This window comes from Primulina tabacum, chromosome 8 (assembly GCF_025594145.1).
Source record: "Primulina tabacum isolate GXHZ01 chromosome 8, ASM2559414v2, whole genome shotgun sequence".
Lineage (NCBI taxonomy): Eukaryota > Viridiplantae > Streptophyta > Magnoliopsida > Lamiales > Gesneriaceae > Primulina > Primulina tabacum.
Genome location: NC_134557.1, coordinates 7,053,602 through 7,186,570, shown reverse-complemented (window position 1 = coordinate 7,186,570; position 132,969 = coordinate 7,053,602). Strand labels below are relative to the sequence as shown.

The 132,969-nt window shown below is 34.4% G+C and overlaps 11 protein-coding genes and 1 non-coding gene across 20 annotated transcripts; 7 read left to right on the top strand and 5 right to left on the bottom strand.

The window, feature by feature from the left end:
- Positions 1-11,397: 11,397 nt before the first annotated feature.
- LOC142553482 (arogenate dehydratase 2-like) lies at positions 11,398-15,220 on the top strand. Its single transcript, XM_075663763.1, has 11 exons — positions 11,398-11,741; positions 11,829-11,896; positions 12,199-12,291; positions 12,769-12,969; positions 13,046-13,126; positions 13,590-13,685; positions 13,795-13,872; positions 14,029-14,118; positions 14,213-14,280; positions 14,699-14,780; positions 14,866-15,220. The coding sequence occupies exons 1-11, from the start codon at positions 11,507-11,509 to the stop codon at positions 14,914-14,916; spliced, it is 1,143 nt and encodes a 380-aa protein (XP_075519878.1). The 5' UTR covers positions 11,398-11,506; the 3' UTR covers positions 14,917-15,220.
- A 282-nt stretch (positions 15,221-15,502) lies between these two features.
- Positions 15,503-15,694, bottom strand: LOC142554865 (U2 spliceosomal RNA). The gene has a single exon (XR_012822231.1). It is a non-coding gene; the product is annotated as a U2 spliceosomal RNA (small nuclear RNA).
- An 8,729-nt stretch (positions 15,695-24,423) lies between these two features.
- Positions 24,424-28,790, bottom strand: LOC142553481 (APETALA2-like protein 2). 2 transcript variants are annotated; one of them, XM_075663761.1, is made up of 10 exons: positions 28,006-28,790; positions 27,889-27,914; positions 27,740-27,770; positions 27,553-27,643; positions 27,112-27,257; positions 26,854-26,898; positions 26,645-26,742; positions 26,306-26,493; positions 25,656-25,984; positions 24,424-24,799 (listed from the first exon to the last, which is right to left on the bottom strand). In XM_075663761.1, exons 1-9 carry the CDS (start codon positions 28,512-28,514, stop codon positions 25,724-25,726), a joined length of 1,395 nt encoding a protein of 464 aa, XP_075519876.1. In that variant the 5' UTR covers positions 28,515-28,790; the 3' UTR covers positions 24,424-24,799; positions 25,656-25,723. The 2 variants fall into 2 exon arrangements, with proteins under 2 accessions (XP_075519876.1, XP_075519877.1); XM_075663762.1 differs by lacking the exon at positions 26,854-26,898 and having other exon boundaries at positions 28,006-28,788.
- Positions 28,791-37,918: 9,128 nt separating this feature from the next.
- On the top strand, positions 37,919-42,533 carry LOC142553480 (mitogen-activated protein kinase homolog NTF6-like). Its single transcript, XM_075663759.1, is given in 7 exon segments — positions 37,919-37,976; positions 37,979-38,102; positions 38,221-38,350; positions 38,523-38,660; positions 41,193-41,525; positions 41,724-41,907; positions 41,998-42,533. Coding segments are annotated over 7 exon segments (1,116 nt in total). The 5' UTR covers positions 37,919-37,933; the 3' UTR covers positions 42,162-42,533.
- A 2,615-nt stretch (positions 42,534-45,148) lies between these two features.
- Positions 45,149-47,113, top strand: LOC142554488 (putative serine/threonine-protein kinase PBL7). Its single transcript, XM_075665157.1, has 4 exons — positions 45,149-45,299; positions 45,422-45,612; positions 45,696-46,087; positions 46,748-47,113. Exons 2-4 carry the CDS (start codon positions 45,579-45,581, stop codon positions 47,012-47,014), a joined length of 693 nt encoding a protein of 230 aa, XP_075521272.1. The 5' UTR covers positions 45,149-45,299; positions 45,422-45,578; the 3' UTR covers positions 47,015-47,113.
- Positions 47,114-57,134: 10,021 nt separating this feature from the next.
- LOC142553479 (phototropin-1-like) lies at positions 57,135-64,596 on the top strand. The gene is made up of 25 exons (XM_075663758.1): positions 57,135-57,152; positions 57,236-57,853; positions 57,951-58,125; positions 58,593-58,775; positions 59,553-59,644; positions 60,401-60,671; positions 60,797-61,058; positions 61,156-61,226; positions 61,353-61,459; positions 61,652-61,701; positions 61,785-61,889; positions 61,989-62,048; positions 62,131-62,220; positions 62,310-62,386; positions 62,477-62,561; positions 62,643-62,723; positions 62,806-62,909; positions 62,990-63,039; positions 63,128-63,234; positions 63,320-63,442; positions 63,535-63,586; positions 63,684-63,796; positions 63,873-64,013; positions 64,133-64,222; positions 64,304-64,596. Exons 2-24 carry the CDS (start codon positions 57,238-57,240, stop codon positions 64,217-64,219), a joined length of 3,102 nt encoding a protein of 1,033 aa, XP_075519873.1. The 5' UTR covers positions 57,135-57,152; positions 57,236-57,237; the 3' UTR covers positions 64,220-64,222; positions 64,304-64,596.
- Positions 64,597-79,299: 14,703 nt separating this feature from the next.
- On the top strand, positions 79,300-85,814 carry LOC142553477 (uncharacterized). Of its 5 annotated transcripts, XM_075663754.1 has the most exons (3): positions 79,301-79,528; positions 79,760-84,017; positions 85,322-85,814. In XM_075663754.1, the coding sequence occupies exon 2, from the start codon at positions 79,868-79,870 to the stop codon at positions 83,969-83,971; it is 4,104 nt and encodes a 1,367-aa protein (XP_075519869.1). In that variant the 5' UTR covers positions 79,301-79,528; positions 79,760-79,867; the 3' UTR covers positions 83,972-84,017; positions 85,322-85,814. The 5 variants fall into 5 exon arrangements, with proteins under 5 accessions (XP_075519871.1, XP_075519872.1, XP_075519869.1 ...); XM_075663756.1 differs by having other exon boundaries at positions 79,300-84,017; positions 85,327-85,814; XM_075663757.1 differs by lacking the exon at positions 85,322-85,814 and adding an exon at positions 84,825-85,315 and having other exon boundaries at positions 79,300-84,017.
- Positions 85,815-98,569: 12,755 nt separating this feature from the next.
- Positions 98,570-99,871, top strand: LOC142554487 (uncharacterized). Its single transcript, XM_075665156.1, has 3 exons — positions 98,570-98,976; positions 99,109-99,282; positions 99,549-99,871. The coding sequence occupies exons 1-3, from the start codon at positions 98,614-98,616 to the stop codon at positions 99,726-99,728; spliced, it is 717 nt and encodes a 238-aa protein (XP_075521271.1). The 5' UTR covers positions 98,570-98,613; the 3' UTR covers positions 99,729-99,871.
- Positions 99,872-102,082: 2,211 nt separating this feature from the next.
- On the bottom strand, positions 102,083-106,553 carry LOC142553476 (protein GAMETOPHYTE DEFECTIVE 1-like). 2 transcript variants are annotated; one of them, XM_075663752.1, is made up of 7 exons: positions 106,016-106,552; positions 105,861-105,938; positions 105,702-105,782; positions 104,084-104,238; positions 103,256-103,914; positions 102,617-103,135; positions 102,083-102,361 (listed from the first exon to the last, which is right to left on the bottom strand). In XM_075663752.1, exons 1-7 carry the CDS (start codon positions 106,454-106,456, stop codon positions 102,240-102,242), a joined length of 2,055 nt encoding a protein of 684 aa, XP_075519867.1. In that variant the 5' UTR covers positions 106,457-106,552; the 3' UTR covers positions 102,083-102,239. The 2 variants fall into 2 exon arrangements, with proteins under 2 accessions (XP_075519867.1, XP_075519866.1); XM_075663751.1 differs by having other exon boundaries at positions 102,617-103,914; positions 106,016-106,553.
- Positions 106,554-110,168: 3,615 nt separating this feature from the next.
- Positions 110,169-115,886, bottom strand: LOC142553475 (calcium-transporting ATPase 4, endoplasmic reticulum-type-like). 3 transcript variants are annotated; one of them, XM_075663750.1, is made up of 9 exons: positions 115,718-115,886; positions 114,016-115,526; positions 113,601-113,673; positions 113,400-113,521; positions 112,675-112,956; positions 112,182-112,565; positions 111,807-111,916; positions 111,130-111,358; positions 110,169-111,044 (listed from the first exon to the last, which is right to left on the bottom strand). In XM_075663750.1, exons 2-9 carry the CDS (start codon positions 115,441-115,443, stop codon positions 110,463-110,465), a joined length of 3,210 nt encoding a protein of 1,069 aa, XP_075519865.1. In that variant the 5' UTR covers positions 115,444-115,526; positions 115,718-115,886; the 3' UTR covers positions 110,169-110,462. The 3 variants fall into 3 exon arrangements, with proteins under 3 accessions (XP_075519865.1, XP_075519863.1, XP_075519864.1); XM_075663748.1 differs by having other exon boundaries at positions 115,696-115,882; XM_075663749.1 differs by having other exon boundaries at positions 115,714-115,859.
- Positions 115,887-122,486: 6,600 nt separating this feature from the next.
- Positions 122,487-122,918, top strand: LOC142554350 (uncharacterized). Its single transcript, XM_075665026.1, has one exon. The coding sequence runs from the start codon at positions 122,487-122,489 to the stop codon at positions 122,916-122,918; it is 432 nt and encodes a 143-aa protein (XP_075521141.1).
- Positions 122,919-127,835: 4,917 nt separating this feature from the next.
- On the bottom strand, positions 127,836-131,170 carry LOC142553474 (receptor-like protein kinase HERK 1). Its single transcript, XM_075663747.1, has 2 exons — positions 130,971-131,170; positions 127,836-130,867 (listed from the first exon to the last, which is right to left on the bottom strand). Exon 2 carries the CDS (start codon positions 130,533-130,535, stop codon positions 128,043-128,045), a length of 2,493 nt encoding a protein of 830 aa, XP_075519862.1. The 5' UTR covers positions 130,536-130,867; positions 130,971-131,170; the 3' UTR covers positions 127,836-128,042.
- Positions 131,171-132,969: the final 1,799 nt, after the last annotated feature.

Genomic DNA, 132,969 nt, shown 5'->3' with positions numbered 1-132,969 from the left:
TCAAGACAGCTTAAACCACATGAGACCCGTTATCCAATTCATGACCTGGAATGGCAGCCATTGTCTTTGCATTAAAGATATGGCGACACTATCTTTATGGTGAGAAGTTTGAGATATATTCTGATCATAAGAGTTTGAAATATCTGTTTTCATAGTCAGAGTTGAATATGAGACAGAGGAGATGGCTTGATTTGCTTAAGGATTTTGATTGTGAAATCAAATACTATCCAGGAAAGTCTTATGCAGCAGCTGATGCACTAAGTCGAAAGGTATGTTCTTTATCCTTGTCGACGATTGGTGTTTCAAATTTGATAGAAGACTGCTGTCTGTCTGGATTAGCATTTGAAACAGATTATAGACCGTTGAAACTTTATACGGTGCAAGTAGAACCAGAGCTGATTATGAGGATTAAAGCGGCTCAGAAAGTTGATCAGAATGTACAGAGATCAATAGTGATGGTCAGAACAGGACATCGATCGGAATATCAGATACGTGATAACGTCTTGTATGTAAATAATCGTTTGGTTGTGCCAAATGTTTCAGGTTTGAGACGACAGATATTGTCAGAAACGCACAACAGTCGATTCAGTATTCATCCTGGTGGCAGAAAGATGTATAATTATTTGAAAAGACAGTTCTGGTGGAAACAAATGAAGACTGACATTGCCAAATTTGTTTCCAAATGTCTGAATTGCCAGCAGGTGAAAGCAGAAAGAAAGAAACCAGGAGGTTTATTACAGAGTTTGTCCATTCCTGAATGGAAATGGGATCACATTTTCATGGATTTTGTGACGCAGCTACCGCGTTCCTCCCGAGGTTGTGATGCGATTTGGGTCGTGATTGACAGATTGACCAAATCCGCATGTTTTATTCCGTACAAGATGACGTACAGATTTGACCAGATGGCAGAGATCTATGTCAGAGAAGTGGTCAGATTGCACGGAGTGCCGAAGTCAATTGTATCGGACCGTGATCCTCGATTTACTTCGCACTTCTGGCAGAGCTTGCAGCAGGCTCTCGGTACGAAGTTACATCTGAGTACCGCATATCATCCACAGACTGACGGACAGTCAGAGCGAACTATCCAGACACTGGAGGATATGCTGAGAGCAGTAGTGCTTGATTTTAGCACTAATTGGCAAGATGCATTGCCACTTTGTGAGTTTTCGTACAACAACAGCTATCAGACGAGTATTGAGATGGCACCATTTGAAGCGTTGTACGGAAAGAAGTGTCGATCCCCTCTCTATTGGGATGATATCTCTGAAGTGCCTGAGATTGGACCTGATATGATCAGAGATATGACAGAAAAAGTGAAGCTAATTCGAAAGAAAATGAAAGCAGCGCAAGACAGACAGGACAAATATGCCAATATTCGACGTAGGCCGTTGGTATTTGAGGCAGGAGACCGAGTATTTTTAAAAATTTCACCTTTCAGGGGAGTTGTCAGATTTCGCAAGAAAGGAAAACTGTCTCCACGATACATTGGGCCTTATGAGATTCTCGAGAAGATAGGAGATCATGCCTATCGACTCGCATTACCGCCTTCATTATCCAGGATACATGATGTCTTTCATGTATTGTTATTAAGGAAATACCTTCCTGATGCTTCACATGCTATTCAGCCAGACGAGGCCGAAATGGATGAGACGTTGAGCTATATTGAAAAACCGATTCAGATTATTGATCGTAAAGAAAAACAGCTCAGAACGAAGACCATTCCACTGGTGAAAGTTCAATGGACTCGTCATGGCACTGAAGAAGCAACCTGGGAAACTGAATCAGATATGAGACAAGAATTCCCAGAGTTGTTTCGATAATGTAAATTTTATACAGTTTTTGTATATACTCCCTATTGATATAATTGAATGCCTGTGATTTCGAGGACGAAATCGTATCTTAGGGGTGGAGAAATGTAATGCCCGAGATTTTATACCGTGTTAAATTACGATTATTGATTTTTAATCGAGATAATTATGAAAGAGCTAACCGAGACACGAAATGAGATCGCGTGTGAAAATTGATGTGCGAGGACAGTAGCATCGACGCACATGCGCTACCGGATGCGCGCACATGCGCTACCGGATGCGCGCACATGCGCCAAACAGGCAGAAGACCTCGCGCATATGCGCGAAGCCTATGCGAGGAACTCCAGAGAGTCTCGCGCATATGCGCGGAGATGAGTCGCGCATGTGCGCGAGACGATGTGCAGGATACGCGCGGAGACCGAGTGTCTCGCGCATATGCGCTGATTGGGGTCGCGCATATGCGCGAGACGTGTGCTACAAACATTGAGCCACTCGTCCTTGTGCATGTTACGTGTGTATATATATATATATATATACAGTAATCCTTAAAGCTTCAGAAGAAAGAAAGGAAACGAAAGCTTCGAGGGAAAATAGCTTTTGAATTTTAGAATTTGATTTGCGATCAATCCGTCCGTTAGATTTTAAATCCGACTTCGGTACTGTGTTCCTATCAACGCAGGCTACTACAGGACGTAAGTTTTAATACGTTTTGACATGTTTTGAAATTATGATTTTGTTAGAATTGAATACACGTCATATAGGTTGTTCTTTATATGTTAGACAGCGGAGAATCGAAGTCAGATTAAGAAACGGATATCATATAGAATTGTTATGAATTTCAGAATGAGATTGACTAGAATTGATATTAGTTTTGTACGGTGGTTGATTGTAAATGATTGGAATTGGTATAGACTGATATAGTATTATCAGTATCGCAAGATTGTACTGTTGTACCGTCAGAATTTGATAAAACAGAGATGTTGTGATTTGATTAGAATATTGATACAGAATATTGATATTGTCATTGCCAGATTGAACATTGACTGACTTTGAGTCGAGACTTCGATTGTATCAGAGCGACAGAACGAAAGGTATAAATAAATGTTGATTCGGGATTGCACAACTCGAGTTAAGTTTGACTTGAGTTTCCCAAAATCACATACTTTATTGTATTGCATTGATATTTGCAGATTATCAGATTAATATGTTTAGTCTATTGAATTATAGCAGAGCCAGAGTTTGAGTCTAGTGCAGATCAGCCTAGCTAGGGCAGAACCGCCGAGTCTTTGTCAGAACCGCGAAGACTCTAGACTTACGGTGTATCGATGAGCTTAGATGTAGATCGACGTCTATTGTAGACATTCGATACAGCATACCAAAGTCTAAATTAGAAATAAGTTGAGATAAGATAATAAGTCATTGACTTAAATACAGATTCGTATTGATTCATGTAGTCAGATTAGATACATGTTTTAATGATTGTTTATGCTTTTATATATGTTTTATATGATTGCATTGATACATTGTTTATACTGGGATATTTATATCTCACCGGAGTTATCCGGCTGTTGTCTTGTTTGTATGTGTGCATGGCAACAGGTGGGACAGGTTCAGGGTCACAGAGGTGAAGGAAGATCGAGTTAGAGTGAAGACTACGGACTTGGACTAGAGTTAGGGTTTAAACACTTGTTATAGTTGTTAAACCTTAGTTGAGACTGATTGTATATAGTGCAAGATTTGTACTTTTGATACTGACGTGTATGTTAAGATGTATGTCATTACGTTCCGCATTTAAAAAAAAAAATTTAGACCTTGTTTATTATAATTAATTAAATTAGTCCCAATGACGATTAATAAGATGATTAGCGTCCGGGTCCCCACATCGAATGTGGAGTGACGTTGATCATATTGATAATAATGAACCGTAGATTTTTTTCATAAAAATCTGCTTAAAATTTATCAAATTTCATAATGTTTTGATTAGTTATTTATATTGATTAAATTTATATATATGCTTATGAATTAAAAATTTATTGATTAATTATTTATGTATGTTGAATAGACATGGAGATTGAAATTTTGATTTTATTATATTGAATTGTGAATTTTTTTCACATATTAAACATATTTACTTTATAAATAAGTAAATTTATTTCAAAGTGAAGATGTTATTTATGTTAAATAATTACTAGGTCAAAAAAATTTGCAAATATCTATAAAAATCGGGCAAAAAGTTTACAAAAGTCAATGAAATTCTTATTACAAATATGTGAGATTCTATAAAAGTTAATAAAAATCTACCAAATTCACGGAAATCTATCATTTAAAAAAAATATTATATCTCTACATTGAATACACCCTACTAAAATTGCTGATTCGGAATTTTTAACCCAGATTCAAGTTCCATGTTATTGTCTTCTTTCGTCAGTAATTTTATTACCCAATAATTGATTTTTTTTTCTCGTATCTGCTCCAATCCTAATCCTAAGATTTTTAGACCTGTCTTGTCGGATTGTAGACAAGATTTTCGGGACATAAATCTAAGTCATAGATCTATTAATAGTAATTATTATTATAATAATAATAATTTTATTATTATTAAAAGGAAAAAGTGACTATAATAATGTGAACTCAACTAATACGAAAAAAAGAGTCTCGAGAATGAATGTGTTTAGAGTGAATCGTGACAATGACTCAAATATTTAAATATATAATTAATTTTATAATTATTTTTACATACATGTGTGTTCATAAATTTTAAAAGCATCTTAGTGTGCCAATCAATCACACATTATATGTATTTATGTATTCAAGTGAGTAGATTTTTTATTTACTATCATTATGTATTAGTTTTGAATTATGAGTAAAATTAAGATATTGATTAATTAAAATTATTAAAAAATAAAACAACATCGAATTTTATATAATAATTATTAATAAATTAAATTATACTTATTAAAAATAATAATTAAAATTTTAAATTTACGAGCCAATAAAACATTATAATTTTCATGTAGTGTAATAAATTTTTATTAAAATATTAATAAATATGATTTAAAATTTTGAGAGGTTTCGTGATCACAAATCGAAAAGTAAAATGAAGATGATTTTAATAATTTGATTTTAAATTACTGTTAGCAACAAAAAAAACATGTATTTAAAAATTAAATAAAAGGAAAAACATTGTATGTCGGGAAAAAGAATAATTTTATTAACCTTGACAGAACTAGTTTTCATTTGCACGACTTACACTGTGTTAAAATGCAAGGAATATCTAGATTTTTGTAAACGTGTACGATGGACATTGATTTGCTAATTTTTAAGGACAAATCAAATGTTGTTTGTTATTATTATTTATTTGATTGAATTGTCCCCATTTATGCATATTATTTTTGACTAAGTTTATTGTGAGAGTATCTCGTGAATTTCTATCTGTGTGATGGATCAACCTTAACGATATTCACAATAAAAAGTAATACTCTTAGCATAAAAAGTAATAATTTTTCATGGATGACCCAAATAAGAGATCTGTCTCACAAAATACAAGACTGGATCTCGTACCACACAAGTTTTTGTTATTATTATTTTTATAAATGTAAGTGGGCCCCATGAATAATTCCAAATCGAAATCCACCTTACACGTGGCAGGCAGAGGGGGCCTTGAGTAGGAGTAATGGAGTCTTACGAGGAAAGAAAATGACGACACTGCTACACTGTCTTAATCAGCACCTCGTCGTCATCCGTTGTTCGTAGTGCGTGGGACCCATCTCTTCTCGTAGACAAGCAAACCATCAGTTCATGTGTGTGAACGAATCGGATGAGCCTGAAAAATCGCAAGAAGTTCCAAAAAGGGAACGTGAAAAAGGTCGTCGCTAATAATGTGTCCAAAATTTGAAAATATACTCCATCCTAAAGAATAAATTTTGTACCAACTTGCCTATTGTGTGCCACAAAGACCATGCTATAGTAAATTAACAAAGTAGCTTGTTGTGCATCTTGTGATTGTTCGAGTAGTTGTAATGAGTAAATGTTTGATCGATAATCATTAAATCGATTTTTAACAACAGTTTTTTTGGCCGACATGTCACACATGTATGGTTAACTTACGTGTTTGTAAATGTTGGACTTAGAGACCTATTGGGCTTGTTTTTTTTGAATGAGAAATTGGACAAGCAAGGTTTAGTAGATGGTAATTGGAAAATGTTCCACATTGGAAAATAATCACATCATTGGTGAACTTATATTAAGTTGCACTTTGTGAAGGTGTAACAATGATTGGTCAAGAAACTCTCTCCCGTGCACGCCGACGCAGGGGGTACAATTCATGAGCCCGATTTGCAATGGAAAAAAGTTTGACTTGTGTGCAAGCGTACGAGCGCGACCTGACCGATAAAGGCAAAATTTCCCATCAAGGTTGACCTGACTTTTGCTATTTTATTTTTCGAAATTTATTTCATGGACCGACCTTTGGTGTTTCAGCTGGAATGACCTTTGGTGCTCTAGCTGGACCGACCTTTGGCCTTCGGATGGCCAGCAGTGACTGTCCACTCTCCTGCATTCTCGTTCCTTCACAACTCTTCTTTGTTGTCTCGGCTGCTGCTGCTCATTCTTCCGTCTGATGTTTCTCTGCCCTCGTGATAAAGTTAAGGTATCTTTCAGTTTGCAGTAGTGATGCCTCTTGCTAGGTTACTGCTACTTGTTCCGTTGTATCTTGGGAAAGAGACGTCCGAGTACATACCCGAAACACATATCGGAGGGGACGAATCTGTTTTAAGGACACTGTATTTCATACAGGCCGCTGTTTGGTTTATTTTAAGTTTTTCCCTACTGTTTTATCCACTGTATTGCTCGCCGGTTTTCTTTATTAAAAGATTTATGTACTGCAACATTCGATATATTGTGTAACAGTAAAGTATCGTGTTAATTCAAAAATTTATTAGATATTAGCTGATAGTAACAATTTCAGATTAATTAAATGATTATAAACATAACAAGAATAGCTAAAAATTCTTAAAATGTGTATTTTTTAAAAAAATTGACAAACATAAGTTGTCCGAGTGGCCGACTGTTCCCAAGTCCTATCATGAAACAAAACCAAATATCCTAGATAATATATTATCTAGTATAATTAAATAACAATTATTTAATTACTTGATCAATTATTGGAAGATAATTTTAAATAGTAATCATTATTAAATAACGACTGTCTCTAGAAAACCGTTACTAATTTAAAACCCTCCCAAAATTCCTCATTTAAAGCCAAATCCTTAAATTCTCTCCCCCAAAATTAAATGAGTTTCTATTTCGGGAGAGGCGACGACAAAGATTAAGGAGTGGGTGCCGACAATCGATGCTTCTGTTACTACAATGACGGATGTCAGTTTCGATTTGGTCGACAAAGGCTTCGATTTTGGGCGGAGACGGGGAAGAGGGTTTTGATTTTTTGGGAGGAGGCGACGAGCCTTTAAAATTTGAGATTGTTGTTAAATGTGAACGACTTGTTATATTATACCGAGGTCGGGATATACATAAAACTAATATAATAATCATTAACCAGTGAGAAAAATGTATCCGCAAGTTTTCAGAAATAGATTTAAAAAAATTTAGGTCCATTTTTAACGGTAATTTGAACCACTTTCTAACATTAGAGGATGACGTTGAGTGAAATAGAATATTGATTTATAAATATTTACATTTGTAGAAAACGAATCCATGAAAATGGGCTCCGATTATTAAAAATTGGGTACGTGAAATTATGATGGAAGTGGGCTGGTCCAACACATCTGCAAACCTTACTAAAAATCTTTTAACACATTTCTTGCTTTTTATCTTTTGGCTGTTGCTCACCACATAATATTTCACACAGTTAACTCGATCCAGCCCCAAAATAAATGAAATTGTGATTCAATCCATGAGAAGCCATGTTTCCGAGTAGAAAATTCAATTTGGAAAGAAGGATTTAATATAAGAGAATTAAATGATTAATCTGAAACAACATTTATTTTGTTTATATTTCGAATCCGTCATAATTATCATTGCATCTACGTGGATTAGCTAGGGATGATTCGAAATTCACGCAATATAAATTCATCAAAGTAATCAAATATATTTAAAATAAATAGATTTGAAAATTCATAATTTCAAATCATTCCTCTCAAGTCCAACAGTGATATTTTTGAAATTTTGGTATTAATCACAACTTATCTATCATTATATATTTTGTTGTTGTTCTTCATCCCTTCTTTCCCCTTTCAAGGGATGTAATCGAGTCGAGCCGAGCCGAGCCGAGCCGAGCTCGAGCTTTATTTAACGAATATGTTCATGGCTCACGAGCTTATTCAAGCTTTTATCGAACCTAAACGAGCTCAATAAATATGAATTGTACATATAAATATTCATTAAATTCATTAAAAAATAGATTATACATTTAGAAAAAAATATAATATTCTTATTAAAATTTGTCAATTTATTATAATAAATAAATTTAATAGATTTTTCTATATATTTCATAATTAATGTGTTAAATCAATAAATTAAATATCAAAATTATTATTTTTCATCTAAGATATTACTTATGAATTTACTAACGAACATGTTCACGAGCTAACGAGCCGAATATCGTAGAGCTTGAGCTTGGTTCGTTTATCTTAACGAGCCTCATTAAACGAGCTCAAACGAGCTTTTATCGAATCGAGCTTCGAATAGCTCGCAAACGGTTTGGTTCATATACATCCCTACTTCTTTCAACCAAATCGGCATAGAAGCAATAGGTTGGCAAGAAATCAAGGAAGACGTTCTTTCGATCATCTAGGGCAAGAAAAATTGATGGCAAATAACTTGTAAGTGGAGAGCATTGCATATCCCGTGTGTGAAAGAACGATGTAAATAAAGAAAATGGATAAGTTTTGGATTTTGCTAGGGAAGGCTCTGGGTTTTGTAGTTTGAATCGTGATTGCTGCACTTGTTGTTCAGTCGATCGAGTAATTTGCTTGGATTTTTTGGATGGTTTATCCATGTTCTCGCTGCATCTTCAGGGCAACATCCTGATTTTCTTTACATGTTTGGTAAATTTCCTGATTCGAAATTTGTTCCGGGGAAATTTACAAATAACCTGTCCAATGCACTTGAAGAGATCATTTTCTAAAATAAACAGTTGACCAAGATTAAAAAACAAAATACATCATTTACTTTCAGTTCCAGTACTGTTTTCTTCTTTTAAAAAAATGTTTATAAAGTGTTTGATTTTTTTTTATATTTTATGTTTTACTGTTATTTATATGGGATTTTATTAAAAATAAAAAAGACACGTAATATCCGAAGCTGAAAATCTTATGGCGGTATATAATCCACAATATGAGTAGTTAATACCTGAAAGATAAAAATATCACCGATGAATGAGCGACAAGGAGCATGAATGAACTGATCTTACATCAGAATTAGAAACATAAAAGATTTGATTATTATTATTCATATTAATAAATTGTATCTTCTTTTCGGAACTTATAACTTAAAAAACTCAAAAGTTAAGCGTGTTTGACTTGAAACAATTCTGAGATGGGTGATCTCCTGAGAAATTTCTTAGGGAGCATATGAGTAAGATCATGAGTATGTTGGAAAGACTTGTGTTGAGCGTTACATAATGGTATTAGAGTATGACCTCTCTTAATACGGTATTCTTTGGGGACAAACCAAACGGAAGCTGATGACATGTGACACTCAGATATATACAGGTGAATTGCACGTATAATTGGCTTCTGAAAATAAGAGGTTAAATAATTTTGTTAGAAGTAGAGGGGAGAAGCCGTTTAGAAAAGTGGATTGTATAACTTGTTATGGAGTAATATTATGTGTTAAAACTAGTGTCACGCATAGACAGTCTCAAAAGGGGGCGGTCGCCTCCCTCAATTTTTTATTTTTTATAGAGCAGGATGTCAAATATAATTATTTATTTATCTTTCTTCCCCTTAAAATTTGCACTTGTTCCCCCCAAAATTTGTAATATATTTTTTTGCCACTTGACTTCATTTTCCTAGCTCCGTCATTTGTGTCAGGCTTTGTTTTCATCTACATTGTGAATGCTAATCAATCAAATATAATAAGCAAGATTTCGTTCATGCGTGCATATGAGTAATGCTCTTATCTATTCAAAATATGACGTGTGTGTTGAGTGAATAAATTAAAATTTATTCATCAAATCATGATATATGGATGAATGATCATGATTTATCACTCAACATACGTGTCATAGTTGGATGAGTTACAATAATTCATCACTCAACACAAATTTCATGTATCGAGTGAATAAAAATACTATTCTTATCGATATCCCTGAAGCCATATAGATGGCAGAGGTGGAGGTGTGGATTTCTTCAGAATATTAATACGATATTTTTTAAGTTCCATCAAGTTTAGTTGGAAAGTGCAGGGGCTATTGTACGTACGTTTTTTGTATGACTGAACAAATGCAAACGTTTGTGTATTTTGCCTAAAAGTTGCAATGCTTGTTTTAAAATTATATAATGAAGAAAGTACAGATAAGTTGAACAAAGGATAGATGTTATGTTAACAATAAGATATGATTTAAAAACATTTACTATATTTCTATAAATTTTTGTCATCCATGTGCATTCATTTTCAATGTAAATATAAAATTTATTCACATGTAAACAAATTTTTTGAAATCCATGAAATGAGAAATTTGATGAATTATCAGAGAGTGATTTTATTATATCCGAATATGTGAGATTTATTATATTGTGATTCGAAGTGAATTGAAAATGTATTTTATTAATATTAGTCAATGATATGTTGTTCGTCAGTGGATGATGTATTGATTTTACTTTATATTGATGAGTTTGTCAATGAATGATGTATCTAGCTGATTTTCGAAGTTGGTCATTGGATGATGTATTTGGTTGGTTAATTAGTTACATATTTAGTAATGACAAATGAATCATGTATATGCTCCATATATATGAATTAACTTATTTTCAGAAATTATTTGATCTTGGCTTTAATTTGAGGATGAATGATTGGAAAATATCAATAATATTACTTATAGTTGATTAAATTTTTATAAAAATAGTCGGCATATCTTCTAAATTAAAAATAATTTCGTATTAATTGAAACTGACCTTCTAAATTGAAGGTATGAAATTCTTATGAGATTTAGCAATATAAAATTCATGATAAAAAATTTCTTGGTACATCATATAAGGCAAGTACCAATTTATGAGCTTTCTTTTCAGATGTCTTCGCTTTCTAAAATGCCTTATAATAAAACTGTCGTCGTACCTTTTAAATTAAAAATAATTTTATGTTAATTATTTAATATTATTTGATTAAATTATTAGGAACTCATTGGACAGCTGCACTGATATCGATCTTAGACAGATTGACAGATCGGTGAATCGGGTTGCGCATTCACTTGTATTTTTTTCGCTTTCTTTCCCTACTCTTTTTGTTTGGAAAAATGGGGTTTTTCCATTTTAGTTGATGAATCTTGTAACAGACTTATTGCTTTCTGAATAAAATTACAAGCGTTACCATAAAAAAAAAAAGGAAGGGTATAATTTCCTAACCAACTTACCCAGAATTTCGGAATGTGAACTTGGAAACTTCTTTGAAATTTGATTCGAATTTAATGTAAATAAATATCGGAACACATCACGTCTTCGTTACCTTCAAATCTCAGTTTGATGGCGGCCACCGCGTCCCGATCCCTTGTCAACCCTCTCCAATTCAAAAACCGAAACCCTTGTCAGGCTCCTTCTATCTCCGTTCGTCTCCCTAGATGGCGTCGTAGAATCTGCCATCAAGCATGCAGCATCGGTGACGAAAGTAATCAGAAAAACGGAGCAATTGAGCTGCAAAAGCTCATTGAAGACGTCCCGTTTGAATTTAATTCCAAAGATTCTCTTCCCTTGCTTCCGCGTATAACTTGTTTGATTTTTTTTTTGTTTGTTTTTGTTTTGCTTGATGGGATTATCTCATGAAATTTGTGAAATTCTTGGATTTTAGGGCCTCTGACGTCCGCGCAATTGACTAATGTGGCAACCGAAGGGTCTCGTCTCCGTGTTGCTTATCAGGTTTTTCTTTTTGTTTATTAGGAAAGATTGCGGTTTTAATTCTTCTGCACTGGAGCACGTACTTACATGAATGTGCAGGGGAAGGGAGGCCTATTGCCAAATCTGAAAACATTTTAATTGTTTTTTGTGCAATTTTTCTAGGAATTTAAGTGTCACCGCCATATGACTACTGTTCCCTCGCGCTCATCATCGATCCTTGCTCGTTCGATGTGTTTTTGTAGTCGCATCTTGATTTTATTGATGCGTCCCCTTCATTTTCCACCATTCATGTATTTTAAATTAAATGAATTTTAATGTGACAGGGGGTTAGAGGTGCATATAGCGAGTCTGCAGCAGAGAAGGCATATCCAAATTGTGAAGCAGTTCCCTGCGAACAATTTGACACTGCTTTTCAGGTGAGAAATATGTTGCATTTTGGTGTATTTTATGATGCGTGTGAATCATTCATGTATTAGTTGAATTATTCAGCAAATGGCTGTTGTCTCGGCGGTTCCCCTTCGGCATTTTTTCAATTTTGGTGGTGTTCATGGAAGGCTGCCATCTAAAACATAATTCTTCGGCAGTGTTACATGGTCACAGATAGAAAGTGAGGGTGGTTTTTGGGGGATATGTTAGTTTGGTAATACAAAATCATTTGTGGGCACCCTTTGAAATTTTTGACATAGATCATACATTTAGCGGTATAATTTGTTATTAAGTTGAAAAGGGTCAAAAAGTTGATCCGTTGAACTGGTGGGAGTCCTTTTCACTTACATGATCATTTTCAAAGTAAATTTACTAAGTAAAATTGTCTTGAGTAGATATATATGAAGAAGACGTGGTTCATCACTGTTTCTTTCTTTTTTTTTTTCATCTGGGCCAATATGTTACAGGCTGTTGAAAGGTGGCTCGTTGATAGAGCGGTATTGCCGATAGAAAATTCTTTGGGTGGTAGCATTCACAGGAACTATGACCTTCTTCTTCGACATAGATTGCATATTGTCGGAGAAGTGAAACTTGCAGTCAGGCATTGCTTGCTAGCAAATCATGGTGTCGCGGTTGAAGATTTAAAGAGGGTTCTTAGCCATCCACAGGTACCTCACTCTGAATAAAACCATTACTGTTTTCCACTTTAGGCATGCAATCCACAAGGTAACCTTTGCGGTTCAGGCACTTGCACAGTGTGAGAACACGTTAACTAAGTTAGGACTGGTGAGAGAAGCTGTGGATGACACTGCTGGTGCAGCTAAGGTAATGGAACTTGTATAGAATCAAATATACTATATGCAATATTTCTTCTACCAACACTCATGTTAGAGTTTTTTGCTTTTCATGGATTTTCTACAGAATGAGAGAAATAGCATTGAAAACCAGATGTCACCAGATTTTTGGTTTTGGCAAAATAAGCAGAAATACCAACGGATCAAAATGATAACACATAAGATAAAAAAGTAAACACCTAATAACTCTCAATGTATTCACATAAACACAAACTATTTATTTATTTTTTCAACTGAATGAATGAAAATATTTTCTTTAGTGTTTTCCACTCCAAAATCTTTGTTTTAAACACAGGATTCATCCAGGTATTCGAAGCCAATCTATTGAATTCCGGGCTGTTATTTTAGGTGTCAGCGAGACTGAATTCAAGAACTGTACATCTCATTCAGTTTTAATAACTGGTCTTATATATAATCTCTTTTTGAATATTCAGTACATTGCTTTCCATAAACTCAAGGATGCCGGGGCAGTTGCTAGCATGACTGCTGCTCAGATCTATGGTTTGAATGTACTCGCTCAAGACATACAGGTTCGTGTATTAGTTAATTTAGGTTTATACAATCACTTTTATATGTTCTCATAAGCCATAACATTATTTACAAATTATATATATTATCACGTCCTGTTTTTACTTTCAGGATGATTCTGACAATGTCACTCGATTCCTTATGCTGGCTAGGGAACCTATTATACCAGGCACGGATAAACCTTTCAAGGTTAGTGTTCCTTAGGTGTACAACTGTTGGTGGCTGCTAAGTAAATTCATTACTCAATTTTAATTCTATTTTCTTTGGAAGAGTAATTTTCCCAACATTTTCACCCCAGTCCCCGTGCATCTGGTAAGTCATTTATCAATATCAATCATTTATCAGACGAGTATAGTCTTCTCTCTTGAGGAAGGTCCAGGTATGCTTTTCAAAGCACTTGCCGTGTTTGCTATGAGGGATATCAACCTTACCAAGGTGAGTATATCTTGTACCGACTCTTGTTAAGGATATATCCTGGTATTTATTGTCTATGGTCCCGTTACAATTTTCTTTTTTACTGCTGATGTAGATTGAAAGCCGTCCGCTGCAGAAACAAGCTTTGCAGACAACTGATGATAATACAATAGGATTTCCCAAGTAAATGCAGAAATTTCGGTTGTTATTGTAGATGGAAGTCTCTATAGATTTTTATTATATTTTATATGCATATCTAACTGTATCATATTGTTGTATCATGTGCACCTGCCTGAATTTATTTCAAGAAGTAGATTGATTCTCATGTTTTTCTTGTGACCTGGCAAATGCTGATTCTTGACCGATACTTTCATTAGTTTGGTGTCATTTTAAGCATCACAGGAGTTATCCGCAAAGTGGAAAGTTAGTGTAAATCGAATATATATATGATTTGACAGTTATATCTTTAGATAATCAGTTGAAATGGCAATGTTATTTCAGTCACCGGTATAGTCTTATCAAAGCTCCCGGCATCCTTTTGCATTTTTCAACTTTTCAAATGCTTTGCTAAAATATCCCTAATATTTGTATGTCTCAACAGATATTTCCCATATCTTTTCTACATCGATTTCGAAGCATCCATGGCTGATAACCAAGCACAAAATGCCCTTGGTCATCTAAAGGTATTGTTTGGTCTACTGTAAGGTCTGCATGAAATGATTATATTTTCTTTTTCCGAGTGCCGTAGCAAGAGTACACTTTTTGCAGGAGTTTGCAACATTTTTGAGGGTGCTTGGGAGTTACCCTGCAGACAACTAGCTTTCAATGAGTAACCATAACCTTGTAAGCATAAATATATCCAAATGGGTTCATACAAACAGAATTAACTACTGAGGCTTCAGCAGAGCAGGCAGTTGCAGCACTTAGCATCCATGGGAAGTTCATCAGCAAGCTTTATATTTTTAAGTTACGCAAATTTTGCAATAAACCCCATTTTTTCACATTTTTTTCCCTTTAATCGTGATAGGTTAGGTTAATCTTGGCTTGAGCAGGAAACCACACTTTTTTGTTCTTGTTAACATCTGTTAATTAATATTAAAGGTCTAATAATCCTCTTCGGTTATATATTTTTGGAAAACGAAATGCTTAGTTATTTCATGTTTGACATGACCGATGCACGATAGAAGCAGACTGGTGGGATGAATGACCATAGGCCCCTTTATGAAATCAAAAGATTGCATCATTTTTATCTAAGTAGGCTAGTTCCTGTATGGCTGTATATGAAATTCTAACAGAAGGATTTAGAATTTCGAAACACAACGCCTGTAGACTTATTACAACAGCAACCAATAAAAATAGATGCTTTATGCGAGGACATGGAATCCATTTTGGCACTGGAATTTGGTGTGGGCGCATCGCCCATGACAGTAGTGGAACACGGGCGACACTGGAGAGCCCGAGCAGCAGGCTACTGTTGATATGGACTCTTCCTTTCCGTAAATAAGTTTAATCTTATGTAAGCTGACTCACATCTCATATGTTAAACTCACAAACAAGATACTACATTAGATCTTAGCCAAGAGGCCGAGAAAGGGATCATTGAACAATCCGTAAGGACGTCGTTAATAACTAGCTTGGCCGTTCTTGATTTCTTCACCAGACGTGGAGCAAGAAAACTCCGAAAAAACTGATGGCTGCTTAAATTTTCGACAGAGAATCTCAAGTGAAACTAAACTTGTGCTGCTCGTCACCAACGCATTCGACAAGTTTTTAGAATAAAAGGCAGCATTGGTAACGTTGCTCTGTCTCTGCACGTAAAAGGGTTTAACATGTCGACGGATTCGAAATGCAAGTAAGTTGAGCTTCTCATGAGCTAAGTAAGTTGAGCAAGCACAAATCAAATTCAGATGAGGGTCTAGCAGCTCAAAATTCAAAATCTTTTTTACACTACATTTTATAATTTAAATTACCAAAATAATAAACAAATTATAATATAAATACCATAATCGTAAATGGTATATTATCACAATTCATTTGTTGAAACCTTTTATAACACTTTGGTAATTTGAACTTCTCATACGACAAAAAGAATACAAATCTAATACAATTACAGTGCTTATAACTATTCGATCGAGCTCGCATGGTCAGTAACCACGTGCACACCTCAAAATTGCGCATCTTAGAAACAAGAAAAGGCGTAATCTGCTCCTTAACAGCAGAGAACCACAAATCCTTCACATTCTTAGGTAGTCCATCACTCCCATACCAACGACAGATTTCTCTTGCAATGGCTGTAACATATAGGGCACAATCATAACCATTTGCTTGCTTAGGTGTATGGGAGCAATCGACATACCTAGCAGAAGATGACATACAATAGATTAGTACTGCTCTAAAAACCATATTGGCGTGCATGTTGTTGATGCCTCCGCTGGTATCATCATGATGTACGAAAATGTTCTCGTTTCTCTCGAATGAAAGCAAGCTCCAAGGACTTCCACCTTCAGCAATGGTCACATCAGCATTATCATTGATGGCGAAGATTATCAGCTTCTTTCGAGAAAAATAAAGGGGTTCTACTAAATCTTTGAGGCTTGCAATGTCTGGCCATTTTTTTATCCAGAAAGTGATAGAAGGCGGAACAAGAAGGACATCTTCAAATGGGTAACAGGATGTGAGATAGCTGAAATAGAATTCAATGATGCGGTCATTGAGAAAGTAAGGACCACTTAGAATGTCAAGATCAGATCAACTCAACACAACGTCGTTGTAGCTTAGAATTTTTTCATCAACATTTGTGATACTAACGGAAAATTTAGGATATGCTTCCAGCAAGTGTCACTAGTCCAGACATAGGTTTCGAAATTGCCATGAGCTTGAAATCACGAATAAGATCGTTAGAAGGGGGCCGGGAGGGTGTCCCGACGTAGCCCCTCCGAATGCTGCTGAAAACAATATAGTGAATGTCATATCATATGCTCAAACCTGATATTTATAGAAGAATACATGGGCCTTTGATGAACCTGTCTTCTTTTTTTTATTTGGACTAGGGATGGACCAGGGGTAGTAGGCACATCCATCGGGTATCATATATATATATATATATATATATAATAGAATATCTCGTTTTACCTGAACCTGTTGGAAGTTGCTTCACCCCCAATTCTTTCAGCTCGTCCATCTCCATAGTAATAATCTTTAGTTTCTAAAGATGCCACTGTCTTCCTCTTCCTGATACTTGCTACAATAACTCGTGCCAGGCTCGTGAATGGGCTCCCGTCAGACTTATCCTCATAATAATACCGCCTTCCAAGCAAGAACATGGCTAATCCAAACACATTTGCGAGGACACAAATGCTAAATCCCCAAGCCCAACTCACTTTGTCTTCAACATAAACGATGCCTGTGCTGCCTATAAGGGAAGATGTATATAAAGTGAAAAAGTAACGGTTGAAATATACAGCCTGATTCTTGGGTTCGGTAAACTGGTTAGCTCCCATTGATGCCATGGTGAAGCGTGTTCCGCCGACACCAATTGATAGAAGAGCTAAGGCTGAATAAAGTACAGCATATTGTGTTTTTGTTGGAGTAGGGCAAATGTTTGTGGTGCGTTCGCATGGCTGGGGTCGCAAGACGTCCAGTTTCACCGTAAGCACCATAAGGATTAAAACCTGTAATATGTATTTTTTACCCAAAAGAATCCTCTTTTGGTCACTGTAGTTTCTTGTATTCCATAAATTCCATCGTAATACAAATTAACATCAGATTGGTGCATTACCGTCGCAGAGATGAGAGAAGAGATCCAAATGACTGCGAAACAACCAAGAAACGAATCAGCAACAATGGCTGCGATTACAGGAAAGAAACAGGTGGACCCAGAGATCACGTTGGATATCTGGGCAGCATCGATGCTTTTTATGTTGAATTTTTCGATCAAGAACACGATAAGGTTGCTTAGCCACCCGGTTGCGGCCAGTGTTAATCCCGCCAGTGTTAATCCCGCCAACGCAGCTGTTTATTTCAACATATATATACATACGTATATAGTTAGAGAGGCGAAATAAGTACTTTTGACGTAAAATTCTGCGTATATGGAGATGTTGAAGTGAGAGAAGAAACCTAGGATGAAGAGGGTAGTGCTCCGGCAGCCTCGTTTGCGGCCATAGGCAGTGGATGACGACGGTGCTTCTCCATCTCCGGTGAATGCACTGTTTCCCCCAGCTCGTTGAGCAGCCATATGTGGCTTCTTCTATCGTATAATCCTTATATAATGTAAACGTTAATTATATGAAAAATATTGATGATAAGCAGCCTCGATATTTTAGTTATATATATAGATATAGGGTGGTGATAACATGTCAAAAATTGTTTTTCAAAAGCAATGACATCGCGAATGAAATGAGTAAAAAATTATGTGTTAGGCTCCGGTTCATACTTACTTACGTGAACAATAAACATCTATAACAATTATTATACAATCGTCATCGTTTTACGAAAATATTTTATCCAAATTAATACAGGATTCAATTATTAGTCACTTGTAAATACTTTTTTTAAAAAAATCTAACTCATATGAAACAGGGAGTACTACTACATTATGTGATTTGGGTTAAATCTAAAAGGTGCATGAATTATTGAAACAATACACAAAAATATTTCAAAAGCAAAAATGGGGGAGTTCTGTTTATTGTTGCTGGTGTACCTCTGTTTTATTATTATTTTTTCTTAAATGACCAATTCAGACACGCACAAAAACCCAAAATAGGATGTCTATGACTTATTTTTGTCACATGCGTATATTCGTGAAGCGTGAAACTATAAAACAAAACTATTAATTTTACGTTTAAAATAAATTGTCCCTTTAGTTCATTTTGCAAAATATAAGAAGTATAATTGATTTAATGTATATAATTTCTTTATATGTAACAAATTTTTATAAAAGAAAAACATAATTGATTCGTAAAGTAATTCATTTAGAATTATAATTTTGTTGGAAATAATATTTTTTTTAATAAAATATTATAATCGGTTCAAAATTCAATTTATCACAATAAATATAATCCAAAAAATGCAAGATGCCAAATTTATTTAATTTTGTTAACTAAAATTATAAATATATTATTGATTTCTTGTAAAGTTTTTATTCAATTAAAGTTTAATAAAAAAACTTTACTCAAATTTGAATTTTCTGTTGAATTCCATTTTAGAATTTATAAAAAATGCATCTAAATGATTGTAGAATAATATTCATGAGTAAAATGGTATTTAAACAAATAATTATATTTATCAATGATGACATATCATCAATTAAATAAAAAAATTTAGAGCAACAAAGTCTCTTGAAAGGAAATAAATGTATTTTTAAGTTTTATGAGTAAAATTATTTCTACATTTTTTTGCTAAATCCCCAAGCCCAAGTCACTCTGTCTTCAACATAAACAATGCCTGTGCTGCCTATATCTAATATCTTTTTAATTGTATTTTTAGAAGATGCAAAAAACAACTTTTTTTTAGAAGAATTCAACAATTATATCAGTTGTAAAAGTATGAATAAAAATATCAGTTGTATTTTTATTTTATTGTACTTGATATTTTTTAATTCCTAATATATACACACACACACACACACATTATTAATTTATCTTAGTGATCATCATTATTATCTTAATATTTTAGTTTGATTAAAAAAAGGCTTCTTATTTCCTACAAAGTATATACACAGTTGCATTACAAACTAAGGAAATATTTTTGTAAATAAATTGATTTTGAAAAGAGAAAAACAAAATATTTTCAATTAAAAAATTAAAAATAATTAGAATTTAATTTATAAAAAATTAATATAGAATAAAGTTTTTCATTCATAATTAAATATTTGTTTGAGAGTATTATTATTTGTTCATTGGTTTTGAGCTCTAAAACTTATTTTTTTTTATTAATTATGTTCAATTTTGAGAGAGTACAGTTACTTTATTGTGTAACTTAATCAATTTTATTATAATTAATACTACTAAATGATAACAAAATATCAATAATAAAATAATATAATTCTTGTGTATTCACTTGGTATATGATATAGTTGAGGTGTAATAATTGTCTCAGTTGGATAGAACGATCAAACCATGACTTTTGTGATGTTGTGCGGTTTAAAAGATTTGAGTTGCACCATTACCACCAGCTATAACTTTTGGTAAAATGACAAATATTCGGTCTTACAATTAGTATCAGAGACAATGTCATGAGTTTGACTCTCATCAATTATTGGGAGATAGATTGTTGATGTGCAATAATTGTTTTTGTTGAGTAGAGTATTCAAACCATGACGCTTAGAGGACTGTGCGATTTAAAAAGATTTGAGTTGCACACTATCATCAACTGTAACTTTTGGTAAAACTGCAACTGTTCGATCTTACGGTCTTTATTGAGTTGTATTACTTTTGATAGTAGTTATATAACTGAGATTTTTTTTATTAGTTTTTCAATTGTAAATTGATAATATTTCTCCTTTCAATTATAATCGAATGAGCATAGACTAAATGAAGATTTAGGGTTATATATTTAAACATAAAAAAATTCATTAGAGCATAAACGTAAAAAAATAAATTTAAAGATGAGTTTTTGGTTTTGACTTTATATTATTTATACGCTTCACATTATTTAACATTTGTTTCATACAATATTAAGGAATTTGACTTTAAATTAGATTTAATGAAATAAATCGAAGAGAAATTGATTATAAATATTTTATAACTAATATGATCGATAACTTCTAAATAGTTTGTGTACTCACGTGAGATGTACGTTGAGATGCACGTCACTTTTATTATTATATATATATATAGAGTAGGACTTTTATGAGATGATCTCACGAATCTTTATCTGAGATGAATCAACTCTACCGAATCATAATAAAAGATAATACTCTTAGCATAAAAAATAATATTTTTTTCATGAATGACCCAAATAAGATATCTGTCTCACAAAATATGATACGTGAGACCGTCTCACATAAATTTTTACCCTATATATATCTAACAAAATCTATCTAATCTAATTCTAATTCTAATTATATAAAGGCATTAATAAAATTTTGAATTGTGTAGATACTTTTCCGCCTTTGAGATATTTAAATTCTCAATAGTGTCCATCTAATCTAATCTATTACTTCTCAATTATTTGTTACTAAAATGTCTTTGTAGCATATGTGTATGTTGGTGGTACTATGGATATATTTGTCATTCTTGTGCATTATGTTAATTATTATATTTTATTATGGTATTTTTATTAAATTAAATATTGTTCCTTCCAAGTAAATATGTAATTGGATTGGAGGAATGCATACATTAATTGCTTACTCAATCAAAATTCAAAAACATCGAGGAACTCAAACGACGAGCATACATTAAATTAAAACGAGTTAGTCGATAGAGCATATCAAACGAAGAGGACAAAAACTTGTGTATGAGACGGTTTCACGAGTTGTATTTTATGAGACAGATCTTTTATTTGGGTCATCCATGAAAAAGTATTATTTTTTATGCTAAGAGTATTAATTTTTATTGTAAATATCGGTAGGATTGACTCGTCTCACATATAAAGATTCGTGAGACCATCTCACAAGAGACCTACTCTCAAACGAGACGGCCTATGTAATGTGATATATATAAATTCTTGGTGATGTCGCCAATAATCACCCCTTGCGAATGGCTGAGCAACAAGATTTATGAGTTCTTTACCCACTTAATGAAGAGGATCATGTCTCTCGAGCCACAGGAGAAAAGCACCTGATGCCGCATGTGGTCCGTTACGGGTTATATGAAATTACCAAGATCGTTAATTACTATTTTCTTAATTGTTTCTTGATCTATGTTTATCTTTGTTGTTTGATATTTTTATACATAGATTAGAATTATTTTAGTGTTATAACCATATTCATAAACAATAAGCTATTCGAGAGCTGAGTATAGCAGAGATTTTTCTAAAAAATATTAATAAATAAATATAGTAGAAAGATAGAAAGAAGCAAAGTGATGAATAATTGTATATTGTCATTTGGAGGCTAATGTAATGATTAAGGTGAGGAAAATATACAATTATAAAATTGGATGATAACATATTCATATGATTTTTGTAAAATATTCAAAATTTCATTTCATGTGTATTTTTTTGAATCATATTAAGTTATGAAATTGATTTAAATAAAATTCATTAACTCAGTTTAATTATTTGCTAAAAACACATCGTAAGCCAAAAATATTTAAGTGATGTTTGTCCATAACAAAATATTATTCAAAGCAAGGTAGTATTATGCTAAATATAATACCTAATAATAAAAAAATTAAATAAATCGAGAAATTTTGATCCAGTCAAACAATTTTTTTTTAAAAAATATGACCTTCCCAAATGTATTTGAAATATACTACAGTAGATTAGTTTTTTTAAAAAAATTATCGACCAAGGTTGGATAAAAAATTACTCCTTATAAATTCGATGATAAAACTTCCAATAACGACAGAAAGATGTGAGAACCACTATTTTTTGGTATGTAATTGTTTATTTAGATATAGACATGTATAAGAATGCATTTTCGAAATATGGTATTGTTGTAAAAATAATAAATTCGAAAATATTACATAATACATGGTATTTGAATTTTAATAAATATATTAAATTCAAAATCCAGTACAATATATTCAAGAATTTTGAAATTTAAATATAGGATATCAATCAAATTTGGAATAAAATATTACATGCAAAACAACTTTTGCTCAACGAGAAAGCTAATAAATTCAATGCAGTCTAGGTACGTCATTAACATATACAATAAAACAGTCTACATTCAACTATCTATACCAATATAAATTTCGAAAATTGCATATACTTGAGGACCAAGTTTTCAAAATTTGGTAAAGTAATATGTATGGAAAAATTATCTCAAAATTACTGAAGAAATATTAACCGAATTATGATAATATTTTTACCTCACCACCTATAAATATCTCAATTCTATTCTCAAAAATTACATTTTCAAATTCATTATATATTTTGAAAATCCTCACCCCAAGTACTACATCATTTTCGAAGATTTTCAAGGTGAAGTTTTGTCCATTTTTCGAGTGTTACATTAAGACCAAGTTCCGTCCAAGTCTGATATCCACAGTTCAGAATACACACTATCATATGTTATAAACCTCATATCCAAAATTCAGCCAAATCCAACGATTATTTTCTCGTATATAGTATTCACAAGAAAACTGTTCAAATTACAGGAAATAATAATATACATATGGTTTTTCGTCCATAATCAGGATAACACGACTTTCATACCCCTCCACCGTTCACAATTTATTTGACTTACTTTGAACGTAGTGTCCAGTTTAAGTCCAATCTAACAGTGCAATAAGCCGCAAATAATTTTGCAATACGACCGGTTTTTTGGCCTTAGAGTGGCTATGTTTTCTAAGTATCGTTTGCGAGATTCTTCTGTGGTTTCGGATTATTGAAGCAATACTAAGGTAAATGAGCTTATTTTAGAGTATAATTTTGGTTATGCCTTGTTTCGTTTTCGAAAGTTTCAGGTTGAACATTATTATTCTTCTTCTTTTTCTTATGATATAATTATCCTTTGTTTGGCACTATGAGGATTTAAGTGGATATGAATAAGAATCTAAAATACAATAAGTTTATGACCCTTACACGATGGGATTGTAACCGATATATGGTCTCGTCCTCTTAGAGAAGTAAAATTAAGGACTGATATCAGTAAACCATGAAAATTAGAGGAACCTCGGTTCCTAGGCCAAGCTATGCTTACATTTATGCTTATAATATACGTTAAACGAAATATGTTAGGTATGATATGTTATTTTGAAAATCATGTGTATTTGGTATGTATTAGCTCGAACGACTTCTACTTACTGAGCGACGACCATATCACTTACTCTTTACTCTACCCTCCTCAGATACATCAGAAGAGGAAATCGAGAAACATGAAAAAGACCAGTTTTGAGTCTGATAATAAAAGAGGTCAAGAAGTTTATTTTAATTTTCGTTTATTTAAGTTTTAATTCAAGTTGTAAACGCTTCTACATATTTTTATCGTTTTCAGAGTTTATATTTTGTGGTATTTATGAAATTAGCTGATTTTGATTTATACTATACTACGAGACTTGTTGTTTGACGATTATGTAATTACTAAACAACTCTGATGTCGACTACCCCGGACTCGGACGTCATAAAACCTAATAAGTAGGAAAAAAATGCAACAGTTCTTGCAATTTTATTTTTTTAAGGAAAAAAGATGATCAAGGGCTATTGAACGCTGCCATATCAGTCAAAATCCAATGCATTAAGAAATATAGGAGTAAAATAACAGAATTAGAACTTAAAACGGCAGTACAATATTCATGTATATAGGTAGCATGGAATGTTTGCAATATTCACACGGCAGGTATCAAAAAATGTATTTCATTCCCACGTAATGAATAATATGTATGGCATTGTATTGGCGTAGACAATCACATATATATTCCAAATATTTCGTTCCCGACGAGTATTTTCGTAAAACTTTGATAACTTCGAGAACTGCAGCGCGACTCTTTGCTTTTACATCCAACAAACCACGTCAATGGTTGAAATCTCCAAAAGAGCAGATTCCTCCAAAATACCAGTAAAACAACAAAGTTGGTTTCCCGTAATTTTATTTCTTGATATATTTTTCTTTTTAATCTTTAATATTTTACCTTTCTAGACATGAGGATAATCTCGAAACTGATGATATGATCTCTTATAAATTCAATATGTGATATAAGACTATATTTTGATATGACTCGTAATATCTTTAAGATATGATATCATAATATCTTTAAAATATGATATCACAATATCTTTAAGATATTATCCTTGTTTTAAGATATTATCCTTGTTTTAAAAAGAGTTTGTTTCTTAATGAAATTGGTTTTTCTATGTTAAATAGGACTCAAAGGAGAAGAAACGAAAGGTTGAGAGAGTGACGATACAGAGCAAAAACTTTCGGAGAGACAGAGATGCATTTGTACGAAGAAAAAGTTTTCTGATTGAAGCCATCTCGTGATTGATAACTTGTTGCTGTGAAGTGCTGCCGGCATCCGAAGACAACACCTAATCACCGTGTTGATTAGTGTGTGGAGTTTTGAAGATTTTTTTCACTTCTCAGTTGATGCATCCTATGTATTTTGGTTATACGGTTTGTTAGAGGTTTAGGATGCAATTTGTTACTCGCCTTAATAAGGAAGTTGTTTTATTCTTTCACTAGTATTGGTTTTTGTAAACTTACAAGTTTTTCTAGTGAATTATTTTGCCCTGAGGCACCGCACAAGTATTTTATACTTGTGCATAATTTAAATCTCGTATCTCGTATTATTATTATTATTCCAGCTACGTGTAGGTGTGTTAAAATCATAATTTCCGCTGCATGTTGTCGTGGGTGTTACAACACCTACGCACAACACCTATATTCTGATACACACAACACTCACTCTCAACTCACACATACACTGTGGAAACAGAACCTTCATGACCACTTAAAAAAATGGCACAAAGGGAGTCCTAAACCTATGTACATTGGATCCACCGTTAACCAAGAAACTCACTAAGGTGGTGGCAAAAATGGCCTAATATGAGAATAATTCTGAGAAGTATGTGTAGATATATTAGGATACGAGGTGGAGAAATTGAGTGCTGTTGGACACAAAGTAGCAGTCAATGATGGGAATCCTGATGATGCTGCAGTGCTAGACGAAGTTGATATCGGGAGGGTTCTACTTTTCTCGTGGACTTGCCATGCCTGATTTGCTAGCCCTTGCAGGTTGAATTCGACTCCTTGTCCAGCTACTGTCTCCTGCAAAGTCGGCTGTATTCATAAAACTTGACGCTGTCAAACATAAAAAGGTACACATCTATATCACGTATTTCAAATAGCATGAGAAATAAAAAGATTTTGATCTTGTGTTGTATTTCGCATCTCATCTTCGTTACAAAAATGAAATTACTGGCAACCAAATCCATACATCTAGGAGCAGACCTTCATTTTTAAAGGACCAAAGGTATGCGTGCAGCGACAGCGACGTGGTTAGAAGAATTACATATAAAACATAAAATGTCTGCTTTCCAAACGAGGAGATGGAAAGTTTAGCAGCAATAGAGAAATAGAAGATGGCTGTGTTTGATTTACCTTGTAATTTGGAATAGATTTAGGATTTACAGCATTCCACATAATGGGATGCTCCATAGTTACTGGAACTCCATTGAGAAGTGGATTCGCCACTGAGCTGTGACGGAATTCAAATGAACCCAAATTTCCACTCTCCTTCGAAGAAGATGTTGACATCCCTAAATTCAAATCAAGATCGTGTTGGCCACCTGCATTTATGTTGCACGAAAGCATCAACACAGGGCAATTGAACCACATGCAATAGAATTCACAAATTCCACATTCATTTCCTATGTTTGGTCCAAAATTTGGTCCTAATTTTGCATGGAAATTTCGCAATAGAAAAAGTGAAGTCATCACCTTCTTGACAGGGTTTTGGTACCATATCATACGAGCTTGGTTCAAAGTTGGTGACTATATCCCTTCCGTTACTTTGGATGGCTGCCTTGTCATAGGCCCTAACAAGGGAGAATGTAATTTGAATAAAACCCTATTGAGTTCATTTTGGATGTTTCAATGTAATAAATCAATCAAGAAATTTTAGCAGATTCTTATGATCACTAAACGACCTTGCAGCCTCTACTTCAGTGTCGTATAGTCCAAGATATATATACCTGCAGTTCAACCATCACTCCCACAATAAACACAAAGTACATATCGCATAGGCCTATATATTCGTGCAAACGACTCGACACAAACCCTTCGGATCCACAATCAAAAATATATATTTTTCAAGTTGCGCATGAACTGATCATGGTATCACCACAATTATTCCTTCTATCTGTGTTCTAAATTTTGTGTGCAAGTGAATATAATTTTTCACTTACTTCTTTCCTAGTAATTGGCCCATCCGAGCTTCCCATCGACCACACTTGTGTAGCGTCACTCCTCGGTATTTAGAACTCCCTCGGGAAAACCCTGTGCTTTGTCGACGTAAAATGTGTACAAACTCTTCCTTTGACAAATTCTTCACCTATATCAATATTTATAAATATCATCATAATTTAATACACTATGACATTATTTGAAGACGTCATTTTAGAGTGCTTAAATTGCATCTCAAGTACTGATCTTGTGAATGTTGATTAAGGGAAAATAAAAACTCAAAATTAAAAAGGGGTTTGATTTCGATTTCCAAATCATTTACACAAAAACTCATGTAACACTGTCTCACAGCTTGAATCTCCTCTCCGATCCTCATGAGACCATCTCAAGTGAAACCTACTCAATCAATTAACCTAGTGGAATAGAATAGTTCGATTTCTCACCTCATGCTTCATATCGTCTTCATAATCATCGAGGATAAAATTAATATCGGCATCGACACCCCGGAATTTAATCGCAGCTCTATCATATGCTCTGATGAAATAAAAATTGACAAAATTTATCAATAAACGAAGTGTCATACGTACATTATTACATGAAAACAACAAAAAATAAATAACATTGATTTACCTAGCAGCAGCTAGAGCAGTGTCAAATCCACCTAACACAAATCAATACCAAACCCCATCAAGATTGTTTTTACCAAAATAGGAAACAAGAAAAAAATGACAGAATCCAAATAGTGCTCTGTACATATATGTAAATAAAATAATCCATACCCAAGTAAACTTGTTTCCCGCAGTCCCTACATCCAAAAGAAATCGTCATAACATGGAAAAAAATACCATTGTAATTCAAAGAAATTAAGGACAACATAATTTAAAAGGAGTAATTACCAAATATGGGATTCCCATCTTCCAGTTCTCCGATAAAAAGTAACCCCTCTATACTGTGAGCTTCGGGACCTGGGCCCCCTCCGGCTCTTCTTAGCTTTCACCTGTTGTACGTGCTGCTTCTGTTCTTGCACAATCGGTTGATGACGGAGGAGATCTGCCGTGTCGTCACTGTGGCGCCACCCCTCTAATCTCAACTCTCCGATCCCACCCACCGGAAAAAGCTCACGAGTCACCAATCCTGACCCAGTCAAAAACCCCCGATCATCATCATCAATATCCTTGTCAGCCGTGTCATCGTCTCTGATGCCTTCTCCGTTGTTTAGGATGTCGAAACTGAAAGTCAAGGCTGTGGTTTCGGCGCCTGAGCCAGGGGAGGCACGTGAGCAGCACGCTTCGCCGTTGCTGGAGCTGGTTTCTCCTTCTGAAGAAATCGTCGAGCGTGCAGCTGATCCTCTTGCAAGTTTTTCCTTTACATTGCTGTTATCTATGCTGAGATTGAGATCGAACATGCTTCTTCCTTCCTTGATATAATTTCTCCTCAACTCTGTCGAGAAAATTATGAAGAGCTGAATCTCATACAATTCTGTCTTGTAATTATCAACGGAGATCCATCTTGTAATCAAATATCTTCAATTAATTAGCTTCACAGATATATATCCGTGCATATGTATCTATATGCTCGGAGAGAGAGAGAGAGAGGTGTGTCAAAGTACAAGGAGATGGGAGGTACTACTAATGTACTGCACTTTTAGTATGGTTTCCTTTGACTATTTAACGTTGGTTGCAAGGGTTTGCAATCTGAACCGGGATAGTAGGTTTCCAGTGTGTTCATTGAACAAATAATTAGTAGTTTTTTTTAAAAATATATACGTAAATATATATATATATAATTTAAATAAATTATAGAAATTGGTTGGGATCGATGTAAGGTATTCTTATCATGTTTGTGAACTTATTAGTATTACTATTTTAAGGTTGTGTGATTATCGTTTGATGGAACTATACCAAGAAGATATTTTTTGTGTTGCAGAAGATTGAGATGTCACACCAATTTTTGTTGTTTAATTTATATATATATATATATACACACGTCCATTTTCAACTCTAATAAATAAATAAATATATTATTGATATTCTTGGAAGAGCCCAAATCATGGATGACCCGAAACATTAAATGACAAGTCCGAATCATGGTAGGATGGCGAAAAAAGCTCATGAGTTGCAAAGCAAGTAAGTATCCGGAAAAACATCCACCCAGACAACCAGAGACCCAAGCTCTTGGGCAAATCCCCGGCTGATGACTCATTATTCGGAAAGCCTCGATAGTAGTGTCGCACTTGAAAGCGAGAACATGTAAAATATTACCTCGATAAGCGTACTTGACAAAATCATACTAATTTGACGTGAGGAAAAAGACAGAAAATTGATGTGACATGGCTATAAGTGGTAGGTGGCCACTGAAAACGAGGTCATTACCATCTTCTTTCATATAAATATCATATTCATTCTACATTAAATACATGTGCACACGGCGCTCATTCACGAGTTCATCTTCTTGTTTGCAGGACACGGTCACAACCATATTGTTCAAAGATATACTTTCGTCACAAGATATATCTCTTGCTCATTTTCCCAAACAAAACTCTTATCCTATTCGATGGATTGTCCCGACCTAACTCACTCAATTCACACTGATTATATATTATATATATATAAATAGACGTCCATTTTCAACTCTAATAATAATGTTTGATTGAACGACGATGCACATTCATTCAACAGTCTGGATACATCTTATAAATAAATATAATATGAAAATCAAATTCAAAACTACTCCGAGTAAAAGAAAAACATGCGTGGAATCTAGACTCCCCTTTGGGACACACGTACTGGCAAGTTGCCACGCATTCGCCACGACTCATGAACTGCAGCTGATCTAATTCTTTGCATCCTACAACCCATGCGCCACAACCATCACTCAAATCAAATATAATTTCGTAGGAGACTAGGAGTTAGGAGTAAAAAAATCAAATAATAATTAAAATTATATAAAATATGATAAAAATTAATTCTCAGAGTAGCTAGATTACTATTAGTATTGTTTTGTGTCATCTTACTTTTTTTTTTCCGTCCCATGTTTTAAAAGTGTTTTACTATTGCTGTCGACCTTCTATTTTATTTTATTGTAAATCTGTGAAATTTTTTCGGGTGTTGCTAAACAACAATGATTTGACAATTTTTTTTTGTGTTTTCTTTTGGGTCCGTTTCGTAAATGTACTTGTATTTAATGAAAAATATATCCTGTTGAGGTCAGGTGAAAATGAGTGTGAGATGCGTATACAATTTTACCGGGTCGGGTTGTCCAAACCAAAGGTTTCTTCTTCCCAGAAAAACAAGTATTGACCTGCAAACATGAAGATAACCGCGTGAATAGGCGTCGGAGGAATGTCCGGCGTGACCACTCCAATGCTAAAGTCAGCAAGTGGATGAGAAAAAATTATCTAGCAAAGAAAAAAATGTTGTAGGAATGGTATGGACAAGATATATATATAAATAAATGTTTTAAATTTAATCAAACCTGATATTTATAGCAAGAAAGTCAATGATTACCTTGTTCTCAGTACTCACTTACTAATTATGGCAAGATGATTGCATATGCCCTACTTTCTGACACTCAAATCCCTATGATTCTGACAGTAATGATTACCAAAATAAGGTATCTCATACTTGCGTACTCAAGTGCGGTGCTACTATCGAGGTTGAGCTCATCATAGCTTCTAGCATAGAAGTGTTTTTTTTCCGTACGTGATGCTCTACGTTCAAAAAAATGAAAGATGTATGATTAAGATTGAAATTTGATAATACAAGATATCAAAATCACGTAGAAAGAAAAATACACAAAAAGTATCGATTTTTCTTATAATAAATGACAAAAAAATTTATAAAGGTTCAAAGATCATGATACTCTGCATTCTAATCAAAATTAAGTACACATGCGATACAACACCGGTCGAGTAATTGGGCGTAGAATTCAACACGGATGACTAAATGGATTTCAAAAGAAGACAACCGACAAGTTCAGTAATTAATAGTCGGGGTTTTTTTTTTTAAATATTATAAATTAATAAAATTATTGTAAAAATATCACAAATTATAAAGTGATGTAAAACTAGTACAATCCGGGACTTACAATCCCAGATTCATATTTTTTTATTTTTTATTTTTTAAAAAAAAAGAAAATGGGGGTACGGATTTTAAAAAAAAATAAAAGAGAGATCGGCGACGGTTTTATCGAAAACCATCGCTATTGGCGACGGTTTAACAAAAAACCGTCGCCAAGCCAAATCCGTAATACACTGTCACGGATTCTAACAGGTATTCTTTCCGTCGCTGTCGAATATAATTGTTCTTCATATTCATTCTCACAACTTATTTCTTTCATCCGATTTATATGTGCAAAATCCATCTTTTCTTCTTCGATCATATATTAATATTATTTGTTGATTTTATCGTCAATTTCATTTGAAGAGATACGAAGATGTAATGTTTAATTTCGTTGATAATATTATAATTATATATTAAGAAGTAATTTTTTTGTGTAATTTTTTTTATAATACATGTCATTTATTTCAGATATTAGCATCGTCCGTTGATATTATTACAAGTTCCGTATAATTACGTCTGAGAAGATAATTTAATTAATTTTTTAATATTTTGTTTGTATTATTTATATTATATTAATGTAATTATATTTTTGTTCACTAACATTATATGATTAAGTATAACTTAGTTAAATAGTATATTTTTAATATTAATCGCGATATTAAAAAATAGTTTGAATATTATAAAAATAATAAATATGATTTATATAAAGTCCGTAATTTATATAACGTAATTTACGTGATATAATATTATATCAAGTAAATTAAATATAACTATTGTAATTATTGAAATTATTGTAGATATAATATTATATCAAGTAAATATAATTATTGTAATTAAAATAAGTATATTAATTAAATTTTGTAATTATTGTAGACATAATATTATATCACGTAAATTAAATATAACTATTGTAATTATTGTAGATATAATATTATATCAAGTAAATATAATTATTGTAATTAAATTAAGTATAGTTATTAAATATTGTAATTATTGTAGATATAATATTATATCACGTAAATTAAATATAACTATTGTAATTATTGTAATTAGTGTAGATATAATATTATAACACGTAAATATAATTATTATAATTAAATTAAGTATATTTATTATTATTCAAAAAATTCTAAATTACAGTATTACAATTCCAATAATACAATTAATATTATAACTATTGTTATTACTTAAAACTTAAAACTGGTATAATGAACGGGCTTTTTTTAAAAAAATATTATAAATAAAAAACTATAACATGTAAAGTTATTAATGTAATTACAAAATTGTGTATTAAAATTTTGTATTTATTATTAATTCTTGTTCATTGCAGGTACCATATTTATTATTTTTTAATATTCAAACTATTTTCTAATATCGTGATTAATATTAAAAATATACTACTTAACTAAATTATACTTAATCATATAATGTTAGTGAACAAAATTATAATTACATTAATATAATATAAATAATACAAAGAAAATATTAAAAAAATTAATTAAATTACCTTCTCAGACGTAATTATACGGAACTTGTAATAATATCAACGGACGATGCTAATATCTGAAATAAATGACAAGTATTATAAAAAAAATTACCCAACAAAATTACTTCTTAATATATAATTATAATATCATCAACGAAATTAAACATTAACTCTTCATATTTCTTCAAATGAAATGGACGATAAAATCAACAAATAATATTAATATATGATCGAAGTAGAAAAGATGGATTTTGCACATATAAATCGGATGAAAGAAATAAGTTGCGAGAATGAATATGAGGAACAATTATTTTCGACGATGATGGAAAGAATACCCGCATTTTTACTTAAAAGGAAGAAAAAACACGGATCGATACGGCTCCTTAGAATCCGCGACAGAGAATCACGGATTTGTCTTGGCGACGGTTTTTGGTTAAACCATCGCAAATAGCGACGGGTTTTTATTAAAACGTCTGTCGCCAATAGCGACGGTTTTTCCCAAACCGTCGCCGATCTCCTTTTTATTTTTTTTTAAAATCCGTGCCCCCACTACTTTTCTTTTTTTTTTTTAAAAATAAAAAATATGAATCCGGTTAAGTCCCGGATTCTACTAGTTTTACAAAATCTTACAATTTGTCATATTTTTACAATAATTTTATTAATTTATAACATTTTTAAAAAAAAACCCCAATATATAGTCGACTACCAATAAAAATACACAATTTATTTAAACCTCAGAAAAAGGCTGATTAATGCTACGTACCCATAATGTTCGGGGTTTTATATAAGTCGCATTTTTGACTTTTTAGGATTTCCTTGGCCACCAAAATCTACGACTATTATTTCAGCCATTTTGTATGTATATAATATATATTGAGTGAAAGGTATCAAAACCTTTTGCTAAAGTACTGTGGTTGGAGTAATTGGTCGCTAAAATCTAGCTACGCTATTGGTTGCTTTCACTTTTTTCTTGTGGATAGGATAGAATTCCAAGTGGTGTTCGTTTTCCCAATATTCTATGAAAAATAAAATTAAAGAAAAAATAAGTGAATAAGAAGTAAAAATAATACATAGGTTTTTTATTATTATTGATATTTCACAAAAATATATATCTAGCAAGGACTAATTTGAAAAGTATTTTAAGTATACCAAACTAGTATCGATCTCTAATATTCTCTTGATTTATATTGAATATTGGTCCCTCTTGTTTCATAACTACTATAATTAATTGAACAAATATCGTAGTTATCATAATATATCGATAATTAAGATAATGGACGAAGCCCGTTCGATACTTCTTAAACACAAAACCTACATTTTTACAATTTATACAAGAAATCGATTATATTCATCTTCGTTTTTTCCTGTATTGTCGATTGAGCTTACACATACATGTAATATAAGTACGCCAAAATTTGTACATGTTTTTTTAAAAAGGGAACACATCTAGGTCCCTCTCTTATTGTAGTAAATGGGCAACCTGATTGTACGGCACGGCAGTGATGAAACAAAGCATCTAGGTCCCTCTCTTATTGTAGTAACCCTACAACCTTAAAACACCTCTGCTCCGTTACTTAGTTTCCAAATACGGTAACATATATGGAGTCCGATCCACCCGGTCAAATCTCTCCTTTTGACAATTCTCCAAACTTTACATGATCATCGATCGGCGCCAATTCTCTGGTGTTCTCCATCTAACGGTCAGGGATGGATCAAAGGTTTATGATTACAGTATCTTCAACCGCGATCGTCTAGTGTAATTCATGAACAAATAAATAATCCATGTTTAATGTTCTTTTGTATGTATACCATAAAAATTTGAGTCACGCTACCAAGGTAAAACAATTCTTACAAAAAAAATTTTAATTTATCGAAATTTCGTGATAAATTCAATGCAGCATATTATGAAATAACAACAAAATCTCGCGAATTACTGTTGTAAATATCGATTCAAGATATATATATATTCTAAAAATTTATCTATCCAATTTGCTTTTGAACCAAACATCATTTGGTAATCTAGGAAAATATCCGGTCAGAAGAATAAACTATTATTTTATCAGAAATAATACATTTTAATATTCATATAATATTTGTAAAATGTTTATACAATTTAATATTCATATAATATTTGTAAAATGTTTATTTTACCATAAAATGTGTGAAGTATAAAGCATTATGGTTGTACAACCAATTGCCAACTTGATAAAATTTAAATCAAGTGGGGATTATATATATATATATATGTGTGTATATATATACATATATGTACATGTCATACGTGTTTGTATCTGATTGCACATATATAAATATATTTTTTATTGTATACTAAGGAACAATTTGATTTTGAATATTTTAAGGGAGGTACAATCTTTTTAGTATTAGGTACACTGTCGGCAGAGAGGTAAGTTGTCCGAGGTTGAGACGTGGGCTCTTCTCCTCCATTCATGGAAAGTATTTGTAAAATCATGCCTCTCGCTCCTGTCTTTTTCAGTCCACCTTTCTTTTTATATTTTTATTAATTAATTAAAATCTTGTTTGCTAGAATTTTCTAAAAACAATATAATCATGGCATTATCAATGTGTTGTTTCCATGACTCTCTCTACCCTTCTTCTTTTCCGTTCAATTTATTTTATGGGATTCCAATCTTCGTACTTTAATTTTTTTTTTTAAAAAAACTTGATCATATTTACCATTTTTATTTTGGTCAATGCAACTTATTTCTTAAATCTTATAATAAAATTTGTTAATATTATAGATTTTGGTCTAACTCCACCACAAAAATTATCTCAAGAGTTGTGATCATTCACGTCTATATATACAACTCGCAATGACTTAATCCAACAGACGCGAGACATCTAACATATCATCACACGCATAAAAATGAACAATTTGAGCGTGAAATTTACAAGACATTATCGGTCGACACATAACATAGTCCAACAAATAATAATAAATATTGACTATGATACATGGTTCATATTGACACTTAAACAATCCCATACCCTGAACTAACTTTTGAGGTTTCAAACCTAACCTTAGGTTTAAGTACTCTAATTTTTTTTTATTGTTCTTCCTCCTCACAAATATTGGGACCTCTGTTAGGTGGGAAAATGCGTACATTAATTGATCTCATAAATTGAAATACACTATAGAGAAGAGATCAAATCAAAATATTTTGCAATCTTAGATTTTTGTACTTCTTGAAATCTGAATCCGTGGGCCATTAAGACTAATTATTTCAATTCTCATATCACAGTCTTGTGAATCAAAGGCATTTGTTCAAACTTTACATCTGTCCAAAGTATCATTTCTAACAAATCATAACATAATGGTAGGGTAATTTATGTCGGGATAGATTATCATGCCACACAGAATATGAAAACATAGAAATTCACTAATTTTATTGTTAATTATAATTAGATATATAATGGTTTTGGGAAAAAAAATACCACATGTATGATATTAAATTAGAATGTCAATTATACCTCTTTATTTAACCCTGTTGTACACAATAATGATTAAGTAATTAAAACCCTAGATTTAAATTTTAGACACGAATCCATAATATTGAGCTTGGATGGAAGGATTTGATCAAATTTATATATTTTAAGTTTATCTGGTTCCTTAAAGCAAATGCAATATTAATTATGACGAATTTGAAATATATATAAAATATGCGTCGTTTCAAATTCAATATCATTGAAATTTCTTTCGAATCAAATCGTTCATTTAAAATAAAATTCTCGCGTCGAAACATGATAAAGTTTACGAGTTGTAGTCGGACAGACTTGTACATCCCGAAAGGTGCCTGATCAAGACCCGATAGAATAATTAAAACCACACCAAAGGCGTAGCCATCAGATGCAGTAGAAGTAGAACGAAGGCATCAAAATTCCATCTTTTCTTGAAAGCTAGACACACATGTATCGTACCTATATCGACTAGTCCATTCCAGCATTTAATTTGACAAGTGGGTTTCGTAAAATTCACATCTCAATAAATTAAATTTGAAGGGGGGGTGGCCGCAACTGGGGCATTATTTTGAAAGAGAAGTCTTGTTGTCGAGCCTATTTAATTATATATATATATATATATATAAAACTCCTGACACTTGGCAGTATTTTATTGCATATACTTTTTAGAAAATATATATTCTGATATAGAAATAGATACGATCCCATGATTCGTAGGTTTTTTTTATTACTATTAAATCACCAAGAAACATAGGTTAGCCAAATATATGATACAACTAGCAGATAAAAGACATCGAACACGGGGATGTAAATGAACCAAATCGTTTGTGAGCTATTCGAAACTCGATTCGATAAAAGCTCGTTAGCTCGTAAACATGTTCGTTAGTAAATTATAAGTAATATCTTAGATGAAAAATAAAAATTTTGATATTTAATTTATTGATTTAACACATTAATTATGAAATATATAGAAAAATATATTAAATTTATTTATTATAATAAATTGACAAATTTTAATAAGAATATTATATTTTTTTCTAAATGTGTAATTTATCTTTTAATGAATTTAATGAATATTTAAATATACAATTCATATTTATTGAGCTCGTTTAGGTTCGATAAAAGCTTGAATAAGCTCGCGAGCCATGAATATATTTGTTAAATAAATCTCGAGCTCGGCTCGATTATAAACAAGTCCAAGATCAAACATTCAAGAGTTCGGCTCGGTTCGACTCGACTCGATTACATCCCTAACACACACACACATGTGCTTGAGAATTATCTTTAATTTTATGTAAAAAAAAAGGGAAAATTTTCACATATAATCGATATTCACATGTATTTTTATTTCTTTTCGGGTTCGAAATAAATGTGATAAATGTAAGGTAGGTAAACCGAACTTTACTATTCCAGGATACATTAAAATTACATGAAGAATAGTTTGAGAAGAGAATAAAAATAGTAAGATCCCATATTTAAATGTTTTTCGAGAAATTTAACTTCTAAATAGATCTGGAAGTGGGCTACAGATTAGAAAACGAAACTTTGAATGGACCGGCCCATTAGTATTTAAAAACTTGGCTCCGAGTTTCGACAAAAGCCTGTCATCACGATATAGCTGCTGGGCCCATTATTCACTCAATTCAAATTTATGGGCCGTCTAAAGATAATTAAGGGGGCCTGATATTCAAATTTTCAAACGAAGCAGCCCCCACACAGGTCCACAAAAGCCAAACCCTTCCCCCGCGCTTTCCTACACTTTAGTTCTCTTGAATCTAATTCCTGTACTCGGAAAAGGAAATGGAGAAGGAAAAGGAAAATGAATGCAGCAATCTTTCAATCCAAGAGGAGTTCCCATCTATGGTGGAAAATTCGTTCAGTTTAATGTCCTCGGCAACCTTTTCGAAGTACCCGTTAAGTATATCCCTCCAATTACTCCCGTCGGTCGCGGCGCCTACGGTCTTGTTTGGTAATTTTGTTTCTTTTTGTAATTGTTGCATACATGTGTTTGATGTGTGTATGATTTTGCGAAATTGGTGTGTATTATCTGCTCTTTTTCGAAATTGGTGTGTATTATCTGCTCTCAGCTGTGCTACAAATGCCGATACCAAGGAACAAGTGGCAATTAAGAGAATTGCGAATGCGTTTGATAACCGAATCGATGCGAAAAGGACTTTACGGGAAATTAAGCTTCTTACTCATATGGATCATGAGAATGTGAGACTTTTCTTTTCCCTAATTTTTATATCTGGCTGTTCGTCATTTTGTTTGATTTCTCAGAAATGGGCTGAAATTTTTGAATTTTAGATTATAAGAATTTCCGTTCTCGGATGTATTTTTTATCTTCGGGTTATTAATTGGTAGTGTCATACTTACTTTCTCTTTGTAGATTATTAAGATTAAGGATATTATTAGGCCACCGGACAAACAGGAGTTCAATGACGTGTACATTGCGTATGAATTGATGGATACTGATTTACACCAGATTATATGCTCATCCCAGGAACTAACCGAGAACCACTGTCAAGTAAGTCCACAATGAGTTGGAGAATTATTACATTTGATAACTTTAGATTCACTATTTTATATTTATTCGCAATTAAGTTTTGATTAATGTTTCTTAGACAATATTAATCAATCACTTAGCGCGGTATGGATGTTTGATTTTGGTTCATAGTTGTCAAAGCGCGAGACGCAAAAAATCGCACTAGTGCATGGGGCTTAAATTGCAAATCGAAGCGCACGTTTTACGGAAAAAAACTTAATAAACAAAATATTCTCAAAAAAATAAAAAAATTCAAATTATTTGAAAATGTGATAGATGAAATATCAAATATCAAAATAATAGTAATCTTCATCTATATTTTCCAAATTTCCTGTAATCAGTTTCATCCTTTGATTTGTATAAATCTTCTTCTTTGGTTTCATCATCAAGGTTGATATCTTCTTCATCTACTAGATTAGTTCGAGCCGAAGATTGATTTTTTTTTTTTTGGAAAGTAGATGATAATGCTCTTTTTGAAGTAGATACATGTCGAGATCGAAAGTTGTACGCATTTTCACCAACCCCAGCCGCTTGTGCTACATCAGTCCAACACAAATCTTTATCTTCGTAGATAAAATCATTATCATCTTTGTCACTCACTATCTAATTTCCCAACAAATATTCATTGCTATCATCTATTTTTGACAACGAAATAGGATCGATCTTATCTCCCATGACATATTTTCGTCCCAAAGCTCTGTTATACTTGTAATATACCATATCCTTATGTTTTATTTGTGTTTTTCCAATTGAGTCGTAATCTTATCAATTGAAATTTATTTTTCGAACGTCTTTGTTTGGCAATTTCATCAACGTCTTTCATAAAATAAAGATTAATAGGTCCGGTTTGTTTACACTTTTTACCTTGGACCGTAGGATGAATGCTTGAACCGGATATTGGTCGTTTCCTTTCATCTTTAGTTTGAAGATCAACTTCATATCCTTCCAAATCAACAATATCACTCAGAAGGAATATTATCTATTGGATTTTTCAATTTACTCTTTTTCTGTATTAAACTTCTTCTTTAACATGTTTACGACATTTTGGACAAGTTTTCGCATTTCTGTTTCCGCCAACTAAATGCAGCTTACGTCGATAAATCCTGTTATTTGTTGTTTTACCGCAAAAACACACCTAACAACATTTGGATTTTTAGGATACGAAAGTGTTAATTCCAAGCAATATCCTTTCTGTGGATTTGTGTTTGATATGGTTAAGAATTAATCAACTGAAAATCATAATAATCAACCAATAAATTGAAAAAAAAGTAAAAAAACAATACAAACATCAATCTAAAGTAGAGAAGATTCTTACAAAAGGCATCAAATGAGAGGGCAGAAGATGCTGCGCGGCGGTGGCGAGGTGAGAAAGGAGTATAAGAGAGAGAGTCGACCGATAAATTTAGGCTTTAGCTCTTCTTCCGTTTTTTTTTTTGGTTTAATAACAGAGTGAAAATCGTACTAAGACTTCTACTTTGCAGAAATAAACAAAAAATATAGGGTAAGCACTTTTCTCTCAAGCCCAATTAAGAGAGCAAACTGAAGCACGCACTTCTTAGTCGTCGTGCGCTTCGGAGTTCTCAGAAGCACTAGCCTTGTGCTTCGCGGCGCTTTGCGCTTAAACGCAAAAAGCGAGCGCTTTTAACAACTATGATTTGGTTTCAATGGTCTGAATTTGTAATTTATTAATGACACGCTTGTTAGATAAAAATGCAATTCACATCCAATTTTTCCTTTGCTTGAATAAATCTCTACCTTGTTATTATTAGTCCGATAGTGATAAGGGTAAAGAGGCTAAAAGTATATTCATCTAATTAAACAACTACAAAGTGGGCCATAAATAATTTCTTATTTTGGAATTCTTCATTCTAGACTTCAGATTGAGAGGAGGTAATGTAATGAATTTTGAATGCGAAAGAAATGTTACCTGATAATTAACTGGCTGAAAGTTGGAGATGACTTCCTGGGTAGCTTTCTTTATCAATACAAGATCACATTGCAGTCAAACTATGTCTACTGTTTACCCTCTCTGATGTTTCTAAATACTTGAGTCTTTGAGATATTTACTCCTTAGATGGGTTGATCTCCAATTGTCAACTGAACTGGTTAATATGCGAGTTTGAAATTGAATGGAAAGTAGCTTTTCCATTTTTTGCTGAAAGAGCAGTTTAATTCCCTGAAACAATGTTTGGTTTCTCAAAACCCCCTTGCATTACAGTTTTAATGTTGACAGGGATTTGTACTTGACTTGCTGTGGTACATAATGTCCATTTTCCCGCTTACAGTGCATTCAGAAATAGCATGCCAGTCATTCTCTCATTCATGCATGAAGATACTAATATTTGTATTAATTTCATGTCCTAGATTGTAACATACGGGCTAGTTATTCAAGAAAGTTATTGTAGCATCATGTTGTCATTTTGTTGGCAAGCCTTAAAATTTTTGCTATGGCATAAATATTTCATCTTTTACAGATGTTAATATTTTGTATGTCACTTGTTTCTTGCATTGTAGTATTTTCTATATCAGCTGTTGAGGGGACTTAAGTACATACATTCTGCCGATGTTTTGCACCGAGATCTGAAGCCCAGCAATTTACTTCTTGATGCAAATTGTGACCTCAAGATTTGTGATTTTGGGCTTGCAAGGACTACCTCAGAGACAGATTTCATGACGGAGTATGTTGTGACCAGATGGTATCGAGCTCCTGAATTATTGCTCAACTGCTCAGAGTATACTGCAGCTATTGATATGTGGTCTGTTGGCTGTATATTAATGGAGATTATCAAACGAGAGCCCATTTTTCCGGGTAAAGACTATATTCAGCAGTTGGGCCTGATAAATGAGGTACTCTCATCCTTCCACCACTACCACCTAGGATAACCTGTTCCATGAAATTTTTGTACAAAGGAAAATTTCTTTTATTTTAAGATGGCATTGTTGCAGAATGAACTTAAGCCACACATTGTTTCTTCTTGACAACATAACTATAGTAGGCTGTTACCTCTTGGCTTAACTTTTTTTGCCAACAAAATGTGGTAGCAGCTACTGGGATCCCCTGAAGATTCTGACCTCGGCTTCCTGAGGAGTGACAATGCTCGAAAGTACGTCAAGCAGCTCCCCTGTCTCCCCAAGCAACCTTTGTCCAAAAAGTTTCCGGACATTTCCTCAGTCGCAATAGATCTCGTGGAGAAACTACTCGTTTTTGATCCAGCTAAACGTATCACTGGTATGTTTTCCAAAATCTTTTATACATAAGCTTTTTAGTTTAACACATTTCCATGACCAGTTGGTAAATTTAATTGTTCTGCTGATAAAGTTGAGGAGGCACTGAACCATCCATTTTTATCAAGTCTCCATGAGATCAACGAGGAGCCTGCTTGCCCTTCTCCTTTTGTGTTTGATTTCGAGCAATCATCTTTGAGTGAAGATGAAATAAAGGATCTAATATGGAACGAGTCTCTTAACTTCAACCCTGAATAAATGGCAACACCCGTCCTTTTCTTGGTTTTGTCCTCATCTTTGTGTTGGTTGTGGTAAAGACCATGTTTTGGTTTCCCGTGTGTGTACGGGCTCGTGAGGAAATGAGTGCTTGCATTAGCCAAAGCTGTATGAGTGAGTTATGAATGAGGATTCAAGAGGGGAACTTGGATCCAAATCCGTTCCTGTTCGAAAGCTGATACAAAGAAAGGAATGTATCCTTTCGGCCACTCTGTTGTAATCAATTTTGTACTTGGTGACTTTGGTGTATTTGTTTACAAACAAAAAACAGAAGTGCGAGAAGCAAAAACTGATGAAATTTTGATGAGTTTTGTTGCTTGCGATTCTCTAATATAATAAATCGGTTAATTTTTATTTTGTTTTATTTTTTTTGTGAGCACTTTATTTACTACTTTTGTTAATTAACTTTTTTCCTATTAAAGAGTTAATAAGAAAAATATAGCACGAACGATGAATTAATCATTTTTTTTCTGCAAATAATAAAGTGGTCGAATTCAATCTATTCATTATTCTAGAAGAATAGAAAATCAAATAATTCCTGGGTACATTATTTTGGAACCAAGCAATCACAATATATACGTGAGCACCGATGAGGTGTCACTCACTCATTGGATGCACAATTTTTCTATATTTCATTACATCCAATAGGTGATTGACATCTTATCGGTGCTCACATAGATGTACACGGTAGGTGTACAGCATATCAAAACTGAAATATTGTTAATCTACCGTAATAACTTTTGTGTGAAGTGATGATATATTCACCTATTAATACGATCAAATCATGTTAAAAAACTTTACTCCATATTTCATGGGTGAATGTGATTTTTAAATTTATTATTAAATAATTTTTTTTCAAATCTAATTATATAATTTGTGCGATACATATTTTATAAATCATTACAAACTAATGTGAATAAATCTAATGTATCACATTTCAATTACAAATGTAAAATATATTCGTCGCTTTGTCATATTCTATGGTACTAACTAAAATCTCATTAGAAAATGACGTCTAAAATCCTCTGATAATATATCTACATGTGTATTTTATTTTGAGCAAAAATTAATGTGAGACGGTCTCACGGATCGTACAGATCTTTTATTTAAGTCATCCATGAAAAAGTATTACTTTTTATTGTAAATATCGATAGGGTTGACCCGTCTCACAGATAAATATTCGTGAAACCGTCTCACAAGAGACCTACTCTTTTTTTTTGCGCATTTTTACTATTCTTCTCCTCCTCCCTAGTAGCTATCTTAAATACACTTTTCTAATGTCAAAAAAAAAAAATTGAATATTTCTTTATTATTATCCATGAATAATTAGCATCGTTTTGATTCATTCGGATACATTTAATAATAACAGCAACAAACAAAAAAAATAATATCATAAAAAAAGAGACGTAAATCTTGAAATTTTAAGTGTATATATACCGAATTAATATGAGCCCATTGATTTGGTTTTCGATAAAAAAAAAAAAAACGTGTTGGCCTGCGTTTCCACTATTCACGTCACAGCAGGACACATTGATTCGATGCTACACGTGGGGCACTGCCCCGCATGGTTTGGATGTACAAAATTCACACACTTATGTGATTTTAAAAAAATTAGTGGAGCCCATGTATGTGTGGCTAAATTTGGGCCTTTAGTTCTATCATGATGATAATGACTCTATATGTAGGATTGGATCAACCCATCGAGAGAACTGATCAATAAGGTCCAGCATTATTAATCAAAATCAAGATTAGTGTTATTTTATTTTAATTAAAATATATTTTCACTTTTTATCGAAATTCAGTGTTGGCGATCTGGTTTTTAACGGGGGAGGGAAATGGTTTCTTTCTTCTTCTTTTTTTTGAAAATAATATTATTTACTATCCTATATATATACATATTATACACGTTGGTGTCACACTTCAATTTATTATTTTTCAGAGAGGGAAAGAGAGAGGAAGACATGGGGTGTTTTCCTTGCTCTGGAAAATCGAAAAAGAAGAAAGCCGAGAGAGAGAGCAGGGATAACCTCAACAATGATCAGCAGCGTGGAAGGGATGTTCGTGAACAGGTGTCACAAGGTGTGTGTGCTCGAAGCAATGTCCTGCTTTTCCATTTCCTTACTTGAGTTCTTTTTTTCGAAATTGTTTTTGAATATCTACATGGGTTTTTGCAAGATTTCATTTTTGAATTAATCACCCTTTTGGGTTTTATAAGTAGACTGAATGAATGTTTTCTTTCATTTCTTCATTTCTTTGATCGTTGTGCAGTTATTTGTGCCGCTCTGTTGTGGCAGTTCGTTTTTTTAATCTGCATGGGAGTGTTTCTCCTCTTTCTTTGTGGTGGATTTGCGATCCTACTTGCGGAAAAGAAAATATTTTATTTGCATGGTTTTTATGAATCTTTATCTTAGTTTTCGGGTCGAAGGGTAGCTGTTATTTTTAAATTTTTCTGTAGCATGACATTATATGTATATATACGCATGTGTGCGTGTTATTCTAGCGTCTTAATTTATTGAAACTAGGGTTCTTGGCATTTTGTTGATTGCTCACTGAAGGGTTTTAGACCGAGCCAGAATTTTTTATGACAGGTAGAATAATACCAACTGAAAAACTGAAAGAGGGCGATATTTAATTTTTCGAAACAATCGAACATGGTTTTGGAAAAATTCACTTGATCAGGGGTCCGTGGACAGTTCATGCTTTCTTGCATCATCAATCGAAGATATCATTTTATGTTTTGTGTGAAAGAAAATGGTGATGCCTTTTTGACGTGCTAGCAAACATATTTTGAGAAACTCCTGTTTAATATATATTCTTTGTTTGTTTCCAAATTTGTCGTTATGTGATTTCTTTTATTTTTCTTTATTTTGTTGTTTAGATTCAGTGGGAGTTAATCCACCTGGAGTTGTGAATGAGGTGTCCAGAGTTATAAATCAATCTGCCACTGGAAACACGACAAGTGAGGCTGGACCTAGTAATGTAGAGGCCAATGCTGTCCGAGCACGAAACTTTGCCTATGTTGACTTAGTTGCTGCAACACAGGATTTCAGGGATGAGTTTTTTCTTGGTGAGGGGGGCTTCGGAAAAGTTTATAAAGGTCTTTTGCAGGATACTGGTGAGGTTGGTGGTCGAATCTTTTTATCGTTTAGATTCGCTTCATCTGATGGTAGAATGTTAGGAAGGTGTGTTTAAATGCCAGTTTAAGGTGGGTGTCCTGAATTTGTTTTCCTGCTTTTTTGCAGGTTGTGGCTGTCAAGAAACTCGATCGTGATGGATGCCAAGGGAATCGGGAATTCGTGGTAGAAGTTATGACATTAGGCCAGACTGACCATCCCGAATCTTGTCAAATTAATCGGTTTTTGTGCAGAGGGAGATCAGAAGCTGTTAGTCTACGAGTACATGCCTCTGGGTTCTTTGGAGGAGCATTTACATTGTACATCTCTAGCAACATTGCTTCAAAATACTACTTTTTGTATAGAATAGTGTTCAATGGGCTCTTCTAATTTATTCATACAGATCCTCAACCCACTAGAAGACCATTGGATTGGAACTCCCGGATGAAGATAGCAGCTGGTGCAGCAAAAGGGTTGGAGTATTTGCATAACAAGATGAATCCACCTATTATATACCGTGATTTGAAGAGTGCCAACATTTTACTTGGGAATGAATATCATCCAAAACTCTCTGATTTCGGTTTGGCAAAAGTTGGTCCTTCTGGTGATAAGACCCATGTTACCACCAGGGTGATGGGCACATATGGATATTGTGCACCTGAGTACGCAATGACTGGAAAGCTTACTTTCAAGTCCGATATTTACAGCTTTGGCGTCGTTCTTCTGGAGATCATCACAGGCAGGAAGGCTATTGACATTCAGAGAAACCGTGGGGAGCAAAATCTTGTCTCATGGGTGAGTGTCTTTGATTTCTACTCTTTCCCGTGTTGACTTGCTGTTCCTTAAACTCTAGAGCAGATATTTTCTGCTCATGCCATAAAAAATATGTCCTCAAGATTAACTAGTATGTTATGATATACACTGATGCCAGGGACGGATAGGCGATAGTTCTAAAAAATTTCAAGTCTCGGATCTATTGAGTCGACCCCAGTCATTCCATGTTGCCTCCTTTCGTCCAAAGTGTGATGTGCCCATGCTCTGTTCATTGCTAGATCCTGAAATTTTTCTCGAACTTGCCAATTTCCTATCCAACAAGATGACAACCCTGAATTTTCAAAATTTGATGTTGAGTGAGAATTCCTCTGGAAGTTGGATTTGTTCATTTTATAGCCATATCTTAGCATCCTTTTCATACTTTTTTAACTAGAAATAATATTTTGACTTGAAAATTACACTGATGGAATTTTGGTCCTAAGCTATTCTGGTATGCCAATGTTTCCCAGGAAAAAAAGAAAAACTTGCTACTTTTTGTTCGTTTCTTTTGGTATCCTGAAGTTTTTTACGTCTTCTGTCACCATGAATTCTTTATCTAAATACAAACCTATAGACTACGTATATTTTCTTTGCAATGAACTATTTTAGCAAGCTTGTGCACATAATACTTATTTTTTTCAGGCCAAACCGTTGTTCAGAGACCGTAAAAAGTTTTATCTAATTGTGGATCCGGCACTGGAAGGTCGATATCCTGTTCGAGGCTTGTACCAGGCTATTGGAATAGCTGCAATGTGCGTTCAAGAACAGCCTAACCTACGTCCTATTGTTGCTGATATTGATGCAGCATTGAGTTTCATTGCTTCTCAAACATACGATCCCAGTATCCATCCGACCCAATCTTTGGGGACGAGCTCTTCTTCACATAGACCTAGAAGAGGCACCATCTAATGGTTCGTTCGAATAAGCCCCGAATGCAACTTTTCCTGTCCTATGATTACAGGTGCTGCTGCTTCACGGTTCCATGTAAATGATAGTTTTTGAGGTTGATATAGGGGACATGTCTTTCATTCGAAATCAAAGTACAAAAAAGTAGATATATAGATATATTTTGCTATGGAAGAGTTTTAGCCATTGATACTTTTAAAGCAGCTGCAAAATGCTTGAAACTGGCCACTGCGTTACAGGGCTACTTTTAGCTCAGTTTAATGAGAATTCAGCCATTGTTAACATCTTTAAGCATAAAAAAAATTCATTGTAATCGATCTTTCACGCCAAATGGTGGCAAAATAGACTAATAGGAGGCTATATATTGTGTTCTCTGGGCATAAATATTGAGTTCGAGTCATAGAAGATGCATGCACGAAGATCAATTAAAAAATTGTAATATATAGGATCAAAATTAAGAATCATGCTCTACAAATCCACGGTAATATACAGCATATCAGTTGAAGACTTCTACTTTCAAGAATTAAAGGTCGTATCAATAACTCTTCACGGTCATGCAGTATTTGAGGAGACAAGAAAAGACGAAATGCAATAAAAAGGGACAATACTGAGTTGAAAATTAATTTTCTTGTCCGTAACAACAATGCATTTGTATAGTCTATTATATTTATTTTTTTACGATTTTGATAATATGTAATTCTGTATTGTCCGGTTTCAATTTTAGTATAATATATTTCAATTGCAGAAAAATGCATTTTTTTTAAAAAAAATAACTACCACCAAACAGAACTTCTCCCGCCTCACAGAATTCATAAATTCTCAGTAGGACTGCATAACACTGCTACATCTTCTCCATATCCTCTCGATCTTTCTCTGTATAGAACACACTTAATTCTCGCCATAATGGCAAGGTAAACTAATACCTCACGATCGGTCCATGCCATCGACTTGCCCCAAGAATTGCAGCTCAATTTCCCCATGACTGGAAGAATTGAGGGAAACCAATCTCTTCCAGTATATGGCAGAGGTTCCAACTATTTCAAGAAAGACATTTTGAGGTTCAGGCTACGTGATAATATGGTTCATCTCATCCCTGTTGTGCTGCTGCTTTGCCTCGTCATTCTCTGGTGGATCTCTCATCCTGATGCGCATAAACTTTTATCATCATTAATTCAAGAAGCTATGATCAGTTAAATCTTTCTTGCGGTTCGATTGAGTGGACTTTAATTTCTTGAATACCCTTAATTCCGTTATCGTATTCAAGATTGTTGATTGAGGCCATATACCTTTGCTCTATATAAACATGCATGATTTCTTCATTTTTCGTTTTACCTGTTCTGTTATAGAACGATTTGATCGTGGAAAACCCTAAATCTGGATCAATGTAATATCACGATTTCATGGTGGATATGAATTCGATTGCAGGCTTGGTGTCCGTAGTTTATTACATTTTTATTTGATCACCTTTTTTTTTTCTGAGGTGGCTCATTAGCTAGATACGTTGCTTGTTTATATAATTGATGTAAAAAAACAGTGAATTTGGAGAGGAAAAATGAAAGAATCATATAGGATGAAAAAGAAGATATGCTGGAGCTAGCGAACGTTACCAATGCTCATCCTAGTTCTCTCCCATAAACATCTATGCCGTATCCATTGGTTCCATGTCGGCAATATGTTAAATGTGCATTAAATTGATGAGCAGACAAAGTGGTGGTTGGCTACTTGTGAAACGGAAGTTTGAATAGAAATTCAAATAACGCGTTTTATACGCCTTCACACGGAAAATAGATTCTATAAATAGAGCTATTTTCCTCATTTTGAAATCATTCATTTATCGAGTTTTTTCTCATCTTATAGTATTTGAGTACTTAGTTTTATAATATTGGTGAGGTGTTTTGTTATCATGTATTAAGAGAGTGTGTGTTCTCTTTGAAAACACAGTGACTGGGTTGTACATCATAAAATATTATAGTGGAATTTTTTTCATCTTACTTGTGGTTTTTACCCTAATAATTTTTTAAAAGTTTTCCACGTAAATCTCGGTGTCTAATTTATTCTTTATTTTCATATTTATTATCTCAAATTGTCGTACGTGAGACCAACATTCCATACGTCCAGATTCTGAATAACAGTAGCAGTGCAAAACAAGCGGTGGATACTCAATAAGATACAGCTTGGTGACATTTTTACATGATGATCGATTTGAATAGATAGATCAGAGATGCAAATAAAGAACCAATACAAGTCAGAATCTTTGCCGTTGTGGATATTTTTTCCCGGAATTCGAAATGGTTCGATGGGTGCCTTTTTCTTTTTCTTTTCTTATATATATATATTTTTTTTGAGAAAGATCAAAGATGTCAAGAAACCAAAAAATCTGGACAACGATGTATATGAAGTACTAATCCCGTCTGAAAATTTGCTGTCATCTGTGCTAGCTGATTCTTATGGATGAGTAATAGGCCAGGCCCAAAAGCATAGGAAAACATAAACGATAGTGGATCAAGAACTTAATTTGTACATCTGAAGGTATAATTTGATACACTGGATAAGAGAGATTGATAAATAATACTCTTTCTTCCACGTTTGATATCTTTTTAGAAAGCACATGATAAGAAATATGAACTCAAGTAACAAATTTGAAATTATAAAATTTATTATGATAAGGTTAATTTTGTCATAATTACAATCTAATATATAAATTTAATCACTCTTATTAAATTCACACCAAACATTAAATATAATATCCTACATTTTATTTATCTTTAACTTATCCTTATATTATATATCGCATGTTTATCATATCATTTGTACCAAACTATGACTATGGTCTTACGGAATTCGTCCCTTGGTTATAAAAGCTATTTTCCACAAAAATGGATTTTTTTTGTGACCAGCTTTGTGAGAATTTTTCTCATGTACTTGTTTTCATAATGTAAACCCAAACGTCTCAGTTGTCAATCATATTGCGAGCTCTAGCTTATAAAACAAGGACTCCTATACGTGAACTTTATATATAAATATACACACCAATTCAAAAGAATTGAAATCGTGCTACTGTTTTCGCAAAATATTATTATTCATTATATTATTAGGCTCTCCAGTTCGACTTGAGAGTCAAAGAGGCTGGCATCGGAAACCAATTGCAACAAGTTTTCTTTGTTAGACAATTTTAAAGGAGCAATTCGATTTTACCTGTCGCTTAAAATTTGAGAAGCTTATATTTTTTAGCGCCATTATTATGAAGAATACCTCAGAGATCGAAGAAATTTTGCGTGTGTCACGTGTAAATATATAATAAATAGTTGCAGCGCGTCTAAGTTTTAGCTAACTTTGATCTGGAAAAAAAACTTTGAATTTTATGTTGGTAAATTAATAGAGAGTGTTGGGTTAAGCATGTATGATTGAAAATATTTCAAAAAACATTCTTGTACGTTAACATGGTGACGTTGTGCTGTTTGATCTAGTTGGTTAGGTGTGCCGTAAAAAAATGACGTCAAATCATAATGAATAATATTGTCTTTGCTGAGGATATAACCGGTGGAATATATAAAGTAAGACTAATCTCTAAAGGATATGAGACAACATTAACAGATAGACACATATTTCCCGAACTCACGAGTCTAACAGCCTAACCTATTAGTACTCAAATAGGCGCATTCTGCGCTGCCACGAATATAAGGAAATAAAGTTGTGTCTTGGCTAATATCTATAGCTTTTAACCTAGTGATACACGTTTGATTATAACAATTGGTATAATATCGAGGTCATGGATTCAAGTCTCCCAAGAAGCATATTTCTATATTTCCTGGGGATGGAATGTTGTGTTAAACGTACATGAATAAGAGTAGTATTGTGATGGGTAAATTCCTAAGAAGTTCTCGTGCATCAAGTTGCCGACGTTGCGTCGTTTGATCTAGTTGCCTACGTGAACCATAAAAGAGTGATATCAGATCTTAACGGATAATGTTTTCTCCATTAATGATAGAACCAAGAGTAGAAAAATGATAATACTGATATTTAAAGGATATGAGACAATACCAGTAGACAGACATGCATCCTCAGACTCATTTACCTAACACACTGACCCATTAGCAACCAGATAGGTGCATTCTGTGCTACAAAAGTATAAATAAATAAATTTGTGTCTTGTCTAACAACTATAGCTTTTGGTTTAATGATAAACACTTGATCATAACGTAGAGAGAAAAGGACACTACAAGAAAATTCAGAATCAACAACACACATACGACAACGGTTTTAACTAAAACTGTTGTTAAAAACTTTTAACAACGGTTAGTTGTCGTAGATAATTTTTTAAGCAAAAGACAACGGTTTTTATAAAACCGTTGTCTTTTGGGAGTCAAAGACAACGGTTTTTAGGGTCAATAACAACGATTCTGTAAAACCGTTGTCTTTGAACGTTTATGACAACGGTTTCATGAACCGTTGTCTATTAGCGTGTTTTTTTGGACAATCGACAACGGTTTTAGAAAACCGTTGTCGATTTGCGTGTGCTTATGGGAAAAGACAACGTTATTTAGCGACGGTTGTCCTAAAACGTCGCTAATGTTAGCGACTGTTTTACCTATATCGTCGCTTATTTCAAATTAGCGACGGTTATATTAAAACTGTCGCTACAGTTAGCAACAATATCATGAAAAATCGTCGCTAATTTGATATTAGCGACGGTTTAAAATTTACCGTCGCTAAACTTAGCGACGGTTTAGCTCAAACCGTTGCTAATATTTGCGACAGTTTAAATCTAACTGTCGCAAATTCAAAAATTCAATCCCGCTTAAAGTTCCCTCCATTTTCTTCAATTCACTTCAAATTAGCGACGGTTACATTTAGCGACAGTTACATTTGAACTGTCGTTAAAGTTAGCAACAGTGTCATGTACAACCGTCGCTAATTTGATATTAGCGACGGTTGTAAGAAAACTGTCGCTAACTTTAGCGACTGTTTAGCTTAAACCGTTGCTAACATTCGCGACGGTCCTAAGCCAACTGTCGCGAATTCAAAAATTCGATCCCACCTAAACTTCCCTCCATTTTCTTCCACCACTCTATATAAATACCTACAAATTTGCTTCATTTTCTTCCATTCACTTCACAACACTTAAAATTTTCTCACTTACACGATTTTACAACTTCACAAAACTTAAAATTTTTATCTCTTACACGATTTTACCACTTCACAACACTTAAAATTTTTATCTATTACACGATTTTTTTACCACTTCAAAACAATTAAAATTTTTATCTCTTACACGATTTTATCACTTCACGACACTTAAATTTTTTTATCTCTTACACGATTGTACCAATTCAAAACACAGATTAATTCTTAATTTTTTTTTATTTTACCTTAAAATTAGCGACGGAATATATAAACTGTCGCTAATTAGAGACGGTTTTACACATGAATACCGTCGCTATATTTAGCGACGATTAATACTAAACTGTCGCTAAATTTAGCGACGGCTTTAAGAACGGTCTCATTGAGTCGTATTTTATAAGACATATATCTTATTTGGGTCATCCATGAATAAGTATTACTTTTTATGCTAAAGTATTATTTTTTATTGTTAATATCGGTAGAGTTAATCATCTCACAGATAAAGATTTATGAGACCGTCTCACAAGAAGCCTACTCATTTATCGAACTCTAAAGTTCTTTGCCTATCTTGCTGCTGAGAGAAATGGAAGATCCAACAGTATTGCACACAATAATATATATATATATGTATAGAGTATAATATATCATGTTGAGAGGACGATTGAGTGAATATCTTGACTTTTACGAAGAGTTAGATCCCACCATATATGCATGAATTAGTGTGTCGTGTGTCACTATTCGCCTATCTATTTAAAAAGGTGATTCTCTTTCGATGTTGAGTATTCATTCAATGATCAATCTATGAAACAAATTCGTAGTTTTTTTTTTTAAGTTTTTCAAGAAATAACAATACATATATATATATATATATTTTTTAAGTTTTTCAAGAAATAACAATACATATATATATATATATATATATATATATATATATATCTTAAAAAATTAAAATTGACAACATAAAAAACTAAAAAAAGGGACAGTACGTCTTCGACATTTTCCTTAACCTTGAGGCTTTCACGAAAGAAACAAACATTGAAATGGTAAAATAAATGTTCACTTTTTTTCATATTTAAAATTTTAAATAACATATTTAGTTTTAATATAAATTCTTTTAATTCGAAAACATATATATACCTCCATCGTCTTCTCTCTTAAATTTCAAAATCTTGACTAATAAATTTTAAAATGTGAAAATGAAATCATTAAAATTAAATAAAAATGATAGCTGATATATGAACGATCGATCTTGATATCCAAACTTTTCAAAATTAATAATAATAATAATAATTGTTAGGTTGTTTTTATTAAGACCAACAAAAGGCTGCAGCTATACGTGGATAATTCACGTCGTGACATACAGATAAGATGGACTAGTATTTCACGTGAAATGGACCTACAAATTCTTTTTATTTATTTCAATTTTTTCGTAATTAATTTTAGTGTATTACTTTTTTAATTTTTGGTAAATCACTTAGTAAAGTAATTCATGAGCAAATTTCCATAATTTTCTGAAGATTTAATAATCTCTAAATTTGTTCAATTATTACTAATATAAAGCTTTTGAAATCTAAAAAAAAATCATAGATAAAACAATTATTAAATATTTGAGAAAACTTTGAAAAACAATTGCTTAACGTGAATCAATTCATATATCTATTTTTTAAAGTGCATTTATTTACATGGAATTATTTTAATAAAGTTGCTTACCAATTTTTTTTACAAAGTATTAAATTTTATTATATGTATCACCTATGTATATAATTTTGTTTTTCCAGTGTTTTCCATTGATTAATAATTAACATATTAAATAGATGCAAAATTTGAAATCTATACTATTCTATACTATATTATTAAGTATGAGTTGGTTAAAAAAACTGCTTGAGGAGGACACCAAAATTTCTTCCCTTTTTACCCTCTTCTTCAACACCACATATAATAATTCCAACCACGTCAATCCCACGTCTTAAATCTTCCCCAAAAATGGAAGCCTAACCGTACCAACACATTTGAAAACTTCTCAATTTAAAAAACCTTACGATTATTATTTTTAACGCAAATAACCTTTCTTTTTTCTACCATAATATTATTATTATTTTTTTACTGAAATTAAGTTTAATAGAAAATTAGCTTTTTTATCGTACACAACAATGTGTACAAACATTATTAAGTGTTATGTTACACGCAATGCGTATGCCTCATCTGCTCGTATTAATAAAAGATGGAGGTGGTATCATTCTCTTAAATTAATTGCAAATTAAACCCTATTAGTTAATTAGATCCTCGAGTTTTGCAATTCAAAAAAATTGTTATGTTTGGAATCTTTGGATTTGGTATTCGTCTTAGTCAAAGTCAAAGTATTCTTGGACCAAATAGACGTAGATGATTATCTCAAATTCTTAATTTACTATTTTAATCCGCAGTTGTTAAATGTAATAAACTCACAGTTAATCTGCAGCATAATACAATCTAAGTTGCAAGTTGTTTAGCTAATTAATTAATTAGTGGACATTAAATATCTCTCATAAACCATTAAGCATCAATCCACACAGAGCGACAAAGCTAGTTCAATCACTTCTTTTAATTAATGAGTGGGTCTCAGGTGAGACCGTCTCACGGATCCTAATCTGTGAGACGAGTCAACCCTACCGATATTCACAATAAAAAGTAATACTTTTAGCATAAAAAATAATATTTTTTTATTGATGACCCAAATAAGAGATCTGTCTCACAAATACGATCCATGAGATCGTCTCATACAAGTTTCTGCCTTAATTAATTATTCAAACAAATCAAAGGCACGAATGCACATGTGCTGTGTCTGGGAAAACAGTTCGATACTCTTGACATATTATCATATTATTATAAATTACTCTATGTAATAATAATACAGTTAATTATTAAATATCGAGATTAATTAAATGATCATCTGCACGCATAAAATCTACTAATAATAATTATATATATGTAAAGTTATCAAGATAAAATAATTATAAAAACTCATCTGATACGGTCTCACGTGTCAATTTTGTGAGACATATATTTTTTTGAGTCATTCAAAAAAATATATTATTTTTTTATTATAAATATAAATAGGAAAGTTTGACATGACGAATAAATATATGGTAGATCGTTTTTGTTAAAATAATTTAATATGTGTGGACAGTGTGACGTTGTTAGCTTAAAGTGGAAAATATCTGCACACATGTACAGAATTCGCTCTCGTCGTTTACTAATTAAATCTGATGGTAGACAATATATATATTTCCAACGTTATCTGCTAATCCAATCCAACAGTAATATATATATATATTAAGCAAAACTATGTTGGGAAAAAGCTTGCATAACATGTTGTGTCAGTGATGCGAATGGGCAAGTAATGCCCGCAGAAGCAAACGTGTATTCGAGTTCCACCCCATCAAACATCCATCTCGCCCTACCATGCTATGTTTCCGGTTTCCCTGTTCAAAATTTTTTTTTTTAAAAAAAATCTTATAAGAAGATTGACAAAAATTTGTATAACACGGTCTCACAGGTCGTATTTTATGAGACGGATATCTTATTTGGGTCATGCATGAAAAAGTAAAGTATTACTTTTTTATGCTAAGAGTATTACTTTTTATTGTGAATATCGATAGGGTTGACCAGTCTATAAAGATTCGTGAGATCCTCTTACAAGATACTTACTCTAAGAGATTTAATTAATTCATGGAGTTGAATATTTATTAATTTGTGGGATACTTCGCATATTTAGATATTTCTCTGACTCGTAAGATGGGATGTTAAATTGTTTCGCACCAATCGATGACAGACTTGAGAGCACTTCTAGCAATGGTGGAGGCTGTTTGTTTGGCTGGCTACTTAATAATCTCTTTAAACACATTTGTTTATATAATAAGATAAGATCTAACCGCTATCTTCCTACTGCTGCTAAATTATGTACGAGGTTGTAATAACACTATAACATATACAGTTTATAAATTTAAACTGCTTACTCTTGTCATAATTTTTAGAATTGGGAACTACCATCTTGCAAGAATTGAATTGTATGAAAATATTGGATGATTTAGTTTCAATGATGGGGTATTTATATCGGAGAGTATAGGGATCAGTGTAAAGGCACGTGAAATGGAGCATGGGATGCCTAACCCTTTTCGACAATTATTCTCTCACTCTTTTTTTTTTTCCCATCGATGGCCATAAAAGTGTAGCGCCCTTTTATATTCTAACCCCCCATCCATGTACACGATCGAAAACAAAAGCTAGTCTCTTATATTTCAGTGTTTCGTCTCTTGCAAATATCGATCCCATCCTCCTTCAAGTTAATCAGTGCAGCAGGCTACCACAGTTCCGCAATTTGAGGTAAATGTTTGTTTGAGTTTGCACGAGATATAGATATATTGAAGCAATATTGATGAATCATGACTTCTTTGATATAAAATAACATTAATTTCTTTGTTCTAAAGATCTGCTACCATGTCTTTATCTTGGCCATGCAACAGATAGCTCTAGCTAATTAATGAAGTACCCACGATTGAGGTTGGGACTTTAGATAACGTACAAAACTGAATCGTCCAGCTTCCATTAAATTTGATGTTCATAGCCAGATTCTAGTCTCTTCAAATTTTGTTTGACAAAAAAACTTCCCTTGCAAATGTGAGGTCTCAAAACTTCTGGTCCAGTGAAGACTCCACCTATGGACACAAAAATTTGTCTAACATTATCGATACAGGTGAAAACCCCCCACTTTTTCCATGTTATTACTTTGTAACCTTCAAGACAACGACAAAAACATCATTTTCCACCTCCCAAAGTCTTGCCCCTCTCAAGCATCTGTCCCACCATTGAAAACTATCTATCAAAACTCTGTGTGTATTTTTAATATGAAATCTATTTAATTACTCGTATAAAAATTATTAAGACACATCAACGTTCTACAACTAATAAAGGATTCAATGACACCCACACAATACAGTCCATATCTTGCATTAAATTGAAGCACATTGGATACAAAAAGCTGGTCTGATCATCTTCACTGCACTGATCGATCAATATGTCCTAATTTACTCTTTCGAACGGGTTAATGATAGTATGATCTTGCAGATATGGAATCCACTGAGCAAAACCCGCGCAACAAACCGCCGGCGGCTGCGGCGCCTCACATTCCAACCCTGCCGAGGGACTCCCGTGGCTCCCTCGAAGTCTTCAATCCATCAAACTATTCTTCTCTACCTTCTCGGCCAGCGAATCCCGTCTACCGACCCCAGCCCACTTGGCAGAGTTGGACCGAGAATCCTGAACCCGAATCGGAAACGAAAACATTTGGCTCCAAAGCCGGGAGACCGAATGCCGAAGAAATGACATCATGGAAGGCTCTCAAAGAGCCTGCAATCACTCCCCCGCCGCCGCCGCCGCCGCCGCCGACACAACCAGCCCATCACCAGTCGCCTCCGGTTTCTTCCAAGACCATAGCGGAGATATTCAACGACCATGACAGCAAGACTTCCCCCTCGAAATCTCCGGCCACGGCAGAAAATGGTGCTGCTGCTCAAAGAGCTGCGGAGTGGGGACTTGTACTGAAAACTGATGAAGAAACCGGTAAACTTCAAGGGGTAAAAGTGAGAACTTCGGGAGATGAGAACACTAACAGAGTCGGGAATTCAAGAAGGGATTCCGGGAACTCTGTCCGGAGCTCTGGCGATTTATCTGATGATGGAACAGGTTAACTTGTTACAAATATAATTTGATAATCTTACATAAAGCTGTTTAAATATGTGATGATCGTTAAAAAAACAAACGAAAAATATTATATATACAGGGAAAGAGAGAGGGTTTCCAAGAGTATCGGAGGATTTGAAGAATGCACTATCGACGTTCCAGCAGACATTTGTAGTATCAGATGCAACTAAAAATGATTATCCAATTATGTATGCAAGTGCTGGATTCTTCAAGATGACTGGATACACTTCAAAGGAGGTCATAGGCAGAAACTGGTACCTTTTTTTTTTAAGTTGTACTTTTATATTTTCGCAATTCTGCAACTAGATTACATTTTCATCTATATTTGGCTCTCATTTGTTGAAAATAGTAAAAAAATTACATTCTGGTTATTTAATTCAGATTGCTTGGCCTAGCTAGTGTAAAAGAAAAAAGAATTTTCACTTGTTCAGTACACACATATTAACAAATCCATTTTGTATTTTCCAAAAAACTGAACAACGTAATTATTATTTTTGGAATATATATATGCATATTCCAAAATAGGAAGATAAAATAGAATTTACAGTAAATTTGCCAATGATCTCTTGATCTAGTGGTAAGAGTAATACCCCAAGAACCTTACGGCATTGGGTTCAAATCACACTTGTGCGGGTACATAAATTAGATTTAGTTTAGTATATAAACAAAAACATTAATTTGAAGAAGGCGCTTATGATATTTGACGTTGCGGGTGGTTCAGTCGGTTCTTGCAGGGGAAGGATACGAACCCGGAAGATGTGTCGAAGATAAGGGAGTCTCTTGAGAAGGGTTTGCCTTATTGTGGGAGATTGCTTAATTACAAGAAAGATGGCACCCCTTTTTGGAATCTCCTCACCATTTCACCTATCAAGGATGAAAATGGAAAGGTCCTCAAATATATCGGGTAATAAATACTTTTTTAACTCATCATCAAAAAAAATTTTCAATTTTGTCAATTTCTCATTTCAAATCTCAATGTGATAATGAGTTTGAAAGAATTAATAATATGCATGTTCAATGTTTGATGAAAATTTTAATTAGTGGGATATTATATGATTAAAAAAACCTTATTTATTGCTGCTAATCTTTCAGTTTTGTGTGTGTCGTTCCAACTACAAAGCGGCCCATCGAGAACATGCATGTCAGGTCACCTGTCGGGTTTTTTATTCGCATTTCTCCCTCTCCCGCGTCCCTACGATAATAATTCTTGCTTTTTTGGCCCATTTTTCTACTTCTTTGAAAGATTATGAATGTTTTTTTTCCCGTATTTATAGAATTGATATAGAGTGAGGTCTTCTCACGAATTTTTATCTGTGAGACGAGTCAATCATACCCATATTTATAATAAAAATTAACACTCTTAGCATAAAAAATAATACTTTTTTCATGGATGACCCAAATAAGAGATCCGTCTCACAAAATACGACCCGTGAGACCGTCTCATACGTGTAGCCCCAATCTGATTTGTGAATCAATAATTGATCAGATTAAAGGTAATTAGTTTAGGTTGCTTGTGGGACTTAAATTGTTCCATTTTCATTGATCACTTTATTCTCAAAGAATTTTTATTACCCAGATGGATGAGGAATACCGTTTATTCCACAATAGAGATAATATTTATTTATTTATTTATTTTGTTAAATATTTTAATGATTTCGAATTTAATTTGGGGCCTTGGCAGAATGCAAGTGGAAGTGAGCAAGCATACAGAAGGGACTAAGGAGAGTATGACTAGGCCCAATGGGCTTCCAGAATCATTGATCCGTTATGATGGTACACCTACCCTCTGGGCTTGGGCTTTAATATTTCTAGTGTCCAATTAAATCGAAGATTCCCCTAAAACTGTCCACTGAAGGACTTTAGGGGTCTTTTTATATATTGTGGATATATAGTTTTTCGACATTAGTTTTATGGCGCCACCCTCCTTGACTCATGCATATTAATTTGTAGCTGGTTCATTTATTTATTTTTTATTTTTGTAATGTAATTTTTCACGTACATAAATTTTCACGCAAAAACTCTTGCGAGATCGTTTCATGGGTAAATTTATAATCGCCGACCCGATCAATTCACGAAAATTATTAGTTTTTACGTCCAAAGGTATTAATTTTTCAAGATAATTATGGATCTAGTCAATCTATCTCATTAATTAAAATAGTGAAATCGTATCACAAGAGACTTGCTAAAATTTCAAATGTAATAGAATAAAAAAAATTCCAGTGAATTAGTATATTATTTGTATATTGTTGAGTAGAATATATATTTCTCTTTTCTTGAACTGTCTTGCTACGAAAAGGAGAGTGGATAGTGGTGTACGTGTCCGTACGTCTAAATTTTTCTTAATATGACTTTATGCATGATTTTTTTAAAAGTACAAAATTTATTTTCCTCTTTCGAAAAATCTGTTTGTGATTGTACCTCTGCATGTTGTTCGTTGCATGCATGGAGCTAGCTCTTCCCCACATATGCTCAAAAATTAGTTTATTTTGCAGCTGTCTTTGAATTGTATGCATGTGTTGGTTTGTGCAGCTCGGCAGAAGGAGATGGCTACTAGTTCGGTAACAGAGCTGGTTAATGCGGTGAAGAAACCACACCGGGCGAGGGCTCTCAGTGAATCAGCCAATCGGCCATTAACCAGAAAATCCGAAGGAGACGTCGGCGTCGGCCACCATAAATTCGACACTCCCGGCTCCGGTCCCACCAGGCGCCATTCGCATACTAGCGCCAGAACCTCCATGGAAAAAATTAGCGAGGTCCCCGAGAAGACTCCCAAAAAAGCTAGTCGCCGCTCTTTCATTGCGTGAGCACCAAAACCATTCTACATATAGAGTTTTAGGATTAATTGTTCCTGCTTGTGAGTTTATATATTACTCATGAAAGGGTGAATTTTTTTTTATATACCTTTTATCATTTCAATGATTGTAGGATTTTGAAGAAAGGAAAACGTGAGAGTGCTAGTTCGGTTCCAGAAGAAGCGGTGCCGGATTTCAATCTGGATGATGAATATCATGAGGATGACGAAGATAGGTTTTCCTCGGGGAGTGATGATGATGATAGAAGGCCAGAGAGTGTGGATGACAAAGTGAGGAAGAAGGAGATGAGAAAGGGTATCGATTTAGCCACCACACTCGAACGTATCGAGAAAAATTTTGTGATTACTGATCCAAGATTACCCGACAATCCCATCGTAAGTAAATGAAATTTTTTTGATTAATAACGATTGAAATTATATTTTATCCTGAAATGGAGATGATATTTTTTGTTTTGATGGTGAATTTTGTCAGATTTTCGCGTCTGATAGTTTCTTGGAGTTGACAGAGTACTCTAGGGAAGAAATCTTGGGGAGGAACTGCAGGTATATCTCAGACTCGAAATAGAATGATGGTTTTTCAGTAGAGGTGTGGTCGGGACATGGTCAAAATGCGACGTTCTAATGATCAAGGAATCGAAATTTTAACTTATTATATTATGCATTTTTCAGGTTTCTTCAAGGTCCTGAAACCGATCCTTCAACTGTTAAGAAAATTCGACAAGCCATTGATAACCAAACTGATGTCACTGTGCAGCTCATTAACTACACAAAAAGTGGTATGTCTGTTGGAATTTGATGCTCATTGAAGAGTAACTTAGCTTTTCTGAAGGATATGTTAAGACTGTCGTGTCATTTCGATTCATTATGTTTCTCATGATATGCAACAAGGGCTGTTCTTTGTTTTTTTCTAAAAAATCTGTATAAAGGATATAATGGTCAAGATATATAATCTAAGTTTTGTTATGCAGGCAAAAAATTCTGGAATTTATTCCATTTGCAGCCTATGCGTGACCAAAAGGTAGACATACACAAAATTTCTGAATTTTACTTACATGTTATCACTATGTTGCTCGTAGATTTAAAGTTGGAAGTATGAAACAGGGTGAAGTGCAGTACTTTATTGGAGTTCAACTGGATGGAAGTGAACATGTAGAGCCGATATACAACTGTATCCCCGAAGCCACTGCTAAAGAGAGTGCGAAACTGGTAATCACCTTTGGCACTTGACCATTATGTATTGGTAACATTTATGTAAACCGCCTTTATTTTGAATACAACTTTTCTTGGCTTTGTTTCATTTTTCAGGTGAAACAAACTGCAGAAAATGTTGATGAGGCCGTGAGAGAGCTTCCTGATGCCAATACGGTATAGTCAACAAAAGTATTGAAAGGACTTTTTATCATGAAATTTGACGTTCATGAAAGTGTGATTTCAATCCAACGTGCAGAAACCGGATGACTTGTGGATGAATCATTCAAAGTTTGTTCATCCGAAGCCACACAGGAAGGATAGTCCTCCCTGGAAAGCTATTCAAAAGGTGTGTGTTTTGTTTATATGTGAAATACATGATTTCTTGATCCTGTTAATGGTTAAAAATATAAAATAAAAACCTATGTATATTTGTAGGTTCTTGCTAATGGAGAAGAGATAGGATTGAAGCATTTTAAGCCTATAAAACCACTAGGTTCTGGTGATACTGGAAGGTCATGTGCTGTTCATTTGTATTTTGTAACTGGGAGAACTTCTAGTTTCTACGGGCATGATCGAAATAAAACTTGTTGAGCTTCTTGCAGCGTGCATCTCGTGGAACTCTGTGAAACAGGACACTACTTTGCCATGAAAGCAATGGATAAGAATGTAATGCTGAATCGAAACAAGGTATATATAAAAAGGAACTTATCTGCCAGAATGATTTGCAGGTGAAATGCGTCGTAAAGTCGTTAAAATTCTTGATTGTAGGTTCATAGAGCTTGTGCGGAAAGAGAGATCCTAGACGTGTTGGACCACCCTTTTCTTCCTGCATTATACGCATCATTTCAGGTTATTTATAAACACAAGAAAATAATTCTCTGAACTTGCATCTATCTATAAGATTCATAAGTGGAACCCTATTGGGCTGCAGACAAAAACTCATATCTGTTTGATAACTGATTATTACCCTGGTGGAGAGCTCTTTATTCTTCTCGACAGACAGCCCACGAAAGTTTTGAGAGAAGATGCTGTAAGGTACAAAATCATTTGAAATTTAGTTAGAGCTACCATTTTACTTGGCAATGAAATTGACGCAAGGCCGGAAATCCTGTTAGATTTTACGCTGCAGAAGTCGTAGTGGCACTCGAATATCTTCATTTTCAAGGTGGAGTTTATTCATGAACTTTCTTTGCTTAAATTTCTTCTCCTTGCGTGATTTTTTGTTATCCAAAAGAAAATTATTCTTCCTGCAGGTATAATTTACAGGGACTTAAAGCCAGAAAACATACTACTTCAAAACAACGGGCACGTCTCTTTGACAGACTTTGATCTATCTTGTTTGACATCTTGCAAACCACAGGTTTGTGTATATCTATCTCCCAAATTATTTTTAGGCAGATTTATAATTCAACAATACATATTGATTCTTGTTACGACTTTTGCAGATTCTGATTCCTGAGATAGACGAAAAGAAAAGGCGCAGAAAAAGCCAAGATGCTCCAATCTTTATGGCTGAACCAATGAGAGCTTCAAATTCATTTGTTGGTACCGAAGAATACATAGCTCCGGTTAGCATCTTCTGAAACACAATCATGTTTTCTTTCCTTTATGACATGTAGAATTTAACACAAGTTGATTGATTTGGCGTTGAATTTATCAGGAAATTATCACTGGGGAAGGTCATACTAGTGCTGTTGACTGGTGGGCTCTTGGTAATATACTTTACCATACAGATGATTCACCGACTTTTCTATTCATCTTATCAAATCTGGTGCTTGTCCTCCTGACTAAATCTTGGGTATTTGTTAGGAATTCTATTGTATGAAATGCTATATGGATACACGCCGTTTAGGGGAAAGACGAGGCAGAAGACCTTTGCAAACATTCTTCACAAGGATTTAAAGTTTCCAAGGAGGAAAGAGGTACTTCAACCTATCATATAGTCATATGATAGAACTGCAACAGAAGTTTTATTGAAATTTCTAACCGTACTTATAGGTCAGTGTCCAAGGAAAACAGTTGATGTATCGACTGCTAGCCAGAGATCCAAAGAACAGATTAGGATCAAGAGAAGGAGCCAATGAAGTGAAGCAGCATCCGTTCTTTCGGGGCATCAATTGGGCTCTAGTTCGTTGCATGGTAACCGAGAAAAACTCCTATTATTCAATCTCCTTCTCTTAATTTTCAGTGTGGAATCTGTTCTTGACATCGAATGATACATCATAAGACAATCCAGTAACATTTCTATGAATTCACAGGACCCTCCAACACTTGACACTCCCCTTTTCGATGAAAAGGAAAAAGAAGTCGATCCAGGACTAGAGGAATTGCAGAAACATTTCTAGGAGGTTAGTGTACAATTATTTTCCGAACACTCAACAATTCTATTATTTGTCGATGAGCTCAACATTTGCGTATTTCACGTGCAGAGATCAAATAACACAGCTAGAGGGAAAGGATTTTAATCTGATCATGGTGATGTTCTTGAGAAAGTTGAGGTCTAATCACATTCCCTTTTCTCCTTCTTATTGGTTTTCTGTAGTTTGCAATTCTCTGATATTTGCACTTCTGGAAGGCTGCGTGATAGTTTTGGTTGTGTTAAGGTTCATCTTCACTTTTGTTGTTGTGATATACCGTGTGTTCTTTTAAAATTTGTAACATCTTTTTGTTGTGAGATTGGACCAAGATTTTAGTTTTATGATGTAGAAATGGTGAAGGGGTCTTTTGCATTCAAAAATTTTCATGTTTTGCGGAGTCGACGTATGAGTTGATGAGATGTTAGCACAAAGATAATATACTCAAAAATTCTACTTGGAGTTCATGTATTTTTGTGGACCTCATTCAAATCAATTTTAAATCAATTTTAGACATTTAGATTTAGTATAAACATCAACTCTACCGGACATATGAATGTTTTGTTAATTAGAATGTCTCTTGTAAGACTGTCTCACGAATTTTTATTGTGAGATTGGTCAATCCTACCGATATTCACGATAAAAAGTAATACTTTTTAATAGATTATCCAAATAAAAAATACGTCTCACAAAATACTTTTTAATAGATTATTCAAATAAAAAATACGTCTCAGCATGTAAGGCAGTAAGGCAAAATATCATGTCTACCAAAAGGTGAATCACAGGATCAGCTGGTACGCGTTTGGTTGTCACTTACCCATGGTTTAGAGTTGCCCTATATATGAAAATTACATGTATTTTGTTTCTGGGAAAAAAAAAAGTAGTTTTCTCGACGACGAGTTATCTCCACTCATATTTATAATAAAAAATAATATTTTTAAAATAAAAAATAATAATATTTTTTCATGATTAATCAGAATAGAATATATGTCTCATAAAATTAAACTGTGAGATCATTTCACATGAGTTTTTAAGAAAATTTTATATTTTATAAAATGATTTCCTAATCTAATTATCATTAACCAAATGAAAACTATAAAAATAATAACTAATTTAAGAAGTTCATCACTAAATATAATAGCGCAATTAATTATAATTTCATGTATAAACTTCAAAGCCAAAATTTTAAATTACATCTCCTCAACAAAAACAAAACTAATGACATATTCATCACAAAAAAATAATTGGTTATAATCATAAATTATGATACACATACAAATAACGTCGCACAATCTTGGAAAAAAAAAACAGTTGCATAAAAATACTCGTTAAATCATGACGGTGCATTCTTGAAAATTGAAGAAGTCGGGGATATATATTTGTCAAAATTTAGGGAAAAAAGGGTAAACGTGAAATATTAAATGTTTCACAACAACTCTTTTGACACTATCTCAATTTCGTGGATCGAATCTTTATATGAGTCATCCATGAAAGAACATTATTTTTTTATGATAAGAGTATTATTTTTTATTGTGAATATCAGTAGGGTTGACAAGTCTCACATATAAAGATTCGTGAGATCGTCTCACAAAAGACCTACTCTAAATGTTTTGTACAAGCAAATTTTTTCTTTCGATTGATATGGAATAATACTCAACTCGTAAAAAATGGAAAAGGAAAAAATAAAAATCTGTCACAATATTTGAAATTATCTTTTTTGGCATTAATAACAAAGACATGCATGGCCATGAAATTTAAAAATCGAGTTTGGTTTTTTTTTTATATATATAGAAAAAAAATAAAACATTTAACTTGCAATAAAACCGAACGCCTATAATTGGGGTAATTGGATTTAAGGCAATTTATAGTTTGACGTCATCCTATGCGTGTACGATACTGTCGTGCGAAATGACAGATAGACGTAGTAAGCATTAAATAATTTTATAAAATGTGAAATAACGTGAAAAAGTAATACTATTTTTATTTTAATTTATCAATTTTGTAATTAAAATTGTGATTAATGACAAGTTACAAATTCATATGATAAATATCTTTGTATTGTAAAATTGAGATTGTGATTTTTATTGAAGACTGTAAATTATTATTAATTCACATGTAACTACTTTTCATTCACCAAAATTATTAAGTATAAATATTATTTATTTTTTAAAAATAAAAATTAATAAATTGAGTAAAAAAAATTCCATGAACGAGGAAAAATATATATGATTCACCAAATATCATTTATTATATAATATCTTAAATTATTTGATTTTTTAATCATGTTTAATTAAAAAAATTAAATAGGTTTTTCATATATTATTTTGGAGAAATAAAGGATATTAATGTAAATTTTCTTATTTGAAAAGAGTGTTAATTGGAAATTATTATTTATCACATCTTTTATTCGTGATAAATCATCAAGTATAAATATGGATGAGATTTAATAAATTTATGAGTTAGTACGAGTGATAAAAAAACATATCTTTATCATAGTAAGTAAACAGAACCTTAGAATTTAATGATTGATTTACGTTTTAAATTTCAAGAAAAGATATTACATAATTTTAGTTCGAAGGATAAATTTGAACATTATTAATTTTGGGTCATTTTTTTTCCGTGCTGGAGAGGAAGACGAGGAAGTGTTAATTTTTCGTAGACACGGTACTTAAGTGCATAAGCATGAACAGTAATCTTTAATTAGTTGTGTAAGAACGGCAATTCCTTTGCAGTAATTTTCATGCATCTCTAATATTGTATATATAATTTCCACAAATAATTACTATATTATTTAAAAATATTTGAAACGACAGCTCGATCAAAATAAAGACGTCTCTACACATACATTGATGGAGAATAGAGTGTTCTGAGGATTACCTATGGGTGCAGCAGTAGCACAATCAGAGATATTGTCAAATATATATATATATATATGTATATCTGTATCTGTGTGTGTGTATTTGTATTTACTTTATATGTCAAATAACTCTTTCATATAATAAACAAAAATGAAATTATGCAGTTATATATTGAAGATCTTATACACTGAAATATGGTTCACACTAAGAAATAGCGTGTTGTCCCCGCCGACCATGTTATATTGTTTATATATATATATATATATATATATATGATCGATGATAACTAATTTAGTAAATAGGCATAAATGCAGAGGCATACATGCAATTAATATTTCTTTATAAGTTAATATCATGAGCCATAGCTCCACCTTCTGTAAATTTATTGATTATGATCTTTTGGAGCCCAATGACATCATACTCAATCTGACCTTAATTATATTTTCTGGACTTTCTTTATATATATATATAACATAAATGCTCTTACTATTCTCGAGTTTTGAATTCAGTGTTCGACTGAAAATATGTAGTTTTAGTGGATGATGTGTAGTGATACTCCATGGATGGGCCTATTATCCTTGGCTCATCCCTAGCCCAAACGGAAGACAAGTACCATCAAGGGCCCATGTATTCTCCTATAAATACCAGGTTTGAGTGTTCAGTTATTGGATTCACTATATTATTTTCAGCAGCGCCCTTAGCTGCTCCCCCCATATATCCTCAGTCTCTGACTTGAGCGTCGGAGGGGCTACGCCAGGATACCCTCCTGGCCCCCTCCTAACGGTCTTATTTGTGATTTCAGGCCCAGGGTAATTTTGGAGCCCGTGTCTGGATTAGTGACGCTTGCATGGATCGGACCCTAAATTTCCCGTGAGTATCACTTGGCGCCGTCTGTGGGAACACTTGAGTTGAGGCGTAGAGATGGTAGGCAAGAAAGGAAGTAGAAGAGCTACCTCAGCATCATCGCGTCCTCGGAGGGGACCCGAACAATCTCATGTTGAGACAAGACAGGAACAATCGCATCTTGAGACGAGACATGAACAACCTCGTCAAGAGACAAGAACCGAGCAGCCCCTTCACGAGACAAAGGTCGAGCAACCCCGTCCCAATGAGAATGTGGGGAACTTGACCCTAGAACAGTTGGGACAATTTATCACCCGGACAGTGGATGAGGCCATAAAAAGGAATCAAGAGCCTAGGTTTGCAGAAGAGCAGGCCGCTCGCCAGGAGCGAGAGGAGAATGTGGAGGGTAGTCAGAGTAGGGTAGAGGAGATGCGACCCCTCCCCAGTGAGGAGAATCCGGAGATTGAGGAGATGTGGAGGGAGATACGGATGATGAGGCAGCAGTTGGGAAACAGAGCTGCAGCGCCCAAGAAAGGAAGTCCTTTTTCCCTCGCCATTTTTGAAGAGGGGCTTCCTCCAAATTTCCGACAGTCAAACGTTGGAGAATATGATGGACATACGGACCCCGAAGAACACTTGGGGAGGTTTGAGAATGCGGCTCTGTTGCACCAATATTCGGATGGAGTCAGATGCAGGGTGTTTCTGGGCACGTTGGTGAGGTCAGCCCAGCAGTGGTTTAACACTTTGCAGCCCAGCTCTATACGTTCTTTTGAGGACTTCTCAGCTGCCTTCTTGCACCGATTTGCTAGCAGCAAGAGGCACCAGAAAAATTATTTGAGCCTGTTCGTGATGAAACAGCAAGAGAATGAAACTTTGCAAGAATTTGTACAGCGTTTCAACAGTGCAGCGCTGGAAATACCAGCGGCTACCCCTGACATCATGATAAGTGCCTTCACACAAGGATTGAGGGGAGGGGAGTTTTTCAAGTCGCTGGTCAAGAAGCCTCCGTTGAGCTATGATGATCTGTTGGCTCGAGATGAGAAATATGTAAACTTGGAAGATGCCCAACGGTACAGAAGGATGGAGAGCCGGCCCGGAGGAAGTAGAGTTGAGGGAGCGGAGAAGGGAGGAAGGAAGAGGGGTGCGGGGGAAAGAGAGGAAGACAGAACTAGTAGTAGAAGACAATTCTCATCCCATGTTCCCTTAGATAGGAGTCGGGACGAGGTGATGGAGGTGAGGGAGCCCGCGGGGAGGTGGGAGAAGTCGCGAATGGTTGGGTGCAGTGCTAGATTGCCTTCACGGGATAGACGAGAAGGATCCTCGTTAAGGAGTCGACAAAGGTCTCGCTCGCCCCCTAGGCGTGGTCAAGGCCCTCCATGGATAAATCAGAGGACGGGTGAGCAGAGAGGGGAAGGTGGATGTCAAGATGTCCCTCAGGAGCTCGTGGAACCGAGGAGGGGCATGAATGAGGATAACCACCCTACGAGAGGAATGATTCATATGATCTCGGGGGGTGCTACTGATGGAGACTCTGGGCGAGCTCGGAAGGCACATGGGAGAAGGTTGAAGAACTTTGAGATATCTAGGGGTGCAGACTTACCACAAGACCCCGTCATCAGCTTTGGGCCGGAAGACCTCCGAGGCGTTGTGACTCCACATAACGATGCCTTGGTGGTGACGGCCACCATTGCCAATTATGATGTGGCGAGAATATTTATTGATAATGGAAGCTCCGTGAACGTCTTGTTCAAGAGCACGTTGGATCAAATGAAGATGGGAGAATTTGAGTTTGAGCCGGTATCCACCCCGCTGTATGGGTTTGCAGGATTGGCCATCCCGCCTTTGGGTCAGATTGTTCTTCCCCTATCCTTGGGGACTGATCCTCGGCGAGTAACAAAGATGATAGCCTTCATTCTGGTAGATACCCCGTCAGCATATAATGGAATCATAGGGCGACCATCCCTGAAGGATTTCAGAGCCGTAGCTTCCACTTATCATCAGAAGCTTAAGTTTCCTGGGGGAAAAGGAGTTGGAGTCTTGTGCGGGGACCAAAAGGCCGCGCGTCGATGTTATAGGGGGGTAGTGATGGAGGAGGGGAAAATAGCGCGTGTAGAGGTTCACATGATTAAGAGAGGAGGAAGTGAGTGACTTTGTCCTAGGGAGGTATAAAATGAGCATAAAAGTTGGAGAAAGCGTAGGGCAAGGCTTCAAAGAGACCCTGAAGTGCTTACCACCTCAGAAAATATTACTCTTGAATTTATTGTTGATGTATTTCATTTTTGCATTTTCCCATGTAATCAGTTGGAATTCAATAAAACCAAGTTCTTATATTAAGTTCATGGATGTTGTTGCATTGTGAGGATGAAATAAATTTTATTTTCCTGTTAAGGCATCGCCTAGCAGAGGAGCAGAGTTGGGGTGGAAGAAAGATTTTATTTTCCTGCTAAGGCATCGCCTAGCAGAGGAGCAGAGTTGGGGTAGAAAAGAATTTTTATTCTCCTACTAGGGCATCGCCTAGTAGAGGAGTTAGAGGGCGGGGGTGGTGAATTTTTCTTTTCCTGCTAAGGCCCGGCTTAGAAGAGGAGTTAGAGTGTGGAGGTGTTGAATTTTATTTTCCTGCTAAGGCCCGGCTTAGCAGAGGAGTTAGAGGATGAAGGTGGTGAATTTTTATTTTCCTGCTAAGGCCCGGCTTAGCAGAGGAGTTAGAGTGTGGAGGTGTTGAATTTTATTTTCCTGCTAAGGTCCGGCTTAGCAGAGGAGTTAGATGATGAAGGTGGTGAATTTTTATTTTCCTGCTAAGGCCCAGCTTAGCAGAGGAGTTAGAGTGTGGAGGTGTTGAATTTTTCTTTTCCTGCTAAGGCCCGGCTTAGCAGAGGAGTTAGAGTGTGGAGGTGTTGAATTTTATTTTCCTGCTAAGGCCCGGCTTAGCAGAGGAGTTAGAGGATGAAGGTGGTGAATTTTTCTTTTTCTGCTAAGGCCCGGCTTAGAAGAGGAGTTAGAGTGTGGAGGTGTTGAATTTTATTTTCCTGCTAAGGCCCGGCTTAGCAGAGGAGTTAGAGGATGAAGGTGGTGAATTTTTATTTTCCTGCTAAGGCCCGGCTTAGCAGAGGAGTTAGAGTGTGGAGGTGTTGAATTTTTCTTTTCCTGCTAAGGCCCGGCTTAGCAGAGGAGTTAGAGTGTGGAGTTGTTGAATTTTATTTTCCTGCTAAGGCCCGGCTTAGCAGAGGAGTTAGAGGATGAAGGTGGTGAATTTTTTTTCCTGCTAAGGCCCGGCTTAGCAGAGGAGTTAGATGTGAGGTGGTGAATTTTATTTTCCTGCTAAGGCCCGCTTAGCAGAGTTAGAGGATGAGGTGTGAATTTTTATTTTCCTGCTAAGGCACGGCTTAGCAGAGAGTTAGAGTGTGGAGGTGTTGAATTTTTTTTCCTGCTAAGGCCCGGCTTAGCAGAGGAGTTAGATGATGAATGTGGTGAATTTTTATTTCCTGCTAAGGCCCGCTTAGCAGAGGAGTTAGAGTGTGGAGGTGTTGAATTTTTTTTTTCCTGCTAAGGCCCGGCTTAGCAGAGGAGTTAGAGTGTGGAGGTGTTGAATTTTATTTTCCTGCTAAGGCCCAGCTTAGCAGAGGAGTTAGAGGATGAAGGTGGTGAATTTTTATTTTCCTGCTAAGGCCCCTTAGCAGAGGAGTTAGAGTGTGGAGGTGTTGAATTTTATTTTCCTGCTAAGGCCCGGCTTAGCAGAGGAGTTAGAGGATGAAGGTGGTGAATTTTTATTTTCCTGCTAAGGCCCAGCTTAGCAGAGGAGTTAGAGTGTGGAGGTGTTGAATTTTTCTTTTCCTGCTAAGGCCCGGCTTAGCAGAGGAGTTAGAGTGTGGAGGTGTTGAATTTTATTTTCCTGCTAAGGCCCGGCTTAGCAGAGGAGTTAGAGGATGAAGGTGGTGAATTTTTATTTTCCTGCTAAGGCCCGGCTTAGCAGAGGAGTTAGAGTGTGGAGGTGTTGAATTTTATTTTCCTGCTAAGGCCCGGCTCAGCAGAGGAGTTAGAGGATGAAGGTGGTGAATTTTTATCTTCCTGCTAAGGCCCGGCTTAGCAGATGAGTTAGAGGATGAAGGTGGTGAATTTTTATTTTCCTGCTATGGCCCGGCTTAGCAGAGAAGTTAGAGTGTGGATGTGTTGAATTTTTATTTTCCTGCTAAGGCCCGGCTTAGCAGAGGAGTTAGAGGATGAAGGTGGTGAATTTTTATCTTCCTGCTAAGGCCCGGCTTAGCAGAAGAGTTAGAGGATGAAGGTGGTGAATTTTTATTTTCCTGCTAAGGCATCGCCTAGCAGAGGAGCAGAGTTTGGGAGAGATTAAATTTTTTTTTTCCTACTGAGGCATCGCCTACTAGAGGAGCAGAGTTTGGGAGAAAAAAAAAATTTATTTGGTTTCTCAACGTACTGGACGAGCGCTCGATGCGTTGGGCGAGCGTGAAGAGGCGAGCGAGTGGCTGCGGGCTGAGCGGGTGTGCGAGCGAGATGGGGGGGCGCTGGACGAGCAGGCGCACTTGGGCGAGGGTGGAGCGGCGTGAGGCGTGCTAGGGGCGCCGGGCGAGCGCTTGGCTGGGCGAGCGTGGCGCTCTGCGGGGGCGAGCGTGGCGCTCGGGGGACGAGCGCTTGGCTGGGTGAGCAGGCGCGTCTGGGGGCGCCGGGAGAGCTTGGCTGGGCGAGCGTGGCGCTCGGCGAGGGCGAGTGCTTGGCTAGGGGAGCGTGGGCGCTCGGCTGGGCGAGCTTAGGCGAGGGGGCGAGGTGGCAAGGGCGAAGCTTGGGCGAGGTGCTGGCAGGCGATGGGGCGAGGAGGCGAGGGGCGAGCGTGGCGAGGGGCTGGCGCGTGGGCTTGGGCGAGCTCGGCTGGACAAGGAGACGGCGAGGCAGGCGAGGCGGGCGTGTGGGCCTGGGCGAGCGTGAGCAGGGCACCCAGCAGGGCGAGCGGGAGGATGGCGAGGCGCGGCGCGCGGGGCTGGGTGCTTGGGCGAGCGAGGGGCTCGGATGGGCGCTCGGCAGGAGACGAGGGGCAGGGGGCTCGGTTGGGCGAGCTCGGCAGGGCGAGCGGGAGGATGGCGAAGCGCGGCGCACGGGGCTGGGCGCTTGGATGCGTGGGGCTGGGCGAGCTTGAATGGGGTTTCGGCGAGGGTAGCGAGGCGAGGACTCGGGCGTGGGGGGGGAGAGCTGGTGAACGAATTGAAGAGAAAACTATAACAAGATTGCGATATGATTTAATTTGTTTCCAAATCTTTGGAGACTGACAAACGACCGGAAGAAAATACACAACTCGTACCCGGTGACCCGAGGACAGCACATCTAATCGAACTTTGAACCTACGATTCAGTTCGACTCGGGAGGGGAGACTGGTGATACCCCTATGGATGGGCCCATTACCCCTTGGCTCATCCCTAGCCCAAACGGAAGACAAGCCCATCAAGGGCCCATGTATTCTCCTATAAATACCAGGTTTGAGTGTTCAGTTATTGGATTCACTATATTATTTTCAGCAGCGCCCTTAGCTGCTCCCCCCATATATCCTCAGTCTCTGACTTGAGCGTCGGAGGAGCTACGTCAGGATACCCTCCTGGCCCCCTCCTAACGGTCTTATTTGTGATTTCAGGCCCAGGGTAATTTTGGAGCCCGTGTCTGGATTAGTGACGCTTGCGTGGATCGGACCCTAAATTTCCCGTGAGTATCACGTGTAGATCATTTGATATAAAGATCTCAAATTTTATACGAAATTTCGAGTTCGAAACTCAATGGTAATAATATATATTCTCAACTCAAAAATAAAGTATTACAGTGAAACACACACTCATAGTTCACCGATTAACAGATCCGCCCAGAAAAGTATAATGCAATATTTTTGGATATTAACAACTAAAATTGCCATATTTTAGATATTACTTTTTTCGATTGGTGAGTAATGAAAATTGTTTCACTAAATTATATTATTTATATTCTAAACAGGAAATTTTCATTTTTTCCTCGTATTTAAGTGAAATTTTCATATTTTAAATAATGTTAAATCATTCATTATATTTTCTCCTTTTTCCCCAATAATTGATAATTAGCCAATTAATCGGTGAGAATAGTAAAAATTAGCCAGTCCGCCGGACTAATTTACCAATGGATAATATCTCTGAATTATTTGGTAAAAGTTACAATGCTCATATATGTTCAGTCGAATTCTTGTTACTTTAAGGCCAAATTTTTTATAAAAAAAAAATCAGTGGTACTCACTATCGACTTAAAAAATTTCATATCGGATCAAGTTATTTGGATTAAAAAAATTGATCATTATATTAGATTATATGTAGGGATGTAATCGAGTCGAGCCGAGCCGAACTCTTGAATGTTTGAGCTTGGCTTGTTTATAATCGAGCCGAGTTCGAGCTTTATTTAACAAATATATTCATGGCTCACGAGCTTATTCAAGCTTTTATCGAACCTAAACGAGCTCAATAAATATGAATTGTACATTTAAATATTCATTAAATTCATTAAACCATAAATTATACATTTAGGAAAAAAAATAATATTCTTATTAAAATTTGTTAATTTATTATAATAAATAAATTTAATAGATTTTTCTATATACTTCATAATTAATGTGTTAAATCAATAAATTAAATATCAAAATTATTCTTTTTCATCTAAGATATTACTTATAAATTTACTAACGAACATGTTCACGAGCTAACGAGCCGAATATTGTAGAGTTTGAACTTTGTTCGTTTATCTTAACGAGCTCATTAAACGAGCTCAAACGAGCTTTTATCGAATCGAGTTTCGAATAACTCACAAACGGTTTGGTTCATTTGCATCCTTAATTATATGCAGTGAAGGTAATACGTCCACCACCGTAACATCTCATTAACGTATATGCTTTACCTTGGCTCCTGCCAAGAAAGTTGGTCAATTAGTGCAGCATAGCGATGGATTCCAAGTGTTAACATAGAGCAAGACGACGAGCTGATTGAAGATCGTGCAAAAACAACCTAAAAATGGTTCTCTACATACATACATATATATATATATATATATAATATATATATAGAAAAACCACTCTATATATATATAGTATTAAATATTATATATAGAGTGATCTTTCTGTGATATAATGTATCTACCATGTGATCAATGCCTAGAAATTTAAAAAAAGAAAAGAAAAAAGGACGATGGTCTAAAAGTTGGTTGCAAATTGGTCCTTAAAATATTAAAAATAAATGTGTAGCTAGCTACTCAGCCTTTGATCAGCCTTGCGTTACGCTGCCTTGCAACAGAGCCTGCATTCGATTAATTGCTAGCTATACATCAGCATGACACCCTCGGTACGTACTGATTTAATTTATCCCTCTCTAACTCGGTCAGTATTTAATTTTTTCCCCTTTCTATTTTATAAAATTATTTATTCTTTTCTGACTGATCATACGTTTTGAAATATTTTCTTCTTTGATTAAGAAATGTTCGATTTACAGGATAATGTGTTTGTTCGAGAACGAATAAATCATTGAAACAAAAAGAAAAAAAAAATTATCAGTGAACAAAATTTATTACTAAATCGAACAAATGCAAATAACATAGGAATTCTTAGAAAAGCACATCCTCAGTCAAACAAACAACGTCAACTGTCCTATAATGATCGTTTGGAGGATGAAATTATAAATAAAATCTTACAAAAATGTAAATTAAACGATGACGATGTACAATGTGCATGCGAGAGACACGTGGGACCTCAAACTATCGCCTTCAATGGATTCTTGTGGTGAATGATCTCCTCCTATATATATTTGTATATCTCCTCTTTGCTTCCTCAGAACAGATTAAAGAACAAGTTAATATATACTTGATTTTGAACGAAAATCGACCACAATTTTTATGCAAATCACATAAAAATTAATGGCTCCGTTTTCATCCACTCGGTGGTTTCCAACCCCATAGCAGCGCATGATACTGAAGGAACTGTACAGCAGAGGAGTCACAAATCCAAATTCTTCCCAGATACAAAAGATCACCGCCCACCTCTCCTTCTACGGCAAGATTCATGGCAAGAACGTCTTTTACTGGTTTCAGAACCATAAAGCCAGGGACCGCCAGAAACTCAGGAAGAAGCTCGCCATCGCCAAGCAGCCGCACCACCATTGTTACTGCTTCGCAGAAAATTTTCATCCACAGGTAGCTGACTTTCGAAACTAATTCATTGCATGCATGGGCTCTATATATACAATCGATCCTGAGCGTAGTGTAAATTGATTATTAATGTAGTGTAACAATGGAGCGGTCCTGGAAGGAATGATGAAGCATGCATGGTCCACGACGACGGCTGAAGATCTCCGGAGAGATTCCTTGATCAGAACGTGTGGATGGGATTTGACGATGATCCCGACCGTCCCCTGCTGTGGGAATAGGCCCCTGAAAACCCTACAACTCTTCCCCGTCACATCTCCAGGCCAAATGGACCATCCACAAATTACAGCTTTCAATCTTTGAAACAGCGGCGTAAAATGCGACATGCAACTCGAGATCGACGAGGATTTGTGTTTTAGAAGATAAATTTTTATCGTATTTTATTTAAAAAAGGCATAAGTAGTTAAATATATAACTTGAACCTTTCTTTATGAAATAAAATTGTAGCAGCTAGCATTGTTGTCACTTGTCTCAGTCTCAGTTCATCGTGAATAGGGTGTATTTGTCCTTTCATCCTCTACATAAACATTACTAAAACAGTGATGTTTACCTCTTTTATATATATATATTATAGACACACACACACAGAGATACGGTTGTGTGCAGGGTAAACTTGGGCTTCGGCTCCAGTGTCTTTTATTTTTATTTTAAATTTTTTTTCTTTTTTTCAAATTAAACTGTGCAGCCCACTACATGCGATCTTCTCTACTTAAGCCATCTCTTTGCTCCATCCACAGCTATTTTCGGTGTTAGATTGATGCAATGACGGTAGTAATAGCGTAATTTTTTTAAATTTTTTTTAATTAGGATTTATTATTATAATGATTAATATAATATGTATTGATTTTAAGTTTTAATAATCTGATTATATTATTTCAATAAACTTGAATTTTTTAAAATTATATAACATACGATGGAAGCACCAATTTCAAAATTAAGATTTCAAAATTTTCTTGCTCGATGCAAAAAAAGTGAAGGATAGATATGCTCACTTCACACCACTAAATGCACTAATTGACCATTTATGAGATTTATATGGTAATTCAAGTTAATTAAAACTTGGATATTTGTGTTTCATTTCTATTTTATAAAAATCATTTTAATATTTGTTGTAGGTTAATAATTTAAATATATTATTTTATATTTGATTGTAATTTTTTAATAGTTAATTAATTACATTTAATTAATAATAAGTTAAAATAATAAAATTAAATATTTTAAATTTTTAATACTTTTTAAAATATATTTAATTAATTTTTTAAATTTATTAATAATTTTTAATGAAATCAATTTATAAAATATTTTCGATATTATTGATATTTTAATTATTATGTTTAAAAATATTTGTTGAATAAATTAATTGTTATGAATAAAACAATATAAAATATTTATAGAATATATATTTTTTAGTTAGAGTTTATAGTTACAATAATATAACATGACGGGTTGGAGATGACTTTAGTGCCATCACCCCGTTGTCCGTCGCCGTCGCAAACCCGCCTATCTTAAACACAGAAGCATGAGGTCCGGTGCTTCATATTACACTAGATGGTGATTCTCCCAAAAACATGTTATGATTGGATACACTTGCGCTTACAAGACTTTAAATTTGTAAGTAATTAAGTAATAACTATGCATTATTTCACATCAGTTCACAATTGAAATCATGTGGAAAAAAAATAAATCATGATAATTTGTTGGAAAAAACATACTCTACTTTTCATGCCTCTAAAGTGGTCTTGCTGTAGCAATATTGGGAGAGACATTTCAAAAAATATTCTGAATTGATTTCATGTTTATTTGTGGCTAAGCAAAATAATAAGCTATTTATGAAAATCATGATCCGTCTCACTAGTGTCAAGTCTTTCGCTGAAGTGAATATGACAATGCATGATGAAAAAGGAAAACAAAATAAATCGAATATAATCATGGTCGTGGTCGTGGGCACGTGGAGGACGTTTTCATCCATATGGTCATGGACGTGAAAAACCTCGTAAGTACAATGATCGCTATAATCAAATAAATCGAAAGAATACAAGCTGCCAAAAGTGGGATAATGTTCAAGAGAAGAAAGTTCAAAGTGGTCAAAATAAAAATCGAATGAAATCAGAAAATGAGTGTTATATGTGTGGAGTACAAGGACATTGGTACCATACTTGTCCTATGTTCAAAACACCTTGTTGATATATATCATGAATCAAAAGAGAAAACAAAGAATGTTAAGACTATTTTATTCATCAATGTGAAGATTCAAGCCAAGTCTCATCACTTTCAACATATTTTGATATTTCCGATTTCTTTGAAGATCCGGAAGGTAGAATCGATCATTTGATATGATATGGAAGTGTGCAAATTATTAAATATTTTATTTGGTAGTATCTGCATATTTATGACTTATTTAGATTATTGGTTTATGACATGACTTTATGTTATTTTGATAGAATATATCTTTAATTATAATGAATAAAAGTATTTATTTTCTTTTGTTATGAATAAAATCATTTTATTCTTATTAATTTTATTATTGTGAATAAAATATAGACTTTGGACATGAAGTAAATGATAAAGATTTAGGTCTCGTTGATAACACGACGATACATTCTATATTTAAAAAGAATCGATATTTCTAATATTTGTAAACGAGAAAAAGTAATCAATACAATTTTTGGTAGTATAAGTATTATTGAAGGATTTGGAAGAGCAGATATTAAATTACAATGAGGGACAAATTTTATACATTGAATTTACTTGTTTTGTTTGCTTTTACTTTGTATTCTTTCTAGTTAATATTTTGCATTCATTCATATATCTATTCTTTTATTCTATTTTAGTAAGGGTGAAGATATGATAGTAATCATCTAGAGGGATACCAAATTTTTCTTCTAATTTTACCCTTATATGATACTAATATCACACTTTTGATTTTTGCTTTTTTTTAAAAAAAAAAATTCAACACACTTTTATTTTTATTTTTTTTAATTTCAACAATTCAAATATCAATTTAGTCTCTCCATAATTTGTCAAATTTCACTTTAGTACATCGACAATGATAAAAAAGATTGTACACATACGTATCGCATGTGCTGATTAACAAGTGTATATATATGTGTGTGTGTTTGTGTGTGGTAGGTGGCGACCTGTTTTCTCTTCCTCCACATGGGGGCTATTTTGGTCATTTCAGGAGAACTCCTGAATCAGTCGGCTCCTCGCTCACATTACATTAGCATACTGCGGCCACGTCCTCGTTAACTTTCTTTCTTCCCTCTTTCCATATCGATTGCTAGGGTTTTCGTATCATCTCAATTGCCCACTCAGATTCTTTTACGTCTACGGAATTCCAGGGCATTCTTTGATCATCACCTTCTTCCAAGTATTTTCAGAGCATGGTTGATGGGTATTTGATTTCGTTAGTCGTTTGGCTTTGCTTTATAATCTGGGTGTTTTTCTTTAGTTAAGTATTTGAATTGGATTGGGTACTTGTTTGAGTTGGGAATTGGATTATATTCTTTCTACTTTCAGTGTTTTGTTCTCAGAGTTACTGGGCTGTGTGTTTTTTTATATTTTTATTGGATTGGACAGGCGGGTTTTTTTATTACTTGATGTGGATTTGTTTTCGTTCTTCTAGGATTTTGAATTGACTATTGAGCTCGAGAAGCTTCTGGAGTACGTTGTTCTGAAATTCTGACGAGACATGATTCCTGTTATCTGTTTTTTGCGTTTATGTTATTGTTGAATGGCGATTGACAAGTGTAGGTTTAAGGTGTCTCGTTGCAATCCAGAGTATCAGTTGCCCCAAATGGGGGACACGGTTGTGTGTAGTGATGATGAAAATTTGCAGCGTGGAAACTCTGTTTCAGCTGTTGACTCAGATGATGATGAAGATGATCTATTTGATGAATGTGATTCGGGAGCGGGATCCGATGACTTTGATTTACTTGAATTAGGCCAAACTGGAGAGGAATTTTGCCAAGTCGGAGATCAAACTTGCAGCATTCCCTATGAACTCTATGATCTTCGTGGGTTTACAGATGTTCTATCTATGGAAGTATGGAATGAGGTTTTAACCGAAAAGGAAAGATTTAGTCTTGCCAAGTATTTACCTGATATGGACCAAGAGAATTTTGTTCTCACACTGAAAGAGCTTTTTTCTTGTGATAACTTGCATTTTGGAAGTCCTGTTGATAAATTATTTGAGATGCTGAAGGAAGGATCATGTGAACCAAGGGTAACACATTACAGGCAGGGCTTGAATTTCCTCCAGAGAAGACAACATTATCATAACATTCGAAAGCATCAAAATGTGATGGTAAACAATCTCTGTCAAATGAGAGATGCATGGATGAACTGCAAAGGGTATAGCATCGAAGAGAAGCTTCGTGTGTTGAATATTAAGAAGTGTCAGAAGAGTTTGATGAATGAGAGTATGGAAAAGTTTGGTACTGACACATCTGACAAAGATGATTCAGGAAATGATTTATGGGGCGAAAAGGCAAAGGATGGGAAATTAGTTCCAAAGACAAGTCGGTTTTCTGGATATTGCAGGGACTTGGAATTGGATATTTGTACTCCTGGGCTAAAAGTTGTCACGGAATCAAACAAGCAGGCAAGGAAGAACCCTAAAGGTACTTTGAAGTTGGCTGGATCCAAAACTACCTCAGCAAAAGAGTTAGCAGACCACTCATTGTCGATTCACCCTGAAGTCGACATGCAGTCAAAACAATATGGTTTGGCTTTGCCTCTTTATCGGAATAAACCAGCGGTAGCTGTTTATAATACTTCTTCACCAGTCAGGATGAAGAAGAGACTAATACAAGACAATGATGAGGAAGACACAACATTTGCAGTAGCTTCGCACGGAGAGCGAATTGTACCACAAGGTGGAGTAAACTCTAAGTCTAAAAGTTTGAAATTTGGAAAGAAACAAAAAGGCTCAGCTGGTGGGAGTGACGTGGATTGTTCCTTGGGGCTTCTAGAGACAGCAAGGAGTGATATAAGTGATCATGGAAGGAACAGTGCTGTTAATCAGTTTTCCGATATTAGGGTTACAAAGTCATCTAATAGAAGAGACATGTACAATTGGGGGGCAAAATTGAACTTCTCCAAGAATTTTCAGCAATTGTCTTCGGAGAATGAGATGGAGTTTGGTCACAATCAGAAGTTGAATTCGTCCTTGAAAGCAAGTCAACTTGAGCTTTTGGGTGGAAGCGAGCCATCATGGCTTGGTAAACCACTTGGGGGTCCGTTTCCTGATGATTCACCGTATGATCACACTGCAGATTTGAATGCCATAAGTAAGAAATGGTGCACGGGATGGAAAGCCATTGATCTCAATGCAAATGATAAGTTCTTACAATCTATGAGTAGAGCTAAAAGTTTTCAAGAAAAGTTCCGAAAATGTTCAAAACCAAATGGACGAAGAGATGTGGCAGAAAACATAGATATTGTAGACTTGGACAGAGGTGAAGAAACAGAGTCTGATTCTTCGGATCAAATGATGGATGATGATGATGAGAATCCTTTGATGAGGAGCAAGTGGGCTTACCCTGGTGGTGTCCCAGATTCAAAATATGGCCCAGAGCCAGAAAAGGTCAAACTTTCTAGGAAATATGCAAAAGGTAATTACCTTAGACTTGATGGATCATTAAAATCTTCTAATCAGATGGACGATTATGGTGAAGATCTAGATATGATTAAATCAGTGCACAAGGGTAAGATGCATGATGCTAGCTACTTGAATGTGTTGCCCTCTGATGATTCACGGAGAAATTATTTTATTGGATCAGGCAATGTAATTGGAGGCGATGATCCACAACTGTTCTATCCATTTGGAAGAAATGGTCATGTAGAAGGAAGCCATGGCAACATTTTCAAGTCATCTTCTCTGAAATCATCTTTTATTCCTGGGAGAAAGCCAATAAGTGAGGCTCAATGTAATGCTGATTATCCTCCATCAGATTACATGAACAATTATAGTCTTGAGGATGACTTGCAGGGGCCGCGTCCAATTGGAGCAGATAATGGAGTTTCTTTCAAGTTGGGAAAGAAAGGTCGGATGGTTGAGCCATCCACAGGCCACCATACCGAAATATCTGGTGTTCATCTGATGGGACGCAATACTATTTCAAAGAAACGAAGACTGAAGGATGGTTCAACCAACATGGTCCTTAAAGATAATAATGATTGTCTACATGATGCTCAGCTGCTACTCGATGGTATCAATTCTTTGAATAAACATGGTAAAAAGAACATGTTGGAGGACGACTTTGATGTTTTAGAGGATGAAATTTCTGAGCTACCGTCTGTAGATGTGGAAATGGAAGTTGTCGAGGCGCAAACCAAACCGAAGAACAAGTCATTTCCTTTAATTTTACCTACGGTACTTACTGGGTTTTCATTCTCCATTATCCATCTTCTTTCAGCTGTTCGTCGGGCTATGATTACTATGCTTCCAGAGGATTTCTCAGAGGATAGAAAACATGACGTTAAAGTTGATGCTGGAGAAGGGGTCAAGGAGGAACCAGAAAGAAAGCAGGAAGATACCAGCGCAGTTAATTCAACTTCTGGTGTGTGTATTGAAGCTTTACCAAATTCTACGGAACAAGGCATCATCTCTCGTACTGTTCAGGAAATTGTTAGCCTCGTTAGATCAAATCCTGGAGATCCTTGTATTCTTGAAACTCAGGAACCACTTCAGGATTTGGTCAGAGGCGTTTTAAAAATATTTTCATCTAGAACTGCACCTCTAGGAGCAAAAGGGTGGAAACCTCTTGTTGTATATGAAAAATCTACCAAGAGTTGGTCATGGATTGGTCCTGTAGTTCACAATTTTTCTGACTCTATGGTGATTGAAGAGGAGACATCTCCAGATATGTGGGCCCTTCCATATAAAACACTTGTCAAATTGGTTGACTCGTTTGCTAATTGGCTGAAAAACAGTCAGGATGCCCTTCAGCAAATAGGAAGCCTTCCTGCTCCTCCTTTGACACTGATGCAAAACATTTTGGATGAGAAAGAGAGGTTCAAGGACCTGAGAGCTCAGAAGAGTCTCAGTACCATCAGTCCGAACCCTGAAGAAGTAAGAACCTACTTCCGAAAGGAAGAAGTCCTTAGGTATCTAATACCAGACAGAGCATTCTCCTATACTGCCGTTGATGGTAAGAAATCAATTGTTGCTCCTTTGAGAAGGTGTGGTGGCAAGCCAACATCAAAGGCTCGGGACCACTTTATGTTGAAACGGGATCGACCACCGCATGTCACAATTCTTTGTCTTGTGAGAGATGCGGCTGCTAGATTGCCTGGAAGCATTGGAACCCGAGCGGATGTTTGCACCTTGATTAGAGATTCGCAGTACATTGTGGAAGACGTTTCTGATGCACAGGTCAATCAAGTTGTTAGCGGTGCACTGGATCGTTTGCATTATGAACGCGATCCTTGTGTGCAATTTGATGGGGAAAGAAAGCTATGGGTTTATTTACACCGAGAAAGAGATGAAGAAGATTTTGAGGATGATGGAACTTCATCCACGAAGAAATGGAGAAAACAAAAGAAAGAACCTTCTGAGCCATCTGATCAGGGTGGTGTTACAGTTGCTTTTTCTGGACCTGTGGAGCAGTCAGGGTTTGATTTGGTTTCAGATTTCAATGTTGGTGCATCATTTGCAGACGGCAATAAGACATCAGAAGTTGAACGCAACAATGGTAATGATCAGGTAAAGAACAATCATGATCTTTCACCAGTGACTTGGAGTGGCCTTGGATCGAATTCTATGGGGGGCAATGAATTGATTTGCCAAGAAAATTCTGCCAATGGAGATTTTGAGGACACATATGGTGAATAACCTCCAGTATGGTTGTATTCTCAGGCTATCTGCCATTATCTTTAAGGTATCCAGCACAATCTTTTACCCTGCTTAGTATGTTGTCTCTTTTATTTGTTGCATTTTACTTTTCCATTTCTTTTTCTTTCGACCTCCAACATTTAAGATAATTTTAATACTGAGCAACCAAATTAAGCGTCTTGTTTTTACTTTTCTAATCATTGATAGTCCAAGAACTAGTTGCACATACAAAATCATCTAGAAGGAACACAAATTAATTGCTGTTTTTCTTCTAAGCATAAGATATCTTGAGCACTTCTTGGGCATCAAACTATTTGGTCACAGATAGTTGGTAAGACCATTCAGCATGATGCGGTGTGCTCACTGAAATTCTGATAACCATTTTCTAAAGTTGGAGAAAAAGTATGTGTTACGGCCGCCACCAAGTCTGTCATTCTGTCTCACAACATTTTGGCAGCACAAAGCTTTAAACTGAAGCAAAACAAATATTAGATTTACATAGACCCATGAGACAGCTGATCAAATCCTAAGTAGAAGTCCTTTAAATAATTCTAAGGTGCATGATAATCTACAAGTTCCAGATATGTATTTGTATACATCAAGAAAATCATTCAAGAGTCTACATAAATAAAAAAGAGAAAACAAAATCCACCTGTATGCTAATTTCCATGAAATGATATCTTGTGTTCATATGTCCCCAGGGTAAACGAAACATGTCCGGTCAAACTTCTTCAACTCCATAAACCTACTAATTATTTAAGAATGTTAGATATAATTTCACATGTTCAATGATATTTGTCTATTCTCTTCAAATGGATAAAGATTAAGTTTACTAAGTATTTGATAATGTTAGGTACGGGTTCGGGTATTCAATGAGATTTGCCTATTCTCTTCTATTGGATCAAGTTTAAGTTTAACAAGACAATAGTAGCATTTTAAACTAACTTGGAACAAACATTCGAAGAAAACAAGCAATAACCCCTAATATTTCGAAATGATCAGAACTATTTCCTGTTTGCTAGCCTTGTTTCGAAACATTGGTGCTACTTTTATATATCCATGACTTGGATTGTTGGGAGACAATTAGAGCTGGATACTCTCTTGCAGCCAACTATAAAAATTTCCCGAAAGGGGGTCCTGGACAAACATTTGCAGATCTAAGTGTATCAACTTAATTATTTTTTCCATGTAATACTAAGAAAACTTCATATTCCCTGTAAAGATTATTGATTGTGTCAAGATTGATCTATCACCATATCGTGTCATCTTGAAATGATCTTAAACTGGCCTTGATGCCAAGCTATGCACTTGGACTTTAGTCCAGATCCTATGTTTTGTTTTTCACCACAGTGAAGGTGTGAAGTTCTGGTGCAGTCACAGTGGAAACCAGGCCCAACTCTCACATACAAACAGGTATGATTTGCAATCACGAGCCGCGTGGAGATAATAAACCAAAAAGAAAAGCAACCATTTACTGCTATCATTTTGCACGTGGAGCTTCGGGGTTATAGTTGCATATATTGCCTAGTTGCAGGCAACGAACTCCAACCAAGTTTGTTGAATGCGAGCGGCAGCTGATTTTTTGTCACAGATTCATCAGGTTATGTAAATTTTCTTGGTCGAGGCACAAGTGTAGATGCCAAAATACATGGCACAAGTGTAGATGCCAAAATAAAACATGAGAACGGAATATCCTTACTGTATGTTAATTTAGTTCTTTTGATCTAGTCGGAGTACAATTTGGGTTAAAAATTAAGAAAAATTGCAAAAATTAATGGGATTCACCCCTTCCTATGTGTAATGTAATTTTTCTGGTTCATATGACAGATTTATTGTATTCTTAGGGTGAAGAATTTAGATAATGAAGTGTTAAACATAAACACGTGTTTAACTTTTTTAAGCACTTGTGAAATCATTGAAAGCTCAATTCAAGTATAGAAAACTTTTTTAATGTAAGTCTTTAAAATTTGTTCTGATAAAAAGTTCTCTTGTCCAGCTTTTAACATTAACTTAAAAGTTAAGATATTACTGATCTAATTAAACATTCACAAAAATCGCTATGAGACAGTCTTACAGATCAATTTTGTGAGATGAATTTTTTATTTGAACCATTCATGAAATGTATTATTTTTAATATCAAAAGTATTATTTTTTTATTGTAAATATGAACATGATTTTAATTTAAGTCCGTTTTATCATAGACTTACTAATAAATATTTTAGAATTGTAGGTTGAATTTGCAGTTGTGTTATTTGAATTTCGAGAATGTGTACGATTATTGTGGACAATTACATGATGTCGAGAAATTAAACGTGACTAGAAAAAAATCATGAGGTTGAATTCAATTAACCCGTAAAATATTTCCCCAAGTCCATATCCGACGGTTCAAGTTTATTCTTGCGTGTAAAGATCGTGATTTTTTCTGTGAGAAAAATAAGAACTATTGGAAGATTGAACTTTAGGATAATATTATCTTACGACATCCTTAATTACCTCTTATGTCTGATCAAGAATTTAGCAAACAATTACAAAAAAGTACAAATTAAGGTTGACCCCTGTCCTATAGACGTGACTTCTCTCGACTTTTAACTAATAATTAAAGACGAGAAAGCCTATCGTTCAGCACAAATGGCCTCCATTTTCTCTTTCAGGAGAAGATTGTACAAATGAAAACGACTGTAGTGCTCTATAATCATCATTGGTTTTCAACTGATGTCGAATTCATATTCATGTTATTCTCTTTAGCGTTGTTGGAATTGTGTAGTAGTGCCTTTCTGTTGGGATGGATCTATAAATTAAAGTTAAAACGACGATCAAATAAAGAGTCTCATCTTGTCAATTTCTCAAGTAAAAATTGCAATTTTTTTCTATATGTTTGTTTTTTTTATTTATATAAACATTTTTGAGTTGTTTATGTTGTCAAATTTCAGTTTTATTCATGTATCTATCGATTATTGACAATTTATTTTTTTTATCGGAAGTACTCATGAGCATTGAACACGTTAATGTTATATCGACATCACGTCAATGCTCCATTGATATCTCATCAGCTCGTCAGAAAATGAACATATATATATATATATATATATATATATATATATATTTGACAACTTCGAGGACGAAAATTGAAAAAAATATAAGAGTAGAAGTCAATTTTCCTTTCCCATTTCTTAATTATTTCATAATTTATTCTTTATATATAATATTGCATCCGCGCACGTAACATGTGCTTGTACAATTTTTATTTTGTAATTAATTTTATTTATATTCATAAAAGGTAATTTCATAATTATATAAATTAATTAAGGATCATACTTTAATTTGAAATTATAAAATGAAAATGTAAAAATGAATTAAATGTCATAATGCAATTTGAAATAATATAAGCAATTTGTCTCTGTTATTCAGTGTGTGCATATATATAAACTGTATATATATATATATATATATATATATGTGCAAAACTGTTGTCCAAAGACTTGACGACGTAACACAACTGTTGTCCGAAGACGACGACGTAGATAAATAATATTAAGGCAAACCATACAACGTAGGCCGATCGGGTAATGCTTTTTATAAAAACCGGCCTTGAATTCAAAGAAATTCCTTAAAAAATTATTAATTTAGAAATTTCCAATTAATCTGAAGCACATCAATAATGATTTAATATATCCATAACGATGATTTTACTCGAACTCGAAATTAAATTTTGGAAAACCCACTCTTCCATTATTACTTAGTTTGCTAAGCTAATTAATACATTTATTGCACAACCCTATAATTTTCATCACTTTTTCCATGCATCATCATTCTTGAAGGGAAATATTTATTCCTAATTTTAATTGATATATCTTATTGATTTATTTCATAATATTATCTATTCCTTGTTGATTTGATTGAGTATAATATTTAATTATGGTTTTGCTTTTCTAGATAATTATTTAAGATTTTATTGTGATATAATATCTTTCTTAAATCTAATTTCATTCTTGATAAGATTATGTGGAATATTGTGTTTGCATTTTCTAGATATTATATTTATAATAAAGATCTTGAAGATATGATATTATTGATTTAACTCTTGATTTCTTTATTTTGTAGATTTCCTTGTGAGTTGAAGTGAAATATAAATAAGAGAGATGAAGATTAAAAAGCATAGAGAGAGAGAGTTTTAGTGGAGGAGTTCACGTGTAGGATTTTCGTGGAGGTGATTTTCTTGGGAGCTTAAAAGAAAGAATTTTCGTGGGAAAAATGCAGAGAGTTTGTGTGTAGAATTTTCGTGGAGTCGAAGTGTTTTTCGTGGGATGTTTTCGTGAAAAGTTTTCACGTGAGAAGATTTTCTTGGAGTTTTTAGTGAGAGTTTTTCTTGCGGCTTCTTCCTCCCGGTCAATATTCACTTCTGTGTGCACGTTCAGAATTTCAGAGAAAACCTTATTCAAGAGACGTGCTGTGATTTAAAGAGTTGTGATAGGGTGTTGCTGTGAATGTTGAGAACATCTGCGGACAACATCTGGGAAGAAGTTGGCCGAAGATTGCTTCTCGTGGATCTACCTTTTTGGCTCACGTTTTGCTTTCTTGTTTTAGTTTTATTCTGGTTGTTTGTTTTAGAAAGCATTTGTTTTCTCAACTTGTTGAGAAAATTGATTTTTGTCATAATCACTAGTGTTAGGTTTTTGTGAACGATTGATTTTTCTAGTGAGTAATTTTTGCCATAAGGCACCGCACAAGTATTTATACTTGTGAAAGTTTAATCTTGTCCATCTATTTATTTCAAATCAATTTGTGTTATAAAAGTTAATTTTCCACTGCATATAGATGTTGTCCGAGATGTTGTAACATCTGGCACAACATTTAATTCTGATAAAACACAAATTTACTGTTTTACATCCTATACTGAAAGTCTTATTATTTTTAACATCTGTCGGACAAAAATAATCCTAACAAGTGGTATCAGAGCAGGTTCTTGATATACTAAGTGTTGATTCTGGTTTTTGTTTTTGTTTGACAGAACTAATCCGATGGACAATTCATTTGCAAGCAGCAGCACTTCGACCACCAGTTCTAGATGGTACCAATTACAGCCTATGGAAGGTCAAAATAAGATACTATATAAAATCTCTAGATGAACGGGCATGGCAGCGTGTCATCAATGGATGGACTCCACCAGTCATGATAGATCAAGAGGGTGACAAACGGCCAAAGCCTGAAACTGACTGGACTGCTGATGAAGTGCAAAATTCGAACCACAACTCAAAGGCTTTGAATGCTATATTTACATCGGTTGACATGAACATGTTCAGTTTAATCACAAACTGTACTTCGGCTAAAAGTGCATGGGATATTGTCCAAAGTCACTGTGAAGGGTCTGAGAGTGTGCGACGAACCAGATTAAGGATGCTTACTTCCAAATTCGAGATGATGAGGATGGAAGAATCTGAGAACATACTTGAGTATGATCGTCGCCTACGGGAAATTGCTAACGAGGCATTCAGTGTTGGAGAATCTATCTCAAATGAGCGCCTAGTTAGCAAAGTCCTCCGTTCTCTGCCCGAAAGATTCAACATAAAAATTTGCGCAATAGATGAGGCTAAGGACACTTCTAAGATTGCATTGGAAGACCTTATCAGTTCATTACGTACTTTCGAGATGAACTTGGACATGCAGAAGAAGGATAAAGGGAAAACAATTGCACTCCAAGCTTCAAATGACTCCTACAATGAACTCCTTCAAATATCTCAAGAAGTCAATGATTCTGATCTCTGCGAGGATTCTATCTCTTTTATCACAAAAAAATTTGGTGATTACTTGAAAAGAATCCGAGATAAAAAGAAGAATGCACAACCATCTAAATTTCCTAGCCTGCCTGCACCTGAAAAGTCACAACAGTACCCTGCCAAGCAACAATTTCAGCCACAGAATGAAGGCAAGGGACAATACAATTCAAAAAGGTACGATTCGGTGCAGTGTAGAGAATGCAAGGGCTTTGGACACTATGCCAATGAATGTGCTAACCGACTGCGAAAAAACAAAGGCTACAATGTGTCTCTAAGCGATGAAGAATCCGATGCTGAGGAGAAATCCACCGATGAAGAAAGTCAAACCTCCTTGACTGCACTATTTACAGAAAATTGCTGGCTGCAGGTGAATCCTTTCGGTGTTGCCCTAGGTGTTGCCACACCTGGCCGCAATATCTGCAAAAATTCAGTATGTTTGAAATCCACAACTTCTGGAAATTTGAGTGGAGATGATCAATCAGAAGCTGATTATGAAGAACTCACTCTTGAGAGTGTGCAAAAGTTTTAGGAAGAGCTGTTTGAAGATTGGACCAAAAGAAATAAGTTGAACTCAAGTCTCATGAAGGAGAACGTTGAACTAAAAGCCGTAGTTGCCAAACTTGAAGTAATTTTAAGCAAAAAGGACTTGGAACTTGGTAAGACTAAAGAAGAACTTCAAAAGGCAACTGAAACCTTGTCCAAGTTTAATTCAAGCACATCCAAGCTTGAATCCATACTTTTGATGGGAAGAGATGACAAGAAAGGCTTAGAGTTCAAAGACAGTGTGTTTGAAATAGGTGAATCTTCCAAGTCTACGGTTTTTGTGAAGGGAAAAGCTGATACATCTCCACAACCACAATCCAATTCACCAATCAAAATCTCTTCATCAAAAAGACAACATGTTGCACCAATCGCTAAGAAAAGAAAACGCAGGTATGTATGTCATTACTGCTTTAAGCCTGGTCATATCAGGCCCTACTGTTTTAAACTCAGGGATGATCGCAAGAATCAAAAGTCGAGTCGGATGTTGCCCCGAATGTTGTCCAACAATTTCCACAACACCTCCCACCATCGACCTACTGTAAGACAAATTTGGGTCCCAAAGGTAAAAACTCATTGTAAAGTTGTTTATACATCGTTAAAAACTAACACTGCAGGTCATTGGTACTTTGATAGTGGAAGCTCCCGTCACATGACTGGATCACGAGAATGTCTCACCAATTATGTTGAGAAAAAAGGTGGCAAAGTTACATATGGAGGGGGAGCTAAGGGAAAAATTGTTGGAAAGGGTACTTTGAAAGTTGAAGGACTACCAAAGCTCCACAATGTGCTTCATGTTGAAGGATTAAATTCAAATTTGATAAGCATAAGCCAAATGTGTGATGATAATTTGCTTGTTAAGTTTGATAAACATACTTGTGAAGTTTTTGATGAATCTGACAAGTGCATAATGACAGGTACAAGGTTTTCGGATAATTGCTATCAAATAAGTGAGGAACTTTCATGCAAACATGTGCAAATCAGCGAACTTGACCTTTGGCATAAAAAACTCGGACATGCAAATTTCAAAACCTTGAAGAACTTGAGTAAGTACCATGCAGTTAGAGGTAATGTCTAATCTTTCATCTGGAATATCATATGTGTGCGGAGATTGTCAAAAGGGAAAACAGACGCGTGTGTCGCACCCAGTGTTGCCAACATCTGGGACAACATGCTGTCTGGAATTACTGCACATGGATCTTATGGGTCCCATGGAAGTAGAAAGTTTTGGAGATCTCAAAAAGAAAACAGCTGAAGATGATGTGGATGAGTTTCTGGAAATTCCAATATTACTGGAAAATGCAGATGTTGCGCCAGATGTTGCAACATCTGACACAACATCTGACACTGAAGTCACTGAAGCTGCGGACGAAACGAATAACGATGATGACGCGGTAGATGATGGACGAAATATTCCAAGTAAAATTCAGAAAAACCATCCATCATCTCAAATAATTGGAAGTATGCATGAAGGTGTCCAAACTCGAAAGAAAGAAAAAGTGGATTACCGAAAGATGGCTGGACTTATTTGCATGAGCTCCTTATACTCACAGATTAAGTGAATATCTACTGGAAATTGGCTTCAAACGAGGTGAGGTAGACAAAACTCTTTTTATTAAGAAATCTAAAGGTGAGAGTCTTATTTGTCAAGTTTATGTTTATGATTTCTCACAATTTTCATGGGTTAGTTTATTAGAGAGAAATCGGATACTGTGATAATTCTAGTACAATTGATATTTCAAAAAATCCAGTAAAACACTCTCGAACAAAACACATTGACATTAGACATCACTTTATTCGAGATTTAGTAGAAAAAGGATTTATTCGAATTGAATTTGTTGGTACAAATAACCAAATGACTAACATATTCACAAAAGCATTAGTTTTTGAGAGATTCTCCAACCTTAGGAAATCTCTCAGCATGTGTTATGCCTAATCATACATAGATGTTGTCTCAGATGTTACAACATCTCGGACAACACCTACCTTGCATGTGCATTTCTAGGACTTAGACATACTACATCTGCATGCATACTGTTATATGATGTGTTATCACAATGTTGCATAATCTTCTGGTGCACTTACAATTTCTTGTTCTATCTAAACTTAACACACTTGAATATGCTTAACAATCTGATTAAATCACAAAGTAGTTGAAGGATGATCATGTACTTCATGACATTGTCCCATACGAAAAGTGACTTGAAAAGATTAAAAAAAAAAAGCTATGTATCAGAAGACAAGATGGGAAAAAGCTACCTAAAAGAGTTCCAATGAAGACTGTGCTTTTAGTGTGGGAGCTACCTCTTCTGAGTTTAATACAGAAAGGAAAACATAAGAAGTTGGAAAAAGCTACCTAGAGGAGTCCTAAAGAAGACCGTTCTTCTAGTGTGGGAGTTACCACTTCTATGATCAGAAAATTGATAAGTCTTTAAGTGTGCAGAAAAATCGAAATAAATTTTGAAATTGGACGTGTTGTCAGAAGATGTTGCCAACATTTGCGAAAAACACCTCATTTGTGAACATATCTCATATTTGTTTTCATGTTTCCATTTCTGTTACATTATGTTATTAGGCATAAATAGGTCATGCATAAACATAACATTGAGAATATTGTTGGTCAAGAGGGTATGCGTATTTTAACAGAGAAAATTCGATGAAAATCCGGTTTTTGCTAGAAATCCAATATTTGTGATTTTTGATGGTTCAGTGGTGTTAAAATCGATGTTGGTTTCAATTCTGGAAATTTTTTTTTGAAATTATTTTTGACGCAATTATCTCAGTAATTTTGGATAGTGATTATGAGCTAAAGCTGATCTTGTCTCTTATGAGAACTTAGTTTCTGACTATCGTCTGGCTATGGAGGTAGATGTCCATTCTGGACAAAAAGGGGGAGAAGATGCGATTCAAACTCAAAGGACTGTGAATTGAAAGGATCCAATGATACCATCTATTTGATACCTTTGCTTGATTTCATTTTTAATGTTCTACTTTGTTAAGGTCCTGCTTCCCTGATGTGTTTCTGTATTAATGAACTGCTAATGATTTTTTTTTTTTTTGCAGGTGTTGTCTCAGGTATTGCCAACATAACGACCAACACCCGTACTAACTTGATTTTATTCAGGGGGAGAAAAATTCTCATATTAAGGGGGAGTTAACTGGAGTTCAATTGTGATATTTGAGTTTGATTTGATTTTGTCCAGAAAGGCAAAAAGGGGGAGATTGAAGGGAAATATTTATTCCTAATTTTAATTGATATATCTTATTGATTTATTTCCCTAATATTATCTATTCCTTGTTGATTTGATTGAGTATAATATTTAATTATGGTTTTGCCTTTCTAGATAATTATGTTAAGATTTTATTGTGATATAATATCTTTCTTAAATCTAATTTCATTCTTGATAAGATTATGTGGAATATTGGGTTTGCCTTTTCTAGATATTATATTTATAATAAAGATCTTGAAGATATGATATTATTGATTTAACTCTTGATTTCTTTATTTTGTAGATTTTCTTGTGAGTTGAAGTGAAATATAAATAAGAGAGATGAAGATTAAAAAGCATAGAGAGAGAGAGTTTTAGTGGAGGAGTTCACGTGTAGGATTTTCGTGGAGGTGATTTTCTTGGGAGCTTAAAAGAAAGAATTTTCGTGGGAAAAATTCAGAGAGTTTGTGTGTAGAATTTTCGTGGAGTCGAAGTGTTTTTCGTGGGATGTTTTCGTGAAAAGTTTTCACGTGAGAAGATTTTCTTGGAGTTTTTAGTGAGAGTTTTTCTTGCGGCTTCTTCTTCCCGGTCAATATTCACTTCTGTGTGCACGTTCAGAATTTCAGAGAAAACCTTATTCAAGAGACGTGCTGTGATTTAAAGAGTTGTGATAGGGTGTTGCTGTGAATGTTGAGAACATCTGCAGACAACATCTGGGAAGAAGTTGGCCGAAGATTGCTTCTCGTGGATCTACCTTTTTGGCTCACGTTTTGCTTTCTTGTTTTAGTTTTATTCTGGTTGTTTGTTTTAGAAAGCATTTGTTTTCTCAACTTGTTGAGGAAATTGATTTTTGTCATAATCACTAGTGTTAGGTTTTTGTGAACGATTGATTTTTCTAGTGATTAATTTTTGCCATAAGGCACCGCACAAGTATTTATACTTGTGCAAGTTTAATCTAGTCCATTTAGTAATTGAAAGTGAATTTGTGTTGCAAAATATAATATTCCGCTGCATGTTGTCCGAGATGTTGTAACATCTGGCACAACATTTAATTCTGATAAAACACAAATTTACTATTTTACATCGTATATTGATACTTTTATCATTTTGAGCATCTGTCGGACAAAATAATTACTAACAATTCTATTTCAACTCACTAATCAAATATTGATGTTGAAATCCCATATTTGATGTTAAAATCATTTTAATAATTTTTTTTTTTTCAAAATTAAATCGTTAGTCAATCTCCCTTGTAGTTTTCCAATTTGCAACCAATCAATGAACGAAACGTTGCGTCACGAATATAATTGTGAAATATAGATTATTTATAGTTGAAGTGACAATTGCAAGGTACGTACAAATAAAAATGCATGCAACCATTACATGTTGATTATCACGATCCTACTGAATTGTTGACAGTGTCAAATAAAAAAAGATTGTGTTGAAGGGAAAATATAGAATAAGTTCACATGTTTCTCTTGAAGAGTAAGAGTGAAAATGGTACTAGGTGGATATCATTACTGCACTAAAAACTGGTGCAATTATATATCTTCTTCTTCTACTTTTTTTTTGTTGTTTATTTTTGAAAATTAGTGGGTTTTGTCCAACCAAATAACGAAACGTTGGGTATTAAAAAAAGTCCCGAAATGAATGATTCCAGCGACTAAAATAGTACGAGTTCGGAGAGACAGAAGAGGGGTACACGCACTCCAGAAGTGATGTCCAAGATTCTTGAGGACCTACTTTATTCAGTTTTTACCTCTGATCACCACACACAATATTGAGCTCAAAATTTTAGTTAGTTCACAATTAAATTCGTAGTGCTTTAATTTGAAGGTATATATGCATAAAGATTATAGTATAACCGAGATTACGAATAAGATCTGATTGGGGAAAATAGTTATTTTAGTTATCTAAGTTGTCATATTTTTCTGTTTTAAGTTATATATACCTAATCAAATTTGACGTGACATCAATGCTTTGGCGAAATAGAACAACAAAAAGCAAAATTATTATAGGATTGGAACTCGAATTTTGTAGGCTTTTCATGGATCAGGGTTTGTATATATTATATGATTTGAGAGTTTTGAGACTCTATTCTTATTTTTTTTTTTTTTGGGTCTGACCAGTGACTAGGGTTTTCTAACGAGTTGAGTATTGGCGTGTAGTGTAGAATAATGATGCACTTCTAGAATTTGTTTGGCTCTAATTTATAAATTAGTAGTTTATCACAACACTTTGAAAGATTAATTATAAAATAAAATAATAAGTTTCAAAATTTTATAAGATATTAAATAATATTTAATCAAGCAAACTTTTAATCTTGCGAGTAGGTCTCTTGTGAGATGGTCTCACGAATATTTATCTATGAGACAGGGTCAACCCTACCGATATTCACAATAAAAAATAATACTCTTAGCATAAAAAATAATATTTTTTCATGGATGACCCAAATAAGAGATCCGTCTCACAAAATACGACCCGTGAGACCGTCTCACACAAGTTTTTGCCTAATCTTGCATATATATTTGTCTCATATTGTGTGATAGTTAGATTTTCACCTGATTAATTAATGGCCGTTTCTTAGTTTTAAGAAACGCGAGTGATGAGAAATATTTTAAAATTGGACAGAATAATATCAACTTTTGCAGTGTATTGATGGAAATATTTTATTGGCAAGAAGATATTTGATTTGGTGAACAATTTAAAGTGTGTATTACAAATAATACTGCGTGTATTTGAAATCATGTTCATTAAATTAAGTTAACGTGTAAATCGATGCTTTTAGATTTGTATTTTCTGCTATTTTGCGTAATTTTAAATTTTAATTTAAACACTTATTGTTCAATGTCCAATCATGATTTTAGTTAGGGGTGATCATGGTGCGGTTTGAGTAAAGTTGTCAAAGTTGGTCAGGGCACGAAAAGTCGGCCTACCCTACCTTTGAAATGGGGGCGAGTTGAGTTGGAGAAATCTCAACCCATTTGATGACGGACTAAACGGGTTGAGCTTGGTTGCGGTTAGGGCAGGAGGGAGGGTGGGCGAGCTGCCAGAATATGATTTAATTTTTTATTTTTTAATAAAATTTTATTTTTAAGTTTTTGTAGATAAATATTTTTAAATTTTATTTGATTTATATGATAATTAACTTTTTATTTAACAAATTAATTTTATACGTTATTAATTTCTTAATAATACTATTACCTATTGGTTGAACTATTTGATTAAGATTTATTTTTCATTTTCTTATAATTTCAAATGTTTTTGGCATTTTTTATTAAAAAAAAGTTTTATTAATATTTTCTCAATTTTTTTAAAAAAAAATAGGCAGGCGGGCTCACCTAAAGCGTAGCCCAAGGCGGATTGAGCTAGGTTGGCAATTTAGTAGCTCATTCCCGTCCCGTCTAATGGTGGGTTGAGGTGTGTTGTGGGCTGACCTGCTAATACGCTAGCCTATTTTTACATCCTTAGATTTCAATGAGTCTCACTAAATTCAAACCGAATTGTTATATAGGGTTTAGTTTAAGTATATTTTAATTGCGGCTTTTTATGTAAAATTAGATGTGCTGTCAAGGGTTTTTAACGATTTTTTTCAATAAATAAAGAATGATGACCAAGTTGAAACAAAAATTTGACAATACAACCAAATATTTAAATTGATATGAAAATATTAAATGAACTTAGAATGGTTTCAAATAACAAATTTTAGTCCAAAAATCCAAATCATACAAAAATTATGTTGGATCGTGTCAAATTTTATCAATAAATAAATTGAACGATATATACATAGAAATAAATATTTAATAATCTATTATGATATAACTTCATTTTTATTTATTAAATTAGCCCTATTTTTTCCCATAAATTTTGCTACGAAAAAATAATCAATTTCACTACCACAATCAAGGCACATACATTAGCTTGAAAGTCATTTCAAAATTAAAGGTCACTAAAAGCTCAACTAAACAATGAATAAATGATTTACTCTTTCAATTGTCAAAGCTTTTATTTTTAGTTATATATAGTATTTGTGGCTTAAAATTAATTAATTAATTAAAAAACTGTTGAACAAATCTAATGTTGTCTCCAAATTTTCCTAAATGTGAAGGATAAGAATGTAATAAATCCAATTGAATAAAATTATTAAATTTTAATTATTCAATAGTCTGGTGTACTATATATTATAAGTTTCATTTTTTAGCATTATTTTTATTATAATTTATTACATATACTAATGTTTAATTTGAAATTAAAATAAATTGTGTAGGAAATATGCAAGATCATATATTTCTTTATGAATATTATATTGAGTGAATATAATAGAATAATTTGTTAATGACAAAAACTTGTGTGAGACGGTCTCACAAGATAGATATCTTATTTGGATTATCCATAAAAAAGTATTACTTCTTATGCTAAGAATATTAATTTTTATTATGAATATCGGTAGGATAGACTCGTCTCATAGATAAAGATTCTTGAAACTATCTCAGAAGAGATCTACTCTTTGTTAATATTGAACTATTTTTCTTGTATTATAGTAGTTGAGTGCATTGATACTTGTGATTGGTATATATTTGAAATTTTACCCACTTTGATTTGAAAATAATACCAAACTCTAAAGTTCGAAATGTGGAGTTTGAAAATTGGATAAACATGTATAATAATTGTACTAAGAATATATCTAAATCTAATAAAATCATATTTTTTTAACTAATTGTTTTAGGTTAAATATAAAATAATTAAAAATTAATTATCCTAATTATGGGGTCGGTGAAAATTGGGTAAACATGTATAATAATTCGTAATGTCCAAATTATAGAGCATATTAATTAAATTATGTGAAGTCTCAATTTTGCCCTTACCACCCCACTCCCACAAAACCGAGCCACCAGGAGGTACTGCTACTACAAGTAGGCCAGGATACTCTCCACCTGCGCCAAAGAAAGATTCTCAAGTCAACTCCACCCCAAAGCCGATGACGTCACCGTCCACGTCATCCCCAAGCAGCCTGTCCAACCCCTTTAAGAAGAGGCCATGATCCCATGTTCAAAATTCATTCATTCCCTCAAAACTAAAACCAAAGTAAAAAAAAACACACACACACAAGGAACAGAACATGTTCGGACACAACTATACATATGACTATTCCTCAGAATTCCTTAGCCGTTATCCTTTAGCAGACACCACCCCCACATTAACACCTTCACCACTCCTATCTCGTCTAGCCATTCCTGGAGATGAGAACGACGAGCTACCATCATTGAGGTCCGAACTCGGATACACCAGCAGTGGCTGTAGCAGTTCGATAACGAATTACGTACAATATAGTCCCACCTTTATTCAGAGGAGCGTCAGTAGCCACTCTCTACTAAAGAATTCGGATGTTCACTCTCCGATAAATACTACATCATCTGCCACGTTTCTTGAACCGATGATTGCTTCATCTGTCAGGAAGGCTTCGAGCACCGGTGATTTGCTGGTAAACTAAATTACATTCTCGGCATACTCCAAAAATCTTCACCGAGAATATTGATGATTGGTTATACTTATGCATGGAATGATTTAATAAAATGGAAGCTGGAACGAACTTTAACCATATGATGTAATGCAGGGAGTAAACATGGCACAAAGAAAACAGAGATCAAACAGTCCATTATCAAATGATCAGAACAGTGTAATGGAAAGTATGAACAGAGCATGTAAATACGGCCCAGAAGAGAGAAGGGAACGAATCGAGAGATACAGAAGCAAGAGAAATCTTAGGAATTTCAACAAGAAGATCAAGGTACATACAAGTCACTATACTTTGAAGACTAGAGTAGAGTTAAACCAAACATATATTTGAACTTCGTATCAACTATCGCTGGTTTCTTTCACGTGCACATGCACGTATTGTAACGTCTTTTCGTGAGTGTGTCATGTCAGTTGTGATTTCTAATCCGGAATCGGATACAGTATTTTGGGAAAGGGGTGATCGCCGTGCTCATTCCCTGTTATATCCGCCTTTGGTATAATTTGTCTATTTCTAACAACTAGTTTTATGTCAATCAGTATGAATGTAGGAAGACTTTAGCAGATAGTCGTCCACGTATCAGAGGAAGATTTGCGAGGAATGATGAAACAGAGAAGACCCCTCAACGGCGGGATAATGTATTTGTCGAGGAAGATGATGAGGGTGATGATAACTGGATCAATTTCCTTGACGCTTTTCAGCAAAATCTAATCCCCTAATGCTGAAAAGATTTCCACATAGATGACGGTTTAGGATCTCTTGTATAACATATTAAGCATTTCAAGAAATGAAACCAGCTTGTACTATGTATGATATAGCAAGAAAATTTATGAACTAATGAAAATGTGAATTTACCCCCTACGGTTTGTTTGGATGAATAGACGTGTATACATGGCATGTAAACGGGAAATAACAAAATGTGACAGAATACGAGGTGGGTATTTTCGGCACACAAGAAGAAAAGAAGGATTTGAACTACCAATAAAGTGTGACATCAATTTCAGATGCATGACTTGACAGATTCCCAATTGTCATAGCAATCCCACAGCCGCACCTAGTCTACTTTGCACTACAAATTACCGCTTTATTACTAGTATGTAGTGGCTAGATATCACATGTCAATATGGACAGTGGCCTCAGAAAGTTGGACTCCAAAATAGGCAAATATGACTTCCTATACTAATTATTATTCCAAGAAAACAAAGGTTTAAAAGAATGAGATATTCGAAGTCTAAGAATAGTTAAAAAGGGGTGAAGTAGTTGAGAGTATTACATATGATAAGTTGGTTTAAAGTCAATCACTGGAAAATTCTTTATTAAATAACTTGTTACTCTACCTTGTGCGTTCAAAAACCCGCATCCAGCAACGGCTTAACCTGGTACGATGTTTGGCCTCCTGGAGGTTCAGCGGAAACTACCGGTGCTTGCTGATTACTCAAAAAGCTTTGAATTAAACAAGCAACCGACACGAGAATATTTAAAAGATAGCTACTGATATGCCCATACAAACATAAAGATCTGTATATCTATATATTATTCAAAAGGTGTACATGCCTAATTACCCTAAACCATTAGCATTTTCTTGATAATACAGAGTATATAAAAGCAATCCACTAAAGCTAAGCTTTGTAGCTCATCACAATGATTACCATTAATGAGTATTTACAAGAAGCTAAATTACTAAAGAACTCCTCAACTTTTCAAGTATTTTACTATATTATAAAAAGAGCATGTTTTGGCTTTAGGATCCACACCAATGTTTTTTTATTGAAAAAGACAATCTCTTTGGACAAATCATTTGGTCTCTCATGTTACTGAATCATAGTCTCAGCATATGATAATTTGAAATGGCCTGAGTGCAACTGTTTTGACTTTGAATCTGAATCTGGAATTTTTTTTAAGAATAAATGTAGTCATCAAGAAGCCCCCCTACAAGCAGGGAGGCCGGCCTCTGTTGGTTCTTGTCGGCCTGGGGTGGGCCCTGTAGCGGAGCCGGACATATAGAATCGAGGATTACCAAACAGTAAAGTTTTTTTCATCATGAGCGCAAAATTCATTTATGATGTCCATTCTGTCAATGATCATGTGGAGAAAATCATACCTAACAAGTTATGAAGCAAGTGTTTCGAATCATTTAGTGTTTCGAATAATTTATTCTAAAACTGACCAATGCACTTCGACAAGAAACACCATTATAAACACCTTCTCTGAAGCTTCTTTTATGCCACTCGGAAACTGAGGCAGCATTCAGCAGTTAAAAAAAGAAAAGAAAAAAAGAACTCAAAACCTATAGAAGTCAAAAACAAAAACAATTTGCAAATGTAAAATTGCCGTTTCACAGGATCCAAGACAATCACTTGAGAAGAAATAATAACTTGGATCCAACACTTTGCAAATAACAGGCAATACTAGTTTCGACCAGCAGTTTCATGCTAAGCAGCCCCTGCTATGTTGGAAAAGGCATTGAATAAGGTAGAAAGCGATCGTCTGGAGCCGCTGTCTAAATTTAAATTTAAAATAAAAAAATTAAACAAAATGACACTTTAGTTTTCCATTGAGAGGTGTATGTCCTACCAGCACATGCAAAGCATTAGCTTTTAATCAGCAACTCTATGACATCTAACAGTTAAAAGGGACATAGGGTGGCCTAACCATTTCTAAGACTTTCATTTTAAAATGGGAATCAAATGCCATTGAGCAACCAGTAAATTCTTCCTTCAGCAGTCGCAAGAGACACGAGCAAGGTATACAGAGCACATATATTCCATCACACCACTTTTTCCTCTCATTTTTACTCCAAGTCTAAGGTATTCTCGAAGTCCAAAAATACCATAAGACCACACACAACAATAAGAGGAACATAATCACTACTAATGCTTTCAAAATCCAGCAAATTAGAAGTCCTTGAGATCATCAATACATTGAGGCAATATCAGTTCCAGTTCACGGCAAAAGTAGCATGAATCTATGATGACAGAACTGGAACGAAAACCACCAAAATGCAACTAGAACAACGACTATGGCCAACATCTACTACATTCAAATGTCAATCATCTTAAGGTAGCAAGTTGAATTGATCAATTTTGCCTCTCAATGAGAAAGCATAAAAATAAATAAATAAATATCGATAAGTTAAATACTTACAACTCCATTCTCATCGATCTAAATACAAAATCGACCCCTATTTGGGATAATTTGATCCTACACCGCTTCTTTATAAATATTAAGAATCAAATACTAGTTAGAGGCTTTAACTTTCGAGCCTTCCTCTTACAATTGCTGGGTTTCAAAAAGTGCTTGAAAGGAAATAAAAAAGGTTGATGGAGAGCATTCCGTTTTCTTCTTTTGCCTCCTGAAAGTGATGAAAAAACACAAATCGGCATTACAAAATTTAAAAAAGTTCCACTGACATTATGTCTTAAGGTGCAAGTTATCACTAGCGCAACAAAAATAGATTAAATGACATAGAACTAGGCAGAGAGCTTTAAACAAATGTCACATCAGAAGGTACAGAACAGTTCAAGATTTTGAGGGAAAATAAAAAATGGATCTTTGTTAGAAGTTGGGACTAAAATGAAGAGACGACTAAGACAGAACAGAATTCTACCTGCTAGTGATTTACCAAGCCCCTGGCATACAGTGACAGAGTCTACTTGCTTCCGTTTACCCATCACATTCTCTGAAATTGGCTCATCGAGATTTGTCACCAAATTAAAAGATCCATCGACGGTTAATTTAATATCTAAAGCAACAGAACTATATGACATTTCTTTGTATTCTTTTCTCTCCGTACAGATATCTTGTACAGCTAGATCAGATGGTGCCACTGAACCCCCTCTTTTGCTTTTATTGATGACCTTGTTCGAAACTTGATCATATACAACACCTTCCTGGACATAGGTGCTTATCTCAAGGCTATTTTTGACATCGGATTCTTCCACTTGTAAGTTAGAGACACTAGATTTAACTGAGGGACTGAGAAAACCATTAGATAAATGATTTTCAGCAACGGTGATACTTTTGTCACTCAGTGTGATGATATGAACTTGCTCATTGCCAGGTAAAACACTTCCACCGCAAATTTGTGATTTCCTATCTTGTAATTGTGCTACAGTTGCAACAACATCTGCTTCCAGGGCATTTGGATAAGTTAGTTCATTACTTGAAACTAATACAGTTTCTTCTAGTTTTGATAAAAATTTTGAAGTGCCGGACTCAATGGGCATAATTTCAAAATCTTTCATACCAGATATTTGATATCTTATCTCCTCATCACCTAGAGAAGTTTGACCCTCGTCAGACAGAGGAATAGTAGAAACTAGTTCATTGGGAAGCGAATCTAATGACACTTTTGATTCCTTGAAACCGGAGGCTGAATGTACAATTGTGACTCCATGTGATGAAATTTGACATCCAGGAAAGAGAACAGTTCCACAATGTTCTTCTGTACTCAAAGCGTGATAGTCACCTTGATTAATGACCTGGGTGGGTTGCTCTTCCGAGAAAGTATTGAGACCATTATCCTCTTCAAGCTTCTCACTAACTGCAACAGCCTCCTCAGTCTCCATCGCATCAGATAAGTACTTGCCAGTATCTGGTGGTTCAGGCAATGTCTTAGCCCTAGAAATAAGATCTTTGACCTGCAGCCCATGCGCAGGCATACCATTCAGAGATGAGGTAAAGTCGATCATTTTTACAGTTTTGATTGTACAGTTCGACAAGGAGAAAGACTTCTCCATGTCATCTAGCAGCAAATCTCCCTCACCACTAGAAATAGGATCCCATTTAAGCCACTCATCAAATGCATGCTGCTTTAAATTAACTTGCCCACGTGATAGTATTTCTTCAACCTTAACAGCCTCCTTATAGAATTGTTTTTTCCTCAATGCATTAGCTAGGAGAGATCTGCCACAGGGGGAAAAAATTGCATCCATCAGAATAACAAAATAAGATGGAACTGAGAATTGTTGAATTCTTAAAGCTTTATTTGAGTGTGATCAGGCAGAAAAATTGCAAACATCAGGAAAATGGAACAAAATCAGGAGATAGACTAAGGCTCAGTAAATATGCATACCTGCAGTTCTTGGAAATTGCCGCTTTAGCATGTTCTATAGAAAGCCCAAGTAAAAAAAACAAATTCGACACATCCTGAGGTCCTCTAAGCTCCATTGCAGAAGAGGCAGAACTAGAGAAAATTAGATTCTTCCCTCGTGTCCAATCAACAAGCATCTGGAAGCTTGAGGAGTCAGCAAGATTTAACAGAGTGAAAACTTGAACCTCACTTCCCCATATCACACTCACTCAACACGTGCAAACAGAAAGAGAGAGAGAGAGAGAGATGTGCAATGAACATGACAAATTGCATAAACAATGACTCAACATATTCTGCTGCTGTGAGAGAGAGAATGTAAGGTGCAATAAACAGAACAAATTGCATGGAATATGACTCAACAGGCAGAGAGAGAGAGAGAGAGAGAGAGAGAGAGAGAGAGAGAGAGATGCAATGAACATGACAAATTGCATAAAAAATGACTCGACATATTCTGCTGCTGTCTGACAGAGAACATACAGGTGCAATAAACAGAACAGATTGCATGGAATAAGACTCAACGGGCACTCCACTGCTGTGGCGATATGGTCTAGGAACATAGGAGTTTCGGATGGTATAATCTGATACTCTTTCTAAGATTTCAGCTGCTGAACATACACCAATAATTAATTACATGGGTGGGAAAACAGACAAATTCGTCCTGTAAACTAAACCGTTAAGGATTTTGTCTTTAAGAGTCAAAATTTGATTCTGATGCAATAATTTTTAGACCTATTTTGCCGGAGTACTCGCGTGGAGCCGGACAATGATGGGTGGCAGCGGATATCATCGACATGTCAGGCACTCAGGCGCAACGTTAGCATTCCCGCAAATAATAATAGAAACAACAAAAAAACGAGCCAACTTACTGTGCTAATCACTGCTAAAATTAATGTTGACCACTTAAAGTGACAATCTAAAATAGGCCCTTATAGGACAATTTTGGTAATTTTTCCCTTAAATAGGTAGCCCAACTTGAATGTGAGCAAGAACATAACTTTAACGAGTTGTACAGACTCAAAACTTACACTGTACTAAAAAATTTCCACTGATAATATTTCACTTTTCGAGTACAAATTACATTTTTAACCAAGTTAACTAAGAGACTCCATGGACCATGATTCAAGAGACCTAATATGCCACGGATTTGACTTGGGACCAATTTACCAAGTCAAGAATAACTAATCCGTGCACCTAATTCTACATATTAAGCCTGCCCTACTAAAAGCCATGAGTCCCTGCATTTAAAAATTTCAATGTGCGCCTCAATATAACAGAGATGCCAGGATAAGCTTCAGATATTGCCCAAAGATGGAATCTTTTGCACGTTTCATCATATGATGTCATGAACTGAGCCACATAACCCTCCACAGAAGTGAACAACCAGATGCCAGAAGTCAAACAACTATTTAAAACAGAGTAGCCACCATTGTAGTTTTATTAAACTCGTACAACAGCTAATCCTTATATATTCAAATTTCAATATAAAAAAACATACAGGCATATCTCAATCATGTCATGGGATTCTTGTCCCAACACTTGATCTTAATATTCGCCAATACAGAAATATCATAATAAGACCTGTAGGATGCTATAAACTGACCTTGCTATTGGATATCATAAGCCGCCTCGATTGTGCATCACCGAGAAGACCTGAGTATGTAATCTCAAAGTACACCCCACGCTGCACACCAGAATGAAGTGAGACTCCAAAAGAAGATATTCAGGACCATAAACATAAATAATGCAACAAAGGATCAACCTTTATAGCAGTTTTGACCATAGGTTGCTTCAACCTGAACGGCAACTTCTCGGAGAAATCAATTGCAATTATATCCACCTGCGCATGCAACCCCAAAAACACCAAATCAGTCAAAGATTTAACCACCCAATTCATGTCTGCAGAAATAAACGGACCTCGGATGTTTGGCAAGCCTGATCGAATGCGCTCTGATTCAAAGGTCTAACAGCAGCAATATCATAGCTCTTTAGAACGGGGTTTCCAACATTGAGAGCCGCGACTTGGGAGGAACTATCGACAATTACAGTAATGCGTGTGTATTGACGAAAAGGGGCGGAAACGGAGACCTTCAGGAGTTCACGATGGAACTTGACGGCAGCCGATAGAGCAGAAGATGAAGGAACGAGCTTTAAGATAGAGGATATGGGGAAGAGAGGTGTGGAGCAGCGGTCGGATTCGGACATGACGCCTTTGAGGGTACGGTTGTATGCGATGCCGGTGTATCCGAACTCCATGGCTTTAAGAGCGAGCCTGAGACGTCGGGATTTGAGGGAGGATTTATCGGTGACGCGGCGGTCGGATTCATGGTAGAGTATGTTCAGGTCGAAGAATCCCATGTTTTCGTACGGCGGAGGCGGAGGCGGAGGCGGAGGCGGAGGTCACGACCCGGCGGCGCGACGAGCCGAATAGTTAAAGTTGGTTTTGTGCTTTATACACGGGATAAATAAATAATATTCATGTAGTACACGGGCATTAACAATACTTCAATTTGTTGACTAGATTTTTTGTGACATGATCACGAATTATTATTTGTGACGGGTTAGTCTTATCAATATTCATAATAAAAAACAATATTTTTTAGATAAAAAGTAATATTTTTTTATGGATAATTCAAATAAGATTTATCTCACAAAATACGATCCGTGAGATCGTCTCACACAGATTTTTGCTCAATTTTTTTATATCATGGCCCATGTTGATAATATAAATATGTATTTAAATAGTGGATGCAAGTATATTTATATTATATGTATGTGTATGTATGAATATATATTTATATCTACATATTAAGTATACATATACATATATATATATATATATATATATTTGTATTAAATTTTTATATATAAGTATTTATTTTAATTTCCTTGTGTAAAAGTAAATTGTCATGTTTTTAACTATACCACTCATAATTTTTTTTAATACTTTTTTAAAATATATATAAATCTAAATTATTTTTAGTTTCTCATTTTATTATATAAAAAATATTGTAGTTAATTATTTATAGTTATGAGAATTGTATTTTTAATTGTACTACTCGAAATATTTTTTAAATAATTTTTTATATATAAATTTAATAACATATTTTTACTATTATTTTGACGAATTTTTAATTGGATCTAACGGATTTTTATTTAAATGTAATAGCATTAATAAATTTGTTTTGATCGAAATTAGTTTAGAAGTGATTAACATACACTTTAAACAGTTTTAGAAGATTTTGCAAATCAAGATATGTTAGCGCTCAAGTGTTCAAAATGGGGGGTTTAATTTTCATAAGGGATTAATGTAATATTCATCAATATCTCTCGTACTCCCACTAAAAGAAGAAATTCACTCGAAAATTTTGATTGTTACAACTTGCAATAAACCACTTCATTTAGAACTTATTCAATGCCTACATTGAAATTTCTAATACCCTCTTCAACAATAGATACAAACAAAATCATTGTCTATTGAAATCTGAGTTCATAAAGATTATAAACACAACATTCTAAACAAATAGCTTGAACATCTTGAGTGAATATGAAGCACGGGATGATTCTTAATTATCAGATAAAAATAAAATGTGTGTGCTTGATTGAGTACCTTGATGATGGAAAGATAGAAGTGCTCAAGATATTAATAAGATAGATTGAGAATGTTTCAACTGGTCTTTTAGTATTGAATCATACTTTTAAATAGTTAAATTTCTTCCAACGTAAACCGTTACTTCAACATTTAACTTGTATCAGTGACCGACATTAAAAAAATGTCTTTTGTCTATCATCTTTTCATGGTATGCTGCAATTAATGCTTCTTGGAATGTATGAAAAATGAAAATAGTCTCAAAGAGACGTTGGCTATAGTGTATTGCTTGTTCAAAAGATCTTCCGATAAGTTTGGCTGGTATGCATTCGAAATAACTTAATGCACCGTGTATACCAAATAGAGATCAATATATACACAAACGTGTATTTTACAAATATGTTTATTTAAAATCATTATAATATATATTTGTAAATTTATAATTATTTAGAATTTAAAATTAATAAAATTGAAATGTATCTTGTGGATTTAAGAAAAGCGCTAACCGATGTGACAAACGATTTATTCTTTAGTTATATATTTTTTGATAATACAGGAAAAAGATTTGTGTTGATTGAGGATTAAAAATACTTTTCATTCAGATATAACATTAAAAAAATATGAATTATTTGTGATTAATCTAACTTTATTGATTGGTTGTAATTTATTGAACAGTGATGTAAACAATATAATCATTAAAAAAAGGAATGATAAGTTAAATACCAACATTTCATTTCATTTCGTTCACACACTTTGTTTAATAATACAGTATGTATTAGGTCATCTCCAATCCATATCCTCTATTTTTCATCCTCTATCCTCTAAAATAGAGATCCGTGATCTCTATTTTTAAAAACTTTCTCCAACCCACATCCTCTAAAAATATTACAACATACTTCATTTCTTTTTTTTTTCATTTTCAAAAACACACACATATAATTATATAATTGCATTATGTATTATATAACCGAACTCAATTAATTCGATAAATATAATACAATAAAAAATCGAAGTTTAACTTTATTGTTGTTTGTGTTTTTTAAATTGTTGGTGATGTCATTTAGTATTGTCTATTGTTTATCATCTAAAAAAATCGCATGTTTATCAAGTTAAATAAATTAAATAGACAATAAGTGTTTCTAATAAATTATGTTATTAATTTTTGTGCTCATTATCTTGTTTATTATTTCCATTTCATGATTATTATAAACAATATACTTATAATTAATTCATGAAAATAATAAAACAATTAAAATAAATTAACCAAGTATAAAAATTATTTAACATTAAAATTAATTAATTAAATAATTTAAAATATAAAATTATAAAATGGAGCAAAACAAATACGTAAAAATACAAAATGATTATTTTGCAATTGTTATGATGGCATTTCAGTAATTTGGTGGAATCTCCATATGAATAGTGATCCTCCAAAAATGGAGGATCACTATTGCAATCTCCAATTGGAGATTGCATTTGGAGTTGGGTTGGAGCACCAACCCATACTCTATTTTGGAGATTTTCCTCTAAAATAGAGATGGGTTGGAGATGCTCTTAGGAGAAAGTGAAATTAAACACGGGCATATTTTTGTCTTTTTTTAGCAAGCATATTTTTGTATTTTAAAAATTAAAGACTGGGAAACCAAATTTATTTTTCTGTTAGCCCTAGTATTTATATTGACAAAAAATTGTCTGAGACGGTCTTACGGGTCGTATTTTGTGAGATGGATATCTTATTTGCGTCATTCATGAAAAATATTACTTTTTATGCTAAAAGTACTATTTTTTATTGTGAATATCGGTAGGATTGACACGTCTCACAGATAAAGATTCGTGAGACCGTCTCACAAGAGACCTACTCATTTATATTTTAGTATTTTTTGGCACTCGATATGTATTTTTATATTAAAATTTTAATATAAATATAGTTTCAAGTATGCTAACTTTTTGTGAAAAATGTATTATAATGGAATAATTCTTTCATCAAACTTTATGTTTGAATTCTACTATGATATGTTTTTCATAAAATAATATTACAGAGATATATATTAATGGGGAAAATATCTTACATGTTATAGTTATAGGTTTCTTGTGAGATAGTCTCAATGATCTTTATTAATGAGACAGGTTAATCCTGCTCATATTTACCATAAAAAATAATATTTTTGTATAAAAGTAATATTTTTTCAATGAGTACCTCAAATAGAACAATTGTCTCATAAAATTGACTCGTGAGACCATCTCACAAGAGTTTTTTGTGTATAATTGCAATGTACAACTATATTAGGATATTTTGTCTTGATCAAATTTTGTGTTTAATTTTCAATTAGTTTTGCTTTATTTTGTCATGAAAATAACGGTGTTGTACCAAGATAATACTAGAGTTTTACTTTTTTCCAAATAATAATAATTAAGTTTTGGGAAAACAAATATAGCACTGTTATACTAACGGTTATGGGATACAAAACTAGAATCCTCAAAGAAAGAATAAAAGTTAGTTCCATACCATATCCCGTTCCATTTGAGTAAAAAGAGATTAATTTCTGCCCACAAATTTCGGGCAAATCATCATCACAAGGTTAAACATACGTGTTAAAACTTCTACTCCATCCTACATACATCTCAGAGTTTTTACAATGGCTAACCAATTTATTAAAATCTGTAGAGTCAAGCAAACCCCTTTGCTTCCTATTTTACTTTCCATTCATATGGAGAAGGTTTTTGAGAGTAGAGGACAGTGCGAAATAATATATGAAAAAATCTGTAATGTTTTCTTCACTCGGCTTTTTGCTTTGAAGACCTCCTTGCGTTTGAAGTTCGGATCCCACTCGTGCATCTACCCACAAACTTGAGAATTTCATCGATTAAAATCACAGGCAAAGCGACGGCCAGAACCAACAACCATTCGTTTAAACTGAGAGGTACGATCCCGAATATTCTAGCAAGGAAAGGTACATATAGGATCAAGAAATGCAAGCCAAACGAGACGGACATAGCCAAAAGGAGCCATGGATTGACCCAGGGTGGCATTGATACGAGGCTCCCATCTTCAGATAGTGCATTGAGTGAATTAAACATTTCAATGGCAACTAATACAGAGAGAGAGAGAGTCATGGCCTTCACTTTGCCCTCATGGAAGTAGTCGCACGGGTCATCAAATTTGAATTCCAGTGTTCCAGCTGTGAAGGGTGAGACTGAAAAATTCTGCCAGGTGTGGCACTGGCCCCAGTTGGCTAGTTGAGAATAAGTGACAAGGCTGTGGCCATCTCCGACAAGGTTGATGCCCAAGAACGAGGAATGAGTGTACCAAATGATGAATATCCCGACAGTTGCTAGGCCAACATATGATCCAATCACCTGAATCATTATTTACATGAAGTGTTTTAAATTTTGAGATGAGATGTGACAGTTGAAAAGAAAAAGATAACGAACATGTATATACCAAATAACGAAAGAGAATCCACGGACTGATCAATGAATCGTCACTTCTTCTAGGTGGTTTCTTCATTATATCCTTGTCTGGTGGATTGAAACCCAATGCAGTAGCTGGTGGTCCATCAGTTACCAAGTTAACCCACAGAAGTTGAACTGGAATAAGACCTTCCGGAATGCCTAAAGCGGCAGTTAAGAATATGGAGGCAACTTCGCCAATGTTCGAGGAGATCATGTACCTGCAGCAGAAAAACACTTCACATACAGCTGCTGGAAAGGATTATTCGGCTACGCAAAACATCATTTACGGCGAGCTAAAAACTAAAATCGCAATGTATCCCTTTTCTTTCCGAATTTGGATGGGACAACCTAAAATGAGGTAAAGCATAACATTTCCAATCCACTGAGAGAAACTGCGAGTTCTTTCGTGCCATATAAAAGGGATTCATCCAAGCTAGATCGATATCTCCTATGATAAAATTTCTCTCTTTCCACAACCTAATTGCTGCAACATTGTCATTCTACATGATTAATCACGAGCTTCACACTCTTATAACAAATTAATCACAAAAATTTGATAATATAAGACATTTAAAAAAAATAGAAAATTTTACTTGCTCTTGTAGAAACTACTGAGAAATTAAAAGTGAAGATGGTGGGGAACGAACAGCTAGTATAAAGTCTAACCTGATAAATGCCTTCATGTTATTATAAATAGATCTGCCTTCACCAACTGCTGCAACAATTGTGCTGAAATTATCATCTGATAAAACCATGTCAGAAGCTTCCTTTGCAACCTAGAAAGCCGGACAAGAATAAAGATATAAACTTAAGCATTTTGCCACTTGTATAACTGGATGTCTTGGAACATGCAAAACTCTACATGGTGTCCAGATAGGCCTTTAATCACACAAGTACGAAGGTAAAATGACGGTTCAACAAAGCCATAATTGAAGTATAGAACAGCGAATACGCAAAGAGAACATGAGATACATAACGCACATGTTCAACAACATTTAATGAATACAGTTTGGCCTTGGTTTTTCATTTTAATGAGATTACCTCAGTCCCAGAAATGCCCATTGCTATCCCTATATCAGCCAATTTCAGGGCAGGTGCATCATTCACTCCATCCCCTGTCATTGCAACAACTTCGCCTGATTCTTTGAGCAACCTCACTATTTCTTGTTTGTGTCTTGGTTCAGCCCTGGAGAAAAGAAGCCCTCCACTTTGCGCTAAATGCCTCTCTTTGTCAAGACCAGAAAGCTCCATAAATTCTTTTCCTGTTAAACTTCTTGAACTGATTGTCTCATCACAGCCAAAAACACCTATTTCACGACAAATGGCTTCAGCTGTATCTTTGTTATCTCCGGTGATCACCATAACTCGAATGCCAGCTGTTCTGCAATCCTCAATTGCTTGAGGCACTTCTTTCCTTGGAGGATCCTTAAGACAATACAAACAAAGTTATGGAGGTCAGCAAGAAGTTGGTTTATCAGTCTCAAGAGAGATGGAATTGAAGAAAAATTAATGAATGATAAAGATAGAAAATTACTCTTAAACCAACTAAGCCAACAAAAATTAATTTGCTCTCAATTGACGAGTAGTTTGCAGGGTTTGTTAAGAGTTCATGAGCTGGATGGTCTTCATTGCCATTATATGTCGTAAATTCTGGAAGGTTATCCGTGTATGCAAAACCCAAAACCCTTAATGCACGTGTTGACATTTCATTAAGGCTCTTTAATATATTTTCCCTCGAACTTCGATTTAATTCTACTATAGAACCATCAAGCAGTTGCACGTAGGAGCTTCTTTCCAGTAAATTCTCAACTGCACCCTGCAAAATTGTATAAAAAAAATTCCCAAACTCAACAAACATATATGACATGAAACAAACATCAAAGATAATTGAAAATCAAAGCAACACACAGCTTGCTCCCTAAATTGTCAAACATTTATGAAGCAAAAACATGAAAGAGAATTGAAACACAAAGAAATGCTAACTTCACACCCAAGAATATTTTGATGTCAGTTTGGTTGCATATTCTTCAATGAAATTTTGTTACAGAGAACAATTCACCTAAATAATGAAATTGACTGACGTAAAGAAGAAAGATCCGATATCTTCTCCAATTCAGGGAAGAATGCTAATTAAGGATCACAAAAAAAGTCACATCACAAGTAATAAGTGAACAGAAACGTCCTAGTTATCCTCATTGGAATTTGTACCAGCAAAGTAGACTCGAATTATACAAGCATAACTGGAGATAAGAGATGTACCTTTACAAGTAGCAGTTTTTTCCCTGAGTTGGAACTTACAATGACCCCCATGGATTTTCTATCACGATCAAACTCAAGGGTGGCAATCCGCTGTTCAATTTTATTCCATTTGTAGGAGCACCCTTAGAAGACCCAGTTGAAACTTCATCAGTATAAATTAATTGGTTCAAAATAATTTTGCAAGGCATAAGAATAACTTACTTAAAATACCATCATACTCTGAAGAGGTACTAGAACCTAACTCACGTGGAAAGCCCATTTTCTCCACCAGAACCTGAAAAATATCAGACGCTTATCCTTTATGAAATATTCAGCAAGCCAAAGCTTAAGCGGTAACAAAAAGAATGTAAAATTTGAACTCAAAAACTGTGCTAATTATTCACAGCCAATAAATATTTGTAAATAAATGGGACATGACAGAAAAAGAACTGATTGCTCGTTTACAGGAATCACAACTTCCAGAAATCAGAAACTCGGCCTAATTTAGCCAGGCACAAGGTTGATAGTAAGAGCAACAAATAACAATATAAAATTTTGATAAAAACACCTCTTCGGAATTCAGTACAATGTAGTTTACTCATACTGTTTGTTACTTAATGGTTACAACAACCAATACCTTAAGTGCTGCTTCAGTTGGCATTCCATTGGCGACACAATGCTCAGATTTGTCGTGCCCAGATTTTTCGACATTCGCATCATTACAAATAGAAGCAATCCTAGCAATCATCATGAGGTTTGGATCTAATTGACCCTCTGTCCAGTTCTGGATTTTACCATCAAAAGGGTTATAAGTAGTTCCTTGTACGTCAAATGATCGAACCTTATTCGCCTCAGAACCCATAGCAACAAGTTTTGCCACTGCCATCTGATTAGTGGTCAAAGTGCCAGTTTTATCAGAGCAAATAACAGTGGTGCAGCCAAGGGTTTCAACACTCGGCAACTTGCGAACGAGAGCATTTTTAGCAGCCATCTTGCGCGTCCCAAGGGCCAAGCAAGTTGTAATAACAGCGGGTAAACCTTCTGGAATAGCAGCAACCGCCAGTGCCACAGCAATCTCAAAGTAGTAAGTGCACTTCTCAAATGAGAACTTGAAATTTCTGGGCCAACCGTCAACAAAATCCCATGAAAGGAAGTATTTTACGTTAATCAACCATACCAAAGCACAAACCACGCCAATTATAGCAGTTAAAACCTCTCCAAACTCATTCAACTTCTTCTTCAAAGGCGTATCATCCTCACTTTGGGATGCCTCGTGAATCTGTGAGTGCACCTTTCCAATCTCTGTACTCATCCCAATCTGAGTCACCAAGCAAACACAATTCCCATTCACCACAGTCGTTCCAGCAAACACCATACACTTCTTACCCTGAATATCGACATCCTCCGCAACAGCCTTGGTAGTTTTATTCACTGCCTCGCTTTCTCCAGTTAACGACCCTTGTTCAACTCGGAGAGTTGAGCTAATCAAACTTAAAACCCTCATATCTGCCGGAATCTTATCTCCAACTCTCAACTCAACAATATCTCCTGGAACAAGCTCTTTCGCTGGCAAATGGGAAATTTTTCTACCCTCTCGAATAACACTGGCATGTTCTGACTGGATTTCCTTCAATGCTTCCAAAGCTTTCTCCGCATTGTTCTCCTGCCAAACTCCAACTATCGCATTCACAATCAATATCAAGAAGATAACCAATGGCTCCACGAAAGCCGTGATCTCCATCTCACCACCTTCATCCCCATCATACCACGCCAACACAAAGGAGACTACCGCTGCCACAAGTAAAATCCTCACTAACGTATCATTAAACTGATCCAGAATCAACCTTAGAATCGAAGGCCCCTCGTGTTTCTCCAGCTCATTGAACCCATGGATCTGCCTCCTTTTTCTAACATCATCAGCAGACAACCCATACTCCTTGTTTACTTGATACTTCGCTTGACACTCGCTCACATCTTTGACCCAAGCTGGATAGTATTCCCCTTTCGGCTCTCTCTTCTCATCCAAACTCTCACTTCTACCAAAATTCTGCCCTCCTTTTCCCATCAACGAATCAGGAATCAATCCACCAAATGAAAAAATAGTCGAACCACACAACCACCCGAATGCCACAAAATAATTAATCAATCCTGTAAAAAGAGCGAAGCCAAAAATTAAAATAAAAATTCAAACAACCATGATTACAGCCGTCAAAATGCATTAACACAACATCTACCCATATAGTAAAAACTCAAAACCGACCGATCCACCAAATCCACAACATTACATAAAAAATATAAACGAAAGTGGAAAATTTACCCTATGTCACCCCCTTACCAACTCTCAAATAAAATTCTGGCTTAGAACTTTAACAGAGATGAAGCGTGTGAGGGTTTCAAATCGCTTTCTCTTCGTACCTCCAGACGGAGAGGGTTTCCTTCCTTTGTTAATGGGGAAGGAATCATGATGCCGCTGGGATATGTACCATTTATTAACGACAAAGTACAACCCATCAAGCGAGTTGATCAACTTACAAATTAGTGCTATCACCACTCCCCCAATATTACAACATACGTCAAATTACAGAATTTTCAAAAACTAATTTCATCTATTTTTTTTTCTCACATTGTAATAATATAAATAGATTAAATAATTGAGGTTGCCCTATTTATGTAAATGTATGTATATGCAAATATATTAAGTGTTTATTTTTCGTCAATGAAATAAGCTATAACTGATCGTAAAAATATAACCAAAATCTAAAATAATAATTATTTCATTAACAAAATATAAAGAATATATATAATATTATAAAAATCAACTTTTGAAAATAAAGTGAGGGTAAAATTGGTTTTCCAATTATTTAGGGAGTGGCCATAGTCATTACTTCCTTTTCCCCAGTAAGAACCTTTTCCTTCGTGTAGACATGTCCCACGGATCGAAACCAATCATAAAACCCCACGTTGCAAATCTGACGCCAAGCCATCAACTTTACACTTGTCAGATTATGAGTGGGAGGAGCTCTGGCGAAGGGCTGTGGGTGCGAACAGGGTAGCGGGCTGCTCTCTTTGAATTAATTAAGAAATAAGACATTTTATTAAATATAAATGAAGGAAACTTCGAGGGCGTTTCGCTGAGGATAAAAAAAAGAAAATGGATGCACGGCAGCGACATTTCGAATGAAAGCATATTACTTTCTTGAGATGCTATTTGCTTGTAGGGGAATTTTTATTTTAATTAACAACCAACTTTTTTTCATGGAAAATAACCAATGAAGATTAGATAGAAATAATAATTGAAGTTGAAAGTTTCTTGGAAGTTATTTTATGTTATATTTACGATGATTCAATCATCTTTTTATAAAAAAATTATAATTAATGATGATACAATTATAATTTTTTTAAATCATACATCAATTCAAATATTTCGTTTCGATTGATCTATTAATTAAATATAATATTTCACTTCAATAATTTTCATCTTAATAATTACACTTCTTGCAATCAACGAGAATCGAACCCGTGACCTTGAATCTGATACCAATTGTAGGACTGAGCGCTTGTCACTTTATCAAAAATTATAACTGATGTTAATGGTGAAACTTTAATCTTTTCAATCGCACAGTAACATGAACATCATAGTTCGATTAATCTATCAAATAAAAGCAATTATTGCAACCAACGTTATCGTATTTTAAAAAAAAAATTAAAGTTCCAATATTTGAGTAAATATTTTTAGAGAAAAAATAGCAAAAACGTATAGACAAAGACTCTTAGATATGTTAATAGATTATTTTTTCGAACCACTGCCCTTATGTCTGATCTTCAAGGCTCGCATTGAGGTCGTCGGATCCGCCATGAAGGGCAACTTTTCCATGTTATAGTTTGTTACTGATTATTTTTTATCACTACAAATATATATTATTTAATTTTTTATATTTTATCAAATATTCCACACTTTATTTTTCTGTATGTATATATATTGGTAAATTATCTGGAATAATATTTAACTGAAAAATTAATAGGATGAAAGCTGAACAAGACTAAGGACACCCACAGTGGTTGGTTAATGGGTGTTAATAACACCCATTAATTTTCGCCCACCAATGTGGGCGCAAGAATTAATAATCTTGGCTGACATGGCAGCCAAGAAATTCATCAGAATGAACGGCGTTATTTCGAAATTTGCGACGGTTTTTCGTAAACTATCGCAACTTTGCGACGGTTTTTCGTAAACCGTCGCAAAGTGAAAAGCGTCTGTTTTTTTTAAAAAAAAGGTCGCTATTTGCGACGGTTTTTTAACACCCGTCGCTATGTGCGACGGTTTTTCAAAAACCGTCGCTAATTATCACCAACAGCTATTTTCAAACGGCAAAATTATGCACCAACGGCTATATTCGAAATTACTCACTATATATACTAATCAATTTCTACAAATTCATCCCACAACATTTATCTTTTCATATTTTTAAGCCAAATGGGTGAAAATAGTCAGAACTCACAAAATCGACCTCGATTTGTTTCTTCTACACAATATCCACCACAATTTCCAAATTGGCCGTTTGTTTCAAATTTCCAAGGTTATGAAAATCCTTCGAATCATCCAAATTACACCTCCCGAGCTCCGTATCCACCGCCTACACCTGAATATTGGCAAAGTATAGGCAACCCAGATTTCATGCCGCCTTATTTTTATGGATTATATAATCCACAATCCACCAATATGCCAATCGAAAACGAGCCGCCAACTCCTACGTTTGTCCCAGAGACTCAGTTGTCCGACCGTGAAACACGAGTTGATCTCGAAAATGTACAAAATGCTGATGTAGATGTTGAGGGTACGAAGAAGCGAATAATATGGAAAAAGGAGGAAGACGAGCTACTAGCGAGATCGTATGTCACAATGAGTGATGACCCAGTCATCGGCAATGATCAGAAGGGGAATGATTTCTGGAGACGTGTTGCGGACTACTACAATGACAATCGTCCCGCTGGTTCATCTCGGAGAGCTTTAAACGTGATTCGATCTCATTGGCACAATACCGTCCAAAAAAAGGTAAATCGCTTCAACGCAAATTATAATAGTGTTTACAATACTTATCGAAGCGGCCATAGTGATGAAGACATATTGCGGTTTGCATATGAAAAATATCGTGATGAAAATAATGGAGTTGCATTTAATCTGGAGCATGTGTGGAGAATCATGAAAACACGTCCACTGTTCACTCCACAGTCCGATGATCACTTGGTTGGTACAAAGAAAGCGAGAATCTCAGAGTCGGGGGCTAGCAACACCTCATCGAACAAATATGCGAGTATTGATTTAGATATAAATGAAGAAGAGATTCGTCCAATTGGTCAAAAAGCCGCAAAAAGAAAAGGTAAAAACAAAGCAAAATCATCGATGGAGGATTTGACAACCAGATACGACAGTTTGTTCGAAAGTTTTACTCAGTATACAGACATAAAGAAGAACGAATCTGAATGGAAACAAAAAGAACTTGCAATAGAGGAGATGAAAGCAAAAGCGGCTTTGAACAAATCTGAAGCTAAAAAGAGCAAATATTTGCTTAAGGAATACGAAATCCTTTCGAAAGACACTTCACAAATGACGCCGGAGCAGCTTATAGTTCATGAACATCTGTGTGAGCAAATTAGAGAGAAATGGAATATGTAATTTTCGATTGATGTAATTCTCTTTTCAATTATCGTAATTCGTTTTCTTTGTATTTTGTGTTTTTTTTAAAGAGATTGTGTTGAATAATATTTTAAATAAAAGAGTCCAACTTTTTTTTCATTTCTTAATAATATTTTAATGAATATTGGAATTAAGTTATTTTTAAAATAATAATACTATTTATTTTTAGTAATATTTGTTGTAAAATTTTAAAAATTTTAGAAAGATATTGAAATATTAAAAATAAAAAAAAAATGAGTAAGTGGACAGTGGGATCCCATAAATAATGAAGGTTGAAATTAAATGAATGTGGGTGTGTGTTAATAATGGAGAAGTGTTAATGTAATGAATATGTGGCTCGTGGACCCCATCATTTTTGATGAGATTGAGAGTTATTAACATGGATTAATTCCGACGGATGCGGATGCCCTACGAAGCCAAACCAAACAGACGACTATATCACATCCATTGACTTTTGATGGCACCGATATAATTTTATTTAGACTTTACAGATTCCAAAAAACCATGGGTCGTTTTCCTGTGTAAATCAATTGCAAGAAATTCTAACGAAATTTCACTTTTGCAGTTTTGCTAGTTCCGACTAAAGTGACACAAGTGACCATATAAATTAAAAATATTTAACTTTTACAATATTTATATGAAATTTATTTTGATAAAATAAAATAAATGACCATTATCGATTACTTTATAACAATCTTACGTCCTCGTTTACTTCGCGATGAATAACCTCTTTCTTTTCCTCTAATCATGTTTAGTTGTAATTATTATTTATTCATATTTTAATTATTTAACGAGTAGTTCTCTTGTGAGACGGTCTCACGAATCTTTATCTGTGGCACGAGTCAACCCTACCGATATTCACAATAAAAAGTAATACTCTTAGCATAAAAAGTAATATTTTTTCATGGATGACCAAAATAAAATATATGTCTCACAAAATACGACCTTTGAGACCATCTCACACAAATTTTTGCCTTATTTAACATGCAGCATCAAATTGGCAAAACTTTCCTGCACACATCTGGTATGTGACAATATGTCTTGTATGCGTTATGTGTCTTGCACACACGGTAATCGACTTATTTGAAATTAAATAAATATACATCCCAAAACATGGAGTGCGACAATTTATTACATAAATAAGCAAATAATTCACCATGAATTCAATTGCGGAAGATTAAGCATTTGAACAATGCATGGATAAGAGCCATTATTCAAATGTTTCTACGATATATTAATTAGACATAAATTGTAATAATAACAAACGAAAATGTATTAAAAAATTATAATATCGTAACAAGGTTATCATGAAGTATTTTGCGAGTTAATCTTTTTATTTTCTCGTTGGGATCGGAGTCTATCCAATCCAAATCGAAATAAATAAATAAAATAGGACAAGGATTCTTAATAGAACTTCAATCATATTACACAAGGAAATTAGGGCAGTTATAACCAAAACCTATGTATACCCTACCCTTTCACGTAAAAGAACTCATGCAATATTACTGCTTCCAGAAATTAAAACAGACAGAACCGGATTCCATTTTCCGGCAAGGAAAATCAAGCATGGACTTAACTCGCGATATATTCAAGGATCGTGTCCCGATCAGAGACCTTTTCCAAGAGACCAGACTCCGAAAGAGAGTTTTTGGAGTCAATCATCGGCGACGTACACCATGATGGCTCAGTACGCATAGACGGTCATCCCATGGTGGTGGCGAGATTTATGAGCCGATCACACATGCCAACGTAGATTTTTGAAAAGGAAATTGAATGTCTCTTGATTTTTTTTTTAAAAATATTTATTCAAACCTGCATATATATTACACGATATTTCTTCATAAAATAACTAAAAAAATATAGTTCTCAGTAAAAATAATATTTCGGATATAAAAAATAGTGTTTTTTATTCAAATAATCATATTATACAATATTTTTTTTCATAACATAACTATACATTGAAATTTTTATAATGAAAATTAATATTTTGAACATAATAAGTAATACTTTTCACGAGTCGAATCGGATATCTATATCAAAAATTTGATCCGTGAGATGGTCACGTGAATTTTTGTATAAGTTTTAGATAATAAACAGATTGACCCTAATTTTAGCGTTAGTACTGGAGGATCTCAGAACTCGGAGTAACTTGGGCCGTGTTTAGTTCACCTCTTAAAATTGAATAGTTAAATCAACTTTTGCGTATATTCTCGAACTAAGGTCCATGAATAAATTTGGTCCATTGCAGTTCATAGAAGATACAAATTTTTTAAAATTTTGTAGTTTTCATAGAGTAGAATTTTGTGGGCAATATAAATTTTAATTTTAAATTTTCTCTTAAGTAATAACCTATGGGTTTTAATCGAAAAAATGGGTTTCAATTATTCTAAGTAAATCAAAGCACACCTTGTGATCGTAATCTCAATTTCCATATGATCAATCGATCAAGTTCAATTAGATGATCGAAAATGGTCATTTTTTTAAATCACAAATAATCTATATTTATATATTTTTTTATTACAAAAAGTAGCTTGCACGCTAGGACATCACAGCAGAGCGTGACTTCTGTCTTCTCTTCCCTTGAAATATCCGACCTTATATACTAGTGAATGAGTGTGTGTGCGTGTAACTTATATTAATGCATGCATAGTATAAACCAGCGAACCATACACATACGATGTATGTATAAAATAATGACTATTATATGTATAAATTATTATCATGATTACTGATAGATCAAGTTGATTCATAAAATTTTGTTATAGTTTTAAATTATTATCTAGATAAAGATTTATTTGTAGAGATAATATATGTATTTTGTAATTTTAAAGTGTATTAGATATTGTAGTTATGCGTAAATTATATGAAAAACATTATTTATCTAAATGAATATGACATTTTCGTAAAAAAAACTAATTAATGTTACGACATCATCGGACCACTTGTGAGATGATCTCACGAATCTTTATCTGTGAGACGGATCAACTCTACCGATATTCACAATAAAAAGTAATATTTTTCGCATAAAATGTAATGTTTTTTCATAGATGATCCAAATAAGATATCTGTCTCACAAAATATGGTCCGTGAGACCGCCTTACACAAATTTTTGCCCTTCTACTATATATACAAGTTATTTATCTTTAAAATTAAAAAATCATTTGCAGGCAAAAGGGATATTTCTTTATCATATTTTCTTTTTATAATGTATTAAATAAAATTAAATGTAAAAATTGGTCATCTATATATCCCACTTACACATGATGGCAAGCCATTAGCCTTCTCCCAAAACCTTACTCGATTCCTACTCTCGAATCCCAATATGATCTATGTAAAATAACTTTCGGTATACATATATTTAATAACATATCTGATCGGTTTGAATATTAAAATTCTCCACCAAGCTGAAAACGATGGCCTCTACATGTATATCAAGCTGTGTAAGCGACGCCCGTGTTCCGATGAGAGCCACCTATGTCAACCTCTACAAGTGGCCGGAATCCGATGCCGAGTTTGTGAGGTCGATGAGCTCCAACGTCCGCCAGGGATCCAATAATTCTATGTACGGTCACCCGAGGGTGGTGGATAGTCTTTCATGTAGGCAGTTGTATTTGAGGAGCTACAATTTCTCTAGAGAAGAAGATGACGAAAAGACGATCAAGTGCCTTGGCAAAGGTAATAATAAGGAGAAGGAGTCGACCAAGTCCCGCGGCAGCGGTGGAAGGAGGAGGAGGAGGATGAGGAGCGCCGGGATGAAGAGGGCGAAGATGGTGTCTTGCTCCGCCTTGAGATCAATTTTCAGGCGGCTGCTGTCTTGCACCACCGAGATTGATGTTGCCAATTGACCGTGTGCTTTTTCTTTCTCTCTTTTCCATTTAAAGTTTTGAGACAATTCATTGAATGATATGTCTTATGATATATATGTTTTTTCTTGAATTTGATGGATCGATAGATTAATTGATACATGGAGTTTTGTTAATTAAGAGGAGTCGATTCATCTAGACTTTTTATATCAAGAAACTTGCTCGTAGATCCACTTGTAAAAATAATGTAACTTTATATATACTTGTGTTATGAATGAAAGGATATATTATGTTTCAAATGCATGAGTTATCTTTATGGATTTTCGAAAAAATTATTTTTTTTACCATTTGAAAAAGTGATGAGCACTACTATTAATTACCATAAAATATTGGTATTTTTAGTGCATTGACACAGTGGTTTGCAACTGGTAGACAAGTGCACTTGATACATAATATGTTTGATGGTTGGTGCAATTAATCTAATTTATAAATTTGGGTTGTTTATTGAGGTGTAATTTGGATGAATTTTACAATTAATAATTAATTGTTCAGTAAACAACCCAAATTTATAAATTAGATTAATTGTACCAACCATACAATTAATTAGTTATATATATATATAAATATATTATATGTATATATTATGTATATAATAACTAATTGGTGGTTAATAGATAAAATATTTGTCGAATTGATTAATAAAATAACCAAGATAATAGACTTGAGCTTTATTTTTCCTACATGCTAGGCGGCTGAATCCAATGTTCACTCACATAATATGGATTATATATTAGTGGAAATATTCTACATGTTTTGGTCAAGTACATAGACGGATCCATAAATTAAAGTTAAGGTGGACTTGAACTTAATATAATAAGTTAATTTATATATATATATATATATAAAAATTAACTTATTATATTAAGTTCAAGTCCACCTTAACTTTAATTTATGGATCATATATATATATATATATATATCAAATATGAGATATTAATATGAAAATAGTTAGCAAAATGACATCGGTATTTTTTTTTAAAAAAAAAAACCTATTGTTCCTAGCGTATTCGAATTTCGAAATATGAGAGTTAATTTTCAAAAAATAAGTTTAATCAATATCATTTTTCAAAATTTATATATTATTTAAATTAATATGTAACATATGTAATATAAGACAAGTTTCACTTAGATTCAAAATTTACATTTTAAAACTATTTTTAATATATTTTAAATGTACTTTCAAAATTAAATTTTATTAAATAAAAGAATTGATAAAATAAATTTATCACTTTTATGAGTTATTTGCACCGAAATCCCTTTGAAATATCGAAAATCTACATTTATTCAATGTGAAAGTTAAATAGGTATTCTAGATATTAGCTTTTATGAGTTATTTGCACCGTGATATCTTTAAAAAAAATTAGACTGTGCTTAAATCTCTATATATATTTACCAAAAAAAATTAGAATTGACTCAAATCTCTATAACTCCTTGTAAAAAGAGTTGGGTTGGGCTACAGGCTAGGACGGGTCAAGCATAGGTTCGTCCCTAGTCACATATTATTACTCATATTATAAAAAATTATAGTTGATAATAGTAATACAATTACGTTAGATCAAACACTTAAAACTAAGCCAAAAATTATACCTATTAGTTTATGTGCAACTTTATTTCTTTATATTCGTGGTAGCACAAAATGCACCTACTTGAATGTTAACGTGCAAGACCCATGAGTTCGGGGAGATGTGTAATTATATGCTGGTGATGTCTCATTTAGAGATCGGTTTTATTATTTTTTTTAGCGCCAGTCATGTCATCAATAGAGACAGTATTATCAGTTAAGATCTGACGTAACTCTTTTACGATTCATCTAGCCAACCAGATCAAACGGTACGACGTCAGTAACTTGACGCGCAATAACTTTCCAAGATGTTACAAATTTCAGTATTACTATCACCTCATGTACACTTAATCCAGCATTTCAAAATTATTCATTAATACTTAATCCAACATTTCAAAATTTTAAGATCTCTTATTGGTTAATTAATGACCAAAAATCTATGCAATCGCCTATATGTAAAATGAAATTTTTATTATTATTATTATTTTCGACGAGCTCAAAAATTTATATGTTTTTAACGTTAAAAGTTATATATGTTTGGTACAAAAAAGTAGATATACTTTTAAGGATTTGATCAAAATACTTTATGTTTATTTAACAAATATTTCTTGCTATACTATTATTTTCTTTATAATGTAAAAGTTATTTATAAATTATAAATACATTTTGTAACTAATAATTACTTAAACTCTTCATCATCAATAATTTCGAATACATAAAAACTCTTGCAACATTGCCTCATGAATCAATTTTATAAAACAAGTCTCTCATTCGATCCGACATTTGAAAAGTATTATTTTTTATGTCTAAAATATTATTTTTACTTCAATATTTTCATTTTATTATTTATTTTATGAAAAAATATTATACAACACATACTGATTTGAGTAAAAAAAATTCACTGCATGTATGGATCGGTCTCGTCTCATCTCGTCTCATACATATAAATCTGTGAGACTGTTGCACAATAGACATAATCTTTTAATTGTGACGAAAACATTTCTCTCCCAAAATTTTATTTAGTTGGAGCTTCTCCCCCATTATTTAATTAAGTGCATCGATTTTGTCATATAAAGGAATGGGAAGTTTCAAAATCATGAAATTCTTTATTAAATCAGGTATGATCAATTTATATATTAGATTTGATATATTTTTAAAAAATTTCAAATTTGGGTTATTTCAACGCAAACCCTTAGATATCACTTACAATTTAATTCTTGAATCATAGTAATTATTCAAAAGTAGTAAATATTAAAATCTAGAAACATTAATTCGGATGTGAAATTAAAGATAAAGGCGGTAGTGGAATTTAAGACAGACTTGAAAGAAAGTGATCCTATTTGCATGCCGTGTATGAATTCATGAATTGTCCTCACACACATAACAAAAAAGGGGTGGTCGTCCAACGGAGATCTCACTTCTATCACGAAATTCCCCACCATTTTTTCGAACATTGCTCTAAACACCAAAAGTGACAATCCACAAATCGTTGCCAAATTGACGAATGTAGCCAAAACGATAAGTTTTCATTTTTTTTAATAAATTAAAGAAAAGTTATCGAATTTCAAACCACGGTTTCTCATCAAAAGTACCAACATAAACATTCACGTCTAAATTTTGCGTAATCAAAAAAAAAAAAAAAAAAAAAAAAACTACTTTATTTCATGTCTAAGCCATCGTATGATGACAGTTGACCACGTGTTCGAAACAGAAACAAAGGGTTGTTCGTCGACCATTTGCTAGGAATAAAATACAATAAATCTTTCGATTTACTGAGAATATATGTGAAAGGTTGTGATTAAATTGGTTTTTAAAAATCAAAATAATAAAATTGTGCTTAAATTCACAAATTCTGACTAAATGATTGTTGGTGTTTGAAAAGATATACGATTTAAAAACGTTAGAATCATATTGTTACTATTAGTTATAGCTTTTGGTAAAATGACAAGTGTTCGATAGTACAACTGGTGTGAGTCAATTTATAGGTTCGATTATCCTAATAAGCATATTTACATACTTTTTTAGGGATTATTTGAGGTATAACTGATCTCTGTTGGGGACAATGCCATGACCATGAAAAATGATAAGACTTATTTATTAGAGTGTCTGAACAAGACCAAGGATTAGACGCACATATTTAAGACTCGTGTGTCTAAAAGGCCTACTCGTCGGCATCCAAATAGGTTTTGATCTAGTCGTAATTACTTGATTTCATTGTTATTTTCTTGAAAATGAAAAACCAAGAAAAAAATTGTTGGCTGGAGTTTAATTTGACCCATGCACTATTAGGGGATTAATTCAAGAACTATATATATAATTGCTAGGAGAAAAGAGTAGAAAAGATAAAAGCAAGGAAAAAAAGAGAGAAGGGCCAACCACAAAAATATAATCATTAAGTTAAACACGCAGGTAATTATGAAACTTCCAACGCAAGATTTGGTTGGGTTTATCGCCCGTTTAATCATGTAAAAAGTAATCGACCTTTTTTTATTGTTTTCCGAGGGACTTTCTTTATTATCTTTCCAAATATTGATGTTCTTTGTTATACAAAAATTACTACGAGATCATCTAGAAGATTAATTTTATGAGACGAATATTTTATTCGACTAAATTCATAAAATTTAGATAAAGTTGACATGTCTATATTACTTCGCGTGACCTTCCACATGAGACCACATTCAAAATATATGCACTCGTGATTCATGCCAATAATATATATATATATATATATATATAATATTTCCAAGAAAATCGAAATGGGTAGATGGTGGTGGTGCCCTCCGATTCATCTTGGTTTCAAAGTGCTTGATGACTGTGTAGTGTAACAACTAACACGCATTCATGCGATTCTAATGTGTAAAAAGTAACTATTTTAGTTGTCGGATTTTTTTTAAAAAAAAGTGTTGATTTTTGTAGTAAAAAAAGAGGCTTCGGTAGGTCTTGAAAATCTTGTTCATTCTTAACCACAAAATAGGAAAATTTGAAAACCATTGCTTTCTATCCTAATTTGCCAATCAACCAACCTCAAGACTGCAACAAAAATTACATATTATTGAATTTGATATACAAAATGTGAAAATTTGAAAACCATTGCTTCTAAATAGGTATATATAATCAGTTCAAAATAATTTTGTACGAAATTATTATATATGCGTGACCATAATTACCTGGAAAATGAAGTTTATAGACGAGATTCGAACTCGAGCTTAACTTCAACGCGAGATGAGCCAAAAAATTTTGATGTCAACTTATTACACACTAGAACTTGATCATAGCACCAAAATCGAATTTCTATAAACCAAAGAACAGCAGCCTTTCAATTTCAAACGTCATACCGATAAACAATCGAATACTCTCTCCCGATATATATGTAAATGCACCAAATACACAAACTGAAAACACCAAGTGTGAAGATTGTTGAATTCCAAGAAGATACAAAAAAACAAAGCAAATTCAAGATTTCAAACTTTAAAAGGTTTGATAGAACATAGAAGAAACATAAAGGAAAAGGTGTCAAGTGTATTAAGTATATGATCTACAAGCTTTTATCTACCCTCGGAATTCACCAGTTGAGAGAAAACTCTGCTCATCGAAACACCAGAAAGATCATCCACATTTGAATGTTGAAACTGGGTGATGTTAGCTGTAGATTCGACTCGACTAAATTCACCGACCTGTGGAGACAACTGGCCAATTGCATTGGTACTATTTTCCTCCGGATCGTCTGGTATGATTGTTTCTTGAAGTTGGAGAGCGTACTCAAGGTTCCACAATATGTCTCCCATGGAGGGCCTATCAACTCCATAATCAGCCAAGCATTTCTCTGCCGTTTCCCCAAACTTTCTGAGGGAGTCGGGCTTTATTTTTCCGACAAGATTAGCATCTATTATTTGATCCAACTGTCCCTTTTTTTGCCACTTCATAGCCCATTCTGCCAAGTTAACCATTTCTCTAGGAAGAGATGGATCTATCACAGGCCTAGCGCAAAGAACTTCGAATAAAACAACACCGAAAGAGTAAACATCCGATTTTTCAGTCAGTTGTTGCCTTCTGAAATACTCAGGATCTAGGTAACCAAAACTACCTTTAACAGCGGTACTGACATGAGTTTGATCAATCTCAGGCCCTGTCTTAGAAAGTCCAAAGTCAGCCACCTTGGCCATGAAGTTCTCGTCGAGTAATATGTTTGCAGACTTCACATCACGATGAATAACAGCTTTCGCATATCCTGTGTGAAGATAGTGCAGCCCTCTTGCTGATCCAATGCATATCTCGAGTCTCTCCTTCCAACTCAAGCTCGGAAGATTTGAACCATAGAGATGGCTTTTGAGAGTCCCGTTTTCCATATACTCATAAACAAGAATCATTTCATTCTTTTCGTCACAGTAACCAATCAAGGACACCAAATGGCGGTGGCGGAATTGAGAAAGCATCTCGATCTCCGTTTGGAACTCAGCTAGGCCTTGCTGGGACCTGGGATTTCCTCTTTTCACGGCTATCTTAGTACCATCACTGAAAACACCCTTGTAAACCTTCCCAAATCCACCAATTCCAATAACCCAACTTTCATCAAAGCTATTTGTCGCCTCTTGAACTGCAGCAAACGGAATACGATAGCTCAAGTTAGAACCGTTGCTAACAGTTGTTGCAGTTGAATATTTACTTCCCATAGTGAGTGAATTTCCCCCATTAATCGATATAGGAACCCACGTTTTTGATTGGGCCAATCGTTTTTGTTTCCTCCTTCTATGCATGAAAAGCAGAATACCTGCAAGTATCAAGACAACCGCTGCCCCAACACACACCCCCGCAATAATTCCAACATTCTTCTTGGAACCTGAAAATGAAGGAAAAATGGATGCCCCAGCTAGACTATCCTTCGAGTTGGCCAATTTCATAATCTCCAATCCATTAAGAAAGGCATCAGGGTAAGCACTAATAGGAGATGGGCCAACACTCACACTAATATTGTTTTTAACAACCGCAGTGGTAACAAAGTCCATATAATATGCATTGGCCAATCCTGGGGTTTTCAGACTTAATTGAAGATCTTGAGCAACGATGAACGAATCAATATAAACATTAAACACGAGTTGATTAGCTGATGTGCTTACAATATCACAGAAATGCAACCGAAGTAAGTATTGAAAGCCTGGATCCACCTTGAACGACCATGTGACATTGAAATTACCTCGGGGATCATCTCCAGAATCCATCTTTGTGCAAGTTCCATACACAGTTTGTGGAGCAGAATCTGATGTTGCGCCACCAGGAGGATAAGAAACTGACTGAATATTAGACACGCTAGTCGCCAGGTTGGGTTGCACCAAGAAACTTCTGTCAGGAACCCAAGTTCGCCCCAGTGTATCATTCACTAAGGACACGAACGGGCCGCCCATATTTACCCTTGCAACTGTCTCAAAAGACTGTGCCACCAGTCCACTAAATGCCCCCGATGGATTGAAATGCGCAGCATCATCGGTGATAAGCGAATCCGGAACTGAAACAACTTCAAGGGCATTAATGTATGCAAAAGAATTGGTCGATGGGGAGAAGGTTATTACAAGCTCTCCAGCCGCCACATTCACCGAATATTCTTTGACAGTAGCATTTTTGGGGCTGAAATCACTGAGGAGTAATGTCTTTTGGGAGAAAACAGAGAAACTAGCAGTAATCATATCATAGTTCTTGTACACAAACGGATAAAAGTGCAAACGGATCCAGTGCCTCCCGCCCTGTTGAATCGAAAATGTATACCTGGAGGGTCCAGTAAATATTCTCGCTGTGCTGAACAGCTGGGCATCTTCAGATGGTGTAATAGAATTCAAATTGCTATCGGCCAAAATATCTTGTGGAGTTGTTAGCAATCTTGAAGCTGATTTATCAGCCACATAAGTAAAATTCCCAATAGTAACATCTCTTGATGAACCGCAACTTATATAAAACTTATCAACAGGATTAAATCCTCTAGAACAACATCCCATATTCAAGATCAATAAAACCCAGATGAAAAACCTCAAAATCCCACATGCCATCATAACAAGTCCAACAAATACAACCCCTCTGAGCTCAAACAACTAACAATCACTCATGTATTTCATCAAGAAATGAATAAAATATCACACAGCCGTCAAAGGAAACTGAGAAAGAAAAGAAGAAAAAGATGGCACCTTTCAGATCAAATGAGTTCCAAGAGAAAAAAATTGAGAAAAACCCAGATTTCTTTGGACACGGAAATATTCTGCTCAGATCTAAAACAATCTCAACAAAAGCTTATGCCGAACAGCAACGATATAGCTCATCAGCCAACCTTGGCAGACTGAATAGACATCCTCCAGCTATATACACCAGAAGTTTCCTCTCTTTTTCCCTTCTAAAAAAAACAACAGATCAGAATTGTTCATGGTTCATATAAAATGCGAAAAATAACAAAACAAAACCACCCATAAAAAAAAAAGAAAAAAGAAAGATACTGTGGGAAAGCAAGCCAAAAATGAATATTATAATTCCTGGCACTTGTATGGGGTGTTAGGTTGGAGAGGGTTGACTTTTTGGGAATGTGAAATGGAGATAAAACTCATCAATGGAGGAGATTAAGGTTTGGGTTTTAGGGAAGATGAGAGGAGGTGCTGAAGTAACATCACCTTTACAAGAGTTGGTGTTATGTAAGGGAAAGACAGATGAAATATAATTATTATATTTTTATTTAAATTAGATAAAAAAATAAATAAAAATCAATATATATTATTTTTTTTATTAGGTTTAGTCTAAATTTCTTTTGGCCGACCTACAATTTCCTAGTAATTGTAGAAATCGAATAAATGACGATTTCTCCGTGAGTTCGAGATCTCGTCGAGAAAATTTTTTTTTTTTAAAAAAAAAGTAGATTTGGGGACCAATTTTCGAGTTCAAGGATTTTTTTGATAATTCGAGACGGATATAAAAATATTATTTTCTTCCACACACTTGTCACAATAATAATAATAATAATAACAACTTCATATTCAAGGATTTCCTGAATCTATCTCCGTCCTATTACAATTTTTGAAAGGAGGATTGCGACGGGATGATGATTTGATCTCCGAGTATTCGGGTTCGAGAGTGGGTATGAGACGGGTATGAAAGTGAGGATACAATTTGAGGTGGGGTGACTGATGAGGATGACAAACTCATTTTCATCTCGTCTCGTTGTCAGCCATAATAATTCATCAATGAAATGAACTAAAAAAAATTAATACTTTCATATTTAAAAATTAAAACACTGATATGATTGCAAAATTCATGACCAACTTCGGATTATTCCTCAAATTAAAAATACGTTTTAGTTTCGCTGGCAAAGTAATTGAAATAGGTGTAAAAAGAGAGGATATATATTAATTTAAAAAGGTGTAAAAGAACATAAACTATTCATTAATTGGTATATTGATGCATTAATTTGTATTAATGGCTTAACCGGTACATCCCTCATCTAGTTTCAGATAATTTTTTTTTGAATAAACAAAAGGGTATAAAGATAATTTCACAGGCACATATAATTTGGGGGGAATAATAATAATGCAGTAAATATGTAAACTAATTAAATATCAATACATACACAAAATAAAAATTTGTTAATGTATTTCAAATCCATCTTCCTAAATACAATCTGAATATCTCCATCTCAGTGTGAAAACTATCCTAAAATTATTATATATTTCATTTAAACATAACATATTTTCAAAATACTGGAAAAAAGACCACGTATCATGATCACGGGTGAGCGTATATCAACTATTTCTGATGTATTTGTATAAGATGATACGTCAATCATTTTATATAAAACAAATATCGAAATATATAATTTCGATATAGCATATACTCATCCATTATTACTCTATTTTATTTTGAAGTAGATCTCATGTGAGACGGTCTTATGAATCTTTATATGTGAGACGGTCAACCCTACCGATATTCACAATAAAAATTAATATTTTTTCATGGATTACCCAAATAAGAGATATGTCTCATAAAATACGACTCGTTGAACTGTTTCACACAAATTTTTGTCTTTATTTTAGGTTTGAAACTTGAGCCACTGGTCTCGTCAATTTGTCCAGAAGACAAGTAGCGATATCATGATTATTTACTTCAACGATTTCTATTATAGAGTATATTTTTGTTCCGTTCAAAATATTTTTAGAACGGCAATCACTTGCAGATATTTTGATAAAATGTTTAAAAAATATTCTTAAACATGGAAATGGTTTCATTATTTTATTATATTTTTTTTATAGAATATTCATGACTATTAATAATATACTTAGTTGAATTCATTAATGATGCTTAATTCAGTAATAATAATAATAATAATAATAATAACATGTTTCAACGGGTAAAATTATTTTCATATTTGACCAAATCCAAATTTGACCTTCGACTGGAATGTTTATTTAACTCACGATGTTCGATAAAGTAAGTGGAAGATTGAAAAAC

Excerpts from the sequence above, each read along its gene's own strand:
- LOC142553482 (XM_075663763.1), top strand. The coding sequence starts at position 11,507 with ATGGCGGCCACCGCGTCCCGATCCCTTGTCAACCCTCTCCAATTCAAA. Across the intron at positions 14,119-14,212 it reads GGGATATCAACCTTACCAAG|ATTGAAAGCCGTCCGCTGCA; the intron begins GTGAGTATATCT and ends CTGCTGATGTAG. Across the intron at positions 14,781-14,865 it reads ATGCCCTTGGTCATCTAAAG|GAGTTTGCAACATTTTTGAG; the intron begins GTATTGTTTGGT and ends CACTTTTTGCAG.
- LOC142553481 (XM_075663761.1), bottom strand. The coding sequence starts at position 28,514 with ATGTTCGATCTCAATCTCAGCATAGATAACAGCAATGTAAAGGAAAAA. Across the intron at positions 27,915-28,005 it reads AGATGGGAATCCCATATTTG|GGACTGCGGGAAACAAGTTT; the intron begins GTAATTACTCCT and ends TTTTGGATGTAG. Across the intron at positions 26,899-27,111 it reads GGCCAATTACTAGGAAAGAA|GTATATATATCTTGGACTAT; the intron begins GTAAGTGAAAAA and ends GTTGAACTGCAG.
- LOC142554488 (XM_075665157.1), top strand. The coding sequence starts at position 45,579 with ATGCCTCTGGGTTCTTTGGAGGAGCATTTACATT. Across the intron at positions 45,613-45,695 it reads TTTGGAGGAGCATTTACATT|ATCCTCAACCCACTAGAAGA; the intron begins GTACATCTCTAG and ends TTATTCATACAG. Across the intron at positions 46,088-46,747 it reads AGCAAAATCTTGTCTCATGG|GCCAAACCGTTGTTCAGAGA; the intron begins GTGAGTGTCTTT and ends TATTTTTTTCAG.
- LOC142553479 (XM_075663758.1), top strand. The coding sequence starts at position 57,238 with ATGGAATCCACTGAGCAAAACCCGCGCAACAAACCGCCGGCGGCTGCG. Across the intron at positions 62,562-62,642 it reads TAATGCTGAATCGAAACAAG|GTTCATAGAGCTTGTGCGGA; the intron begins GTATATATAAAA and ends TCTTGATTGTAG. Across the intron at positions 63,587-63,683 it reads TGTTGACTGGTGGGCTCTTG|GAATTCTATTGTATGAAATG; the intron begins GTAATATACTTT and ends GGTATTTGTTAG.
- LOC142553477 (XM_075663756.1), top strand. The coding sequence starts at position 79,868 with ATGGCGATTGACAAGTGTAGGTTTAAGGTGTCTCGTTGCAATCCAGAG.
- LOC142554487 (XM_075665156.1), top strand. The coding sequence starts at position 98,614 with ATGTTCGGACACAACTATACATATGACTATTCCTCAGAATTCCTTAGC. Across the intron at positions 98,977-99,108 it reads CGAGCACCGGTGATTTGCTG|GGAGTAAACATGGCACAAAG; the intron begins GTAAACTAAATT and ends GATGTAATGCAG. Across the intron at positions 99,283-99,548 it reads ATTTCAACAAGAAGATCAAG|TATGAATGTAGGAAGACTTT; the intron begins GTACATACAAGT and ends TATGTCAATCAG.
- LOC142553476 (XM_075663751.1), bottom strand. The coding sequence starts at position 106,456 with ATGGGATTCTTCGACCTGAACATACTCTACCATGAATCCGACCGCCGC. Across the intron at positions 103,915-104,083 it reads GCAATTTCCAAGAACTGCAG|ATCTCTCCTAGCTAATGCAT; the intron begins GTATGCATATTT and ends CCCCTGTGGCAG. Across the intron at positions 102,362-102,616 it reads GCTTGGTAAATCACTAGCAG|GAGGCAAAAGAAGAAAACGG; the intron begins GTAGAATTCTGT and ends CATCACTTTCAG.
- LOC142553475 (XM_075663750.1), bottom strand. The coding sequence starts at position 115,443 with ATGGGAAAAGGAGGGCAGAATTTTGGTAGAAGTGAGAGTTTGGATGAG. Across the intron at positions 113,674-114,015 it reads CAACTGAAGCAGCACTTAAG|GTTCTGGTGGAGAAAATGGG; the intron begins GTATTGGTTGTT and ends GATATTTTTCAG. Across the intron at positions 112,566-112,674 it reads TTGGCTTAGTTGGTTTAAGA|GATCCTCCAAGGAAAGAAGT; the intron begins GTAATTTTCTAT and ends TATTGTCTTAAG.
- LOC142554350 (XM_075665026.1), top strand. The coding sequence starts at position 122,487 with ATGGCCTCTACATGTATATCAAGCTGTGTAAGCGACGCCCGTGTTCCG.
- LOC142553474 (XM_075663747.1), bottom strand. The coding sequence starts at position 130,535 with ATGATGGCATGTGGGATTTTGAGGTTTTTCATCTGGGTTTTATTGATC.